Source organism: Chelonia mydas, chromosome 1 (assembly GCF_015237465.2).
Source record: "Chelonia mydas isolate rCheMyd1 chromosome 1, rCheMyd1.pri.v2, whole genome shotgun sequence".
NCBI classification, from domain to species: domain Eukaryota; kingdom Metazoa; phylum Chordata; order Testudines; family Cheloniidae; genus Chelonia; species Chelonia mydas.
Window position 1 is genome coordinate 166,522,234 of NC_057849.1, and position 144,179 is coordinate 166,666,412.

Here is a 144,179-nt window from a genome sequence, read left to right on the forward strand (position 1 = left end):
TCTTAAAAGAAGAATTTTAATTGAAGAAAAAGTAAAAGGCTCTCCTCTATAAAATCAGGATGGTAAATACCTTACAGGGTAATCAGATTCAAAACATAGAGAATCCCTCTAGGCAAAACCTTAAGTTACCAAAAGACACAAAAACAGGAATATACATTCCATTCAGCACAACTTATTTTATCAGCCATTTAAACAAAACAGAATCTAATGCATATCTAACTAGATTGCTTATTTGCCCTTTACAGGAGTTCTGACGTGCATTCCTGCTCTGGTCCCAGCAAAAGCAACACACAGACCTAGAGAACCTTTGTTTCTCCCCCCCTCCAGCTTTGAAAGTATGTTGTCTCCTCATTGGTCATTTTGGTCAGGTGCCAGTGAGGTTATCTTTAGCTTCTTAACCCTTTACAGGTGAAAGGATTTTTTCCTCTGGCCAGGAGGGATTTAAAGATGGTTAGCCTTCCCTTTATATTTATGACAACTCCCCACTACTTGCATGTTGTGTCACACTCTGATCACTAGGTGATCAAAATGTTTTGAAAAAAAAATGAAAATGTCAATTAAACTCTTTGTGAAAAATTTCTGGCAATTTTCTGGAACTGAAAAAGTCAATTTTTTATTTACCAGATCTACTGGAGGTGGAAAAGTAAAACTGCACTTCAGGCCATTGAGTTCTCCCTGCAGGTCATGAATCCATCCTTTTTCTTCCTGTCTTGTGCGTGGCCTGGAAGTGCAGAGCTGTGAGTCGGAAATGAAAAAGAAAGAAAAAAAAGTTAAAAGGACTTTTTTAAACCTCTAAAAAAGTTTGGTTTGAATTTGAGTGAAGGTTCATGGACATTTCTTAGGTGTGGTTTATGCTGGTATAACGACCTTAATTAGGGATGTGATTTTTTTAAACTGATATAGTTATAACAGTACAACTCCCAGGTGTGGATGTAGTTATACCAGTACAGCTTATTCCTGTTCCTGTACAGGGATAAGCTATATCAGTGGTAAAATTTTATAATACATATATAAACTTTTATAGTGGTATAATTTGCCCACACTAGAAGTTTTGTGCTGCCTAACTATACCAGTATAGTTAAAGCAGTACTACTTTTGAGTGTAGAGAAGGCCTTATATTATCTAAACTGATTGATATGTTTTGTTGTGTAGAAAACCTCAGAAAACACCATTGAGCAGATTCTCTGACAGGCTCCAGCTGCTTTGTAGATTCTTTTCTCTCCTTTCCCTATTTTGTCAAAGTGGTGTAAAGCCTCAGGATCCTGTTGGACTCATGACTAAGCCTACAAGATGATGTAGGGCCAGTGGTGGAAAAACACCTTCTTCCTCCTCCAACTTGCTGGGGATCTTCATCTCTTCCTTCCCCAGAAGAACCTGGCCACAGAGGTGTATGCATTTGTCACCTCCACCTATTGTTTGCCATCTCCACCAACTGTAATAACTATGTCTGAAACTGAATGTGAAAACAATGGCAAGGTTCCAGCTTGTGTGGAAAGTGGTTCCCCACATCCTCCCTGAATTTGGCTGCTGTGAGTCTTTTGTTCCAGTGCTCCAGACCCTCCATTGGCTCCCAGTCTGCTTCTGCTAACAGGTCAGTGCCTTAGTCATGATCTCAAAAGCCATTAACAGATCAGGTCCTACCTACATTAGGGACTGCAAGCAACTTTCTTTGCTGAGGCAAAGTGCTGCTTGGTACAGAATGACTGGAGGGAAAGGCAGGCTGTCAGAAAGTGGTTATGCCCTTTGCAACAGGTCATGACTGAGGGAATTCCCTGATGGCTCTTTGCAACCAGAATATTGCTTCTCCATGCCATCTGAATGGTGCAAAGGGTTTGGATTTTATTTGGGAATCTCCCCCTGCATTTCTATTAACTGCTAAGAAAGTCACACTCTGGGGTAATGCAGCACACAAAGCCCAGAACTAGGGCTACTGGAGAAATTTCAAGCAAAACATTTTATTGTTGGAAAATGGAATTTTGTAAAAAATAGAATTTTCTACGGAAAAGATTGATTTTAGTGGAATTTTCCATCAGGAAAACTAAAACAAAAGGCTTTGTTTCACATTGGGTTGACATTAATTTCTGTGCCCTACTGAGCTGCCCATTGCCTCACGAGTTGTAGTTCTGAGTTCCTCCCATGCTCCCCCATAATGTATGATGGTCTCTCCCTCTACTGACCCTTTGGGCTCCTATGTTACATGAAAAGTGTTTAATTCTATTTTTCATCCCAATCCAGACGAAAAAAAGTGTCAAAATATTGGAATTTCCTGTGGGATGGAAATTCCATATTTTAATCAGTTCTACCCAGAACAAAGCATGTGAGATCTTGAAATAAAGCAATGGCAGATGAGGGGATCTTGCCAGGGAAGAAATTTCCAGAAGAGGTTAGGCTAATTAAGAGCTGACCACGTTATGGCGCACTGCAAGAGCCTCCTCTTAGAGAAAGCTTCCCATCATATCCAGCATGTCGTTAATAACTCATCTTCTACTCCATGCAAAGCTACCTATAGCCAGAGAAAAAAAAAAGAGTCACAGACTTCATGAGGGGCCTCACTTTGATAACCTAACCTGGGAGGAGCTCAGCTACTACAGTACAGGTCCTCAAAAGGTATTTATTTAGGTGCTGAACTCCTGTTGGTTTCAATGGGAGTTAGGCACTTCAATATCTTTGAGGATTTGGGCCTATGGTGAGAGGGTTTTGTTAAGGGGGTCTAAGAAAGACGGGTTAACTGGCTGACTGACCCAGGTTTAGAGTGACTTTGCGTTACTATAAAGCAGCTAGAGCCCTATAATTCTTAGCATTGAATAAACATAATTTATATAGAAAAGACAAGTTATTTCAGGTGAACTCCATGAAAACTCTACAGACATTGTTAGTTTTTTTCTTATTAAAAAGCCCTAAAATATATTTCACTTTTAAGGAGAAAAAAAGCCATGGTGTTAAGGATTTATTCATGATACACAGCAGCACTGATGAGAAGCAGAACACACATTTTTATTTGTGCCTGACCTTTTAAAAAATGATAAAAGATACTTTCAAGAGTTATTAACAAAATCAACGACTGTTTGTTAGGTGAACTTAATGAGATCTGCATAGAGAATGTTCTTTTCAGTTACAACTGAACTTAAGATACTAAATCACTTATTTTATCTTCCCTGCCTGACTTGCAAAATATTTATCATGAAACAAATGCAAATTTTTCAAGAGAAGAATAAGATTGCAAGAATGCTGGCTTTGTGTCTTGGCTTTCCATTAAGCAAACCTATGACCTTCCAATACAAATGCTTTTGGCGGGTATTCATGAAAGCAGCTCTTTCAGTATTTGCATAATCTTCCATGATGCATTACTGTTACCAGTAAATATCAGGATGATTGCTAAGAAAGGAATAACAGTTTGTCCTTTTACTTTCCCAGAAAAATAAAAACGATGTTTCATGATTAATTGGACCCAATAATAATTTATGATAGAAAAAAGGATATTTGTTGACATAAATCATTGGTATGATATTGATAAACCATTTCCAGATTGGATATTTTATTCAGGGACAAAAGGGCTGATAATTAATTATTAAAAAGTTGTTTTGCTTTTTGTTGCTTCAAATGGCTCTAGGTATGGTCATCAAGGTCTATTAGAGTATGTATATATGAAAAAGACAAGATGATGTTCTGTTGCATAACCATTTTTTAAAAAGACTTTTTGTTATGGGAGAGCTGCAATAAAATGTTAACATACTACAATGTATGCTATGTGTTGAGGATCAGGTTAATATTCCAAGAGTGTGGATTGCATAAATGTCCTGCCAGCATGAGTTTGGGCTGGCTGCATTACTCACGAGTATACAACCTGTATATGCCAATGCCACATATTTGGCAGAAAAAAAATCTTTCTGAAATGTCTGGAAAGTACTCCCCTCTCCCCCAAATTATGCTGAGAGCTACTGGTGACTGTATGAATCACAAACTTCTTTGGGACTAGGTGTGAACACACCCTTCTATTAATATAACTATCAGGATGAGTTAATTAGATAGAAGGTCCCCTCCACCTAGGACAAAAGGAGGCTGTGAACTCGCCCAGGAGTTTGGGCTTAGTGGGTGGCAGGGTTTCACTGAGTATTGTTTGTGTTTTGTGTGTGGGAGGAGTTGCAGGACACAAGGAAACTGAGAACAGAGAGAGGCAGAAGCGCACACACAAAAAAAATTCCAAGTAGTAACCAGTGAGCACAATGTGATCCTGGAAAAAGCTAGAAAGAGAGAGCGCAAGCTTTTGGGTCTGGTGTTGGCTAAAGAGGCTTGGGGTTGCAAGCTCATAAACTGCCCTTTTTCTTCTTGATTCCTCTTGTGTTCAGAGATGCAGGACTTTGTACATTTCATGTAAATCAAGATTGGATCAAAGAAAATATCAGACTCCGTCAGTTTCTACTTCCAACTGGAACATCCTCAGGGCCCTGAAAGCAGAAGGACACAAGCAACTTGTCAGACAAAGACAGGGTTTCTTAGGCCTGGTCTACACTTAAAAATTAGATTGACCCAGTGATGTTCCTCAAAGCCGAGAAAAAATGTCGCCCTCTGAGTGCTGTAGTTAGGTCAACTTATCCCCTGGTGTAGATGCAGCTTGGTTGATGGAAGAATTCTTCTGTCAATGTAGCTACTGCCTCTTGGAGAAGTGGATTAACTACATTGATGGAAAACTCCCTTCCACTGATGCAGGAAGTGTCTACACTACAGTGTTGCAGTGCTGTAGCTGTGTCAGTGATGCAAAACCATGCTCTGAAGTGTCCTTAGCCTGTTTGCCAGAAGGTAGGAATGGGCATCAGGGGATAAATCACTTGATGATTACCTGTTCTGTTCATTCCCTTTGAAGCACCTGGCATTGGCCAGACAGGATACTGGGCTAGATGGACCATTGGTCTGACCCAGTATGGCTGTTCTTATGTTCTACATTTTATGTCACTATAGCAGTTGTAGAATAGACATATCTTAATTACCCTGAGTCCAACAATACAAGGTTCAGAGGCAGAGAAAATATAAATTTATAATAGAAACCTATCATAATGGCATAACAGCTTTTTAAATAAGTTGGGGGCATTGTAAGACTAGAAGTAGGTGACTGGACAGCACAGAGTCTCCATTTTCCAGTGGCTGCGAATCCTGAAAGACCTTAAATCTGTCACTGGTCTAGGGTTCAGTGTTGCTTATTCTGTTTCTCAAACAAGTTTAATTGCTTTTGGTATGGGAAGGGAGAAATTCCACATTTGAAGAAACAGTTTAATGACTGAGTTTTTCTTTTGTTTTGTTTTTTAAATCCTTCCATTGAATAGGGTGTGTGTAAGCTAATGACTTCTGCCTTTTCTTCCCCAGGCACTGAAAAAACAGAATAAAGATATCTTGTATTTAAAACTAGGCTTGAAAAAAATTACCAGACTCCTGCTATTCAGAAGCTGGTAAAGAAAAAGCAAGGATGACAACCAGCAAATTCACGTGCAAAATGTTGAGACACTCAGTCCCCTCCGCCTCATCTCTACGAGTTTGGACAAGGGAGAGCATTGGGGTAAGTAGGGTTCCTACCAGGGTGTCATCCCTGGGTCCTGCCTGGGGACTTAATCTTTCAAATTAGCTTCTTGCTAATACAGTATGGTAACATTTGAAGCTCCCCCTCCCTCTGGCTCTTGGGGTGGTGGTGGGGGAAATCAGTGCTTTTTCTTTCTCTCTAGCATGCTCTCTAATACTGCCTCTCTTTCACTACCTCTGTTGGTTTCCATCTCATCTACTTCCCAGAACTTCCTGATTATTATTAGCACTTAACTATTCTAGCCATCCCTGTGACTTCATTTTTGGGGTTCTCTTCTTTCCTAAATACCTTCAGGACCTGCATCTGTTTCTAGTCATAGTTTTCTCAAACAGCAGAAGAGTAAAATTGATATGATTCTTGTCACTTCACCACCCTCCACAGAATTCTAAGAAGGAGTCATGAAACTGACAACGGTGCTGTTAGTTTTATTCTGCTGCTGTTTTGGAAAGCCATGAGCTACGGAGGGACTGTAGGTGTCAGAGTGGTAGCCGTTTTACTCTGAATCAGCAAAAACAATGAGGAGTCCTTGTGGCAACTGGGGACTAACAAATTTATTTGGGCATAAGCTTTTGTGGGCTAAAACCCACTTCATTAGATGCATGAAGTGGAAAATACAGAGGCAGGTATAAATACACAGCACATGAAAAGATGGGAGTTGCCTTCCCAAGTGGGGGATCAGTGCTAATGAGCCAGTTCAATTAAGGTGGAAGTGGCCTATTCTCAACAGTTGACAAGAAGGGGTGAATACCAAGGGAGGAAAAATCACTTCTGTAGTGCTAATGAGGCCAATGTAATCAAGGTGGCCCATTTCAAACAGTTAACAAGAAGGTGTGAGTATCAGCAGGCGGAAATTAGTTTCTGTAGTGACCCATCTTTATTCCCAGTCTTTATTCAGGCCTAATTTGATGGTGTCCAGTTTGCAAATTAATTCCAGTTCTGTAGTTTCTCATTGGAGTCTGTTTTTGAAGTTTTTTTGTTGAAGAATTGCAACTGTAAAGTCTGTTATTGAGTGTCCAGGGAGATTGAAGTGTTCTCCTACTGGTTTTTGAATGTTATAATTTTGGATGTCTGATTTGTGTCCATTTATTCTTTTGCATAGAGACTGTCTGGTTTGGCCAATGGACACGGCAGAGGGGCACTGCTGGCACATGATGGCATGTATCACTATAGTTATCTGTCTTCATTAAGATGGGTCACACTTTGAAGGGCCAAAAGGGCTAAACCATGAGGGCTAAAATCTTAGTTTAAAAAAATGTAACCTGAAATTCGGCAGATATTGAGGGCTTATGTCCCCCCTCACAGTGGAATGTTTCCTATGTGCCACTGGCAAGTGGATTTTTTCAATCTCTGGCTATGAATATTCCATTATATTGTGAATTGACCTTGATCAATAAAATTATACAAGATCAGCCCACAGTGACCCATCCTAAAGTTCTGGTGTTTAAATTGTTTGCTTTTCATTCTTGTTGCTACTGGTTGAATGATGTAGTGTATCATTTCTTGGACCATGGTCCTGTGTATTTTAGTTTATGTTTATCTAGTTCTGAATTCAATCTTGCTACACAACTTATTACTTATTAACACTATACCTGACCAGTAGTATTCTTCTCTTAACTTTTACTTCCATTGTGTGAGCATGCTAATTAAGCTATAAGGCAGTCATTGTTGGATCTCTCAGATGTAGAGGACATCCCCAAATAATGCAACTTCATGGTTGCTCATGCCAAAGGCCCTATGTATGATGCAGCATATTAGTCATAAATTATGCTACAGAGCTTCAGAGTTCAATAGCAAACTGTTAATGTGCCTGCTCAAGTGTGAAGTAACAGGAACTCATCAACTTGTGACCTCTTGTTGTACTAGACAAATACCATGTACAGTTAAGAAAAATAATCCAACCACTCTTACGGACATCACTTAAGCTAAACCAGAATTGTGAGCAATGATACTTCTGTACTACGTGGCATCAATGTTTTATTACATTATAAATTCTTGACACAGTCACGTCAATATTCATCTTCTCCAGTGTAATACAAAAGTCACTGCAATTATGAAAAAAAGCCAACCACAAATGACTTTTGCACTGTATGATAAAAATCAATATTAACAATTTAAATGAAAAATCAAAATGAAAAGGAATGTTGCTAATGCAATATAATAAAATATTTCAAAATGTGACACTGAGTTCTTTTTATTCTTGCTCATGGGGGGAACCAGGCAATGGCATTACAAAGGAAATATTACCTCAAGAGCCTCATGTACCTCTTTTATTTTAGATGCTCGTTTTCAGGCTCCTGTGGAGTTTGAATTAATTGTTTAGAAATACCAGTTATCTGCCATGAAACCTGGATGCTTTTCCTAAAGAACATTTTCTACAGGACTGCTGTTCAGGGGGACCTTAAAAAAACCCTGGGCTCCCATAATGAGAAATATCAATGGAAGGTGAGAAACCCCTCATTCTAAAGTAAAATATTAAGAGTATCCAGTATTACAGCTTAATATAGGCAGCAACTGTAAAAGGGAAAGAACAAATATTATAAAATGTGTCTAGAGTATTCCAAGGTCACAAAAGACTATTACTATTTTGTCTCTACCTTATATTGACTATTTTGGATGACATTATGTGGGTTATAAAATAAGACAGAAGAGGGGAAAGTTATGGTAAATGGTATGAATCTATAGAAAATTATGAGGAAGATGTAGCAAAATCATTAAGTCATTGTTATTCTATCGACTTTAGGCAATAGGTATGCTAATTCATTCTGTGAAAAGTTGTAAAGTGCATTTGTCACTAGTTTTTATAATGGACTCTTTTAGGACTGGGATATACTACTCCGAATACTTGTAGCTTAACAATCTGTCCTCATTTAATGGCTCTCAAGTCCTGGGGGTTCTGGTCGGACAATTCTGAAAAGGCAAAGAAAACGTCTAAGCCTTCTTGGCTCCATTAGTAGCTGAGGAATCTGTGGCATAGAGGAAAATACATAGATATTAATTTCAGATGTAAGCATATAGCATGTATAGCATCTGATCCATTCGTCCACAATTAAAAAGTAAACTGAGCTTGCTGTTCCAACAAAAACTTTCCCAGTCCTTAGATGGAACTGGCTATTGTTTGCGTGTAAGCAACTGCATTCTGCAGAAGAGTGTTTAGAGGAATGTATTTTGTTTTAAACAAAAACTCTGCTTTTCTTCTTACAGTGGTGAATGAGGCCAGACTAAACTATATTATAACCTTTGATTTAATTTTTTTCTGAACTACTAATGTCAATATTAAAACAAAAATAATGAATTAGGATGATCCTTGTATAAAGGATAAAACCGGTACAGTATTTATGACTGCAAAAATATTTGAAGACAAAAAAAAACCTCCCAACCAAACAAATCGCTCCTCCCACCCTTCCTTGTTAACATGGAGCTAAGGTTGAGAATATGTATCAGGAATTTAAGGGTAAGAGTATTGCAAGGATGTTGCAATTATCTCCAAAATAGGAGTTACAAACCCAGTGAAGGTTAAATTTAAAGAGACCCAAACATGTTAAAATATGGAAATGCACAGGTAAGGCACCCAAACAGTCTTAGCTTTGCCCTGTAACAATGCTGTGCAACAGCCACAGGTGGAACCCTGGCCTCATTGAAGTAAATGGCAAAACTCTTACTGACTACAGTAGGGGCAGGATTTCACCCCCCAAGATTGTGGTTAAGGCATCTTTAGTATTTGTGGCCCTAGATTAGATTAAACTGATTTTAAGACACACTAGTGCTTTTATTCCCACCCCCCCTCACATTGTTAGCATAACGTACACTGGGGATTGGCAACGTTTGGCACACGGCCTGCCAGGATAAGCCCCCTGGCGGGCCGGGCCAGTTTGTTTACCTGCCGTCTCCACAGGTTTGGCCGATCACGGCTCCCACTGGCTGTGGTTCGCCGCTCCAGGTCAATGGGGGCTGCAGGAAGGGCAGCCAGCACATCCCTCAGCCCGCACTGCTTCTCGCAGCCCACATTGGCCTGGGACGGCGAACTGCGGCCAGTGGGAGCAGTGATCGGCCAAACCTGCGGATGCGGCAGGTAAACAAACCGGCCTGGCCTGCCAGGGGGCTTATCCTGGCAGGCCGCGAGCCAAATGTTGCCAATCCCTGGTGTAGACACTGAGGGGGAAAAAAAAAATCTAATCTGGGACCACAAACACTAAGATCATGCACTAATAATTATATAGTTATTGTATGATGTCAGTTAAGATTAGTTGGATGGCTTAACTATATTTGTACACCTTAACATGTGTTGATTTCTCTTAAATTTAATCTTAACTGAGTTTGTAGCTTGTTTTGTCCTTTTACCTTAAATTGTTTATATACATACACTCAATTTTAATTCCACTTTTTTATCTAGTTAGATTTACCTTACAGTTGTCAACACTGAATTTCATCTGCCATCATGCTGCCTTTTCACTTACCTTTGTTAGGTCCTTTGACTATCCTAAGTCATTTTATATCACCTGTGGTTTTCACACTTCATTCTTTATCCCCTTCTTGGATTTATTTATAAACACATTAAACAAGAGCAGGCCTATTACAGAAATTGTTGCACATACTGTTAAATCTATGTTGAAGATAATCTATTTTTCTGCCTCTTACCTGCTTTGTAATCCATGACAGTTACTCCACTCCTTATGACATGACTTCTTAGTTTCCTTAATAGACTCTTGTGAGGAACTTTGTCAAAAGGTTATTTTTTTTTTTGAAAATCCAAATAAATGATAATTTTATTCTATCTGCCTTTTCACGGACAGTCAAAGAACTCTATTAGATGAGAGAGACAATTATGCAAATTGTATGCTTCATTTTAAAATGTGTTGCAGTGGTGGTACTATTCAAGCATAGGAAGTGGCTGATGTCCAAATAGTAAACCCTGAGAGAGTCTAAGGCTTTGTCTACACTGCACTTTCATCATTAAAACTTTTGTCACTGAGGAGTGTGACAATGGCCCCTCTCCCCCGAACAACAAAAGTTTGAACGACAAAATGCCAGTGTGCACAGCGCTTCGTCGGCAGGAGCCCCTCTCCCATCAACAAAGAATCATAGAATATCAGGGTTGGAAGGGACCTCAGGAGGACATCCAGTCCAACCCTCTGCTCAAAGCAGGGCCAATCCCCAATTTTTGCCCCAGATCCCTAAATGGCCCCCTCAAGGATTGAAATCATAATCTTGGGTTTAGCAGGCCAATGCTCAAACCACTGAGCTATCCCCCCACTAAAACAAATCCTTAGGGAGCACCTGGATTTGAATCAGGGACCTCTTGATCTGCAGTCAAATGCTCTACCACTGAGCTATACTCCCTGTGATACTGTCCCTCATTGGGGATGGTTTTAGTTTGTGCTGTTCTGATTCAGCTGAATCCCTAAAGTCCTATTAAACCTTTCCACCATCCCATCAGATTGTTGGTAAGCCATGTGGTAGTATTAAGCCATTGCCAAAGATTCCATCGGGCTTTTAGGTTACCCAGACCAATTTGGACCAAGTCTACATTGACATGTACTTGTTTTTGTATCAGGCTGTCCTGTAGCTGGGACAGAGAGCTTAATTTATTTTTAATTACCTGCAGGTCTGCGGTATCTTTTCTATTTTATTTTTTTTAAAACACACAACAGTGCTAGCAACAAGACAAAACAAAACATAGAACACAAAACACAATTTCTATTGTGACAGATTCATAGTATTGGATTACTCTTCAGCTGGCATCAGTTTTTCCTGATTTTCCAAAACACACAGCAATCTGAAAAAGAAAACCCAACCTATTGTGGCTCCCTTTGGAGCCCTAATAGCATTTTACTTAAGTAGCATGGTATGTTTGCATTTCTTTTGCCCCTTCTACAATATACCCTGCACATGTTCTGGGGCAAATGCACATTCCTTCCATAGTTTAACTTCTATAACATTATCATTATCAATTTTTACATAAGGTGTAACTATTTCTTTTATTTCTTTTTTTGCTTACAGAGTTTTCATGTACCTTTATCAAAGTGACAGTCTGATTACTCCGAGCCATTTTAAGACTCAGTGTTTCTAACATTGCTTCTTTTTGTTTTGTGCACCTCACCCCTGCTGTTGCTTCAGAGGGGCACTGTCTTTTTTAATTTCTTTTTTTTCTACTACAGCGCTCATCTGCTAATTTGTTACAAAAACAAACAAACAAACAAAAACCAACCAACCAAACAGAATCCAGATTTTTTTTCCTATTCTCCTGATTTTGACTGCCCTGCTGCAGCCACAACTTAAAAACATTTTAAATTTGTAAAGCATTGAGTTACCTTTTAAGGGTTAAATACCAAATCCCAAAGCCAAACAACACTAATTACCTGTGTCTAGCAAAAAGGTCTGTCAGTTTTGCAACTTTGAATTAAAGAGTCAAATGGATTTTTAGTGGCATTATTTAAAACAAAACCAATTGGTCCTTAGAACTTTACATATTTACACACATACAGATAGATACATACACATTTTCCTTTTCTTAACATCCCTTCCACACTGCTCTGTTTTTTACATCTTACATTCCCTTTATACATTTGAGGCAGTTAAGTTCCAATAGAACCCTCTTATGTTCTTTTAGCAAATTTGACTAAATTGTCCAGTCAAATGATTTTAATCAGACAGTTTATTTTTGCCTGGCTAATTTACAGACCTTCCTTTGGAAAAGGGCCCATTTTTCGTTCAGAATGGCTGCAAAGAAACCAAGAATTATTTTCCTCTAACACTTTTTCTTTTTAACATTTTCACAAAGTTTAGCTGCTTAATTCCCTCCAAACTCTGCAGAGTTAACTTTTCACTCTCTTTTCTTTTTGTAATTATGCTTGGGGGTACCCTACATAGGACCTTCTCCCCCTTCACCTGCTGTAATGGCTGCTACCTGTTTAGAGGCAAAGCCCAATTTTTGTCTCAAACTCTTAATTAGTGACTCACAACGACTATGATTTGCAGGTGCTCTGCCCTGCTTCAAGGTTAATTTCTTTACCATACCTTGGAGCATATGATTCTCTTTCCATTTTCTCAGAGGCTTTAGCTTGGTCTGCCAGGAATCTTTCTCTCTTTTTGCATTCCTGGAGTGCCTCTTTCACTATTTTCAGCTGACTTTGGGTATTTGTAGCCAGCACCTTCCAATTGTCTGCTCCCTTTTCCGTTTGTGCCTTTTCCTCTTTACATGAAGATAAGCGGAGGTAAGAATCCTTACATGCCTCCCACAACAACCAAATTGCTACTGCATCTCTTTTGGCAGCACTAGAAGGTTCGTATATGAGAGTATACTGAGCCAATCTATCCTCTAGGTCCAAAATAGTGCAGACATCAGCTAGGGCTTGTTTAGTCCAAGGACTACGCCCAAATTTTTGAAGGATTTGTTTAAAAAGGTGTCATTTTTTTTAAATGAAAGGCGAGGCTGGAGCTCCTTTTGGCTTCATTCCTCCCTCTGCACCTGCTTTACCATGTTTTTTCTTTAAGATTCTAACAAATTTTTAACTTCTCTGTCACTCCTGATTTTATTCAGCGAGTGGCTTCTTTGTCTCCCCTGGTTTTACTCAGCAGGTGACACAGCCTAGATTCCCTGAACCTGCTATTCCTTATTTCAGCGAGTAGCTTAGCCTGGCCCGTGGACCTTCTTGCTACCCCTGATACCTCAGTGAACAATAGGACTTAAGTTTTGTAATCGTAGCTTAATTTATACACTTTCCCCTGCTACCTTTCCGGAGGCTAGCAGGTCTGGTTAACCTAATAGAAATGCCCAGCTCAATAGAGCTGGCGGTGTGCACACCAATATTTACAATAACTGTAAAGGTTTTTTACCAGGATTCCCCCTTTTGCAATTCTCCACCAAAATGTTATACCAATAAAATAAAAACCCAGCAGGATCTTATTAAAGGGGAAAAAGCAAAATGCCAGATTTATTGTGAATATGGAAAGAATCATAGTAAGCAGTTAGTTATAGCTATAACATTCCATTCAATTTCATATTTATTCACACATTCATTCATACACACACACACACAGGTTCTGCAAGGTTGTTATCCTAGTTACCAGCCTTAGAGTTGCTCGTGCCAAGCCACTGGCCAGGTGGCCTGGACATGAGGAGGGAGCAGGGCCTCGTCAGATGCTCATCTGATGCTCCTGGCAGTTGGTTTGCAGAATCAGACCCCAAAGTTCTCACTTTCTAGAGTCCATTTTTATAGGAATTTCTTCCTGTGCCAGTCTATGGGAATTGCTTCATCATGCTGTTGCTGAATCAATCAGCAGATGGCACATTTCTGACGGCTCCATGCTGCCAGATGTTATCTTGTTCTTTGGTTCTCCCGTTCTTGAGGCTGTTGGGTGGATTCCAGTCTGCCCTCCGGGGGTCCTCTGGTTATTTCCACTTGACGCCTTCTTCAGCCGATGGACACTGGATTCTTAGGCTGGCACCTCCCTGATCATTCAGTTATTATCCACACCAAGCATCCATCCACATACATCTTCTATCTCTATTTTAATCACAATTGTTAACAAAGCAAGATGAATACAACAAAAGGGCGGAGAGTCTCTGGGTGCTGTTTCTGTTGTTACAGAGTATTGCTTTGAGTCTCTCTCTGTGTGAGTAGTTGTTGTTACAAAGAATTGCTTTGAGAACAGACTCTGTCTTAGAATGTACTAACACAATTAGCAGCTTGCAAGTTTCACACATAGAGGGAGAGAAACAGTACCAAAAACCAAGAGACCTTTTAATTAGTAATACCCTGGAATTTAAACTATGGGGAATCAAACTCATTTGTGATTTTAATACAGAACTTCTTTAATATGATCCAACATGTTATAGTCTTGGCCTTCACAACATCCTCTGGCAAGGAGTTCCACAAGTTGACTGTGCGTTGTATGAAAAAATGCTTCCTTTTGTTTGTTTTAAACCTGTTACCTATTTATTTCATTTGGTGGCCCCTAGTTCTTGTGTTATGAGAAGGAGTAAATAACACTTCCTTATTTTCTTTCTCTACACCAGTGGTGATTTTATAGACCTCTGTCATATCCACCCTTAATCATCTCTTCTCCAAGATGAAAAGTTCCAGTTTTATTAATCTCTCCTCATATGGCAGCCATTCCATACCACTAATCATTTTTGTTGCCCTTTTCTGAACATTTTCCAATTCCAATATATCTTTTCTGAGATGGGGCAACCACCTCTGCACACAGTATTCAAGATGTGGTCATACCATGGATTTATACAAAGGCAATATGATATTTTCTGTCTTATTTGTCCCTTTCTTAATGATTCCCAACATTCTGTTCGATTTTTGACTGCCGCTGCACCTTGAGTGGATGTTTTCAGAGAACTATCCACATTGACTCCAAGATCTCTTTCTTGAGTGATTTAGACCCCATCATTTTATAGTTGGGATTATGTTTTCCAGCGTGCATTACTTTGCATTTATCAACATTGAATTTAATATGCCATTTTGTTGCCCAGTCACCCAGTTTTGTGAGATCATTTTGTAGCTCTTCGCAGTCTGCCTGGGACTTAACTATCTTGTTTTGTATCATCTGCAAATTTTGCCACCTCACTGTTTAACCCTTTTTCCAGATCATTTATCACACTCTGCTGACCACTAGAAATGGTTTCCCTTTCTCTCTTCATCTCTGCAGTGGTTTCACAGTATTGGCAAATCCACATATGAACCTTTTGTAATAGGAGTAGAGCCCTATAAAACGCTGCACAGCTGTGAGTGGTTAGGTAGTTGGCCAGCTCTGTGCAGCCCAAGGTAAATTACCTCTTTTTGAAACAACTCACATTTCTTTGGGTTCAGTTTCAAACTGGCAGCCTTCAGCTCATCACAGACCATTTGTAAATGTTTTTGTACCTGCTCAAATATTTTAACATGAACCAGGATATCACTGTGGTATAACAGACGGGCTGAGAGGGGCATGCCATGTATCATCCTCTCCATTAGCCTCTCAAATGTAGCTGGTACATTGCACAAGCCAAAAGCCATCAGTTTACATTGCCCAGCTGTGAAATCAGTTTTTCCCCGGTCTCTTATTAAGCAGAAGACAAAAGGAAAGTGATGGAAAGGGTAAGGACACATGGGAGAAGGGGAGTGTCTCACATCTCAGGTGGTGTTTTGGATTTAGCAAGAGTTGAGGTGGAGGTGTGGTGTCATCTGGGTCTCTCTCTGTGGCCCAGCCTGGTCAGGACATCTCTCAGGATCAACTGCCAATGGGTCCTATTTTTTAACATTTCTGTGACATTCAACAGACTTCTACTATGCTCTACCAAGCATTCTGTTACACAGGTATTCAAAGTACTTCTCTAATTTCCTCACAACTTTCATTTTGTTTCAAAAATGCCTCACTGGGCTGCACGACCTGTAACTTATATATCTCTTTTTGCTCCTCCAGCCCATTCTTAAGTGCTCCTTTAGCACTTCAGTTGTCCAGTGGCCCCACTGATTGTTTTTCAGGGTTCCTGCTTCTAATATACTTAAAAAAAAATTTTTGCTGTTAGTTTTTGAGTCTTTATTAGGTGCTCTTCAAATTCTTTTTTAGCCTGCCAGAGTCTATACTCTTTTCTATTTTTCTCAGTAGGATCTGTCTTCCAATTTTTCAAAGGATGTCTTTTTGTCTCTAACCACCACTTTTACATTGTTGTTTAGACGTGGTGTCATTTTTTGGTCTTACATTTTTTTTATTTGGGGTATATGTTTCATTTGAGCCTCTATTAGATGTTTTTAAAAAGTTTCCATGAAGCCTGCAGGCATTTCACTCTTTTAAATTCTGTTTAACTAGCTTCTTGCTTGTTTCTTTTTAAAGTTTTGACTGAGTTGGTTCAGAAACAGAAAGTGAAACTTGATGTATGTTAACCTGCTCCTAATAACACTCCATCAACCCTCCCATCCCCCAGTCCTGCGAACCAAAACTGCTGAGTTTCTCACGGCTCTAGGGGAACAAATTAGCTCAGTTTTATGTAATTTGTCCATCTTTCATTCAGCATGTGTCGGAAATGATCAAACACTGTTTAAATCTGGAATTAAAATGATTACTAACCCTACTCAAAATCATCCTCTTTTCCAACACTTCAAATGGCATTCAACTAATTGTACCAGACCTTGTGTGACTATAAAGAAAATTAGGGACCAAATTCATCCTTGCTGTGTCTCCAACCAGTTCAAGAATGCTATAAGGAATTAATCTGAGGAAATTGTAGTTTGCTCCTGAAAAATTAAATTCCTCATTGATAAAAAAAATTCATTGGTACTTAAAGTGTACAGTGATATATTCAATGAAGTTACATGCTGGTAGTTAAAAGTTTTCTTAGCTGACCTTAGTATACCCTTTGAGAGATAGGGTTATTTATATTTTTGGTTTAAATTAAGTGTAATGCTGTGGACAGACCCAGTCATTGTTGGCTGGGATCAAGCCTGGCACCTTTGGAGCTTAATGCATGAACCGCTACTGCATGAGCTAAACGATGCATATATTTTAGCCAAGGCTGTAGCAGGCTCATCAACCTCAAGCTGATCTAGGTGCCACTAGAGGAGGACAGAGCACCACACCAAGCAGACATGGGTTACATAAGGTTGCATAAAACTATGGAGTCTTTTTCAAATAGCTGCAAACAAATGGAGTTCCATCTTGTTCTGAACAGGGGATAAATACACTGGATTGTAGATAGAGCCCCATGTTTATAAAGCAAGATACAATGAAAAACTTACCCTACAGCTACGGCTCCTGAAGTTCCTGTCCCGTGGGGCAGGCCCAGGCTCCCCAGTGCAGGCATTGCGACCTGGCACATGGGTCACAGTGCTGCTCAGGTTTGGCCTATCTGCCCCTCCGGCATGATGGAGGGGTGTCCAAGGACAGGCCCAGTCCCATGGGACAGGCATGACCACTGCAACCTCCTCCCCAGGAGTCTCCTGCCCCCCAGGGGCAGGACATCATCCTGCCAGGGCCTCGTATGAGAAATTGAAATAAAATTAAATTCCCCCAAAATAAAATGGGAAATCATAAAAATAAATAAATAAATCTGTGGCTCTAGGTATACGGATCTGTCACAGAGTGGTGTGGGCTGGCCTGTAACCTGGAGCTAGTCAGTCTTGTTCAATCAGTCCTGCCTGTGCCATATTTAAGTGTCTCCCAGCGTAAGCGGTCTGGACTAATTGGCATGAGGTAATGGCCTAATAAACATGTGGGCCTAGTAAAGGGATGCAAAAACCAGGTTTGCAGAAGGAACTATAGGGAGCTAGTTGTTCTCCTGTGGAAGGCCCAATGTGGGTCTGGAAAAACTGCAGGGAACTTGCTTGGGAGTTTGGGCTCTTTCCCAGAGTCACTGGGCTCTGAGCCTAGAGGCTGGGGTGGAGTAGAGCCCGGGCCATTTAGAAGATTCTTATGTTTGTTGGAGAATTCTCTCGGGATTTTCCTTAATCTGGAATGGGATTGAACTATGAGAGTGACCTATCTGGAGAGCTGAGCCATGTGAATCCCTGAGAGAGACAGAAAACTGGAGTAAAGGGAAATTAAGGCAAAGTGTACCTCCAGTACTATTCTTGGCCAACAGGGGGTGCTATAGGGCAAGCATCTCTATAACAGTATCCCTTTTCTGAGGTTTTCCCATAGTATAGCTTAAACAACCACAGCGCACAAACCTCAGCCTAATCTCTCTCTCTCCAAATCTGTCTTTGCTTATGGTTTCCCTGTAGGCCTCTTTAATTAGACTGTCAGCTCTCTGTCTCATAGGGTGCATATATACGGTAAGATTTTGTCCCCACTTCCTAGCCATGGTGTTGGCTATATTAATATTAGAACACCAGTGTATATGGGTTCAGGTTTTTCATTACCATTTCATGAAAAGAGTGGTAAAAATGCCAGAGCCCTGTCTACACTAGATTTTTGAATCATTGGGGATGGGCAGGGGCAGGGAGGGAGAAGTTTTGCACCATTCTAGTGTTAGGAAGGCTAAGGAGGCATTCCAACAACTAATGCTGGAGCTAATTAGACAGGCTTGTTCTAACTCAGAGTAAGTCAGCAACAAATACCTCTGAAGCTCTATGCGTCGTTCAAACATGGGACAACAGTGAATTAACTGAAGAGCTCTGTGCTCTAATGCCCTAACTTCTTCTTAGGAATTAGCCACCCTTTTCCAAGATATATGAACTGTATTTGCTGTGGATGCATCAGACTGGTTTCTTTGCTTCTCTGTATCTTAGCTGATGATATTAATTTATTTGTTAACCATTGATTCTGATTGCAGGTTTCAAAGGTTACATTGATTGTTATAGAGATTAAGGGTCAAAGCCTGATTCTGTTCAAGTCAGTGAGAATACACCTTTTCATCATCCAATTGTGTTGCTTTGTGAATGTAAGTAATTGATTTTTCATATGTCCAAGTTCAGATTTGATATTCACACGAGATAACCCACAAACTGTTTGAAATTTTAATTTGCAGGCTACTAAGGTTGACTTTTCAGGTGCAAGCCTGTTCTCAGTGGGCTCTCTCCCGCTTAGGTGAAAGGACATAGCACATGGCCGGTGCATGGGCCTATGACTAAGTTTAATGGCAAAGCTTGGTTTCCATGAGCACAAGGATTTTCAAGGCTAGTGCTGTTGACAGTGCTAATTTCTGCCCAGGGGGGTGAGGTCCTGTTCTTGCTCCCTGTGGCCCTGACAGAGGAGTTGGCCCCTCCTGGATGGCAGGGTGGCACCGCTTTTGGTAGAGCAGTTGTACTCCGCAATACTTCCAGAGCTCCCGCTGGGGTGATGTAGCTCTGCTCCTACAGAGCTGTGACTAAATGCTACAGCTCAGTCAGTGCATAGAATAGTATGCACAACTGTGTAATAGTTGTGTTAATAACCAACTTTGTCTCTCATAAAGGCAACAATATTAATTTAACTGAGAAACTTCAACTAGCCACTATTGCAATGGAGGTGGGAGGGGAAAGTGTATTTGTGCTGAAGAGAGACTTTATAGATATCTTAATTACACCAATTGAAACTGGTACCTTTGAGTGCTGAAGCAGCAGATGTGCACTCGCTAACAATGAAAACAAAAAATCCCTGACAAAAAAAATAGAATCCACCATAAACAATATAAGAACCTAAACAGAGACAATAACTTAATGGAAGGAAGTACACTTCCCTGAAGTGTCACTTTCAATTATATACTGACTCTTTTAGAATGTGAATTTCCCCCAGGCTTCTGCAATTTATAGAACTTTGGGTGACTATTCTCAGACTGAAAGTCTGCAAATAGATAGGAGAATGGACACTATCTAAGTGGATAGTTCTCATTAATGCTTATGGGAACTACATGGGTTAAACCTTTAAACTGCTGTTCAAAAAGAGGATTTGATTGCTTGCAACACAGAGTACACAATCCATATGCTGTCCCCAAAAAATAAACACAAAAAGATATATGATTAAAACTATATATAAACTTTCATTTCAACTGAAAAACAGCTGGAGCGCAAATATCTGATGTAAAGGTGAACTGCTAGGCTTTGAAAAATTGCTTAAGTGATGAAGTTTGCAGCCTTCAATCATGTGAGTACTCCTAAGGCTTGGTCTACCATAAAATTGCACCAGTTTAATTTAAGTGTAGATAAACCCTTATATACTTTCATGTTTGTCTATACATTAAAGTTCTGGATTAAAGTAGGGTGTGAATTTAAAGCAGATTAACGTCATGTGTGGACACTCTTATTCCAGAAAGAGGCTATGTTTATATTACAGTGCCTATGCTGGCATAGATCCCTAATTTAGATGCTGTGCATGCCAGCAGAAGGAGTTCTGCCAGTGTAGGAACACCACATCCCTACATCACATTAGCAATACTGACAGAAGCACTCTCTTCTGCCTGGTCTACACTACGGGGTTAGGTCAAATTTAGCCGCATTAGGTCGATTTTAAAATGAATGTGTCCACACAACCAACCCCGTTCCGTTGACTTAAAGAGTTTTTAAAATCGACTTCTGTACTCCTCCCCGGCGAGGGGAATAGCACTAAAATTGACCTTGGTGGGTCGAATTTGGGGTAGTGCAGATGCAAATTGATGGTATTGGCCTCCGGGAGCTATCCCAGAGTGCTCCATTGTGACTGCTCTGGACAGCACTTTGAACTTCGATGCACTAGCCAGGTACACAGGAAAAGCCCCGGGAACTTTTGAATTTCATTTCCTGTTTGATCAGCGTGGCGAACTCAGCAGCACAGGTGACCGTGCAGCCCCCCAGAATCGCAAACGAGCTCCAGCATGGACCGAAAGGGAGACACTGGATCTGATTGCTCTATGGGGAGAAGGATCTGTGCAGGCAGAACTCCAATCAAAAAGAAGAAATGCAAATATATTTGCCAAAATCTCAGAGGCATGTTGGAGAGAGGCTACAACAGGGACACACAGCAGTGCTGCATGAAAGTTAAGGAGCTGAGGCAAGCCTACCAAAAGACAACGGAAGCAAACGGTCGCTCCAGATCAGAGCCCCAGACATGCCGCTTCTATGATCAGCTGCATGCCATTCTAGGAGGGGACCCTACCACTACCCCACCACTGTCCGTGGACACCTGCAAGGGGGGAGGATTTTGTGGATGAGGAAGAGGAGGAGGAGAATGCGCAGCAGGCAAGCGGTGAATCCGTTCTCCCCGACAGCCAGGACCTTTTCATCACCCTGGACCCAATACCCTCTGAAGGCGGGATCTCCGACCCTGAAGCTGGAGAAGGCACTTCTAGTGAGTGCACATTTGTAACTACAGTACAGGGTTTAAAAGCAATAGTGTTTAATGTTTGATTTGCCCTGAAGAATTGGGATGCATTCGTGGCCAGTACAGCTACTGGAAAAGTCTGTTCATATGTCTGGGGATGGAGCGGGAATCCTCCAGGGACATCTCCATGAAGTTCTCCTGGAGGTACTCCGAAAGTATTCTGGAATCATTGCAGCACACAGCATGGCAGCAAATGGTCCTGGGTTTTGGTCGCATTCAAGCAACATTCAGTCTATATCTTTGGTCTATATCTTTCTGTGTTAGCCTCAAGAGAGTGATATCATTCATGGTCACCTGGTTTAAATAGGGGAATTTTTGTCACTACCTTGATAACAGAACATCAATAATTGCACTGGCTACTTGGATCACAGCAGCCCCCACAGTAGAGTTGCCCACTCCAAATTGATTCCCGACTGACCGGTAGCAGTCAGCATAGCAAGCTTCCACAGGGCTATCGCCACTTGCTTCTCAACTGTCAGGGCAGCTCTCATCTTGGTATTCATGTGCTTCAGGGCAGGGGAAAGCAACTCACAGAGTTCCAGGAAAGTGGCCTTACGCATGCGAAAGTTTCGCAGCCACTGTGAATCATCCCATACCTGCAACACTATGCGGTCCCACCAGTCTGTGCTTGTTTGCTGGGCCCAGAATCGGCGTTCCACTGTATCAACCAGCCCCACTGCCACCATGATGTCCCAATTGCCGCAGCCTGTGCTTTCAGGAACGTCTGTGTCCATGTCCTCATCAAAATCATCCTTGTGCTGGCGTCTCTTAGCCCGGTTCTGCATATACTCCAGGATAATGCGGAAGGTGTTTACAATGCTCACAACAGCAGCGATGAGCTGAGTGGGCTCCATGCTTGCCATGGTATGGCGTCTGCAGGAGAGCAGAGTTGCAGCGGAAGCGGTGGATGACGACGACATGGAGAAATTTGTTATTGAGACTGAGCTTATTTACAAGAGCAGGAGAGCAGAGTTGCAGCGGAAGCAGTGGATGGTGACGGTTAGCAGTCGTACTGCACCGTCTGCTGACAACAGCACCCAGGACACAACAGCAGCGGTGACGGTGAGCTGAGCGGGCTCCATGCTTGCCGTGGTATGGTGTCTGCAAGCAGCAATAACAATGGGAATATTGGTTTTGCTTAGGTCTAACCGAGCCAGTAAACTGTGCCAGCGTGCTTTTAAACGTCCAAATGCACATGCTACCACCATTCTGTACTTGCTCAGCCTATAGTTGAACAGCTCCTTGCTGCTGTCTAGGGTGCCTAGGTATGGCTTCATGAGCCATGGCATTAAGGAATAGGCTGGGTCCCCAAGGATAACTATAGGCATTTCAAAATCCCCAACAGTTATTTTCTGGTCTGGGAAGTAAGTCCCTTCCTGCAGCTGTTCAAAGCTCCTGAAGATGCGAGCGTCATGTACCAGAACGGATCCCCCGAGCTGCAGGAGAGCAGAGTTGCAGCAGAAGTGGTGGATGACGATGGTTAGCAGACCTACCACACCGTCTGCTGCCAGCAGCACCCAGGACACAACAGTGGCGGTGTCGGTGAGCTTATCTGAGCGGGCTGAACGCTTGATGTGGTATGGTGTCTGCACGGAAAAAAGGTGCAAAACGATTGTCTGCCGTTGCCTTCACGGAGGGAGGGGCTACTGACAACATGTACCCAAAACCACCCGCAACAATGTTTTTGCCCCATCAGGCATTGGGAGCTTAACCTAGTATTTCAATGGGTGGCGGAGACTGTGAGAACTGTGGGTTAGCTACCCACAGTACACTGCTCCGTAAGTCGATGCTAGCCACGGTAGTGAGGACGCACTCAGCTGACTTAATGCGCTTATTGTGGACATACGCAATCGACTGTATAAAATAGATTTCTAAAAATCGACTTCTATAAAATCGACCTAATTTCGTAGTGTAGAGATACCCTAAGCATAGCTGTGTCTACACTGGGGGTTTTGTTGACATAGCTATGTCAGGTTGGGGATACGTGGGTGTATGATGTATATGTTTGGTTGTTTTCTTAAACCCCGTGTCCGACAGAGCTATGTTGATGTAAGCTTTAAGTGTAGGCCAGGTCTAAGAGTGCCTGTGTCTGGTTTAATTTAATCCACTTTGGTAGAGGACTAAAATAATTGGGACTAAGGCATTCCTGAATTGCTATTCTGGCACAACTCCATGTGCAGACAAGCCTTTAGTAGTCCCATTAGCTTTTAATGGAACAACTCAGGTACGTAAGGGATTCACAGCTAAGGTCTAAGTTATTAATGCAGGCCTACACTTTCCAAAATGGATTCTGATTGTCGGTACCTCCTTTTGTGTGTATTGCACACAACCGCAGAAACCAGGGTAACTGATCCTCCACTGCTCTGCAGTGAGTGTTCCCAGAGTCACTGAAAATTGGTGTAAAATACTACCACAGATTACATGGGTAGAGAATTCTCATTTGAAAATATTTTACACCTACTTTGCATAGGTGTAACCTTTAATTGTGTGTGTATTCCTAAGGCCTCGTCTACACACAAAATTGTACCAGTTTAGGAGATATAAGGCAGTGGAAAACCAGCCTGCTATGGGTCAGTTCCTGCTGGAGTGATTTGCCTTTGCCCTATCTCCTCTCTATGAGTGCCTGTGCCTTAAAGAAAAGGAGGACTTCTGGCACCTTAGAGACTAACCAATTTAAGCTTTCGTGAGCTTATGCTCAAATAAATTGGTTAGTCTCTAAGGTGCCACAAATCCTCCTTTTCTTTTTGCGAATACAGACTAACACGGCTGTTACTCTGAAACCTGTGCCTTAAAGATATACAGTCAGGCTTGTGGTCTGGGAGAATCATGAAAAATGATTCTCTCCCAGCTCTTTCCTAGTTCTTCTGTCTCCTCTCAGCATGTCCTTTAAAATGGACCTATCCTCCTTTGTGCTGCTTTGTTAATACACCCAGTTTCCTGAAATGCTCACTTAATACACCTTCCAAGGTGTGTTTGCAACAGTATGTTGTCTAGGTTAATTAGGAATTTTATGCTTAGGCCCAGAGAGAAAGGACTGCTGGAATTAAACATTGAAGTGTATTAGAGTATATTATAAACACTTAGGGTATGTCTACACTGCAATTAGGCGCTTGTGACTGGCCTGTGCCAACTGACTCAGGCTTGCGGGGCTAGGGCTAAGGGACTATTTAATTGCAGTGTAGATGTTTGGGGCTGGAGTTGCAGCCCGAGCTCTGGGACCCTCCTGCCTTGCAGGGTCCTAAAGCCCAGTGCGAACATCTACACTCCTTTGTAAAGAGCCCCTTAGCCTCAGCCCTGTGAGCCTGAGTCATCTGGCACAGTCCAGCCACAGGTGTCTAATTGCAGCAAAGACATATCCTAAGCCCTGGTCTACACTACAAGTTTAGGTCGAATTTAGCAGCGTTAGGTTGATTTAACCCTGCACCCATCCACACGACTTAAAGAGCTCTTAAAATCAATTTCTGTACTCCTCCCCAACAAGGAGATTAGTGCTGAAATTGACATTGCCGGGTCGAATTTGGGGTAGTGTGGATGCAATTTGATGGTATTGCCTTCTGGGAGCTATCCCAGAGTGCTCCATTGTGATTACTCTGGACAGCACTTTCAACTCAGATGCACTAGCCAGGTACACAGGAAAGGCACCAGGAACTTTTGAATTTCATTTCCTGTTTGGCCAGCATGGCGAGCTCATCAGCACAGGTGACCATGCAGTCCCAGAATTTCAAAAGAGCTCCGGCACGGACCAAACAGGAGGTACTGGATCTGATTGCTGTATGGGGAGACAAATCTGTGCTATCAGAACTCCGTTAGAAAAGACGAAATGCCAATATATTTGAAAAAATCTCCAAGGGCATGATGGATAGAGGCTATAACAGGGACTCGCAGCAGTGCCACATGAAAATTAAGGAACTCAGGCAAGCCTACCAGACGACAAGGCGGTTAGAAGAGCACAGCAGGGTGCATCAGAGAAGCTTTGCAATCGGCCGAACCTGAGGAAGCGGCTGGTAAACAAACCGGCCCAGCTCGCCAGGGGCTTACCCTGGGAGGCCGTGTGTCAAAGATTGCCAGTCCCTGCTGTAAACAATAATGAAAGATATTGAATTTTGCCATTTAATAGATATAGTCATTCCCATAATAACATTACACCATTGCATCTGCACTCATACACTCTGTAGAGACCTGATACTTATCCTTAAATCTTTCCTTTTTTGTTACTTAATTTGCCTAATCCAACTCTTAGCACTGACATTGCATAATAACATACTTCAAAATCGAATGATAAATATATTGCAGAGTCACTTAATAATTTAGTCTGGTATGCATTGAGCTGTTTTTCTCAGTACACTGTAATTCCACTCACTCTAGGTTGGTTGTATTATCATAGAATCATAGAATATTAGAGTTGGAAGGGACCTCAGGAGGTCATCTAGTCCAACCCCCTGCTCAAAGCAGGACCAGTCCCCAATGTTTGCCCCAGATCCCTAAATGGCCCCCTCAAGGAATGAACTCACAACCCTGGGTTTAGAAGGCCAATGCTCAAACCACTGAGCTATCCTTCCCCCCATGCTGGGTGGTTCTTAGACATCCCTCAGCCATGCCACTTCCCGCAGCCCCCATTGGCCAGGAGCGGCGAATTGCGGCCAGTGGGAGCCGTGATCAGCCGAACCTGCGGACGCGGCAGGTAAACAAACCAGCCCGGCCCGCCAGGGGCTTTCCCTGAACAAGCTGCACCCCTAGTTTGAAAAGCACTGGATTAGCTTTCTTGAACATCTTCTTACTTTGTGGGTGTTTTTGGACAGGAGATAATGTACTCAGGCTTTCAGGTCTCTGTAAATTCTTGGAATTCTATGTTTGAGAATTCGGTCTGTTGTCAGTAACAAGAACTTCTGGTACTCCACACTTTGGAAATAGAAATTTCAACATGAGGGATTACCATTCTGCTGCTTGCTTGGTAGCTTTGAAATTTTTGTGGATTTAAAGTAGTAATAATGAATAATACCTCTTTTGGTCAAATTCAAATAGGTGCTTGTCTAGCCTTTGCCATAGTCTTTCTGGGACTTCATGGCCCTTCATCTAATTTTTTTTTTTGGTGATAACTGATAAAACTCATTGTGATACATGTAATCTGAGCACTCCTTCCAGTTCTTGCTTCTTGTTGTATCCTTCCTACACTTCTTCGTACTCACCCTTGGAGCAGTGCAGGTGTCTGGTATTTTTCATAGTATCATCCCTTTGAAAGGCAGTGGATCTGAGCACTGAACTCCCTTAGGAAGCTGTCCCAGCTCTAATGTTTAGAAGAAAATGTATAGGGGTCAGATCTGAAGCCTGTTTAAGTCAATGAAAAGACTTCCATTAACTGCAGTAGGCTTAGAATCTGACCCTACGAGCACATTATCTTGCATAGGGGACTGGAAACTCCACAGATTCTTACCCCGATGTATCCTTAATATCTTTTGGCTGGAGGAGGGTGATATGCCATTGTGGACTGCTTAACCTTCCCCCACCTGCATGCAAAATTAGAAAGGTTAATCATGGCAACTGAACCTGTAAACCTCTTTTTTTTTTTTTTTTTGCCAGAGGCCTTTGAACTGTCTCCCAGCCCACCCTAGCAAGATAGGTTTGTTTTTGGAGTCATACTTCCCATCCTCTGACTGCAGATATTTCCAACATTAAGTGCTCAAAAATCTTGAGTCTGGCTTTGAAATCATGATTTAAAATCATGATTTAAAAGATGATAAATCCCACTGCTCTTTGGTCTGTTTTTTGATTTTTGGATTTTAGGAGACAGGTATATAACCCCAATCTCTGTGCATTCACTTCAGGTTCAAAATTAAGCCGTAAATGCGTGCACACATGTCCAGGCTAACCCCACTGGCTGCTCAGAGGAGGAGTTTGCTAACTTTCGAATCCCTAAGGTGTGGTTGCTGTCATTCTTTTCCTCTGTGCCTTCCCCATCTCTTTGCCTGTCTCTCCTCTCCCTGCTCCAAGTCCTGTCCTACTCTTATTCCCCCCACTTTCATTTGTTCCATATTTTTCCTCCTAAATTTCCTACTTCTCCCATTCTTCTCTGTCCCAAATCCCTTGTGTTAGCTACTCTTTTTCTCCCTTGTCCCAAGAAGTCTTCCTCCCTGAACCCGTCTCCCTCTTGCCATACCTCATGATTTGCTACACATAACGTTTAGTTTCTGTCTGCTCACCAATTTCTCTCCCACCAAGTTTCCTTAACACAGAACCCATCTTCATTACAGGCAGCATGATTTCTATCCTACTGGAAATAACAAGATGTGGCTATTTTGAGAAAAGGCAAAAGTTGATGAGAAATCAGCCAGCCATCAGGAAGTTATGAGATGGTATAAGAACAAACTCCTGAAGTCTTGACTCACAGTAATCCTGGATATGTTGGGGACTCTGTAGACAGGGAACCCAGCTAAATGAATGGTTGATCTATCCAGCACTGACTTAGGTGAAGAGTTCCTGTGGGGTTAGGGCTGCTGCCAAAGAGTGAAGATTGTTGGCCTCCCTGGCCTTTCCCCCCTCCCCCCCCCCCGCCCCCAAAGGACTTCCGCAGGCTTAGGGGAAGGATGCTGCAGAGATAGCAATGACTCTTCTGCATCTCTGTCTCTCCTCCCCCTTCCATCCTTCAAGAGCTGCCAGTTTCCATCCTTCTGTCTGTTGAGGGGAAAGTGATGGTTTGGCCCGTATGTATCAATTTTCTTTAGTTATTCCCCTAGACAATATTCTTGAACTTTTTCTAAATTCAGTAGCAAAAGTTGCTCTTCTGATCACTCTGGCCCTTAGATATAAAGAAAAATGTTCATTCTTTCTAGGCCTGATTTGCATTAACTTTAACTCTAAGGCCCCTTTATATTGCCAGAGTGGTGCAAAGGGATCTTAGTGAAAATGAGTATGAAGCCCACAGCCTTGACTGTTTACCTGACAATGGCCATGCAGCCTCAGCATTCTTCAGAATAATGGACTGTAAATGATACAACTTAATTACTCAGATGAGAATAAGCCAGCCTCGCTGCTCAGAAGCCAAACCGCTGCCTGTTCTTTGCGTATTCTTAGCATTACAATCTGGGTTAATTACTCCAAGTGTTCTGCTGTCTTTGAATTTGTAGGGATTTTTTCTTATTGGTGCTATTCATATAGTCATTGGGTTCTCAGACTTTCTTAACTCTCCTTTGTTCTTACTTTTTTATGGCCCACTGGTTGGCATCAAGTTTTTCTAGTATCCTTCAGAGAACATTATATTCCCTCCAACAAGGTTGGCTATCAAATACCAAAGGTAATAAATCCATTGTATAAGTAGTCGTGCACCTTTCTGGTGCATAAAGAAACAGGTTTACTTTGAATTTATGAACTGGTGCTCCTATTCATTATGATATTTGATAGCAAATCACTATTTCCTTTCCCTCCTACCTATAATCCATAACATGCACTTATACCTGATATGCTAATTACGTTTCCTTGTGTTTTAGATTATTGTCCTTGAGAGAGGGATAAACCAGAAGGACAAGAAGGGATAGATAAATTCCACAAGTAAGAGGAATAGTCTCAAAAGAACAAAGAACACTCAGGGAACTATGAATATGTGCAAAGAAGGAAGTAGCCAAAGAAATGCATACTGAAAAGGAACAGGGTCAATTGTTCAGTCTGTTGCTCCATTTCCACAAAGTAAAAAATAAGCCCCTAATTATAGTTGCTAAAATATAGGCATATGCTTTAAATGATAGACTTGTTGCTTTTTCTAAATTAGCTTTTTCTCCTCTGTGGAAATATGTAACTGATATTAGCTTAATAGATGCATTTCTTATTTAAATGTATGTAGATGCTTTTCTTTTTTTAAACATCAAATCTGTTGGGTCACTAAGCCTTTTCTTCTCTCTGGTATGTTTCTTCCTGCTCTTGGGATACATGACGTGTTGGCTTATGCTCTGGTGAGTAACCCAGTATTTAAATGTTTATTCACCATTACATTTTATAAGAAAACAGCTCACCATTTTTTAAAATTTAGAATAAGCACATTTTCTGTCTGCCTGCTCTGGTTTTCTGCTGGGCTGGCTTAATACGTTGATTTACACAGTGAGATGAACTGGGAAACATATCTGAAATCTTATATTCAGCTGAATGTATCAAACATCATGAAAAGCACCACATGTGCAGAATCTGTCAATTTTCCACGCTCATGCACTGTAAATGCTCTTGCCAGGAACTCAAAAATGGCAGAATGCAGATAAGAGTATTTTTGAAAGTTCTCTTTTAGTGTACAGCACAATAATTAGTGACACATTCTACTATAGTAACTATATACAGTACATAGATACATGACTTTGTTTTAGAAAGATGATATTGTGAAACACCCCTAACCTCGTTCATGACTATTTTGTGCTCCCTGGAAGTGCATTTATTACAATTCTCATAAGTTATTACGGTATGCTGAGATGTGATTCCTGTAGTTAGGGCTCTTTTAGCATCCACGGGTGAGCCACATACTACTTTGTTGATGACTTCTTTTATGTAGTAACCTGCAGCTACTACTAAAGCTTAAGTTACACTTAATTAACATGTTGTCAAAATCTTAACAGGATCACACTCTATGTAGTTCAGGCCTGGGGTTGTACATATCTTAAATTTCACATTTGCTTTTGCCCATAACTAGAATCTTGCTGAATTGCCACCATGTCAATTATTGGCATTCACAGACTTTATCTGCTTTCCTTTTTTTGTTCTCCCTTTCCCGCTAACTTTTTTGATTCTTTGATTTTTGTTTGTCTCTAGTCCAGAGCTGCAATCCCTCCTTCAATTGCACAATGTACCCAAAATGTTTTTTAAAAAATCTTAATGGCTCATCTTTAAGTTTAGAATCCAAACAAAGATATTTTAAATCACTTCTATTTAGTGTCCAGATTCACCTATCTAAATATATCTATGGCTAACATATCAGATTTATGTAAGATGAATTTGTGGCTGAATAGGGACATACCTGGGAGGAAAAAACATAGAGTATATTATAGTATATGTGCTTTGAAGAGGAAAGGATGATATGGGAATGCCAGAGCTGGTCTTGATAAGAATATCCATCACTTTTGTGGAATTCTTGAAGTTTTAGGTCTGATAAAGTTTTGATTTAATCTGAGGGATAGGTTTTGATTTGCATTATGCTGGAATGACTCCTTTTAGAAGGCAATGGAATTACTATAGATTTACAGATCACAATATGGCCCCTAGTTGTATATTTTCCTGTAATCCCATAATGAACATAAAATTGTTAGAACATTGTAATCTCTCTCAGCCTAGCCTAGCAGGCTGCTTGGCTTTGCACACAGCCCCCAAAATAAACCACATTATGATCTTCCATCTTCTGTATAAGCATAAAAAACATTAAAAGAATGGAACACAAAGAGAAAGGAGAGAACTTTCTACAGCCAGGTCTGTCAGTTGTCCTCTTGTAATATAATGACTCAAGACTTAAATATGCCATATGAGAAGATGATTTGATTGAGGATCTGCTGGAATCTCCTCAGAGACAATATGAGCACTCTGCACTTTCTGCTAAAATGAGCACTTTCAGCAAGAGGCTCGAGAGTGTTTTATGAATCTTGAGTGATAGACATCAGAGCAGGCAATTGAAAAAGGGCATGTCTGTCTGGAACTCTCTAATTTGGAACAATTTTGCATTAAAATAGTATGTGGAAGTGGTAGAGAATCAGCTATGGGCTAAAAAGATTTGAATATTGGGGATCCGCACTGGGTCTCAAGGCATCTGATCCTGAAGAATACTGAGAAATAGAAGAAATTCTGAATATAGGGCTACCTTGTTTAATGCAGCACACTGCTTTAGAAACCCAGTGAGGAATTACTTTGAAAAGCAGAAAAGTGGAATCATACATGACATCATCTGATACTAATTTTAACTGAAAGGTGCTGAAAGCAGCTTTTTGGGGAATGAAAGTTTTCTCTCTCTCTCTTTTAATCTGGACTGATGTTGGCTGACCTGAAGATGTAGCAGAATTGTCAGGTTCAGGGTGTGTTGTCAGTATCAAGCGAACTTGAGTTTTCCACACTTGAGTTACCCCTTTCAAGTAAGTGCAGCCATTCCATGAAATAACCCTTGGGCCATGTCTATTGAGTTGCTGCACTCACTTGTGTGGTGCACTAAGGCTGCTGGGGGCACATCCTACGTTTCTCTGCACTAAGATGAACTTGCTCTGGGAATTCTTTCCTTGAGAACTCTGGGAAGACTTGTCTGTCTTTTCTGGGCACACACAGTAAATTTGTGGGAATGCATTGGAAGACTAGTGGCACTCAAGAGATGCTAGCCTGTGTCCGTGGTACAGTGTGATCATGTTAGCAGCTGATGAGTCAGCTAACTTAAGTTAAAAAGCACCACTGAGCTTCTGTTAAGGAATCGTAAGTGTGGGTAGAACATCAGTTTGAGGCATGCTCTAATTTTAACTTGAATTGACTTTGCAGTGAAGACAAGTCCTAAATTTATGGGTGTAGAATTGTTGCATGTAATCTGGGCATCCAAACACCCAGCTTTGGAATGGGTGGTGATGACATAGGTATCTTTCCAGAGGATAGGTAGGTTTAGAGGGAAGTTTAGGAACAAGACATATAGATAAGGATTTACCTGCCATGTGCCTTCCTTGGTGGGATTTGATGAGGACAGAGTGAACTAATATTCAGATCCCAGACACTCCTTACTGGGGAAAAAACCCACAGGGATATGTTAGGGCATGGCTACACTGGAAACTTCAAAATGCTGTCGCAGGAGCGCTCCCGTGGCAGTGCTTTGACGTGTGAGTGTGGTCACTTGCGAGTGCTGGGAAAGAGCTCTCCCAGCACTCCTGGTAATCCACTTCCATGAGGGGATTAGCTCCGAGTGCTGGGAGCCCGGCTCATTTCCATTCTTCTACCTCTTCAGAATAAAGTTAACTTTAAGTGAGCTGAGGTTTTAAGTAATTTCTCTCTGGACAGTTCACTGGTGGGATCACAATTTCTGCCCTTCTGTGCCCTGCCTGGTCCCCCAGATACTCTGGAGCCATGAAAATTGCCCTAACTTTTTCACTTTGCCTTTTAAGTTTGTCAACAGCACTCCTTCAGCAGCTAGAGCAGAGATCTGCAATCTTTCGGCATGCGACCCACCAGGGTAAGCCCCCTGGCAGGGCGGGCCAGTTTGTTTACTTGCCGTGTCTGCAGGTTCGGCCGATTGCAGCTCCCACTGGCTGCGGTTTGCCGTTCCAGGCCAATGGGAGCTGTGGGAAGCGGCGGCCAGCAAATGCTTCGGCCCGCGCCACTTTCCGCAGCCCCCATTGGCCTGGAGTGGCGAACCACGGCCAGTGGGAGCTGCAATCGGCCGAACCTGCTGACGCAGCAGGTAAACAAACTGGACCGGCCCACCAGGGGGCTTACCCTGGTGGGCCACATGCCAAAGGTTGCGGATCCCTGAGCTAGAGTGATAACTGTTGAGTGGCACAAGGCATGTCTGTTTTTTCTCCACCCATGCTGAGTGCAGTATACATGCCTTTGCACTATTTTTGCCTGGGAACTTGGGACAATGGATCTGGCATGTGTTTACACTTAAGGCCATTTTACACAACTCTGGTGATGTAAAGGAGTCTTATAGTGGATAGACACTCTTATGCTGCCTGAGCTGTGTAAAGTGGCGTTAGTGTAAATGAGAATCATGTCCACTGGTTCATAAGAAAGGTCTGACCCAGTAAAGCCATTGGTCCATCTAGCTCATTATCCTGTCTTCCAACAGTGACCCATGCCAGATTTTTCAGAGGGAGTGAACAGGAAAGAGAAATTATTGAGTGATCCATCCAATTGTCCAGTCCCAGCTTCTGGTAGTCAAAGGAGTAGGGACACTTAGATTATGGGGTTGTGTCCCTGACCATCTTGGCTAATAGCCATTGATGGACCTATCCTTCACAAACTAATTCTTTTCTGAACCCGGTTATAATTTTGCCCTTCACAGGTTGACTGTGCATTGTGTGAAGAAGTACAGTAGAACCTCAGAGTTATGAACGCCAGAGTTATGAACTGATCAGTCAACCACATACCTCATTGGCAACCAGAAGTATGCAATCAGGCAGCAGATAAAAAAGAAAAGAAAAGAAGCAAATACTGTACAATACAATACTCTGTTAAACATAAACTACAAAGAAAAAAATAACAAAGGGAAAGCTTTAAAAAAAATTGACAAGATAAGGAAACTGTTTCTTTGCTTGTTTCATTTAAATTAAGATTGTTAAAAGCAGCATTTTTCTACTGCATAGTAAAGTTTCAAAACTGTATTAAGTCAGTGTTCAGTTATAAACTTTTGAAAGAACAACCATAATGTTCTGAGATGTTTGTAACTCTGAGGTTCTACTGCACTTCCTTTTGTTTGTTTAAACTTGTAGCCTATTAAGTTCATCAGGTGATCCTTAGCTCTTCTGTTTTGTGAAGAACTTTTTTCTCCACACCATTCATGATGTTCTAGACCAGGGGTAGGCAACCTATGGCACATGAGCTGATTTTCAGTGGCACTCACACTGCCCAGGTCCCGGCCCAGCAGGCTCCGCTGCTGGCCTGGGGTACCAGCCACCAGCCCCCTGCCAGCCAGGGTTCCGGCCCCCTGCCCAGCTCAGCCCGCTGCAGGCCCCGGGTGCCAGCCACCAGTCTGGGGCTCTGTAGCTGCCCCCAGCTGTGGCCCACTGCACCCTTCACTGCCCCTTGCTGGGGCCAGACAGGGGCAAGAGGGGGCGCAGCTCAGCACCCTCACCTTAAAAATTGTTCCAGTGCCACTGTACTGGGATATTTTTAAGTCCTGATTTGCTGCTTACATCACTATTATGCCACGTGGAACAGCGCACTGCGTTTGATGTTGAGATTAGAATGTACATGCAAGAACTGGAATCAGAATTTTCTGACAGATTTCAAGATTTCCAGCGATTTGGCCCAATGTTTTCTTTTCTAATTAAACCTGAAAAGTTCAATGAAAGTGACTTGGATTTGTCTGTATTTCAGTGGATGGGTGTTGAAGATTTTGAAATGCAGCTCATTCAGTTAAAAAGCTCAGAATTGTGGGAATCAAAGTTTGGAGATCTGTGGAGTGCACTTGAAGCTACCGAGAGAGATCATGGGGCCTCTGTTCTGACCTGGCGGACATCCCTGTTTGAAGAAATTTTACTGTTTGAAGAAAATTGTGTTTGCAATACTTTCAGCATTTGGATCCACATACCTGTGTGAACAGGTATTTTCACACATGAAATTTGTCCTCTGTCCCTCTCGGAGCCGGTTAACAACTGATCACTCACAAGCCTGTGTGCCCCTGAAAGTATCCAAATACGTGCCAGACATTGGACTGAGCAAGAAAAAGCAAGGGCAAGGATCACACTAAACTGATAAGATCTGCATTTTAATTTAATTTTAAATGAAGCTTCTTAAACATTTTAAAAACCTTATTTACTTTACATACAACAATACTTTAGTTATATATTATAGACTTTAGAAAGAGACCTTCTAAAAACATTAAAATGTATTACTGGCACGCAAAACCTTAAATTAGAGTGAATAAATGAAGACTCGGCACCCCACTTCTGAAAGGTTGCCGACCACTGCTCTAGACCTCTCTCAGACCCTCCCCCCCCGCCATCTCTTTTCTAAGCTGAACAGTCCCAGTCTTTTTAACCTCTCCTCATACGGAAGCTGTTCCATACCCGTAACAATTTTTGTTGCCCTTCTCTGTGCTTTTTCCAATTCATTTTTGAGATGGGTTGACCAGAACTGCAGGCAGTATTCAAGGTACAGGTGTACCATAGATTTATAAAGTGGCATTATGATATTTTCTGTCTTATTATCTATCCCTTTCCTCATGGTTCCTAACATTGTTTGCTTTCTTGACTGTAGCTGCACACTGAGCAGATGTTTACAGAGCACTATCCATAATGACTCCAAGATTTTTGAGTGGTAACCGCTAATCTGTTCCCCATCAATTTGTATGCATCGTTGAGATTATATTTGCCATTATGCATCACTTTGCATTTATCAACATTGAATTTCATCTGACATTTTGTTGCCCTGTCATCCAGGTTTTGAGATCCCATTGTAACCAGGGGCGGTGGAACAATTTGTATAGAGGGGATGCTGAGAAACACTGAACCAAACTGTAAACCCTGTATATAATGGAAACCACTTCAAGACAGGGGGTGCAGCAGCACCCCCAGCATCCCTAGTTCCAGCATCTATGATTCTAACTCTTTGCAGTCAGCTGTAGACTTAACTGTTTTGAGTAATTTTGTATTATTGGCAAATTTCCCCACCTCACTGCTCACCCCCTTTTCCAGATCATTTATGCATATGTTGAACAGCACAGCTTCCAGTACAGAGAGAATTCTTCTGTTACTTGTATATATCAGGAATAACTCCATAGAAGTCAGCGGAGCTACACATGTGTAAAACTTGTATGAGAGGAGATTCAATTGCTGGGATCAAGAAGCAATATCCCTGAAGTGCTTGCAAATCCCACTGACTTCAACTGGAATCATGGGTGAATAGCACCTCTGAAAATCAGGTTCTAAATAACGGCAAGCGGAAGTTCATTTGGTTCTGTCACATCTTACTTACAGAATCCAGTTGCTATTGATACTCTTGTTTTGTAAACACTGACATGAAGTACTTCCCCATGCAGAAGTTTGATGCCGCTTAATGTTGAGAGACCTATTTCTAGAAGCTTTGACATTAGACTTTTTTTTTCTTTTTAGTCATGTTAAGAGTTTGGTGTACAAAATTACTGTGGATCTTAAAAATCAGTCATATGCTGCATCTTTGATGTGAGTTGGGGTTATTTTTTTTTTGGATGTATAATATCCTATCACCGGAATAGGAACACACTTGAAATACACCTAAATTTAAATATTTAAACAGAGCAATCCATGTTGATAGCTTCCATCCGTTCATTAAATAATCCTGGTTTTTGCTGCAAGCTTAACATGTGCATCATCCTAAAACAAATGTTCAAATGCATATGGATGGATATCTGCTTGGAATTGATATAAGGAGAGGAAAGAGACTCTATATCCCCAGGACTTCTTTTTTTTTTTAAATGGGAAACTACTCGATTTACAATTCTGAACAGAGCTGTTTAGTTGGCTTATTTAGCCGTATCAAAAGGAATTGTGAGAGATGCAAACCAGAATATAAGCAGATGAAAGCACAGTTGTTAAGTCCATGCTAAGATGAGATCATTGAGTTTTAAGGATACCCTGCAGCAGAATTGGAACTTACTTCAGAGGTGACAGTGCTTTTTGGGATTTGTTTGAAAATCAGTTGTGGGTATTTTTGCTTCCTTGCTGTCATGGTGCAGTTTTCTGTTTGTGTGTTTAATTTTTGGGAACGAGTGATTAAAAATTGCCTGTTTCAGAGAAGTTTATTAAAAGTGTTTTTGAAAAGAATTCAAGAAACAAACAGGTGGATGTGAAGTTGTTTGAACAAGTAATCTGGAGGTGTGAGAGACCTCTGGTGATGTAAAGAATTATTCCCATGTCACTTCTCACAAGGACCTCGCTAGTAAGGCATAAAGCATCATCTGAGCACCATAAAGTAACCTAAGGTGTACTAGTGAATCTAACCTTATGTATTTGTTACCTAAAATGGAGTTGCTGTACATCTGAAAATTAGCAAAATATTGGAAAATATTACGAAAAGTACCAGTTTTTAATTGTTTAAAATCCACCGATGGCAGGCTATATTCATGTCGTAGAGTGCAATATGCTGTATTTTAAATATAAATGTATTATTGTAACATGTCATTAAATGTACTTGGTGTGTATACAATGCATTTTATGCAACAGCAGTGTTTTATGTAATCTATGCATACAGAAGGTAAGAAGCCCATACTGAAACTCTAATATTTTTTTGAAAAATAGATTAAAATATACTGGGGCCATAATACTGGTGCTTATACTATTCAAAAAGGTGGACATTTGAGCTGCTTTCCCACTCCTTTCATTTAATGATCCATGCATGTTCACTTCCTCAACTGATAATAAATATTTCACCTTTTGGATGAGATCCTGTAACTCAGTTTTGACAGAATGTCTGTCCAATCATAGCACACATCCACACAACTATCCTTTTCATTAAATATTAACGCTTGCTTTAAAAAAACAAAACAAAACAAAAAACCCTCTTTACAGGGACTGGAATTGTCTTTCTTGTATGGAAATGTTGAATATCCTTGGGTTAATGCTGTGAGCATAACCATCCCCCTGACTGAGACGTCTTATATAAGCACAATGCAGAATAATATAATGTTTTGTTACAAAAATAGTTCTAATGCAGATTTCTCTTAAATAACCTTTTATTTATTATGTTACAATAGTGCCTTGAGGCCCCAACTGAGATCTGTGCTTCACTGTGGACAAACACATATTAAGAGACAGTCCCCACCCCAAGGAGCAAAATCCAGACAAATAGCAGTCATTTATAATAATAATTTTCATTGTCTCCAATCAGAGTTTAGGGCACTTAGCATCTTGTAGGACTGGACGTTCCCTTGCCTGTTCTTTTCAGCTGCCTATAGATCCAGGACTTGAGAGAGACCCCTGGTTGTTCCAAGTGATCAGATAAGCAGGTATCTGCAGATTAAATAAAAGGGCCATTGATGTTAATTCAAAGAGCACAGCTCCGGTATGCTCAACTAAACTTGAGTCAATGACTTCCAGAAAACTCAATTGAGGTTGGCTTTGTGGAGTTTCCCTTCCTGTGTCTGCCTTCAAGGAAGGGAATGCTCTAACAGTTAATAAATGAAAGTGATTACTTTTACTCCTAATTACATGACATTACAGTTGTCAAATGATTTATACTAAATTGTTTTAATTATTGGATGAGCTCTGCTTATTTCTTTGGATCAAAGCATAGCTCTGTATCTGAGATCATGCTCCAACCCATGATGTGAGAGGTGAGGTATTCTTCCCAATAAAACTGAGCCAAATAGAGTCTTGAATGTCCTTATAGTTCAGTTCTGAGGGTACAGGCCATCAGAAAATTTCCCTGAATTTCAGGAGGAGGGCCACTGAAATTTTTTAATTTCTAGATACTAGAATCTATCTTAAAACAAAAAGCAACCCCTCTCCCCACCAAAAACCCCAAAGAGCATTCTATGAAGCACATTCTAACCCAGTTTCCTTATTTCGTTCAGTGGAAAAAAGAAGTAGAACTCTACTTTAGCTAACTACAGAGGAGAAAAAAGCTTCCCATGCTTACTAGAAATGTAACACTTCGTTCTGCTGTCTTCCTATTTTTCTCTCTTACAAACTTGAATATTGTTTCTTATTGTTCAAGAAAAGGAATTTAGGATTTGTAGTTCAAGTACCTGGGATAGCAGTTTCCCTCCCCTGCCTAGCAGTATGGGCAGATGTGCAACTGGATTGCTTACCAGTACAAACACTTTCACTGCTGCTGTTGCCTGTCGACACCATCTTATTATCTCCTTCTGTGACACTTGCATTAACATCTTTCTGTGTTTTTTTTATGCTTTGCCCCATTAGTTCTGTGATGGTTTGGGTCACAGAGATCTCTTTGTGAACTGTCACCTGATGTGCTGAGACTACCTCTGAGCCCATTTTCCCTGGCAGCTTGGGACTTCAGTACCCTGCCTTGTTGAGCCAGACACTCTAGCCTGCTACAAACAAAGGCCCAGGTCCGAACCATGTCCCCCAAAGCTGCAGGCTTAGGAAGTGCTCCTGTCTCTAACACCCAGACACCCAGTTCCCAATGGGATCAAAACCTTGAAGCTGATCAGATCTCTCAAAACAGAAGAAACTTTGTAAGTGCAGTCACTGTATTTCTAATGTGTGTGTGACAGGCTGGGTCCCAGAGACCCCCCTGGGACTGCCACCTGATGTGCTGGGACTACCTCTGAGCCCATTTTCTCTGGCAGCTTGGGACTTCAATGCCCTGCCTTATGAGCCAGACATGCTAGCCGGCTACAAATACAGCTCCACGTCTGAACCACGTCCCCCAAAAGCTGCAGGCTTAACTGAAAACAGCTTAAGAAGTGCTCCTGTCTCCAACACCCAGATACCCAGTTCCCGATGGGGTCCAAACCCCAAATAAATCCGTTTTACTCTGTATAAAGCTTCTACAGAGTAAACTCATAAATTGTTTGTCCTCTATAACACTGATAGAGAGATATGCACAGCTGTTTGCTCCCCCAGGAATTAATTATTTGCTCTGGGTTAATTAATAAATAAAAAGTGATTTTATTAAATATAAGAAGTAGGATTTAAGTGGTTCCAAGTAATAACAGACAGAACGAAGTAAGTTACCAAGCAAAATAAAATAAAACACACAAGTCTAAGCCTAGTACAGTAAGAAACTAAATGCAGGTAAATCTCACCCTCAGAGATGTTCTAATAAGCTTCTTTTACAGCAGTGGTTCTTAACCTTTACTACAGCCTGCACCCCTTTGGTTCTCAAAATATGTTCTTGCACCCCTTATCAAAAATCATTGAAGTAGGTCAGTTCTTTAAACCTAGGTTTGTATGTTACAGTAATCGTTAAAAATGTATAATGTTAACAAACACATAGGTTTGATGAAACAAAGTAGTTGTACTTACATGCCTGTGCTTAATTTGTGTTTTTGATGATTTACCTTCTAAAAAAATCTGGCATGTCTCGCACCTCCAGAAAGGGCATCTTGCACCACCAGGGGGTGCATGCACCCCAGGTTAAGAACCATGGTTTTACAGACTAGACTTCCTCCTAGTCTGGGTCCAGCAATCACTCACACCCCTGTAGTTACTGTCCTTTGTTCCAGTTTCTTTCAGGCATCTCTTTGGGGTGGAGAGGCTATATTTTTAGCCAGCTGAAGACAAAACGGAGAGGCTTTCAGGGCCTTTTTTATCCTCTCTCTTCTGCAACATCACAGCCACAAGACAGGGTCTCTAGCCACCAGGGTAAGTCACATGTCTATGAATGGGATTCAGCTTTTTGCCCGACGACACCATTGTTTACATGTTAGTTTGAATGTTCCCATGAAAGCTCAGATGTGGACTGGCGTCTTCCAAAGTCCATTGTCAGTTAAGTGTTTCTTGATTGGGCACTTACTGAGAATAGTCCTTTCTCAAGAAGCTGACCAAATGCTTCACTGAGGCTACTTAGAATCAAACAAGCACATAGCCAATATTCATAACTTTGAATACAAAAATGATACGCACATACAGACAGCATAATCATAACCAGCAAACTACAACCTTCTCATAGATACCCTACTTGGCCTCCTCTGTACAAGACCTGGTGCAACCATAGGCCCCTGGTTGCAACAATGATCTATACGGTCACAGTTCCTGTCAATAATGTCACAAGTTCCTACAGTCATGTCTACAAGGTGCTCATTGATTTTGGTGTACTTTTTCATACAACTTGCCTTACAATATACAGTGGCATGTTTGACTTGTATGCTTCCCTACACTGTGTAGTGCAAAAGCACATTAATCACGTGGAAGGGCTGTGACAAGGAATAAGGTAGCTTTGTGGCATATGTCACCCCAGTGGTTAGCCATCACCCATCTCTTTGAATGAGTTCCATATGGCAGACACTATAGTTGGGTGCCAGTAGGAAAAGCCAGGGAATAAGTGTTGCATGTGGTGTATTTCCCCCTCCAGTGTAGGATAGCTTAAATGTCAAAAAGTGCCATTAATTATTTGTGTTCTGAATAGTACTAATTATTATTTGTATTACAGTAGTACCTGGAGGGTAGGGCCCTATTGTGCCTGTAGTCGCAACCGTTGTGACTGGTGCACCAGAAAATGAGCTGGGGACCTCCAGACCTAAAAGCATGAGCTGTGGAGCCAAGGCTCTTTAGATGGGGATCTAATAGACTCATAACTTCTGTGGATCAGGCACAGTGTGACATCTGTACACACACTCACCAGTGGGTTACCCTAGACATTGTACAAATCTTACAAAGCGACAATCCTTTCTCTGAAGATTTTACAATTGAAGTGTAAGACTATAGCAACAGATAGAAAAAAGAAAGAGATGGAGTGAGCACAAGTGAACAATGAGATTCTGATTCAATGCCAACTGGCAAGGGAGTTACAAGAATATCCGGGTATGTACGTTTGGGTTCATCAAAGAATATCATGTGAGGTGTTAAATGAAAGCCAGTGTCACAATGGACATTGTTATGCTAAAATGTAGGTATAGATACTATGTAAGGAATTGTTTATGTATGCTGAAAATGCATTCCTAAAGTCTGTATCGAAGCAGAGGTGACAAACAGGATTTCTGGCAGACAGAAGATGTTCACTTATCTGTCGGTCAGCATGTAAAGTGAGCATTGTAAACCAACTCAATGGAAACCCTATTTACATACAAAGTCAACAGTGGAAGTGAAATGAACAGGAAAAACAATCCAAGGTGTTTTTTTACTGTCCTTGAGGATGGATGATGAAATTTGGGGATATAAGCAGAGGGCAAAGAGACATCCCTTTATCCTGCACCTAGGAAGTAAACAGAGCATTTACAGTCATGAAAATGGGCTCTTCACTAGGCTTGCTTGAAATGCTGCAAAGGACATTTGGGGTGAGATACGTGTCTTATAGGCAGAAGGTTAGCATGTTAAGTTAAGCTTAGTTTCTTGAAATTGTGTTGTGATTTTGCTTTTCAGGTAACCCTTTTCCCCATTATCTTTACTCATTTTGTCTTGAATCTTTGATAAAATTATTCTTGTTTTCACTATAAATATTTCTCAGTGCTGTGGTATTATACAAGGAACTGATCCTGAATTGAAACGTTCAAAATGGGATAAGCACAGATCCCTCAGGGTCAGCAGACCTGGTATTTCTGTGTGTCCAGTGGGTAAAGGGCTAGACACTATGGGGATATACTTCAAAGGGACTTGAGAACTGGGGTGTACCTATTGTTAACTGGCAAAGCAAAGAGAGGGCTGGCAGAGCCCAGAGGAGAATGTTTGGGTGGCTAACAGGATGGTGGTGTCAGGAGCAGACACACGCTTAAGCTCATGAAAGTCTGCCTCCTACTGGAGGCAGGGTGGTAACAAGGTGACTCACAGTCCTGGGTACCCCAAGAACCATCAGAGATGATGCTGGTGATCATAAAAGCTAATGCTTGTAGCACACCAGAGGGCTAACTCTTATCCAGTTTTTTGTAGGCATACACCATACAGGAGTTTTAAAGAGGAATTTTGAAGGAAAACAACGAGGTGGCTTTGCAGTTATTTATAGGAAGTTTCTCCTATGCTTGACTAACCCTTTCTTCTCGGGGGGTTCCCAAGAGTGCTTCTGCTACCGGTAAAACTGATTGTTTTTGAATAACTGCTTCCCTCCAGTGTGTGTGTTTGTGTGGGAGGGGAGTTTAAGGTCAAGTCCAAGTTCAGAAAAGCATGACAACTGAATGACACAATTCCTATGACATACCACGGCAGCACAGACAGATACCATTCATTGTCAAACCCACCCAGACCAAAACATATTGAGTCTTCAAAATCTACCGGTAAATATTTTGGAATTCTGTTCTGAAAAAAGAAGTCAACATGCAATCTGGGACAAAAAACAAATGTCAAAATATCAGAATTTCCTATGGGACACAAATTACACTATTTGGCCAGCATGACAGAAAATGAAATATTCTTAAAAAATCAACATATGTTGAGTAAGATGACCCTCACTCTATCCCCTTATACCACCAGATGCACAAAGTGGGACGGAGACCTGCCTGAACAAGGAAGCTGCGGGTTCCTGTAGCATAGGGAAATCCCTACATAATGTAAACCTGGCACAGCTGGCTTTATGCCACCTTTTCTCAGCCCCTGGTACAAGGGGCGTTGGAAAAGTGGGGCTGGAGTGCAGCAGGTGATTCTGGGATGGGGAACAGGCTTTAGGGAGTCATCCCCGCTGCTGTAAATTAGAGCAGTCCAGAATTAGAGCTGATTGGGAATTTTTGGATTAAACACTTTTTTTCCATTGGAAAAAGATGACTTGTCAAAACAAAACTGTGTGCTAGAAAGTGTCGGTTTGGATGAATTTCTTGGTTTGAAACATGGTTTGGAAAAAAAAGTCAGTGTTGAAATATCCTGTTTTTGATATCTTAAAAACGACATTCCTTTCTTGTTCAAAATCTTTTTGTTTAGAAATTAAAGTTAATTATAACAAAAAATATTTTAAAAGGGCAAAATTGAAATAAAATATTTCAAAAATGTCAATCAAAATGTTTCAGGTCAAAACAAAACTTTTTTTTTTAATTTTGGTTTGCAAAAAAAATTGAGATTTTGACTTTCTTTACTGATTTACATAAGAATACCGATACTGGGTCAGACCAAAGATGCATCTAGCCCAGTATCCTGTCTCTGACAGTGGCCAGTGCTAGAGGCTTCAGAGGGAATGAAGAGAAAAAGGCAATTATCGAGCACTCATCCCTTGTCTTTTGGCAGATGGAAGTTCAGGGACACCTGGAGCATGGGGTTGTTTTCCTGATCATCTTGGCTAACGGTCATTGATAGACCTCTCCTTCAGGAACGTATCTAGTTCTTTTTTCAACCCAGTGATACTTTTGGCCTTCACAACATCTCCTGGCAACAAATTCCACAGGCTGACTATGTGTTGTGTGAAGAAGTACTTCCTTATGTTTGTTTTAAACCTGCCTATTAATTTCATCAGGTGAGCCCTTGTTCTTGCGTTGTGTGAAGGAGTAAATAATATTTTCTCCAGGCCATTCATGATTATATAGACCTCTATCCGATTCCCGATTCCCAGCCTTACTCATCTCTTTTCTAAGCTGAAGAGTCACAGTCTTTTTAATCTTTCCTCATGTGGAAGCTGTTCCATATCCCTTATCATTTTAGTTGCCTTTTTCTGTATCTTTTCCAATTCTAATATCTCTTTTGAGCTGGGTAAACAAGAACTGCACACAGTATTCTAGATGTGAGTATACCATGGATTTATAAAATTGTATTATGATATTTTCTGTCTTATCTATCCATTCTCTAATGGTTGCTAGCATTGTTAGCTTTTTTACTGCTGCGACACATTGAGCAGATGTTTCCAGAGAACTGTCCATAATGACTCCAAGATCTTTCTTGAGTGATAACAGCTAATTTAGTCCCTACCATTTTTTGTGTATAGGTTGGATTATGTACATGCATTACTTTGCATTTATCAATGTTGAATTCCATCTTTTATTTTGTTGCCTGGTCACCCAGTTTTGTGAGATTCCTTTGTAACTCTTTGCAGTCAGCTTTGGACTTAAATATCTGGAGTAATTTTGTAATATCTGAAAATTCCCCAACCCCCTTCTTATTTAGCCCCCAATTCTTGAACATTTATGAAAATGTTGAACAGCACTGGTCCTAGTACAGGTCTTTGTGGGGATCTGGCTATTTACCTCTCTCCATTTTGATAACTGTCTATTTATTTCTACCCTTTGTTTCCTGTCTTTTAACCAGTTATTGATCCATGAGGAGACCTTCCCTAGTATCACACAACTGTTTAGTTTGTTTAACAGTCTTTGATAAGCCTTGTCAGAGGCTTTTTGAAAGTTCAACTATATTATATCAACTGGATCACCCTTATCAACAGGTTTGTTGTCACCCTTGAAGAATTCTAATAGAATGGTGAGGTATGATTTCACTTTACAAAATCTGTGTTGACTCTTTCCCAGCATACTGTGATCATCTATGTACCTGATTACTCTGTTATTTACTATACTTTCAACCAATTTGCCTGGTACTAATGTTAGGTTTACCGGCCTGTAGTTGCCAGGGATCACCTCTGGAGCCTTTTAAAACTGGTGTTACATTAACTACCCTCTAATCATTCTGCAATTTCATATTTGAGTTCTTTCAGAACATAAGGCCCAGATGGTATTCACCCAAGTGACATAGTAATGTTTAATTTATCAGTTTGTTCCGAAACCACTTCCATTGGAACCTCAGTCTGGGACAGTTCCTCAGAGTTGACACCTAAAAAGAATGGCTCAGGTGTGGAAAGTCTCCCTCAGATCCTCAGCAGTGCAGATCAATGCAATGAATTCATTTAGGTTCTCGGCAACTGCCTTGTCTTCCTTGAGTGTTCCTTTAGAGGCTCAGGAAAAATTGTTGAAAATTTGAAAACTTTCCTAGTGTGTAAATCCATTTCCCTCGCAGCTTTACCCAGAGTTGGGGGGTGGGAATGACAGAAAGGTGAGGGAAAATTCCTTGTGCCCCTTCCTCCTCAAATATGCCATGCACAGCTCAGGCCTACTATAAATCTGGTCTGTTGCATTGTTTCAGATGAAATTTCCCCATCAATTCTGTTGTGGTCTAAACTTATTCTCTTTCTTTTCCTCCTTTTTAATGTTTTTGTTTGAAAAGTTCTATGTTGTTGCCATTTGTTTCTTTGCTTTTTTAAACATGTGGTATTTTATCTTCATCTCTCCTTTTTTTCTTTTTCTTTTTTTTCTGAATTTTTTTCAGACTGGATTGTAGTCAAATTACCTTATAGATTTAATTAACCAAAGTAAGGTAGTGACAACCTCTGAAGGCAGGCACTAATATAATGTGGTTAAAAGCAACTGTACCGGCTCAGGCTTGTGCAAATAAAATGTGCTTGAAATTACTTGAAAACTGAGATTCTTTACCCTTGAAATGTACATTATAGAGCAAGCTGGTGTAAAAATGGTGTGTGTTTTCCACAGTGAATTGCTGCCATGGGTAGTTGTTGATTCAAAAGATGGATCGGAAGCAGGATTAGAGGCTCTTTTCATGTATGTGAAAATATCTTTAAAGTTCTATAGAGCATTGATTCTATAAAGTTCTATAGAGTATCACAGCAGTTGGTCTGTCTAGGATGTTCTAAAATAACACCCCTCTCTGATGCTTTCTTGCATGTCAATGACGGCGAATGTTCAGGCATGGGATTAGGATAGTGGCAGCCAGCACATTCCTCGGCCCGCGCCGCTTCCTGCAACCCCCATTGGCCTGGAGTGGCGAACCGCAGCCAGTGGGAGCTCCAATCGGCCGAACCTGCTGATGTGGCAGGTAAACAAACCAGCCTGGCCCACCATGGGGCTTACCCTGCAGGCCACATGCCAAAGGTTGCTGATCCCTGGTCTAGAAAACGCTGAATCTTGATGCCAGCTGTGGCGTCTCAAAGAGTTTGCATAACAGCCACCTGGGTATTCCTGTGCTGTCGGGAGAATCACCAGGTGGCATATAACTATGACTCTGTGCCATGTTCCTCCGAGACCCCAGCATAAGGAGCATGCTGGAGATGGCAGGCAGCATGGCTGGAGCTCACTGTTCTCTGGCAATCTTTGGCTGGTGGACAGCTCCTTGTAGACTGTTGAAGTCAGGGATAGTTGAGACAGCCCTGAGGTGGCTCTAAATTAGCCTGAGAGTGCCCCTGGGCCAGGTGACCTAAAATTAACCACTTTGCAGCTTCTCTGACTCTGCCTATGGGTGACTGTATGCAGCTGCAGGGCTATGGATTCAGTTTTGCTAGGTAGACAAACTGGTAGTGAGTGGCTCTGTCAGTCTGTAGTCACCAAACTATATGCACACGAATAGTTTACTCTCCCTTATGGTGAATACAGCTACTGTATGTAGCTGCTCTGATTTTATTATTGCAGCTGTGCACTTTTAGGAGTCTGCTGGAGGCAGCTGACATTCTTTGCAGTGTTGCTGTAGCTGTAAACAAACATTCTTTGTTCACATCATGTGAAGCCTATTGCAGGGAAAATGCACTCACAATGTGAGTGGTATTGGAGACCGGTCACTTTTTCTTGTTTTCTTGATTTCCCAGGAAAAACATTGTATGGGAAAACACTGCTAATATTTTCCTGTTCTAAATGAACTGTTTAGGCTGCATAGCAATGCATATATTGTCAATATATTACCTCAGCGTATTTATTATCAATATATCCATCAATTTTCTTCATGGAAACCAAAATGCAGAATAGCAGAGATTGGTATGCTTATTCCAACAGATAGATTAAGGCTAAGCATGTCCGGAATCAACCCAAATCACAGAAACCCAAAGATGCTTACTGTATTTTGGGGCCAGAGAATCATTACAAAATTAGGGGCTCCTTTAGAGTGTGGGTCCCTAACCAGCTAATCCATTTGCTCATTCTTTTGTCTTACACTGGTTCCCCCTGAAATTATCCAGAGTCTTCAACTAAAATGCCAGGCAAGAGACATCCATTCACACAATATTACAAGTTCTCAAAATGCTTTCTGCCTGCAGAAATTTCCTCTTCTCTTCTCCACCTTTATATGTCTTGTAATAGCATGAATATTTTTCATTCTGTCTCTTGCTTTTACATTCATTTCCAGTGCTGCTGAATAAAAATGTGGCACTAGTTCATGGTTCATATTGTAAATGATTCTGCTTGTCAGGAGAGTGACCTAAGGAGAGAATTTGTAAGTCACAAGACTTTGCAGTTACAATAAGCAATCTCCAGGTAATTATCAAGTTATTACAGTGATTAAAAAAATATATATAGTTGAAAAAAAGGTCATTTCTTTTAATGTTATCCACCCCAGATGTCTTTGAATTTTAAAGTAATTATATTTAGCTTTTTTTAGTTACATAATTTCTCTGTGCTGGGATTCCAATGCTCTGATTACATCCTTGCAACAACCCTGACAGTGGAATCTGTTTTGCTCCCAGTTTAATATGGTAAAACCAGCAGGAGGCCCCACTTTCAGACACATTTGATAAAAGAGCCCACTCATAGAGTTGAGAGAAAATCAATGGAACTTTTTCATTTCATGAGCTCTGTGATGCTTAAGTCCCATGGTATAATTCGTTGCTTTTCATGTGATTTTTCTGACAACATTCTATCTCCTACCTCAGTCTCTTGTTTCTTTCCCACATTTTTTCGCAGGTTTGCTTGAAATTTTAGGCTGTGAAATCTAGAATATGGCAAAGTGCTACACCGGCATATTGAAATGAGAATTTTCTTTTACTGTGTCACTGTCATTGCCAGCGGAATAGTTCCGCTCTCTTAAACAAGCAAAGGAAAAATAATCGGTGGCACTAATACATATCATCCCATGCTTCCAATCCCCCCCATAAAACTTAATCATGTTTATTAAAAAAATAAATGATCACCACTACCTATTTAAAATTCTTGCCTTGCAGTAGAAAGGAATGATCATATTTATCTAACGCTTTTCTCTCAGAGAGCAAGGCTGCTAATTTTTCTTGGAAGTTGCACACTACAAATGAGCCAATAAGAGCACATTGTCCATTGATGGACAGGGGAGTTCTGAGTGGAATGTACTACAGACATCCATTGGCGAGTAGGCGCCAAAGAATGAGAACAAACCAGAACTATTCATGCATTCACTTAATTTGTAATTCAAACTTTGGTTCATATTCTGTCCGTTCATGTACAAGCACACGAGATGGTGGTGGTGGGGTCAACTCTCCGCAGTCCATTTGGTATCTATGAGGAAAGGAGCCTGAATCATGCGCCTTGTGCTCTCTGATCAGAAGGGACGAGGGTAACCATAGCACACTGGACAACCCCAAAAAGAATTGTGTCTGGGCAGTGCTATGCCAGAGATGGGACCCAGAATTCAGGAGGTCCAAACATGAATTAATGTCACCTTTGCCGTCATCCCCTGAGTTGCCCCTCCTGAGCTCCCTCTGCTGAGAGGCATGGCTCAGAACTGAAGTGTGTATATTTCCACCGTGACATGTTTCTGATGGGGACAATCATTCAGCGGCAAGTTCCCAAGAGGGAAGTTCCAGTAGAGCAGATCTTCCATTATCCTCGTGTACCAGCTATTTCTGAAGTAATGCAGTATTGTCCAGGGTACTATGATCTCCCCAAACCCAGGACACATGGATTTCAAACAGAAACTACAGTCTGCCTGGCTACAGACATCCTTTCTGGCATTAGCTTCTGCACTATAACAGATTGTTAATTGCTTCCTCTTGACTATTCCATGGACTGTGGCCTTTTAGCCTGCACTAATGGCTCCCTCTTCATTTGTTTATATGTGGCAATGGCATGCTCCGCTGACTCCCAGGTCTCAAGCTTCAGAGCCATGGTTCTGTTGCATGGTCACATGGACTATGTTTGCTTTTTTCTTACCATTTTTTTAGGTGCAGTTTATCAAATTGTTGATTTTTATATGCACTTGAGATAACGGGGCCCCAGGTGTTTAGTTTGGATTTTGAAGAGCTTAAACATTTGCCATGCCATTTCGTTAACACCAATGCCACTCAATTTCTAATAATGTAGATTTAGGGTCTTCAGATTATTTTTCTTTAACATGACTTCCATAGATGTCAGTACTGTGAACTGCTGTCATGTCGTTGGACTGAGTAGGAAAAAAGCAATAACAAAATTCTGAACTTTTGGTAATTTATTTATATCCCAGAGGAAACTGAAATGCTGAAATGTTTTTGGTTTTTTTAAGTAGTCTGTTACTTTTTGCTTTTAAGGGGTAGAATATGCAGAAAATCCTTCAAACCTGTTTAGAAGTGCCTGTTTTGATGGGGGAAAGGAATAGATGGGGAGAGGTTATGTAGCAGTCTTTTCAGATTCCTGTGTCCCAGATGAGTGGTAAGCTCTCAGAGGTGTCAATTTTCATCAGTCAAAAAACTGTAAAGGAAAAAGCTCTAGTGCAGTCCTAGAAGGGGATGTACAATTAGGGGATCACCTGTTCTTGATCACCTGGGAAAGAGAATTCAAAAGAACAATGTTTCTGCTTTAGACTTTGAGTTCCTCAGTAACTTTTTAGTTTCAATGCGATGTGATAGAGAGGTCAGGGAGGAAAACTTTAATTTAAATACTACTGGTAGCTGTTGATCTCTGTTGTTCTATTATGCTGCATGGATCCCTTTATGTTGCTGTACAATGCCCCATGGATGCTATTTTTTTGTATCACCTGACGGTCCAAAGAAAACATCCTTAGAGTCAGCATATTGATCCAGTTCTGCCCAAAACCAGTGCAGTATCACTGCAGTAGCTAGTTCACTCATGCCATCAAAAATGAGTGCATGTCAGTTGAGCCTCTCTGATTGATGCTACTTTTCTTGACCTAGTAGATCTAGGTAATGTGTTTTTAAAAAGCTGTGTAGATGGCTGTGCGTCCAAGGTTTTTCCTCGCGCTGTTTGTAGATTGGTTATCTCCCTTTAATGATTTGGTGTAATCTTTAAAAGTGATTTCACTGACTTTGAAACCTCCTGATCCTCAAAATCTTATCAGATCCTGAACTGGAATCTCTCCCCAACATGTTGATTTCAATGGGAGGGACTCCAGGCAGCTCAAAGATCCACTCAGTGCAGGATCAGAACCATAAATATTTCCCTGTATTGCTAGAAACATGGTGTAGTAGCTTCATACCAGTATATGAAAAACATAGGGTTGGGGCAACACTGAGCATACAAAAACTATGAGGTAGACCTCCCATGCCAATCATAAAAGTGACTAAGAATGAGATTTGAGAAATAATATATTTTGAGGGGTTTTTTTTGTATTTGCCTTTTTTTGAGCAGTTAGGCTTCATGTTTTCACTTTTTTTTTCTCTTGAACCATGATGGCTAGAAACAGTTGTTTTTTAATAAAATGAAAGTTAAGATTCTCACATAAACATGTGATTCCAGGAACTGAGATTTGAAGAAAAACACCAAGTATCATGAGAAGTTTGATAAAACAGAGAGCTGATAGTAGAAAGTTAAACAGGAACTACTCTGTCATCAAGAGATAAATGATTATTTTTCTGTCTTGAAAATGTTACTTTTGGATGACAGTGGGGAAAACTCTGAGAGGTTCATGTTCAAAATTAATTGTGGCCCTTTACAAAGATGTTCTGTAAATGTCAAACATTTTAATAGAACACTGCTATTCTGGAAAAAAATTTTTTTTCAATTGTAAAAAAAAAATCTGAATAAAATGTACTGTGTTTTACTAAGCATTGTAGCTAGGTTATCATAGTTTGTGGCACTGGTTGAAAAAGAAGAACAAAACTAGATTATGAATGATTAATTCACAAATATTTTTAAGGTGTCAGCAAAAAGTCCCTGCTGTACTTTTTGTGTTGAAAGGTCAACATTTGCTAAAAACCAGAGTGCTCTAGAAGGGGTATGATCTGTCATTAACAGCTGGGAAGTGAGTCAGCAGAGAGTGGCAGACTGGACAGAGAAAGCAAAACAGAGATAGGAAGGGCACATAGAGTGCATGCTGGTTAGCCCCTTGCCTTGCAAAGAGGAAGCATGATCTAGAGAAGTGAGTAAAGTGTAGAGTGTCAGAGAATCCTTGTATTCAGTTGCCCGAGTGGAACATCCCTATCCATTCTATACCCCTCAGGGTGTATTCTGGATTTGTCCTGACTCAATGAATTCATCCATCCATCACTCTTTTCCAATTATTTAAATGGGAATCATACGTATTTTGCCTCAGAGGGTGTGTTGGGAGGAGTAACTAGTTTGTATATATAAAGAACGATATAAATGCTAAGGCACTGATTCAGCAGCTTTACAGCCCCCTTTATGCTGCTACTCTGCTCTCCCCACGTGGGAATTCCTATGGTGCACTCTGGTTTCGTGGGAAGCATAGAGCTAGTTTCCTGCAAGCAGAATGCTGACATGACTCCTGAGTTACATCACAGAAATTAAAATCCTTTCTGAAGCATGGGGCCTGTGCTACATAGACATGTGTGTGTGTCAACACATATCTACAACCTGGAGCATTCCGCAGTGTCGGAGAATCCTCACCTTAGATTGCACTAGTTCCTACATTTCAGTTGTTTTTTGACTGAGTTGGACAGGGATCTATGTTAACAGAGCCAGCCTTTATGCCCAAATAGATGAGAAACTCAGCTTTCTTTCTTCATTTTGTTTATTTAAAATGGAAAATGATAAAAACTTACCACTGTAACCAAAATGTGAATGATCTAAGTGGGTGGAAGCAGGACTGGTGGGACATTTTTCATCAACTTTGTTTCTCTATAGAAAATTGAGGTTTTGACCCAACAAATTTTTTCATGGAAATGTTTGTCAAAAGTCTGAACACCTGAAAACCAAAATGTTCTGGCCAAATCTCAAAATATTTTGATTCCAGAATGCTGCTTTGGATGCCTCATGTCCCTGTTCTTTTCTATGGGCTGGGTGCCTAAGCAGAAGTACATCTCCCATGGTGCACCATGGCCAGGGATCACCATGATGCAACCACACCCCTTTTCCAGTAGTGGGGACTATGATGCATCAAGGGAGATATAGGCTGAACAGGGAACCCAGTTTACGGAGAAGATTGGGAGCATGAGGTACCATGGCAACATTTCCAAACTGAAATATTTCAGTTCTTGATTTTATTGCCAAAAAGTCACTTTTCCAACTCAAATTTTAACAATTTTTTTTTCATTTTCATTGAAACTTTCCACAGAAAAAAGTCCATCTTCCAGTCAGCGCTAGATGGGAGCTATTTACAACTTGGGGGCAAGAAAGAAAGCAAAATATTGCTTCATGTGCCAATCCAAAAGTGCTAAGGCAAACACTGTGAAAGCTGTTAAAGTTTTCTGCTCTCTTTGAGGCTGGGTCAGAGCTGGTGGCTGCTCAGCCAGACAGTCACTGCCCTGCAAATATACCTGCCATTGCTGCATAACATGTTTCAAGAAGAACATTCAGGACACATCTCACAGTCTCTGCATCTTCTGATCCTTCCAGAATGTTCCAGCAGTGCAGAGTGGAGAAGGCAGCAGCACCAAGTGGGAGAGGTGTAATGCGAAACTGACTCTGTGTGTGTGTGTAGAAGAATATTTTATTTATGAAATGCCATGTGTATCACCTTGTGAGGTAAAGCATGTTTGAGGGGAACTGTTAATATCTTTGGCAGCCTATCACTAGCTCCAATTCTACAGGGGGAAGATGGGCAGAATCCTCTCCTAACCTCAGGGTTTGACTTCAGCTCAGAACGTCCTAAATTCATGAGATTCACATTTGTACACGCTCCTAAAATATCCAATATGAGGCACTGTGTAATGCTTTCATTCCGTTACAATGAATTACTCCTCCCTGTGTTGGCCACAATACTTGAGTATGCTGTGAGTCAATGGGAGTTGAGTGTGCTCAGCAAATCTGCAATTAATCATGTGTCTAATTTTGGAACTAATCCTGAGTCTGAAAAGTTGGCCTATGTTACTGTATACAAGGATTAAGCTGCACTGGGTACCACCAACCAGTGTGAAAGGAGCTGTTTGATTTGAAGCTCAGAGAAGTTTTGCTTCACTCAGAATTTTTATATTTACAGAGCTTGGGTGGCCTGGAAATTCCATATATACTCCATAATGAGCTGATTTTACTAATGGTCTGGAAATAAATCACTGAATGCAAATCTATAATGTCAAACTTTCCTTCCAAAAATACTAGTCAGTCACCTCTGAATCAGTTTAATTTCTCAGCCTGGTTATTGCTCCAAGCTGGTTGTCGGCCCTTTACCACTGATTCATGAAATGTTACCCACCTACTTTCTCAATAGTAGTTATTGCATGTTGGAATGTTAGGCCAGTACTCCAGTCAGTGAACTGTAAATCTTGCAGAGCACAGAAATACAGTCTGCATGCAGTCCTTTTCATACTCGGGGTGAAATTCTGGCCCCACAAAATCAATGGCAAAACTCCATTGACTTCAATGGGACCAGAATTTCATACTCTGTATCAAAAGGACAGAGTACGCTGTGAAAATTTTATGCAAATCGGTTTGACTCAAAATTAACAGACTTTTCTAAGAGATGTGAGACTTTCTGCCACTTCCTAATGTTCAAATATTAACCTACACACCTCTTTACATATAATGGCACAATATATTCCTTGAGATAATTTTTAAATACAAAGTTTCCTTTAAAAAAAGGATTTAAATATTACTAGTGTTTCATGCTAGACTGGGTAGAATTCTATTTCTTTAATAAGTTCTTTGAGATCTACTGATGAAAAGCCTTATAAAAGAGCTAGGTGATATTTACGTTAATCAGGACATTTTGCCATTTCTTTATCAAATTTATTCAAGAATCAATCCTCATTTTCTAATATTGGACTAGCTCTGCTCACAAATAATTTAAATATTAATGTTCACTGTTACATGTTAATTAATTGAAGACCAATTCTTAAATGCAAAATTTTCAAAGCTTTAAGCAAATTTCAGAAAAAATAAAAAACTATCCTTAATCAGTTGTATTTTGTACACTATCATGAAGTGGTTTTCAGACTTTTTTTCTGGAGACCCAGCTGAAGAAAATTGTTGATGCCCATGATCCAACAGAACTTTGGGTGGCTCCCAGTCCTCAGTGCAGTGCAGGTGCTAAGGGAGGTTTCCTCCTTGTCCTGGCACCGCGGACCACACTGTTCCCCAGAAATGGCCAGCAGCAGGTCTGGCTCCTAGGTGGAGGGGCGCAAGCGGCTCTGTGAGGCTCTTGCTCGTAGGCACCAGCCAATGGGAGTGCAGAGCCATTGCTCGGAGTGGGGGCAGAGCATGGAGCTCCATGGCCCCTCTGCTTAGGAGCAGGACCTGCTGCTCGCCACTTCCAGGGTGCAGCGCGGTGTCAGAACAGGTAGGGACTAGCCTGCAGTAGCTGGGTAGCACTACCAACAGGACTTTTAATGGCCCGGTCGGCAGTGCTGACCAGAGCCGCCACGACCCAGTGCCTTATATTCCGCGACCCAGTACTGCAGTTTGAAAACCACTACCCTAATGTATGTGGCTAATGACATAATCACAGTTTATTTCTGCCAACAATAAAGATAACTAGAGCTGGTGGGAAAATTTCCGATGGAATGTTTTTCTGTTGGAAAGTGCCGTTCTTCAAAAGGAAGACATTTCATGGAAATGTGTTGATTTTGACAAAGTTTTGTTTAGTGAAAAAAATGGAACAGAATGTTCCAGTGAGATTGAAACATTTTGTGTCAATCTTTTCTGGAAAAGAGCACTTTAATATAAAATAAAGTTGAAATCAGAATAAAACATTTTGATTGCCCCAAAACAATTTTTTCCCCCAGAATGTTGTTTAATGGGAATTTTTTAAAAATGTTTTCTTTCTGTTTTAGATTGGGGAAGGGGTAAATTCCTGCCGAACTCTAGACACAACTTCTACAACACTAATATTACTATGTATTTCTATAGTATCTTCTCCCCCATAGATCTCAGTGTAGTTTACAAAGATGGGTATCATTAACCTCATTTTACAGATTGAAAACCCAGGGTCCAGATAGTTAAAATGACTTGCCATTGGTCACAGGGCAATCATTGGCAAAGCCAGGACTAGAAAACATGGCTTCAACGTGTTGCATGTGTTTCATTTTCTTGCTCAACATCTCCCTCTGCATATGTCTCGTAGGCAATGCAGGGAAAATCTTTTCATTCACGTTTGCTTCTTTTTGATGCACATGACTGTGATAACTGGATGAAGAGTCTAATGAAGAAATCTGACCCTGAAGACAAATCCTGAAGTATTTTACTCAGGCTTTGCAAGTCAACGAAAGTGTTGCCTGAGTAAAGACTGCAGAACTTTGTTCCCTGGTTAAATCTAAAATTCTGGTTCAGATTTTCAAAGCCCACTTGGTGTTTTGGCCTCTCCAGTGAGAATATCCTTATCTCTTAATTCCACAGTTTGCATAGCTGTCAGCAAAGGGAGTGGAGGGAGCAACTCAGGCCTCAGAAGTGACAAAAACAATGAGGAGTCTGGTGGCATCTTAAAGACTAACAGATTTATTTGGGCATCAGAAGTGACAGTATCAGTGTGAGTATACTGTGTTGCAGTGGCTCTCTCATACTGTACTTCTCTGAAAGCAGCCAGGTCTTTCACACTACATGTTGATGATGGAATGAGAGAAATAGAGCTGGTCCTCAGTTTTCTGGGGCCCCATGTGCAGTATCATACGTGGAGTCTCACTGAGATCTCTTCCCATCTCGTCTCCTCTCTGTCTCATGTCCCCTCACACCTAGTTGCCGCTTACCTATTTATGACAACTCTTCCCTTCTCACCTGGCTCAATGTCCTATGGTGCTTCCTGTGTAGACCAGGAAGCCAGGCAGTAGAGCTGAAGTACAATTCTAGCAATGACATATCAGACAGAGAATTCAGCCTCTACTGTGTCCAGTGTAAACTACAAGGCGAATTTGAGAAGAGAGAATAATTATTTGAGCTGGAACTTATTAAGCAAATACAGATTACTCTTCTTTTTTCACAGAATGCCATGGAATGGCAGAAGCGGTCAGGATCTTGGACTAGTTTTCCATCCAAAACTTCCTTTTGGTGTTTTATCTAACAACACATTGTCCCCTAACCCTCTGGGGCTTACTGACTCAAATGCAGGAGTATCAGATATTCATTTGCCTGTATGCTGTTTCAAACTATGTACATCATGTTCAGGAGATGTTGCTGAGTCTTCCACTGTGCTCCTATATGTAGGAAAGACTAGGGATGAGTGCAGGCAGAACAGTAGCAGAGTGCTACAATAGCCAGAGATTACAAATCTGGCCTCTCACAGCCTGTTTGTCTGTGACCAGAAGAAGAAGGTGGGAAGTGACAGGTAACTGGAAGAGAAGTAGAAGAGGAGAGAAGTCAAATCATGTGAATTATATAGAGTTGGCACAAAAAAACAACATCAGTGGGAGTAAAGCTGAAATCTCTGAATGTGAGATTAGGAAGCCTATTAAAGGGGCAATGTAAAATGTTCAAAAACACTTAAGTGATTTAGAAGCCTAAATCCCATTAACTTTCAATCAGACAGGCTCCTAAGGGCTGGATTTTCAAAGGTATTTAGGTGTCTGAAGATGCAGATGGATTGAAATCAAAGGGAGTTATGTGCCTAACCTTAGGTGCTTTTGAAAATCCCGGTAGACAATGATCTGCATCTTTAGGCACCTAAATACTTTTTTTTTTAAAATCTGGCCCTAAATCACTTCTGAAAATGGGACTTAAGGGCTTTCGACAGTTTTACCTACAGTTTGATGGTCTTTGACTCCTGTAATAGATCTGGTGATATTTGCATGCTTTCAAATCAGTGCTTGAGACTACTTGCCACTTCTATTGCACCTTCCATTCAAAGCTTCCAAATATTTCGATAAATGTTAATAAATTAAGCCACATCCAGGCCAGTGAGCTGAGAGTGAAGCATTAATCTTATTTTAATGCTGGGTAGTTTTGGGCGCTTACAATGTAGGAAAAGTTGGGCCGTAGGAGTTTCAAACTGGTCACTCAAAAATGGAGGCATCAAAAGTTAGGGGACGCTTCTATAGTTTGGGTGTAAGGGGTTTGTCCAAGGTCACAGGACAAGTTTGTGTCAGGGCTAGAAATGGAACCCAGGTTTCCTTATTTTCAGTCCTCTGACTTAGCCATAGAACCATGCTTCTCCCGCCTCTTCTAGAGCATGAAGGTCACCATCTCCCAGCAGTGCAGCTAGATTACAAATCTCCATCTGTAAAGTTTTTCTTTCCCCCCTTTGGAATTTGGCTTGAATTTCAATTCTAAATTTAAATGCAACTACTCCATCTGTGCTGTCCAATAACTACTGAGTAATTAGACTTTTACACAGAGAATGAATTTTCTAAAGAAATGTCTTCATGTAAAAGGACATTTTCTGCACTATGGCTCTATGTCTATTCTGCCTGGTTACCTACAGGAAATAAATAGACACTTGCTTACCAATCCCCATAGTTTGCTATGCTCCATTTTCTTTGTGTGTGTTTGTGCGTGTGGGGTGTCGGGCGGTGTTGTCCTCCTTGTAGCAGCATGGGGAGCTATACCAACCCCCTCCATCTCCCTTATGTTGCCACACCCGATTCTGTATTTGTCAAGTCCTTGTTATGACCTAGCCCTCTGGCCAGGTCCTTAATAGTTTCTGTCCCCTTTAGGATGATGGGAAGTTGGAAGTTCCACGGCTCTAGTGGGAGGCTAGACAGCCCTGGGTCTCGAGCTGCCTTCTCCTAAGTGCTTGGCTGGACTAGGCAGGGAACCCAACTTGACCACTGCACTGGGTTCCAGCTCAGGCCCTTGTTTAGAACAGCCAGATCCAATCCTTCTCAATTCCTTGCTTTCCCTGAGCTGCTTCCTACCTCTCCTCTTCTGCAGGCTTTCCCCGCTTCTTGCCCTGCTTCTTCCTCTTTGGAGTTCATTGGCAGTTTCTCCTCAGTCTGCTGGAGGGATCCTCTCTCTGGAATCACCTTGCTTTTCTGGCAGTTGCCCAGCCCTTCTGCCTAACAGCCTTTTTTATCCTGACAGTTGCTGCTTGGGTTGCCAACTGTCTAATCATACAAACCCATACAACCTTGCCCTGTCCTGCCCTGCTCACTCTCTGGAAGTGGCTGGCACGTCCCTGCGGCCTCGGGGTTGGAGGGGGATGCGGGCAGGGGGTCTCTGCACGCTGCCCATACCCCAGTGCCAACTCCGCAGCTCCCATGGCCTGGGAACGGCAACTGATGGGAGCTGCGGGGAAAGAGCCTGACTTAGCACTGCTGCACTGCTGACCAGGAATCGCCGGAGGTAAGCAGGCTCAGGGGGTTCTGCGCGCTGCTCCCGAAAGTGGCCAGCATGTCCCTGCAGCGCCTGGGGGGAGGGCGGGGGGCTCTGCATGCTACCCCTGCCTTCAGGCACTGCCCCTGCAGCTCCCATTGGCCTTAGTTCCTGCCCAATGGGAGTTGCGGAGTCAGCACTTTGGGCAGGGGCAGCGCACAGAGACCCCTGCCCCACCCAGGGGCCGCAGGGACGTGCAGGCCACTTCTGGGAGCAGCGCGGGGCCAGGGAAGGCAGGGAACCTGCCTTGGCCCTGCTGTGCTGCTGGACTTTTAGTGCCTAAAATCTCCAGGTTTGGCTTCTGTTGCATCCGGGAGATAGAGCCCGATTCCAGGAGACTCCTGGAGAAACCAGGAGGTTTGGGCTGAAGAGACAGGTGGCTTCTGTGTTAACCCTTTAGTTACTAAGCTAGCATGGGATCTATAGACTCCATGACAGGGTGTCTTGTCTCTTTCACATAACTAGGAAAAGTTCATGCTGAGATTCTGATGTAATGTTGGTTTCTAATACAGAGTGTCTCTTTTAAGTATCTGCATAATTATCTCTATACTCAATACAAATAACACAGCTCTCAGGAACTTCTTCAGTTTTTCACTGCATTCTTTTGTAAGTTATATGTGAATGTCCGGTGGCTTAGTTGCCCAAGATTGGCTCCTTGTTAATAATGGTATTTTCTACATTGCACATCTAGGTCCCTAATTCATTTCTGTCCATAGGCAGAATTGCAGTTGATCAGAGGAAATGAGTTACGATAAACAATAATATCTTAAATTTCTATAGTACCATTCATCTCAGAACACTTTACCAACTATGGGCCTGATGCTTCTATTATGGTTAAATGGGAATTTTGCCATTGACTTCAATGGAAGCAGAATTGGGACCTGTATACCTATACATATAGGAATCGCTTCCTGCTGGACTGATAGCAGTTAATTCTGGGGAGTGGAGGGCAGCAGCCAGATGAACAAACTGTGTATAAGAATGAAGGAAAGGGAGAATTTTCACATTGAGTTAAACCTCCTAGTTTGATAAGAAATACCATACAATTCTTATAGTTCACCCAGTGGCTGGGTTTTTAAAGACTTCTGTAAAAAATATATATAAAATGGAATTTTCCGTAACAGAAGGGCGAAGGCCTGGAAAGATTTCCATTCATTTCAATGAGCTTTGAATCAGGCCCTAAATCTGTGGTCAAAGCTATCAATCCCTCTGTTCTAGTTTTGTTGCTCATACTAATTAGGCTTGTTGCAAGTGGAGAAAAACTACAAATGGAGCAAAGTACAGTTGGGACAAGACCTTGGCCCCCCTTGCTGACAGTCTGAACAGAGAGGGCAAGGTTTGAATGAGCTGCTCTCAGAACCTGAGGTGGTCCAGATCAGAGTAGACACTTGTCGGAATTGTTACTGTTGCTTATCTGCTGCACCTGTTCTGTGGAAAACTAGGAGACTCAGTCTGTAGTAGTCAATTTGGTACATCTCACCAGCCAGAATTAAATTCATATATATTAACTAAATCCATAGCAAAGACATTAGCAATCTTACAGCAGGAAAAATGTATTATATACAGTGTATAATTTCAGAATATGCAGATGAATCCAGGCAATTGTCACACAAATCAGTGGCCTTAACTGCTTGTGTGAACTCAATTCAAGACCAGATGTTGTAAAAAGCTTGATGAGAGCATTACTTTTAAAAATGTTCTGTCTATAACTTCTTCACTACATGTTTCATTGTAATTTTTCATAAAAATCTAGATGACTTTCATTGTAAAGATTTACAATGGGCCTTTAAAAAAAGGTATATTGGCATATGATTTATTATTAATCTATAGTTCCCATGGCAGCTTGAATGGGAGGAGCAAATGGTACTTGCAGAGAGTAATTTGTAGCTAAAAACAAACACTTGAGCTAAAGCTTTTTGTTTAAAGGTCTGACGGGTTTGAACGAAGAAAAACTGGAAAGCAATGTAATATTAATCTTTCACATATTAGCAGGAAATATTCTTCTTTTCCCTGGAATGAAAAAGAAATGGAGACAAAGAAGCTTATATGTAAGAAAATGTTTGTAAAGAACCAGTAGGGGGCGCTATGACTCCACATACAGAAAGAGGAGTATTGCAGTAGTCATAAATTATTTTGTGCACTTACTTTAGTATTGAAGTTGAAAGCACTGTAAACAGCATGGTGGTTTTTTTAATCTTCTGTCCAGCAGACTATTCTTCTAGTTTGACCCCCAAATGTATAGGTTTATTTAACTATTTTCCTTTAACTGGCAATAAATAAAAATCTTTGAAAATTTCCATATTCCTCATCTGGAGTTTAGTTTGTAGCCCATTCGATATTCAAATGCAATACCATTTCCTCCCTCTGATAAATATAGAGTAATTAAGCTTTTCCCTAGACAAATGATTACCTAATAAACGGCCTTCAAAACGCAGTATTAAAATGAAGCAAAAGGCATATTTAGTGCAAATGGTGACCAAGCAATAAGGTGTGGGAGAAAAAGGCAGGCTTTGCATAACCAAACTGTTTCAGCAGCTTTAGGAATAATGGAAGTGCTTACTGGTATAGCAGATCTATGTTAAACATAAGTATAAGCCTGATAGTGCATGTAAAATCTTAAACACCACATTGACTGACTGTAGTATTGGCCATTAATTCCCTTGAGATTGTAGGTACAGTCACAAGAAAACAAGATCACATTTACATGAGACACAGATTTGCACGTCTGATTTAAACACAAATATATAAACAGCAAGCAGATTACAGAAGATAATAAAAGTCATATATGCCCTACTGTATACTGATGTATTGGATGGAATAGCAAATGAAAAAATTCTAAGGATGGTGACTTTGAACTGTTTTAATGGAATATCCAACTTCAGATTTAGAAAATTTAAAAGCTCATCATTTTTGAGCGAAAATGCATCTTATGTCTGTTCTGTCATCCCTTTTAAAAATTATTTTACTGATGATTGTGAATGCTTCTGGAAAGAAAAGAAAATAAACCACTTAGTATTCCATCAGCAGCAATCTTAGCATTCAAATTAGGAACACATTTTCCTATCTTGCTATGGCACTAGAGCATTTGGTCCTTACTGGGGGGATGGGGCAGGGTTGGGGAAGGGAAGTCCATCAGCATGACAAGTATTTCAAACATGGATCCTGAAAATATTTATAAAGTTAATTTGAAACTTTTTTTCTTTTTGACAGGTTGTAATAGTGAGAACATTCTGGGCCTCGGGCCTCTCCTGCAGGAAATAGATGGAGGTGGGTTAATAATTCTGAGACTAGCCTTGAACATTACTTTTTCCAGCTTGTCAGTGATCCCGAGAAAATGCCCTGGGCACTGGTTGCTCCTGCTTGATCAAAAATGTGTCAAATCTCAGAAATTGAGATGGTTTAACTGCTAGTGGGCTTTTTTTAGCCATCCTGTGCCATCATTGACTCAGTCATATATATACACACACACAGATTGTGCGTGTGGGTGTGTATAAAATAAAGCATGGGGACTCTTGAACTACTAGTTTGTCAGGTCGTGGCTTGAGAGTCTGCCTTTGACTGAGAATAGTGTTACATTCCCCTTTGTGTGATATCGTGGCCGATATGGTATGGAAGGATGGATTATCTCCCATGGGTGACCCCTCTGGCCCTCTCTTTGGCTGTGTCCCTGTAGTTGTAGGTTTTCAAAAACACACAGCTATGCCATCTGGAATTGTCCCTGTGATAGTTGTCAACTTGCTGGAACCTTCTCATGTAGGCAAAGCCTTGTTTGGCCATAGCATCCAGTGCTGAAACCTAGGGTTCCCTTTTGATGGTGGATGGCACTTCTCTCCAAGCTGTTTGTGAATTTCATGCTCCATTCCATTCAAAATGACCATTCTGATTCACCTCTTTCCCCCCTTCTTCTTCATCCTATAAATCCATTTTATTTCACTGAGGATGACTAATGTCTGGATGCTGAGTGAGTTAGCTCTTAAAATATTTTATTCTTGGTTTCCTTATACTTTATTCTGATATAAAGAATATGTAAAGACTCAGGCTGTTGCAGAAGATTAAAGAGCCTGATAGATTTAGATTGTTTGTATTCCTTTTTGCCCCTAAACAGAAAGGAAAAAGTGCTGAGATTTGCAGAATCTGGATCTCTGGTCTTGAGGCCCCAACAATATAATCAATTGGGATAAATATTGTGCTTTCATTTCAGTGTATTGTATGTAGAACAGAATAAACAAGTCATTGTCTGTATGAAGGTTTAGATTGTACTGACTTTGCTAGTGCTTTTTATGTAGCCTGTTGTAAAACTAGGCAAATATCTAGATAAGTTGATGTACCCCCTGGAAGACCTCCGAGTACCCCTCCGGGTACACGTACCCCTGGTTGAGAACCGCTGTCATAAGGAAACACCTTCTACGGAGAAGATCCCCACAGAGGCTTTGTCTACATTGAGACAATAAGGCTTAGTATAGGGGAAGACAGTTATTGGCAAGAAAAAGTCTTTGAGGAGCTATGCCACCTGGGTGCAAATGAGATGTCCAGGGAGAATGGCTATCTGTGCACGAAGCCCAAGAATTCACAAACGTAGAGTCCAAGCTGCATAGGTTTCTGGGTCTCACTCCCAACCTTTTCCCTTCCTCACTTGATCAGATCGTTCTGTGAGATAACAATGTAAAGTGGCTTTTATGGATTTTCCTAAATGCTTTTTTGCATCCAAACGGTTTTCTAACAAGTGACCCTTGGACACTAATGAACCGTTTTCATTATGTCTCCATCCCAGCAACAAGGTAACATGATTTCCGCCTTCTGGGTATTGTCTATACACAGCAATTCTTTTAGAAATGAAGAACAGGGAGCAGGCGATTCCCTATAAATCAGAGACTCATATGATTGGAAGGGACCTTAAGAGATCACCTAGTCCAGTCCCCTGCACTCATAGCAGGACTAAGTATTATTTAGACCATTCCTGACAAGTGTTTGTCTAACCTGCTCTTAAAAATCCCCCATGATGGAGATTCCACAACCTCCCTAGGCAATTTATTCCAGTGCTTAACCACTCTGACAGTTAGGAAGTTTTTCCTAATGTCCAACCTAAACCTCCCTTGCTGCAGTTAAGCCCATTGCTTCTTGTCCTATCCTCAAAGAAAAACAATTTTTCTCACTCCTCCTTGTAACAACCTTTTATGTACTTGAAAACTGTTATCATGTCCCCTTTCAATCTTCTTTTTTCCAGACTAAACAAACCCAATTTTTTTCAATCTTCCCTCATAGGTCATGTTTTCTAGACCTTTAATAATTGTTGTTGTTCTCTGGACTTTCTCCAATTTGGTCACATCTTTCTTGAAATGTGGCACCCGGAACTGGACACAATACTTCAGTTGAGGCCTAATCAGCACAGAGAAGAATGGAAGAATTACTTCTCATGTCTTGCTTACAACACTCCTGCTAATACATTCCAGAATGATGTTCACTTTTTTTTGCAACAGTGTTACACTCTTGACTCATATTTAGCTTGTGGTCCACTGTGACCCCAGATCCCTTTTCACAGTACTCCTTCCTAGGCAGTCATTTCCCACTTTGTATGTGTGCAGCTGATTGTTCCTTCCTAAATGGAGTACTTTGCATTTGTCCTTACTGAATTTCATTCTATTTACTTCAGACCATTTCTCCAGTTTGTCCAGATCATTCTGAATTTGAATTTAAACTCCAAAGCACTTGCATCCTCTCCCAGCTTGGTGTCGTCCGCAAACTTTATAAGTGTACTGTCTATGCCATTATCTAAATGATTGATGAAGATATTGAACAGAACCGGACCCAAAAATGATTTCCCCCCCACATTTCCCCTACCCTGTCCATGGTCTTTCTCTTGCTTCTAATGTGTTTGTAGAATGTTTTCTTGTTACCTATTATATCTCTAGCTAGTTTGATCTCGTTTTGTGTGCTGGCCTTTTTAATTTTGTCCCTCCATATTTGTTTATATTCATCCTTTGTAATTTGACTTAGTTTCCACTTTTTGTAGGACTCTTTTGATTTTTAGATCATTGAAGATCTCCTGGTTAAGCCAGGGTGGTCTCTTGCCATATTCCCTATCTTTCCTATGCAGTGGGATAGTTTGCTCTTGTGCCCTTAATAATGTCTCTTTGAAAAACTGCCAACTGTCTTCAATTGTTTTTCCCCTTAGACTTGCTTTCCATGGAATCTTACCTACCAACTCCCTGAGTTTGCCAGAGTCTGCCTTCTTGAAATACATTGTCTTTATTTTGCTGTTCTCCATCCTACCATTCCTTAGAATCATGAACTCTTATCATTTCCTGATCACTTTCACCCAAGTTCCCTTCCACTTTCAAATTCTCAACCAGTTCTTCTCTATTTGTCAAAAACAAATCTAGAACAGACTTTCGCCTAGTAGCTGTCTCCATCTTCTGAAATAAAAAATTGTCTCCAACACATTCCAAGAACTTGTTGGATAATCTGTGCCCTGCTGTGTTGTTTTCCCAACAGATATCTGAGTACCTGAAGTCCCCCATCACCACCAAGTCCTGTGCTTTGGGTGATTTTGTTAGTTGTTTAAAAAGACCCCATCCACCTCTTCTTCCTAGTTAGGTGGTCTGTAGTGGACCCCTACCATGACATCACGTGTGTTTTTTACCCCTTTTATCCTTACCCAGAGACTTTCAACAAGTCTGTCTCCTATTTCTATCTCAACCTCAGTCCAAGTGTGTACATTTTTAATATATAAGGCCATAACACTACAGTGATAGTTAAATCACTAAAACTTACAGCTGTATTGCTACAGTATTTTTGGCTTTTACTGTAGTATTATGTTCATAAAGGTTGGCCTCTTCTCACTTAACATAAACCATTTCTGGATATCCTATTACTATTAGTACATAAGAGTAGTAAAAAGACAATTAATATTGGTTTGGAACTTGCACTCCCTATAGGTAGCACTATACAACAAACAAACTGCAAAAAAGCAGAAGACCCCCAGATTGTTTAGTATTTATGCAGCACCGAGTGAAGTAGATGTTCTAAGGTTTGATGTTCCATTAACTCTTGGATGTTTATTATTAAAGATATTAAAAATAAATCAGTCTAAAAGATTTTTAACTAGCAGTTGATAATGTGAAGATACGTTTGCTGGGAGTCCAGTATTGGAAAGGACTCATAGGGAGCCCAATTTAATTTAACTAGTTTTAACCCCTGAATTTTTCTTAGGTGAAGGTAAGAAATGACATTTACAAAACCTCCAATAAATAGAAATGTGCTGGAGACACTAGGGCTTGCACAGAGCCTCATTGACTGTATTGTGATTCCACATAGGTATAAGTGTCTGCCTCAGCATATTCAGCCTTACATTTTTCCTGCAGTGTTGTGAACCTAATCAGTAACTGGGTGAAATCCTATTCCTGGGGAGTGTTGCCATTGGCTTCAATAGAGTCAGAATTTCACCCACTGACTTCAATGTATTCAGAAGGTTGGCTGGATTAGGCTGTTCCCTAGTTCAGGAGAACAACAGAACAAAAAACAAAAACCAACCCAATTTATCTGAAACTGAAAAGAAAAGAAAGTGAAAATGACTTGGCTCTTTTCCATACTCCAAAAGCACTGAAATGCAAAAAATAAGCTGATGGTGACAGTTAAAGTAGAGTATGATGTACATTTTCCATTTTAATAATATACAATGTTGTTATGATAATAGAGGCAAGAAAATGTATTTTTAAAATATTTAATTTTTATGTTGAAGTAAAAAAAAGTAAAGTACAGAAAAACAGCTTTTCACAAAAAGTAGAAATGTTGAGCTACAGATCAAATTTTCAATTTCAGCAATAGTGTGTTGTTTATATATAATACACGTATCTGCTACATAAACATTTTGTCACCCACCCACTTCCTTCTCTTTTGACACATTGTTCCATGAACACCATAATTTAAAAAAGTCACAAACACTATACTTAATTATAAGTAGGCTTGGAAGGATTAGATTTTTATCGGTAAATGTCGGTAACTATCAATTTCTCCATACAGTCACATACAGATGAAAAAGGATTTCCATTGATAATAAGAAAAATGTACAGATAGGCAAAGTAGGAAAAATGCTCCTTGAGAACTTATTAGAGCTTGATTTAAGGATATTTACTTTGTAAATTTTGACATGTGATGTTGACAATTTGTGTTTTAATGGTTATAAGGTTTAACTTTTTTAATCTCAGTGCCTACTGCTGTCATTAGATTATTTTCTGATCCCCCTATTTTCTGACCCTCCCATAATTTCCCACAATTACAAGTATTTTTATTTTAATCACCTATACTTTTGCTCAACCATGAAAACTTAAATTAATAAAAACCTAAAAAATTGCTGAAATATAAACATTGATATCTGTCTAAATTTTCTAACATTAAAAATTGAATTTTGCCAAGCTTAATAATAATTATGGGCAAGTATAAGCCATGCTTATTCTCTTCTGATGTAGCACTAGCAAACCAGTATTTGAAATATAAATGTCTAATGAAGAATCCATTTAGGAACTAATTTCAAAGCTAATCCTTTTTATTTAATTTTTAATTGTATTACTTCTCTGATGCTGCATTAGGGAGCAATTGTGTGAACAGTAATTTGTTACCCTTGCAAATGTCAATTTAGGCCAAGGACTAAATTTATTTATCATCAAGGACTCAAATTATGGTTCTCTTCCCTTGAGAGGAAAGTTTTATATGTTTTTGATAAGTACATTAGCAATTAAAAGTTGATCCTGGTGTGCTGTAATACACTGTGTGGGTGTGCACCCCTCTCATCTCCTTCTTTATGTGAGAAGGTCCTACATTGCAGGTCCAATTTTCCCTGCATCCCACACAAACCTGCTGTTCTTTCTTTTTAGGTTACTGCAGTATATTCATATTGCAACCGCTGAGCTATGAACTGATGAAGCTACAGAAAAATCTGTTATGTACAAAAGTTTCTTTAATTTTCAAGTCCCTGTTATATTAATTTTTCTTGTGGACTTGATTTTAGCCATCTGTTCTATATTTACAAAGGTCAGTGACCCACAGTTGGTTTTCAACCACTTTAAAGACATGGGAGGTGCAACATTGACCTACATAGGTCCGAATTAAAAATAAATAGCACTGGCGAAGTGCTGAGACTGTCGGAGTAACCTTTTTTTCAGGCAGTTGCAAAAGTTTGCTCCAATTTGATTTCTCTCATTTTCTCATTATTTACTGTAACTTTCTGGAAGATTTTGTTTCAGGTGCATGAGCTAGTCAGAGGTCTTGATTCTGATCTGACTTGTGGTGGTTTTACATTAGTGTACTGCCATTGATGTCAATAGAATAACTCCTGATTTACACCAGTGTACTGTACGATCTGTGTCAATCCCCAAAAGTAATAGGAGGAACATGAAAGGTTTTGTAAATTAAAAGCCTGAAATTATGAATTCTTGAAATAAAAATTCTGGCCACACTTCAGCTAATGGCCAGGCATTCCTCTGAGACAGATGCCCAGGTTCAACAAGGCACTTACATATGAACCTAATGTTAAGCATGTGCTTAATTCTCATTGAATTAATTATTTTCCCACTTCATAGCTTCACCTGCTGCTCATATAATCCAAAGTCAAACTATAAACTCAGATCCATGTGGCTCACAGGCAGCTTTCTTAAATAGTAAACCAGTTTCATCTATTGGCTAGGCCAGTCAAAGCTTTGCAAAATTTTTCCTGCAGGAATCCCCATGTTGATGCTTCCTCTTTTATGATCTTTTAAAAAGCATGAGAATCACATTCAAAATATACCTAAAGCTGTAGTATGAGCAACTCCCCCCAACACTAAATATATTGGAAATGGACTTTTGGTAAAAATGTTAAGCATCAAAACGGTCATTGCGGCCTTTACATTACATTGTCTCTGCACTGGTGTCTTGTTGATGATTAGAGCTGTTTGAGGATTTTCTGACAAAATGCCAATTTGTGGAAACTGAATCAGTGTGTGAGAAAGAGTTGCTTCTGATGAATTACCTTATTTAAAAAAAATTGGAAAAAAGTTTCAAAATTGTTGCAGTGTCCCATTTTGACATTTTTGAAATGTCAAGTTTTATTTTCCATTTTGAAATGCCTTTTCGCTTTGAAATTTTAGTTAACTAAAAAAAAAATAGTCTTTCTAAAAATCTTTTTTTCTAAAACATTTCAGTTGACTCAATCCCAGTTTTTTTTATGACTGGTTCACAGCAATTTTTGAGATTTCAACTTTGTCCAAGTTCAGGACAATAAAAATTTCAAAATCTTGAAAACTCTTCTGGTGTGGGAAAACTGTTCCCCATCCAACTCTACTCATGATGATTTTGGAGGGGCAACCAACTTCCAGATCAAATTGGTTTTTATGCTACTTTCTAAAAATGTAATAACAAAATAGTGAAACCCAGCCAATGTTCCGCTAGTTAGGAATTTTGGTCTCCAGTTTCCTTTCATACTGATTTTCAGTCTTTATTTTTGGCTTAACTTCCTAGGACAAATATTAATAGTTGATGTTAACTGTGACTACATTTGACCTGAAATCAGTTGTTTTATTGATAATAAATGAACAGAAGATTTAAAAATAGTCAAAAACCATTTTTCTACAGTGTCTTCTAGGCCCATTAAAGTCAAGGGAACACCTCCCATTGAGTGCATTATCTCAATGGAACTTAAGCATATGCTTAAAATTAAGGATATGCTTAAGTGCTTTGCTGAATAGCTGTGGAGTTAAGCACATGCTTAAACATTTTGCTGAATTGGGGCCATAATGTGAACAGAATATGACTTCCACTGGAAGTTGGTCTTTTATCAGCTTTAAACTGAAATCTGAAATCTCTCTCTATATATGCTGCAGGACTGTCTACTGCGATATCTATTAATAATCAGTATAGACATGAAAAAAGATTCTTTCAAAGTGCTTCTAATCCATGCTAATTGAAGTTCATGAAGGGAAGGCATTTGTTTGCTATTGCTTGATGTGCTGACTTTTGGACAGAACTAAGGCAAATGGATGTTTATATTCACTTTTGGTTTTGGTACAGTAAATGATAAAATAATTATTTTTTTCAAATGGGTCTCTTAAAGTATAATGACAACATAGAATCAAATTCATCTTTTGCACAATGTATCTAAGGTATGAGTCAGTAGATTGATACATGTGTAGTAATTAATATCTCCAGAACTTAAAACTAAGTGTTGTAAAAAACCAGCCCTTCTCATCAAGCCAGTCATCTTTCTTATAAAGTAACTTGACTGAGTTTCACTTATTCCAAACTGCAAGTACAGGGAAAGAAGCAAGTAACCATGCTACAAATGTTCACATCTAGATAATGTTCTGCTCCTCTGCCTACAGATGAAAAATAACAAATTAATTACATTTCTGAGATCATAGTTCTGGACAGTCACCCAGTTCCAAATGGTAGGAAGACAGTGCCTTCCAAAAATGGTGTTTTTTTAAAAGCCTATTATAGCATTTTATCATAAACAAAATACAGGTGTACAGTGCTAAGCCTTTTATTGGTAAAGCTTTATTTACAAAAATGAATGCCAAAGTAAAATGGGCTCAGCGTGGTATTAAATAATTGTACTGTTCTCCATATGTTGGGACCAGTGAATTACATGTCTATCTTTGATTACCCAGTGAGTGCTGCTTGAGACTGAAGAGTGTAACTCTGATCATGGAACAATGGACCCCACTCTAAAGAACCCCAATTTATTTAAAAACATACTGCTCTGCGTCACAGTAAACCAGCTACAGAAATTCAGTGGGGGGCAGATAAGTAATGAATATGGGACCAAGGAAAAAAGTATTGTCAAGTAAACTGGCTTATATATATAATAAGTAATATATATAGTTTTAGTATGGAGAAAATTGAAATTTACTTTGATCCACAGCCAGTTTACTTGATAATACTTTTTTCTTATTCATTACTTATATATATATGAAAGCAGTGAAGCCCTTTCAGTTGAATATCTGTAAGACAAATAGAGCTATTCAAAGAATAACATATTGTGCACAGTGATGCTAGGGTCTATGGTCAATATTGTCATGTGGGCAAATAGGTAAGAATAACATACCAGCCATAGTTTTTACTGTAACAATGATATATAGTGAGACATGAGGCCAAAGCTCTTTAACAAAACATTCTCTGGATAGCACAGCTGCTTTAATAAAAGATAGTCTTTCACTAATTAAAGAAAACAAAGTTTACCTCCTAAGGGGCAGATTGTGCCTCCCTCCTTTGTATCCCTGCACAGCTGCTGGGTCCCTAAAGTGCGAACCCCCTGGAGCACAAGACATTCTAGAGGTGAGTGAGCAGGAGACTATGGCCAGGTGCACAAGGGGACAATGCTGCACCTCTCAAAGGGTGTAGCAGCAGACACATTCCCCCTAAATGACAGACAGTTCTGGCAGCAATTGTGCCCTGAGTCCCATTTGGGACCGCTTCCTAAGTAAAATTAGTGTTTTGTAGTACTCAAAATGGCCTACGTGAAAGCCACAGAATAGCAAATAATCAAATTCAGACTCATGCTGTTAGCAGTTTATTGGCGTGAATCCTGTAATAGCCAGTCAGATTACTGACTTGGTCCAACACTTTAAAAATGAGATTGTTTATTTATAGACGTTTGCATTAAAGGTATTTTGAAGGGCTTTATCTCAGCTGCGCTCCCAAATGAGCCACCTGAAAATGGGCAAAAGTTTCCCCACAGGTAATATGATTGCAGAACAGTACCTTTGTTTGCATTCCTCTCTTCTCATACTACCCTTAATCCCAGGCCTGCCAGCCTGGCTCACTCTCCCAGGAACTGGTGATCCTACATGCTGCCCTTTCTATCTCCAGCTGAGGAGAAAATTGCTGCCCAACACACATCCTCAGCTCTTTGATCCTCTTCAGAAGGTCAGTGTGCCTCCCTGCAGTTCATTCAAGATCACTTTAAAGCCAATTATCTTTGTCTTGCATGATGATACATGATAATATGAAATAATTAATGGGAATGGAGAGCAGTGGTTAAGTGAGCTTTTTATAGCTCCAATACCTAGAATGTACTGTATCATAAAGCAGTGTTATAAAGCTACTGCGGATATGAGACTTTTATCCCATGTTCCTTAATTTTATACTATGCCGTTACATCTTAAGCTTATTGCATTTAATGAAAGAGATATATCCTATTTTATTAATCAAAAGGCAGCAAAGATTGCCAAGCAGCTCAGCATGAAACATTCAGGCTGAATCGAAGTGCATTAATGTACCTTTTTATATGAGATTATAAAGTCTCATGGCAGGTTCTTATCACATGTGTTTGTCTTGGTTTTTATTTTAGTATTTTCATCTTTTCACTCTGTCCACTTCTGTGTCTTATTTTGGAGTCATATTTTTTTTAAATTAGGTCATCACTATTTATTAGATGCATATTTAACAAGGTGATCCTCATTTCTATAAACTGGTATAATATAAATGATGAAAATACATAATATTGCAAGGTATCAGGAAAGGCTGTAATTATCTCAATAATTATTATCAAAACATTAGATAGTGAAAGGATTACTTATTAAAATACCTTGCACCAAGTTGTACTTTTCATCCTAGGATCTCAAAATGCTTTACAGAGGTGTATGGGGAGAGGAAAATATCTTCATTTTACTGTTGATGAAGCTGAGGCACAGATAGGTCATGTGTTTTGTCCAAGACACACTGCATCCGATGAAGTGAGCTGTAGCTCACGAAAGCTTATGCTCAAATAAATTGGTTAGTCTCTAAGGTGCCACAAGTACTCCTTTTCTTTTTGCGAATACAGACTAACACGGCTGCTACTCTGAAACCTGCAATTCAGTTGGAGAGTCAGGAATCTGGGTGTTCTGGTTTCCAGGCCTGTACCCTTCCCATTAGACCACAATCTCAGGTTATGGAATATTTGGGAGCCCCTCTCAAAGAGATGAATATGGATTTGAAATGGTCTCAGTTGTTCCTTATTTTTAAAATGCATTTTTACGCTTTGAATATCTATAGTTGAAAAAGTAAAATAAAGAACTTAATTGAATCTTAATCAAGTACCCAACATTCTATAATTCCCAGACAAAAAACAACCCCCCCGCCCCAAACAAACAAGTACAACTATGTTAGGATGGAGCTAAGGTTAAGAGTATGTATCAGTAACTTGATAATAAAATAACATTAAAGGGAAGTTTTAATTTCCCAAAGCCCAAACATAATAAACCCAGGAAATGCAGAGTCCTGGCTATACTTAAAATAAATCTGAAGTTTAAAGTTAAGAAATGCATAGTTAAGACACTCAAATAACTTTATCTCTTCCCGGTAGAGATGTCTTGCAATAACCAGATGATTATAATTAAAGCAATTTAATGTTTGTGGTCTCAGATTAGTTTAAAATATTTTTTAAAGACACATTATTTAGGTTTTTAAATATTTCCCCTCATTCTTATGGCATTACTGCTTCACATACCACAGCTCATTGCTGGGTAGAATAGTCTTGAGAAGTTGCAAGACAAGGTATTTTAAATTTATAGCTTTTCAAATACTTCCCTATGGTTGACTGTCAGAACATTTTTGAACTTTCCCAAACTCATCATATCTCCAAAATGTCTTGTTCTAACAGCTTCAGATTGGTTTGCTTTGTTGGTCTAGCTGAGAAAGTTATCTTTTACTGGGTTTCTTTGTGTGGCTGTGTTGGGAAAGGAGAGTTGTGGGGCAATTACGAAGATATATAATATGAAGAGCTTGTGACAGGGATATCCACAGTTAGGTAGGCAGGCAAGTGGCTTATTAAGGGGCTCATTAGAAAAGGGATATAAAATAAGCCAGTGGAAGGCTAGCCAAGAGCCTCTGAGAGGGTTGTATGTGACATTAAGACCAGCTTGGCGTTAGTTATACACTACTCTAGTAGGCCTCCATTCTGCTCCCTTTTAAGTGAATGACAAGAATCTCATTGACATCAGTGATGCAGGATTAGACTCAGGAGGGGGGCAGGGGAGAGATGTTATTGTATGGTTACAGGACAGGTGAAAATGAATTATGGTGACCAAAGGTCAGCTAGTTTCATTTGGCTGGTCTCTACCTGGACTTTATTTCTAGAGATAAGAAGATGAAGCCTATGAGAACCAAGCTTTTTGAAAGGGTGGCTGTTGTTAATTCCACTGTGAACCAGGTATGGTCAAATAACTGCACTCTCAAACCTGGGAACTGGAGTTGCTGTTCTAGAGTGTGACTCATTTTTCTTCAGCTCTGTATTGTACGTCTTCTGCCAAGACAGAGTTCAGACAGCAAATGTACAAATCCTGATAGGAATCTACTGTTTTAATGTAGTATAATTGCAATCTTCTAGTTTTAAAGATTTTCCAGTCTCATAAAATCATAGCCAATCAAATTTACTATGTAAAGATTTAAAACAAGAACTACTTCACTAAGAAAAGATTTTAAACTATGGAGCCCACTGGACTTTGTAATAGATGGTACATGATCGGTCTAATTTGATAGCGTTAATTTGGTGTCTTTACTGTTTTGTGCAATAGTCGGAGCCAATATGAAATTAGAAAGAGTTGACCTACTCAGTGTGTAGAAAAATAACCTTTGGCTGCTGAACGTTTCGTATGTGTTGTCAGTAGTGACTAGTAGGCATAAGATGGTTTGATCTTATCAGTAATAGGGATGTATTATTGAGAACTGGCCTTGAAAGGATTCAAGTTGTCATCAGTCACCGCACTTTTTGGTTGTATTGCCTGCCTTGGAGATAAAGTCCTTGCACATCAAGGTCTGAAGATTGGACTTGAAGTCAGGAGAGGACATTGCCCAGCAATTAACCTGACTGTACCAGATCAGTAATAACCCAGTGGAGCTTTTATATGCCTGGAATAAAGCCATACAACGTAGCCATGGACATTCAGTGTTATGGTCCCTCACTGTCTAAGCATATTGTTATTGTTGATAGGGTGAGTTCATCCATTTATTAAAAATATCGTATCTTATAAGAATGGTTGGCTGGCAACATTTCCCTTTGCACTGGTATGGTGATATTTGTAAATAGGATAGCAACTTTTTTTAGTGCTTCTCCTCTCACTGACTTGACACTTGTTGCTGTCAAAGATGGAAGAAGAAAGTCAGGCAGATAAGCTAGAGAGTGACATGAGAGGTACTGAAGCAATACAAGTGCTTGTCAGATCACCTGGCTCCTCCTTTCAATCACACAATTTTCCAGCTCTGCAGAGTAAGACTCGGAGCGTTTTGTGTGTTAACTGGACTTCTCCATTTTCACCTTTTTTCCATATGTGACTGCTGATTTCTGAAGCTGGAGACTGTTGTTTTCTGAAGTTACAATCATCCACAGTGGGATATGAGAGGAGAGAGAGAGAGAGAAGGGTTTGTGTCTGGTGGCAGCTGCAATATTCATGGCTTTATTTGTAGAAATGGGCCCAAAATTAGGTCCTCAGAATGCAAACATTTACATATGTGCTTAACTTTACAAATGTGAGTAGACCCATTGACCTCACATGGGATTGCTCACATGTGGAACATTTGGATTCAAGGTTTTGGTTTGGGCCCGTCCATATACTGCACAATTCTAGAGTTTGGTCTTGCAAGCATTTATGTATGTGAATAGTCTGGTCCTGAAATACCAATGTCAACGTTCTTCAGTAGAAACTGGAAAGTCTGAGCTGCTAAAATTTCTAATCTGGAAAGAAAGGGAAAAAAAGCAGCATTTAAAAAAATTAGCCCATGTGACTCTTTATATATGAGGAAGGAGCAGTAAAGGTCACAGACACAAAATTTGCAGTTATCCTTTAAAGGAATAGAGTGAGGTGAAGAATTCATTGATTACTAGAAATAATTAATGCTTGTAGTTGACTGGATTTACTGTGCACTTAACTCTTATTGGGCAGTCTTCTATATAACCATCTTAAGTACAATATTTAAATCTTTTATCTCCAAGTTTTGACTGTGTACCCCATGAGTAATATATACTGTATGAAAGTCAATTAGAGTCTACAGAAAGCCTCTGAGCATATGACATCTCTGTCCTTGGATCAAAGTGAGGAATATCTTTTAGGTTAGGGGTGAATTTAAATGAAAAGCTCATAGTGAGGAAGGAAAAGAATAATCATACAACATAGACAAAGCAATATTTTTCAAAAAGCTTTTCCTATTGTTAATAGACACAATCATATTTCACAAAACTTTATGTATAGCTGAGGTTGTATATCACTTTGAAACTAAGTTTTCAGAGGATTACAACTAGAACTGTGTGAAACTTTCACAGCAAAGCCTGATGCTAAGTGAAACTAATCTTATTTGGTTACAAACCCAGGGTTCACTGAGGTTCAGTTTCAACTAACCTTTCAATGAACCTCTTGGAATTCCATAGGTTCCAAGGCCAGAAGGGACTATTGTGACCATGTAATCTGACCTCCTGCATTACACGTGCTACAGAACTTCCCTAACATAATTCCTAGAGGGTAGCTTTTAGAAAAATATCCCATAGTGATTTAAAAATTGTCACTAATGGAGAATCCATCACATCCCTTGGTAAATTATTTCAATGGTTAATTACTCTTACTGTTAAAAAAAAAATGTATGCCTTATTTCCAGTTTGAATTTGTCTAGCTCCAACTGACAACCTTTGGATCATGTTAAAGCTTTCTCTGCTAGATTGAAGAGCCAATTATTAAGTATTTATTTCCCATGTAGGTACTTATAGACTGTAATCAAGTCACTCCTTGCCCTTCTCTTTGTTAAGCTAAATTGATCGAGCTCTTGATTCTATCACTATAAGGCATGTTTTCCAATGCTCTTATCATTCTCATAGCTCTTCTATGAAACTGCTCCAACTTATCAACATTCTTCTTGAATTCTGGGTACCAGCACTGGACACAGTATTCCAGCATCAGTCACACTAGTGCCAAATACATAAAATAACCTCTATCCTCCTACCCAAGATTCCCCTGTTCTTATGTATTTTAGTATCGCATTAGCTCTTTTGGTCACAGCGTCACACTGAAAGCTCATGTTCAGCTAATTATCCATCATGACCCCCCAAATCTTTTTCAGAGTCACTGCTTCCCAGACTAGAATCCCCCATGCTGTATGTCTGGCCTACATTTTTTGTATCTAGATGTATATATTTACATTTATCTGTATTAAAATCCATATTGTTTGCTTGATTCAGTTTACCAAGCAATCAAGATCACTCTGAATCAGTGTTCTGTCTTCTCCATTATTTACGGCTCCTCCAATTTTTGTGTCATCTGCCAACTTGATCAGTGATGATTTTATATTTTCTTCCAGATGTTAAATAGCATAAGGCCCAGAACTGGTCCCTGCTGGACCCCACTGGAAACACACACACACACTCCCTGTTTATAGTTACATTTTGAGACTGATCGGTTATCCTGTTTTTAACCCATTGAATGTGTGCCATGTTCCTTTTATCGTCTCATTTTTAATAAAACTGTTGCGCAGTACTAGGCAAAGGCATTGCTGAAGTTTAAGTATATCACGTCAACCATATTAACTTTATCAACCAGATTTGTAATCTCATCAAAAAAGAGATCGTTAGTTTGACAGGATTGGTTTTCCATAAACCCATGTTGATTTGCATTGATCACATTACCCACGTTTAATTCTTTATTAAGTCCTATATCAGCCCCTCCATTATCTTGTACAGGATCAATGTCAGGCTGACAGGCCTCTAATAACCCCAGTCATCCCTTTTTTAGAAGCTGGCACAACATTAGCTTTCTTCCAGCCTTCTGAAACTTCCCAGTGATCCAAGACTTGTTGAAAAATCAATAGTAATGATCCAGCGACCTCCTCAGCCAGCTCTTTAAAAAATCTTGAATGCAAGTTATCTGGATCTGCTGATTTTAAAAACATCTGACTTTAGTAACTTCTGTTTAACATCCTCCAGAGATAGTGAAATAGAAAGAGTACTATCATCACCATATGATGAGACTATATCTGTTTTTCCCCAAATACAGGACGGAAATATTTATTGAACACTCCTATCTTTTCTTCATCATTATTGATAATTTTACCATTTCCGTCTAGTAATGTACCAATACTACGGTCAGGATTCTTTTTCTTCCTAATATATTTATGTGACAGAGTAGTGGGCAACAGCACCTATTGAGTTCCTGAGGGTGAGAGGGTGCAAGTGCTCTGGTAACTGCAGCTCTAATTAATGAACACATTAAGAAAAGCTGTGCCTAACTGATGGGCTGGGGAGAACTAAGAGGTTAATTAGGCCATAAGGCAGATGATAAAAAGACACAGGAAGGAAGTAGATAGAGAGAGAGGGAAAGAGAGGTTGTTCTTCCCTGCTTCCCTCAGGAGTGGAGAGCTCCTTAGGACTGTAGGTATAAGGCTGTATAACATATAAGGGTGGTGGAAACCAATCTTGCAGATAAACTGCACAGGTATTTTACCAGAAAAAAGGTCTGAGGTATTTATGGACTTGAGCAGAGGCAGGAATGAGTGGGCCCTGCCACAATTTTTAAAAATTTCCTTCTTATTGTCCATAGCTCCGTTAACCATACATTTCTCCTTGTGTCTATTGGCTTCCCTTACCAATATTCTACAATGCCTAACTTCTGATTTATATTCATTATTATAAACTTCCTTTTTCTCCCATATATATATAAAAAACAAATCTGGTTTACAGGGCAAATTAAGACAAAAACATATATATAAAAAATTACAGTGTCTTAATTTGCCTGTAAACCAGGTTTGTGTTGTTTTTTTTAAACCAGTACCCAATACAAACTTCCTCCTCAGCTGTGAGATTGTGGCTTTTTGGGCATCTAGTAAGGAGTTCTTAAATGATTCCTAATTACCATTCACATTTTTCTGATTTTAAATTCTTCCGCCTGGCTGATTTGGCTCATAATTGTTTTCAGCTTTAAAAATATTTTTGACTAGTCCATAAACCTGAGTGACACTTCAGCCTAGGCAGGACTCCTTCTCCACAACAGGACTTGTCCTTTATCCTTTGGCTGTCTGTTTTGGAGGAAGAAAGGGGCCTACTATGCTCATGCCCTACCTGCATCTTGAGGATGTGACCTTTTGTCTCCTTTCCCATGTGGTATTCTGTGAGGTGGGTAATATAATATCCCCTCTCTCCCTGTTCCACATGCTCTGGATCCACTGCATGTAAATTCAGGGCCATGTGCAGCTAATCTAACCTTGCCCCCAATTCTGAAGAATTGGGAACAGTAAATGCTTCTCTGTCATCACTTATGAAAGTCTCGTAACTCAATCTGGCACTAAAACAGGCTGTAGAATGCACTATGCTAAAAGTGCATCCCCATTGTGGTAGTAAGTGAAGTAATGAACGAAGTGGGAGTGTATTTGGGGGTGCGGAAGAGGATTATAAGAATGTACAGTGCATGAAAAACAAACCACAAAAGAGTGTAAATGTCTGCATAAGCACTGTTTGCCTTGTTTTTAGTATACAACCCTCTTAGCAGCAACTAGAACATTTCTCATTCTCAACATTTATACAACTTACAACAAAGATCCAAACTTTGAAAAGGTATATGTATTAAATCACTCATGGTCTGAGACCTTTTATGCCAAGCTGTAACCATGGCTATAACTCTACAGATGAGCTGTTATTAAGGCTGTGCATAACTCTCCAGGAAGCTGTCCATCAGTAATTTCTCTTTTCATTCTGGACAACTGTCAATGGATCGAAGGGAGATAGAAAAGGCAGAGAAACTGAGTGTTGAAAAAAATCTTCTACTCTCTCTGCAGAGGACAGCAACAGACTTTTTCTTAAAGGTGTGTTAACATAATTAATATGTCACACAGCTGTAGTGCATGTTGAAGAAACTGCAACAGAGACTACAATATTAATTATATTACATTAGCAGAGATGGAGAGAAGGTCTAGCACTTGAGAGCAAAAGAAATGTTGCTAACAAGGCAGTTATTTTATTTGATCTCTATCAGTAAGTCCTACACAATTAGGATGCAGGTGAAAGTAAGGGCCCCATCATCTTCTATTTAATATATAGATTATATATACATCATGCGTAAACATGTAACTAGTTCTTTGAGATACAAACTGTGAATAATGTTCATATGGTGAGAACAGTAACAAAATACAGAAACACTATTGATAGTCACAACTGACACAAAATCTGTAAGGCTTAAAATAATATTTTTAAATAACGTTTTGCTCTTCCATATCTACAAGAAGAGTAATACACATGTGACATTGCACTCTATATGATTTTATGAAAATATGCTAATGAGTATGAATATAATGTAACTGGAATATGCTTTATCCAAAAGTCTCTTGTAAGGTATCATTACAAAGCTTATAATCTACTGAGTGTAGTCATCTATTTGTATGTATATATCATTCTTGTATCTGAAACTAGAAAGGTGAAATATAACTCTGAGGGCCTATTATATTTATGCAAAGTGTGGGCCATTAATGGTGCTTTGGAATCTTAATGGCTCCCATTAACCAGGACAATTGACTGTAGATGGTTCTGTTTACTTCTAAGTCTTCCTATATATCTGTGTGCTGGCAAGTGAGTAATGAAGTCTTACAGTGACATGTGATCATGTCACCTGAACAGAAATCCATCTTTAACCTGGTGCTTGTCCATTTAGAAGGAGGGGTGGGAACCCAGCGAGGGACAAAGGATTCCCGCCTTGTGCAAAAGATATATAAGGTGGTGGAACAGAACAAAAGGGGCTGCAGTCATGGGACATCCCCTAGCTACCACCTGAGCTGGAGCAAGGGCTGTACCAGGGGAAAGGATTATGCCCAGACTAGGAAGGCCTCCAGTCTGTGAGAGAAGCTTATTGAAACATCTCTGAGTGTGAGATTTTATCAGTTTTCTTACTGTACTAGGCTTAGACTTGTGTGTTTTATTTTATTTTGCTTGGTAATTCACTTTGTTCTGTCTGTTATTACTTGGAACCATTTAAATCCTACTTTTTGTATTTAATAAAATAACTTTTTACTTATTAATCCCTGGGGCAAACAGCTGTGCATATCTCTCTATCAGTGTTATAGAGGATGAACAATTTATGAGTTTACCCTGTATAAGCTTTATACAAGGTAAAACAGATTTATTTGGGGTTTGGACCCCATTGGGAGTTGGGTATCTGAGTGCTGGAGACAGGAGAACTTCTTAAGCTGTTTTCAGTTAAGCCTGCAGCTTGTGGGGGACGTGGTTCAGATCTGGGTCTGTGTTTGCAGCAGGCTAGCGTGTCTGGCAAACCAGGCAGGGTTCTGAAGTCCCAAGCTGCCAGGGAAAATGGGCTTAGAGGTAGTCCCAGCACATCAGTTGGAAGTTCCCAAGGGGGTTTCTGTGATCCAACCCATCACAACACACTGGCTAGTTTTTGTTGGAATAGTATCTGTTAAACCCAGGGGTGAATACCTGGCCATGTTAAAATCAATGAGAGTTTTGCCATTTACTTCAATGGGGCAGAGATTTCAACCTGTCTTGACTCAGGAAAAAATCATGCTTTCATACCATGATAGGAAAAGTATGATTCCTGTGTGTGTTTGACTTCACAGATAGAAAATTATTGCATCTAAATCAACACCTTGGTTTTGTGGGAGGCATAACTATTCTTCTATAAATCTGATCCCGATGGGACATTCCTTTCTAATCCTACTAAACGTATTACTCTTTGTCCAAAGGCACATGCGCATTTTAGTAGGAAAATAAAGAGTTGCTAAATGCTTTTTTACCTGGATACTTGCTCAGCTGACACACTATTTTGCAGGAGTAGCCAAACTGTGGCTCGCGAGCCACATGTGGCTCTTTTACTATTAAAGTGCAGCTCACAAGCCCCCTCCACCCCCCACATTCTCTGCCTACCAGCTGGGGGGTGGGAAGCTCGGGACCTCTGCCTTGCAGTGGGGTGTGGGGTAGGGGCTTCTGTCCAGAGGGGAGGAGGGTCTTGGGGCTTTGGCCCTGCGGGGCACACCTGCTAGGCTCACGGCTTCAATGGGAGTAGGGCTGAAGCCCTGAGCCCTGGCTCCTGACAGGCGTGCTCCAGCTTTCGAACTTCTGAAGATTGTCATATGCGGCTCAGAGAGCCAGTGAGTTTGGCTATCCCTGCTGTATTGGTTTAAATTCTCCCAGACACAAGATGCAATGGCTTTTTATGACAATGGCCTCAGAAAGAGAATAGGTTGTGAATGGGAATGTCTTTTGCAGCCCCAGTTACCATGGAACCACATGCGTTCCATTCTGCTCAGGTGTTGTGCTTTGACACACAAGTGCCCAGAGAGTGATCCATTTCAAAGCAGCATCTGGCAATGGAACTGGCCAGAGACTGGCAATTCCATGTTGTGGGGACTTTTGAAATGTAAAATTCTGGTTTTGTTCCACATTGGGATAAAACCTAAACCTTCTGCTTGTTTTCATGAAATGGAATGTTGTCAAAAGGTACATCTACACTGAAAACAAACAAAAAAATCCCATGGCGGCGCGTCTCAGAACTGACTCAAGTTTTCACTGACTCAGGCTTGCACTATGAGGCTAAAAATAACCGTGTAGATGTTCCTGCTCAGGCTGGAACCTGAGCAATCGGGTGGCTCTCAAAGCCAGGACTGCAGCCCAAGTGTCACTGTAGCTCAAGCCATGCAAGTTTGAGTCAGTTTACCCAGACTCTGAGACTTGCTGCCACAGATAGTTTTATTTTTTTTTTATTTTTTACAGTGTAGACATATGCAAAAAGTCAGTTTTTGGATTGAAAAGTTCAGGTTTTTGATTCAGATCCTCCTGAGAGTCCATCTTGGACCTCAGAACCCTGGCAGTCAAAACCATCATTAAAATAGGTATGTCTCCATGAAATATTTGAGTTTGATGAAACAGCATTTTCCGATGGAAACAAAGTATTAAAAATGTTTGTACTAGGTCTATTTGACCCAAGTGGGTCATTTTTTTTAATGAAAGAGGGATTTTCTGCAGAAGAAATGTCACTTGCATAGTTATTAATGCAATGTATATAACTGTAGCATGCATGGACTACATCATCAAAACTTAGGGCAGTGATAAGCTTTGAATGGGAAGACAGGGCATGTGCATGTCTACATGGTGAGCTTTTGGTACTAGTGAATCAGGATCTAGATTGCCATTTGACCCTTTTTATGAATGCCCTGCTAATTGGGTTTGAAAAGAAAAGCACTTAAATGGGATTCTTGTTCTGTGTTGGTACAGTATTTAGTACAAAGGGCTCCTGGTCCATGACTGGGGCTCCTAGGCCCTACGTTAATATAAATGACTAATGAAGATAATTTTTGAATTGTTGCTGAATGGGTCAAGGAGATAAGGAAGTCATTTGCATTTCCACAAGCTCACCATGCTTATTTGTGTTATGAGTTCTGAAATGCTCAGCTTGGTTTACTACGGTAATGTATGCTGTACCCAGTCACACCCTCCAGATATGCATGGTAGCACAGATTGAATTCCTTCACGGCATTCATTTCCGTGCACTCACTGTCTTAACATAAAGTACCATTGCCATTACAAAAAGATGCACTACACTACTACAGACTAATAGTCCCAATAATAACACTATTGTAAGCTTCAGTAACCTTAGGGATAATTGTAACAATTGTGTTAAGAAAAATCCTAAAATATTTAACTAGAACACAAAATTTCTCACCCCAGAAAACAACACACTGTATGTATGACACATGATCATAGACACAGAGGCATTATTGTTGTAAGCATTTCAGAGTTCTTCAATTCATTTGTCCTGGCTTTCATGTAATATGGCAACATCATCTCCACTGAGGCCTTTTTGTTGATTGACGTCCTTCCTATAGGTGTAAAAGTTTTGCTAAGTGGCAGGTTTACCCCATCAGAGGATTCTCTTTTGTTTGTATTCTGTTTGTATTCAATGACGTAGGACAGAAGAAAAGAAGGGAAGATTCTACAAAGTTTTGATTTGATATCTGTAGTAGCTCAGTAGTTGTATTGTTTATAACAGTTGGCACCTTCTGTCCTCAAACCTTCACAGCACTTTCCATGATTATCTGTATACAAGCTCAGTATTTTCTAAAAGAAGAATGGTAAAAATAAAATTTGCAGAACAACTCTTCTGCAGCCTATGGAAAATGCTGAGGATTTGACTATAAAATTAAGTCTTTGATTTGCGACATAAAGCTAGATAGTTCAATTCATTACAGCCCCAGGAGGGATCAAATACACAACATTGAAGTGTCTGCTTTTTTACTGAAAACGTTGTAGTTAGTCAGCTACGGCACGGTAGATGGCATACAAAATTATATAAGTAACCACAGAGAGCATCTGTTCTACATGAACAAGAAGTCTGCCTTGGCAAAGTGAAATTAGTTGAATGGTGGTATGTTTTTAGGAGTATAGTGTAGGCGAAAACGGGAACAAAGTGAACCTACTGATCAGTAAACACTCCTACATTTGCTTCACAACCATGTGAAATAGCATGACTAACTGATTCATATATTCCATTGTATATCTCCAGTCAGCCTAGCTCTAGTATAACAAACCCTTCAGATAAAATTAAAAAATAGCTCACAAAGGTCTAAAATTTAGAATACTCTTTGTAATTCCATTGTTAAAGTAAATATTGTCTTGGGAAAAAAAACCCTTTATCTTGGGTTTCGCAATTTGTTGCGTGACAGATTCAGTGGTGCAAATCCTCACCTGTGGCCAAGGAGCGCATGTTGCAATTTTTGGGAGACAGGCGCCCAGTCCGGTTTAGTTATGTGATGGGCTAGGCCCCTGGAATAAATTAGAGCAGCCTAAAGACTGCTTTAACTTCTTCTTGCTTCAAGGAGCGATTAGGGCAGCCAAGCACAGAATGCCCTGGCCATGCCTGCCCTCCCTGGGCAACACTCGCTGTGCCAGCCACAGGTATTTGGGATGGATTGGGAGTTCTGTGTGCCTTTCCATTTCCATATGGGGTATGTATGTGTGTGAGTGTTATGCTGGGAGTTATAATGGCTACCATCACCTGTTTCTTTGATTTATAGACAATTACAGAGGGAGTGGAAGCTGCTGGCTCTGCTAACCAGATGCCAGGGGCTCCATGTGTCCCCTCTTCTTCTGGTTTTCCAGTTTTCAGCAAAATCAATAGGATTCTGCTCGTTGATACCTAGAACAGTTGCTGAAAATTTGGAGTTGACTGGATGTGACATTCAAAAGTTATGATGTTACCCCCAAACAGATAAGCAGACAGACAAAATATATCTTCACACACTGCAGACTTATATGGGCTCTTGCCTCAGTTTTAGTGCCCCCCCCACCCCTCAGCTTCCTTACACAAAAAGCTTTAACTCATGTTTATATGTGCTTTGAACCCGGGCTTGCTTACCCGGCTGGGAATATAGGTTAGAGCCTGGGTTTTTCTTCAGTGTGGCTCTAACCTCCCAACGTTTGTAGTGTGGGTGTAGGCTGAAACCATGGCTCAAGAACACAGGTGCTGACAGTCCTCATGGAAACAAACACCATCCAGTTTTATGTACAGTTTTATCTGGACCTGAATATGTAAGGCCAGATTTGGATCTTGGGACTCAAATCCGATGGCCTCCCAAATTGGGTGTGGGGTTGAAATATTCAGCATGGTGTAGCTAGGGAATCTCAGATGATGTAGTGTAATTTAAAAAATTCTGATTAAGGCCTGGTCTACACTAGGAAATTAGGTTGGCATAACTACATCACACAGGAGTGTGAAAAATCCGCACCCCTGAGCGACGCTTTAACCTCACCTAATCTCTGGTGCATATAGCACTAGGTCAACAGGAGAATTCTTCCATTGACTGGATCTAGCTACCTCCTTCATTGGGGGGTGCAGAACCTGTGCTGATGGGAGAACCTCTCCCGTCGGCGTAGGTAGTGTCTTCACTGAAGTGCTACAGCAGTGAAGCTGTAATGGTGCAGCCATGCCACTGCAGCATTTTAAGTGCAGACAAGCCCTACATTCAAAGCATTTTGGCTGGGATGCTGTAGTTCCTAAATTGGCAAAATTCCTATTGACCTCAGTGGGAGTTTTGCCTGCATGGGGAATACAGGATCTAGCCTTGTGCCTGTATGGCTTTGTTCTTTTTCCTTCAAGGCAGGTCACTGAGGGATATATCTTATTGTGATGGTTTTTAAATGATTAACATTTTCTTTGTATTGGAACATGTGCCTAGTTAGAGACACTAAGGAAAATCCACAAGTAACTATGCAACTATAAAATGCATAAACCAAACAAAAAAGTCCAAACAAATTAGTGCATGAGAATGCAGGCAAATGTAAATCGCACCTAACGAACATGGACATCTTTTTGAATCATGAACCCCTTTTCAGCAAGTGGCTGTTAAGGGTGGCCATGCTGCCCATGCTGGGGTGTGTGCTGCATCCTGGAAATAAGCCACAGTGATGAAAATACTAGGATTCAATGAAAAATTACAAAAAAATGTGAGAGGAAAAAATAGCTATCAGAGCCGTTATGCACAGAAGGAAAATTAATACTGAGGAGAGAGGCTGACATAATGACTGCAGATTAAAGTTATGTCATAATAACAAGGAAATGTACAGTAATACGAACCTATCTAAAGGTAAATGCAAATGTGGCAAACAAATATAACAGGGGAATGTTAACGACTATAAAACATAGTAACAATACACACATCTTTCCTCCGTCTTAACCATATTATATTTGTGTGGAAATTTGACATGAAATCTTAGCAGATCATAAGGAGCAAAGAAATGCATGAGGAGGTGATAACTCCGTAACTAAAGATCTAATCACTGGAACAGGGAGCATAGTTCATACGGAATAACTTGTCTGATGACTTTTGCCTTTGTTTTGAAATTATTTGAGAGCAGATCACAATTTTCTTGAATTTGCCATTCAAAGTTATTCAACGAATAATTTCAGCAAATCATTACTGGTCTATAGATGGTTTGTGAGTTGTTTGGGGAGGTTTGCAATTGTTAAGTATTCAAAACTGGATGGAGCAATGTTGGTTAGCTTTCACTGGACAAATATATCACATATATTTCTGTTCCCCAGATGGATGATTGTCGCTCTTAGAATTGAGTTGCCAGCATGAATACCTATCCTCACAAATTCAGAAGTCATTTCTTATTAATATTCTCCAATAGTCACTTAAAATGTGTCCTCATTTTGAACATCCCTGCCACAAACTCATTTGGTACTATACTAGAGGAAAAGAAAACACAAACATATTTATCTACAATTTTGAATGGTATTTTGTGCAATATTTATGGAGCTTTACGGGCAATAATACTCCTCACTCATGCAAGCTTTAAGTAATGCAGTTTCATAACCTTTGGGGGTAATAGATTTAGTTCACATATCATCTGCATTTCACAGCTGGGTAACTGAGATCAGGAGAGGTTACGTGATTTGTCTAATGTCATTATCAAACCCCAAACTGGAGTTAAAGGGCTCCTGGTTTCCATTTGTATGCTTAGTACATTACACCATGCTGTTTTTCAGATCATGGGGTATAAAGATCTACCTTCATTAGCAGTGCAGCACAAAAAGAATCTTCACATGCTTGTAAAATGTGCATTAATCTCTTTGTTCGGTATTGCAGCTTCTTGGCTTATGGACTTGAGAGAGGTTTGTTTGGTGTTCATGCCTCTTCGTACTCATTTTTTCTGACATTTATATAACTATGATGGTCTGTGTTCTCTTTCTGTGACTGTCTCTCCAAATGTCTCTCTGGAGTTATACATGGAATACATGTTGACAATTTGTTGCTCAAAATTATAATAGAATGCTCTGTGTTGATCAACTTCTGTTGTGCTGAGTTACACCATCATTTATCATATCCATAGGCTTAAGTCCTTTAGACTACTGTGTATTTTTAGAGTTGGATAATTAATGTCATCCATTTAGAATTCAGTATTCCACACAGTTAGGATCTAATGGAGCAAAAAATTATCTTATAGGTTTGTGCAGATTCATCTGGATTTGTGAATGCTAAGGAGTTAAACTCACATTATACATGATGCCTTTTCTAAGAGAAAAAATGCTATATTTTGAGATATACTGATCCGAATATTTCAAAGATTTCCTGTGGGTATGGTCCTTGGCAAACCCCTTTATTTATCTGAGGAGTTGCATTCTATAATTCTTCTTGTCTGTCTGATTTCCCACTGGTTATATCAAATCAGTTTTCTTTTTGCAGCTTCATAGTTTTGATAGAAATAACAAGACATTAGTTTTGTTTGTTTTTAATGCAAATATAACTTTCTGCCAGGTGCCAATGGCAACAACAAGGGCTGAGTTCAATCAGTATATGGATCTGTTTCTAAAATAAGTAGAACTGTGGTTGCCAACTCGGCTCAGAGGTTTACTCCTACAACTGGCTCTAGGAAATGAAAATAAAATCATGCTGGCCACCTTTGTAGGTGTTTTCTCCCCATTTGCAACCACTCAGAGTCCTTGGAAACATGGGACCATAAATACCTTTTGATTGGAAAAGAGGGGGGGGAAAACCACAAAAGAATCACAATAACCACCTATATATTTACATACAATAAAATGAGCAAAATCCAGAGTATCAGGAATGTGGCCAACCCCCAGTTCTAAGTTGTAAGTGTCCTGCTCATTGAGGTTTGGAGCTCACAGTCACTAAGGGTATGTCTACACTACGAAATTAGGTCGAATTTATAGAAGTCGGTTTTTTAGAAATCGGTTTTATATATTCGAGTGTGTGTGTCCCCACAGAAAATGCTCTAAGTGCATTAACTTGATGGAGTGCTTCCACAGTACCGAGGCTAGAGTCGACTTCTGGAGTGTTGCACTGTGGGTAGCTATCCCACAGTTCCCGCAGTCTCCGCTGCCCATTGGAATTCTGGGTTGAGATCCCAGTGCCTGATGGGGTAAAACATTGTTGCGGGTGGTTCTGGGTACATATCGTCAGGCCCCCGTTCCCTCCCTCCCTCTGTGAAAGCAAGGGCAGACAATCATTTTGCGCCTTTTTTCCTGAGTTACCTGTGCAGATGCCATACCACGGCAAGCATGGAGCCTGCTCAGGTAACCGTCACCGTATGTCTCCTGGGTGCTGACAGACGCGGTACTGCATTGCTACACAGCAGCAGCAACCCCTTGCCTTGTGGCAGCAGACCGTGCAATAGGACTGGTAGCCGTCATCGTCATGTCCGAGGTGCTCCTGGTCGCCTCTGTGAGGTCGATCAGGAGAGCCTGGGCAGACATGGGCGCAGGGACTAAATTTGCAGTGACTTGATCAAGTCATTCTCTTTAGTCCTGCAGTCAGTCCTATTGAACCATCTTATGGTGAGCAGCCAGGCGATACGGATTGCTAGCTGTCCTATTGCATCATCTTCTGCCGGGCAGGCAAGAGATGAGGATGGCTAGCAGTCCTATTGTACCATCTTCTGCTGAGCAGCCATGAGATGTGGATGGCATGCAGTCCTTCTGCACCGTCTGCTGCCAGCCACAGATGTAAAAGATAGATGGAGTGTATCAAAACAAGAAATAGACCAGATTTGTTTTGTACTCATTTACAACCCCCCCCCCCCACCCCCTGTCTAGGGGACTTATTCCTCTAGGTCACACTGCAGTCACTCACAGAGAAGGTGCAGCGAGGTAAATCTAGCCATGTATCAATCAGAGGCCAGACTAAGCTCCTTGTTCCAATAAGAACAATAACTTAGGTGCACCATTTCTTATTGGAACCCTCCGTGAAGTCCTGTCTGAAATACTCCTTGATGTAAAGCCACCCCCTTTGTTGATTTTAGCTCCCTGAAGCCAACCCTGTAAGCCATGTCGTCAGTCGCCCCCCGCTGTGTCAGAGCAACGGCAAACAATCGTGCATCTGAGTTGAGAGTGCTGTCCAGAGCAGTCACAATGGAGCACTCTGGGATAGCTCCCGGAGGCCAATACCGTCGAATTGTGTCCACAGTACCCCAAATTCGACCCGGCAAGGCCGATTTAAGCGCTAATCCACTTGTCAGGGGTGGAGTACGGAAATCGATTTTAAGAGCCCTTTAAGTCGAAATAAAGGGCTTCATCGTGTGGACCGGTGCAGGTTTACATCGATTTAACGCTGCTAAATTCGATCTAAAGTCCTAGTATAGACCAGGGCTAAGCAATTTCTAAGCACTTACAATCCCACTTGTGCGCCCAGTTAGATTCAGGGCTGTTAGGGGGTAGTTGTCTGTTGTGGTTCAGAGAAGTCTGCAACACCAGGTCCTGTTCCACAGCACAGCTACCTGTTCCATTTCTGTGATCTCAGCTCTGCGCCATTGCCCTGCTCAGTCCTTGCTGCTAAATCAGCTGTCCACTGCTGCTGCTACTCCTTTCCAGTCCAATCCAGTCACTTCACACAGGGGTCAGAATATCCAGGTGGGGAAATTAGAGCAAAACAGGTCCCTTGGACAGAGTCCCTGCACCCTGGATTATTATTCCTGATCTCAAGGGCACAGCCTTTTGCTTGCGCCTTGTTGAACTTGAATCCTATTCCCAAACTAGAGACCACCATCAACGAACGTCAGGATGACCCATTTACTCCAGAGTATATCTTGCACAATTCTGCCCTTCCATGAACAGTAAATCTGTATGATCAATTATACAATCAGAACATAGCCAGATTCCAACTAAAACAGAGAAAACAGTATGTGGAACTATGAGTAATCAACATTATAATTAATGTAAATGAGGCTAGCCCAAGCAAGCTTTCCCCCAATAGAGGGAGCAGAGAGTTGCATCTCTCTAAGACTTCTAGCTCTGGGGCATACCCACAAATACACATTACTGTCCAAAGGATGAAAGAAAGCTATTCCAGATGGTAATTCTGGTAAACTGTCAAAGTATCAGGACTGTGCTTTCATTTACTCTGGAGCTTCATTCCGCTGTCAGAGACCAACCAGGACCCCCTTCTCTAGGGCTACCAGAGGTCTGCTCTGGTGTCCTGCTCACAGTCTTCAAGTACCTCGCCTTTTGCAATCCTCCAGCTACCTTTTATGTGCCTAGGTCCAGCTCTCTCTAGGTTAAAGTTGGGGTGCCTTCCTGTTACGTTCTAACAAAAACATAATTGTAAAAATATATGGGCCAGTTTCTTGGTCCTGATTCAGTTGCTTTAATGTTAACTTTAAAGTTCCCATGCAAGGGGTGGCACCTCACTCTTTTCCTCTTGGCCATTCCTCCTTCATTCTGCTGCCTCTCTCTCTCTATCTGTCCTTGTGTACACACGAACACATATCCCAATGTCTGTTTTTGTCTTTCCCTCCTCAGCCAGTCTCCTCCTCGGCTTTTTGATCCTGTCCATCTCTCTTAGGAACACTGGATTTGTCACATAACATCAGACTATCAATCTATTAAGTCGATTATCCTGTCTCTGACAGTGGTCACTACTTAATTTTTCAGAGGGTACCAATATACCTGGATAACTCTTCTCCCATCTCTGATCATTTCATCCTCCCCCTGCCTGCAGCCCCACTTTTTTCTCACTCTGATCTTACCAATTTCCCCTTTACTTCCTCTCCGCTTTGATGCTTGGTGTAGCACTTCTCTCTCTAGCATTAATACTTCCCACTTTGTCTGAAAAACTCTACACTTTTCATATTGCCAAGGACGGGTGAGTTAGAAGCTGGGAGGTAGGCTGGAGTCTGAGCCTCATCGTAATTGGTTCTGGTGCAGAATATGAAACCCAGTCAGTTAGAAAGCCGTAGTTTTTAATGCCTTCTGAATATCTCAGACTTTATGAAACATTTGTAATTGGAGATATTTGATTTAAATTGTATAATTCAAACTGCATTGATGCGAGACTATTTTAGGTAGCATAGCCTGATAACTAGAGTTTTATCTCAAACATATTAATGGTAACCTATTCTCTCTGCACCAGGACAAATACCTGCAAAGAAAATCAATGCATTTTAAAATCTGATCTCTTATAACACTTACTGCCATTTCCATGAAGTAGTAAGCTACATGCTGTTAATATTGAAGAAAACCATACGTCACTCAAAAACAAAACCAACTTTAATTACAACTACTCTTGACCATGCTGTTTGTTTAAAATCCATAGTTTGTGGTCCAGTGAGCAGAGGAAAAAGTCTAAGAGATCAGAAACTTGACTTACATATTTTAAAAAAACAAAACGGTCCATTTCAGTTGTGTGTGCGCGCACGCACAAAAAGGCCTGTCACAAATGGAAATCTCAGAGTCATCAAGCAATTGTTTGTGTTTCAGAGATTAATAAAAGCCAAACAAGGAAACAGAAATGTATGCAGTAAACATAAATTACCTCAGTGGGTAGGTTTTCCTCAGAAACTCTTAGTAAACCAACACTGGGTTTCCATTTTGTGTTCACCCCATTTGTTTTCTGAACTTCTACAACACTTGGATTGCATGAGGGTGCCCTTCAGGTTCATTTAAGTGATATTTGTCCAGTCCAGTTTCTTCAAATTTTGTAGTATAGGAATCTGAAAATCTCTTAGCGTTGTGAAAGAAACAGGAGACTAGTTTAGTATTCTTTTAATTGCACTTCTTGTAGCTGAGCTCTTTGTTAATTCTAGAAAAGTTTGGTTTCCATTTTTTTAATAAAGCTGAATAATATTTCATATTGTCCAGTGTTATGTAATTAAAGTTTGTATCATCTACTGCAGTGCGTATATGCAAAGAGATAGAAGTAAGATTGCGATGGGAACCATAATGCTAGATTTCCAGGCTTTTGTGGGTTTTAAATCTCAAACTTAATATTAACACTTTTCAGCATTAAGGGCCATAATATTCCTCTGGGGATAATAAGTATTTTAGGTCTATAGAATTACCTACTTTAGATTCTTGACTGGCTAGATTTTACTAGAGAAGAATACAGAAAACTCACAGATAATTCAAAATTAACAGGACTTCATCTATCACAGCAAAATGGAGTACAATTAATCAAATATATCTTGATTATGGCTCCCATTCAGAGAGATGCTTAAACATGTACCTAACTTTAAACATATGAGTGATCCCACTGAAATCAATGGGACTATTTATGTGCTTAAAGATAGACATTTGCTAAAGTACTTTGCTGAATCAGAATCTGTATGACTTAGTTTTATTCCTGTCAACCTAAGATAACCAATGAGATTTAACCTGTGTGGCAAGGTACCTTCTCTGTCTCACCAGCCTCAGCTATTTTTAGCCTTGGTGAGACAGGCTTGGGTAAAACAGTACTTCTAGGATGCACAGGGGCAGTCTGTTCCTTCCCTCAGACAGTCTCTTGGGTTTGCAAAAAGAAAAGGAGTACTTGTGGCACCTTAGCGACTAACCAATTTATTTGAGCATAAGCTTTCGTGAGCTACAGCTCACTTCATCGGATGCATACTGTGGAAAGTATAGAAGATCTTATTATATACACACAAAAAGCATGAAAAAATACCTCCTCACACCCCCACTCTCCTGCTGGTAATAGCTTATCTAAAGTGATCACTCTCCTTACAATGTGTATGATAATCAAGTTGGGCCATTTCCAGCACAAATCCAGGATTCTCACCCCCCCACACACACACATTGTAAGGAGAGTGATCACTTTAGATAAGCTATTACCAGCAGGAGCTATTATGTTTAAGAAAACTGACAAAGGAAACATGCATATTGAAATAACCCATGTAGCGCTAAGAATAAATAGTGAAAAAAAAGTGACTGGAGCAGCATTTAATGCAGTGTGAATAAAGAAGGAAATTTTATATTGAGATTACTTTAGTTTCAGTTATTAATATTACAATATAGACAAGCACATGCTTAAATGCTTTTCTGAATCAGGGCCTAAGTCCTCTTGATTTCACTGGAACTTATCCAAATGCTTAAAGTTAAACATATATTTTAGCACCCTTTCTGAATAAGGATGCTTTTCTGAATAAGGGCCATAATGTGTTCCTTTTGGAAGCTATAATATTGTCATTTTTACCTCTGATGCCACAATGCTCTGTTGGCTGATTTTAAAAATAGGATGATTGAATTTAAAATCCTTTGAGAACAGTTACAACTTATTTCCTAAACTGTGTTAACTTTTTTTATTTTGTTCCTAAAACCAATTTTTGTTATCTTCTTTTATGTAAAGATGCACATATAAATATTGAAAAGAGGTGCAAATATATGTACCAGCAAACTTCAGCATAAGTTTTTCTCTATCCTTCATAAAGGAGCCTCATATTAGTCAACATAAAAAAGATCCTGAGTGGCTGCCTGCCTGCAGTTACAGTAAATTTACCAAAAAGTTGTGGATATAAACTTAACTAGATTGCCTGTTTCATCAGCTGTTATAAACTGAATGGGATGGTGGGAGATGAGTTAAGAAATCTGATTGTCTAGCAGGACAGTTCTCTAGAAATGTTCTGTTGAACTACAGACACCAACTGGAACTGCATCCCCCATAAAATAAATCCATACACATAAGCTTTTTTCATGGGTGTAGTGAACATTCTGGTTATATGAATTAGTTCTAGTTACTTACTGAAAAGTAAAACCATGCAGTATCATTCACAGGCAATACAGTGAAAGTGATGCCAAGACTTTAGAGGCTGAAGATTTGCTTTTGAGTTTTTTCTGGGCATAACGGACAACAAGGGTCTGACCCAAACCCACTGGAGTCAATGGAAAGCCTTCTGCTGACTTGGATGGACTTTGGATGAGGTCCCAAGTGGGGACCTTTCACTGAAACGTTGCATTTTAAAATCTCTTTTCCAGCAGGTTAGTTTAAATTTCTGCATAGTCTATGTTTCTCTCATCAGTTGCCAGTACATGATGTATACTGACTATGTCAGCTTGCTGCAACTGCAGTCTGAGCTGTTCAGCTTAAACATTTCAAAAGGGGATTCACTATTTCGTAGCAAAGCTTGGGACACAGTCAGCAAAGATAGTTATGAGGTTTAAATCCATTGTGAATGCCTCCTTCTCATTTCCTAAAATGTTCTAATTTGGAAACCCTTATAAACTGTGTTAGTCTCTGATCACCTTGCATCCTGTCCAATAAAAATCCATGGAGCCTTTATCTGTTCTTTGTAGTTTCTGGGGAGCAAAGAAAGTGCATAGCTGGATTTTATATGGACTGTTTAAATGTTTTCTAGAGACTAACATTTTATGAGCTTTTTTCTTTTTTGTAAACAGCATATATCCAAGCCTAAGAAAAGGAGTTACAATTTATAACAGGGGTACTCTAATTACAGGATAGTTACATTGAAATAATAGTGCAATTATTGCATGGTTTTGCTTTTCAGTAAGTAACTAGCACTAATTCTTATAACCAGAATGTTCACGACATATGTGATTTACTACTTACTCCTTTGGTGTTCTTAATGTACATATACTATTAGAACCCAGATATACTGACAACATTGTAAATACACTATAATTATTATTAGTCAGGTAGTAAGCTTCCTGGTTATATGACAAGTTGCAGTTAGAGCTATCAAAAAGGCATAGACACTGTGTAATTACACTTGTAATTACAATGTAACTGTTACATATTTTAAGTGTGTCCAAAAGACAAATACTGTCCTCCAGCTTCTAACAAACATTACTGAATGTAAGTCTTCAGGTGAGACAGCAAAAAGCATCTGACTCTGATTTGCTTTTTATTGGAGAAGCATCTGCAGTAAAAGTCTCCTTACCTGCAGACTGTCTAATAATTTTACATTTGAAACTCTGAATAATATGTCTTAAATCGAAATATTGTGGTAAAGGGATTTTTAGTACCACAGTGACTTGTGTGCCATGAAATACTGTGTTAACTAATGCCATTCTGTTCTCTGGGACCTCAACATTTTACAAAGTTGCTGAGTTCAAATTGTTCTCTGGAGACATGGTGGCATTTCCAAGCTAGATTCGTTTGTATGCTTCCTATGTCTTTATCTTACAAATGCTGCTGTGAGGAAAAAGTTCCTAACCTACAGGGGACAATAGAGTCAGATCTGACTCTGTGTGGCCCAACAGCTAGGGCACTAGACAGTGAGTTAGGAGGGCTAGGCTCTGACTTTGCTACTCACCAGTTGGGTGACCTTGTGTGAGTAACTTCAGCTGTCTTATCTCCTTTGTAAAGCGTGTTGAAATCTTCAGATGGAAAGTGCTCTTGAAAGCTAAGTTTTACTCTGGTGACTACTGGAGGTCCAGCTGTGACAGGGAGGAGAGAGCTAAAACTGAGCTCTCCATGTTACACCCTGCCCATCTTCCAGACTCAGTCTCAGCAGTGTACCCCTCATCTGATGGCACCCAGATGTGGCAGAAGCCCCCAGATTCCATTCCAGGGTAGTGTCAGTTCTGTCTGGAAACCAGAGACTCACTTTGTTTGGCTGTTGGCGGAGATTGAGCCACAAGCTGAGTGAAGAACAGCCAGGCTCCCCCCTGACTCATCTCCAGTGGCTTGACCCATAGGACAGGAACACCCATCGCCTCCTGGAGGATGAGACCAGTCTCCCCTGGTCTCCACTCCAGTAGCACAGTCTTGGGAGCCTCTTCCTGTGACTTGTGGAGTGCCCTGCTAATTTGTATGCAGAAGGTGGGATCGAAGGAGTGCTTTGCAGGGAAGTTAATGGAGGATCCTTAAAGACAAGACTGTGGGCCGCTTTCTCAATAGTGATTAGATGGAGTTTGTAGGTAAAAGGCTACTTTGGTATAGGAGAGGAATTTAATATTTCAACTGTATTTTTTAAAATAGTTAACATCTCAGACAGACATGTAAGGCCTGAGAAATAGTTTCTGGTTTTTTTTTAAGAAAAGAAAATATACAATAATAGACACTGCTCCATCTCTACCTTCTACAGGTATTATATTCTGCTAATGTAATGCTGCATTCATGGAACTTTGGGACAAAGAACAGGTTTTATTAAATGCTATCGCATTTACACCTTATTAGACTAAACATATGCCTCTTGATTTAATTTAATTCAAGGGATAGCTAAATAGTTTGAATTAAAATTATATATTGCTGGTTAGCAAACAAGGCTTATGTATAAGGAATTATACTGTAGATTACTGCAATAGTTTCTTTTTCTTTTTTTTTTATTAACCTGAAACATTTACTAATGTTTCCAAATATCCATGGGGGGCTTTTTCTGACCTTCAAATATAGTAACTTTGCTGTGGGAGGGTAGTACTTTAATATTTAATGCTCAAGTGGAGGAAAAAATAATGGGAAGGTTTCACATAAATAAAATGATCAGCATTTTTAAGCCTTGGGAACGATTATGCTGTCAGATGCAACAGAAAGTTTTTGGGTCAGGTGCAGGGAATGTTTCCCTAGTAGGTTTCGAAAGTTTTACACATTTTTGATTGCCCTTATTTTCTAGAAGACGAAAGGCTCAACTTTCTGGACCTTAAGATTTTCTGTTGTAACTCTGCCGTGAAATATTTGAAAGAAATTCCCTTTACTGTCTCTGATTTTCTGAGAGACACTGTCATCTATGATGCAATAGACTAAGCCTAAAATGTATGTTTTGTATGAAAAAATAATTAAATAAATAAGTAAAATTCACCCGACCGCAGGAGGTCTATTCAAGGTCTTCTGTGCGAGCTGGAGATTCAGCATGTCTGCAGATGGAATTTAAATTAATGAGCCTCCACTGGTAGTATAAAATCTATTGTTACTGAGTATGGAAACTACACAGAGATCTTCTGAATATTTCTGAGCCATAAACTTTTCTGTACTCTCTGGGCTCAGTCCTGCCAGGTGTGCTGCACTCTCAACGTTCGTTGACTCCTGTGAGATTAGTGGCAGGGAGTTAGTTCTAGGTGCTTAGAATAAAATATCTTATAAAATTGTGAAAAATGATTCCCTTCTGAAATTCTCTGAGCATACTAAGAGCTTTTTAGTAAAAGAGGCCAAACCAATTTAACAGAGACATAAATATGATATCCAGTAGCTCTTTATCTTTAATAATTTAATTCTCCTCAGTATTATTTGTGCAGTACGCTGGGTTTTCTTTCCCAAACTACTTAGTCATCTTTGGTTCTGCTCCTGAAAAACAGCATCTTCGGCATTTTAGCAAGCCAACATAATATCTTCGCTAGGGTGATATATGGAATACCTCTGAAAACGAAAGTCAACTGGCTAATCCAATGTCCTGCATGCAAGGGATTTGGGACCAATCTAAAATAACTTACACTGAATCTGCTAAGGGGATTCTATGCAGATTAGGGTCTTGACCACCTGGGTCCACAATGAATAGTTTTTATTACTATTTATAATTGGGAATTGAAAATTCTCTTGCCAAAATCAGAAGCATTGGGCAACACCATAGCTTACAAATATTTTCTTGCATGCACTGGCATTCAGTGTGTGATTCCAAACATTTTTTTGGTTTTGTTTTGTTTTAAGTGTATCCATAAATAAGCTACCTTGGGTCTCTCACTGTAATAATTCTCAGTGGGTGTTCAGTGGTGTTAATTGTTTAAGGTGTTGACTGCTGAAAAACCTCCAGTACACAGAATACTCTGTGTCTGTTAACGTCATTTTGACAAATTTCCCAATGTATGTGGCATTGGTTTTGAGAAATGATCATGATGATGCCATTAGTCAGACTGATGACAGAATGCAGTAATACTGTTCTATCAAGTAATTTTCAGCCCTGGCATGATGCACAAAAGTGTAGGAAAAGAGCTAATCTAGTTTGACAGCGGGTGATGAGTTCGCATGAATATTTAATGTTTCTGAGATACCATGTAAAACTTTTTTCATAAGGTACACCAAACTGTAACACAATGGAAAAGATGGAATTATAGAGTGGGGTTATAATGATGGAAAGCAAATCGACCCCTAGATTATGGAGAGCCCATGCTTACAGGGAAGATGAAGACAACTGGTTACGTTCAGTGTTGTCAGATGAGAGGCATGGTGAGTCTGGCCAATGGCCAGGATTTCTCTGTGGGAACCACTAAACACAGAGCCAATCATTTGGGAAACATAAACAAAGACCAATCCCTTTCCCCCACTGCCCAAAAAGAACATACATTACCTCAAAGAATCATATAAATTCCTGGACCTTAGGGATCCATATGGTGATACGATAATTAACTCATTCACAAACTTTATTCTTCAATGTAGAGAAGGTTGCATACAATTCCAATAGCTGAATTTTTTGAATTTTCATTCATTGTGGTACTACTTAGTAACTAAAGATACCAGACACTGGAAGAGAGGGTACTCTAGGCCACATTCTGATCTCAAAAAGGAAAGGAGTACTTGTGGCACCTTAGAGACTAACCAATTTATTTGAGCATAAGTTTTCATGAGCTACAGCTCACTTCATCGGATGCTCACGAAAGCTTATGCTCAAATAAATTGGTTAGTCTCTAAGGTGCTACAAGTACTCCTTTTCTTTTTGCGAATACAGACTAACACGGCTGTTACTCTGAAACCTGTCATTCTGATCTCAGTTGCCTAAGTTTAAATGAGGCGTATCATTACTTACTTTTGTCACAGTAGTATTTATAATCTGCTAGCTTCTTTACAGACATAAAGGAAAACAAAGTCCCCATCCCACAGAGCTTACAGTCTGCAAACAGGACAAAGTTCGGGTGAAAGGATACAACATATAAGAGAAGCTCTGAAGGTAATAATTGGCACTGTAGTCAGTGGAGTTACTCCTGATTTACACGGGTGTAACAGAGTGCAGAATTTTGCCCTCTGTTCCCAAGAGTACTGTCAACAACTGCACAAGATGCTTTTTATATTAGAGTGGTCATTTGCAGTGTTAATTTACTTCTCAGAGATTGTTTCCTACTTGCAAGTGGATAAGGTCATCTTATCCTTCTGAATATAACTAGGAAATTGGACCCAGAACACTCAGTAAGTTACTTGGTGGCAAGAAAGACTATAGGACTCAGTCTCGTAAGATGCTGAGCATTCAAGCCAGACCCAGCAAAACACTTAACTACTTGCTTAACTTCAAGCATGTGAATAGTCTCACGCTTAACTGCTTTGCTGGATCAGGTTAGAGATTTCAGCATCTAGCCATATTGAACCCATAATGTTCTGCCTTCAGCTGTAGAGTAATTAAATACATATTATTTATGGTCCCACTTCTGAGCAGTGAAAAAGGGAATGGATTTGGAGCAAGGTAATTTTTTGTGGAAGACAAATGAGTGGAGACACATTGAAGATATTAATTCCTGGTCTACTAATTTAATTTTATGCATACTGGCCTAAACTGTGAAGTCCTTTCTCAGTCAGCTCAATTCTGACTCAGTCAAAACCTCTGTTGAGTTTGTTGTGAGTTTTAGCTGAGTTTGTCCTGAGGGTAAGAATTTTCAGGATTTGGCCCAGCATGAATATACTACCTGTTTACTTTGAAATGGGCTGGATAAAAAGAAAAAGCAGCAGCTATGCCTTAGTCACATAAGGACTCTGGCAAAATTCTATTAATCCCCACCCCCTTGAACTGATTAAAAATATTCCAGCAAAATTTTTTCAATGAAATATGGCTTGTCAATAGAATTGAAAAGTTTCATGGAAAATATGAATTCTGCCAGTTTGATGTTTTGCAATGAAAAGTTTCCAAATGAATTATTTAAAATAAATATTCATTTTTTTTTGTTTCGGGGGCAGGGTGGACAAAACACTCATTGCTTGCGCCTCCTGTGTTTTTCTAGTTGGGGGTGGGAATGCAGGAAAAGGGTTTTTTTCTCCCATAGAAATTAAATGATTTTTTCCCCCCAGAAATGTTTCTTGGGAAAAATGTTTTTGGAATTTTTTGGCAAAATTTGAAAAACATCACAAATACAAATGAAGCAAGTCAAGCACTTTAAAAAGAAATAATTACAAAGTGTATTTACCTATGTTCAACCAGCTCTACTTTTTACACAAGTGGCCCAATTCTGACAGGTGCTGAGCAGCCACAAGGCCCACTGGAATTCAGTGGGAGCGGAGAGAACTCATCTCTCCCAGGATCGGGTCCAAATGCTGTTATGTAGAACGCCAGAGCACTAAACTACATCACTTCCACCAACATGACCTTGTGCTCTTAAACAATGAGGATGCCATATTGTTCTGGGTGCTGGGCAATTGGGCTGCTCTACATCTCTGTAGAACAAAAGGAAATCTATTTGAATGTAATGATCTCTCCATTTAACACAGGAGCTCATGTCCACTACTAATGCACGATAATTTTGAAGGTTTTTGTTGTTTTCATTCCAGTATCTTGTAAAAGTCCTTTCAGGTCACCTGTATAAAAACTGGATTTGTCCCCTGTTTGGTTTCTTTAGAGGGCCTGGAAGATTTTTTCTCATTGATATTTAACTTAGAAATATCTGGAGTCAAACATGGACCTTTCTGATTTTGCTGAAAAACCTCTAGTGGATGTCTGGGATGTGTACTGTGAATATATACACCTTAATGGAAGGGGCAAAGGTATTGCATCTTTTTTTTTAAAGCTGCCTTAATCCAGAATTTTAATTAGTCATTGAATTTAACTATATTTTAATTAAAATCCACAAAAAAAAATTCAGATTTTTTCTGCTCTTGTGATTCTGTCACAGTGAATTGTGGGAGAACTTGTCTGTCCTTCTGGGCACATGGAAGGAATTGTGGGAAAGCATTGGAAGACAACCAGAACTTGACTGGTTTAGCTTGCATCCTCAGTGCAAAGTGGGTGAAAGTCTTACTTGAGCTTTAGCCTATATCCCAGGATGGATCAACTAGTTTGGATTGAACGCGTCATTAAGCTAGAACTAGAGACTTTGTATGCGTCCCCAGGAGCTGGGTTAATGTCAACACTGAAGTAAGAGCCGGTGCTAGCTATTGGTATGTCTACACTTTGGATTCTGGGAGGGAGGGGCTGATTCCCAATTTGAGGAGACATACCGGCATTAGCTTTCAGTGCGCTAACGTGCTAAAAATAGAATGTAGCTGTGGCAGCATGTGTGGCAGGAGGGGCTAGCCACCCTCAGTGAATTCATAGCATCTGTAGGGGCATGCAGCCAGGACAGCTAGTCCATTCCGCTGTGTTCTATTTTTAGTGCACTTGCTTGGTGAGAGGAGTAACAAGTATCTTTCTCTGAGCTGGGAATGGTACTCCCAGCCCAAAGTGTAGACATAGCCCTCTCCAGTGAAGCCCTTAGCCTTTGTGACATTCCCACTCCACTAGTTCTCCAGTCATCACAGTGTCCTTCAGTTTAGACAGAACCTGGATTTCTAATGTAAAACATAATCAGATTAAAAATAAACATAAAAGGTCTTCGGGGCTTTCATTATTCATCATAAAGATGCAAAAAAAAAAAGTTTTTCCTTTGACGGTCACCTTTAAGCTAGCTTGCTGGGACATTCCCAGAAATTGCTGAGGTTATTAAATTCTTGTATGGGATTCAGTCTCCAATATTCTATTTCAGTATTGGGTTTGAATCTACTGCTATCTTTTCCTCTTTCTCTACTGATTTCTGAAACTTAATAAAAATGAATTTTTTTTAAAGTTTTAAAACAGAAAATAATTGGTGAAAGGAAGAGAGGACATGAAAGCACGTGTGGGTTTTTTTTGTTTTTGTTTTTAAATGCAAGAGGCTGTACTGTAAATTAAAGCAGCAGATGCTGACATTCCTCTAGTTAAAGGCTTAGGCAATTTCTTTTTCAGGGTTCATTATCTCAGTTGTTTCAAAGTGAGTCAAACTAAAACTTGGCATATGTGTTGTCAGTCTGGAGGCAAATGTATTAAGCCAAAATGATCAAAATAGCACATTATACCATCTTAGTTATAGATTGGCTAAAATCATAGCTCAGAGGAAGTTTTAGATTCTCTCTCTCTTGCGCTCTCTCTCTCTCTCTCTAACAATTTGAACCTTTCTGATTTACCCCATCCCCAGTTGCTTCTGGATTTAAATCAAAACCTAAATGTTACTTTAATGTAATTTGTATTTAATAGATTTAGGCTTGTATTAAATACCTAACCGTTTATCACCACTCAGTGATTTGGAGAAGTACTCTAGCAGAAGCTTTTGATAGTGGAGACCCGGTGCAAGCTCCAGGGCTCAACAGCTCTGAAATGGCATGGTTAAATAGCTATTTGCTTTCTGTTAGCAACAAACTGACTCTCAAATTTGAATAATTGTTCGCGCTTTGTCTTAAAGCAATTGTGTATCATGCAAGATAACATTTGGAAAAGGTCAGATCAGGACTCTGACTCAATTGCTTATTTGAACTAAATACTTCCAAAGGGCACTGAGAAGAAAAGTGTGTTTGGGAAGGGAAAGGAGGGATTGAAAAACAGTGTGTTCCACTCCTAGTCCTGGCTTGCAGCCCTCTGACACTTTTACCCAGTGGCACTTGACTTTTTCCTAAGTGTAACTTTTGTTCTGTTTGGAAGACACGGCGCCTGAGCCAAAGCCTAGTGAAACAAATGGAAAGATTTCCACTGATTTCAGTGGGCTTTGGATAGGGCTCTTAGTGAGGATTTAGGGAGCCTGTGTGTGCTTTTTAAAGAATCTTGATGCAGCCTGAAGTTGAAAGCCTCTATGTGCATCCAGGGAGAACATAGCTGGGGTGTCTCCCTCTGACTCAATGGCGAGGATGTTTTTAGAGTAATTGTGCTGGAAAGTTACAAAGAGGTAGTGAGAAAAAACTAAAAACAGAACAAAATCAGAGTGAAGATAAGAACTCAAGTGAATGTGAGATAGTCTATATGTAATGATTATCATAATATTCAGCACTTATTATAGACAGAGCTGGTAGTGCAACCTAAGATTAAGGTGGCCTCATGTAGATCCCATACTCATTGCCACGGTGGTATCCCAATAACATGAAGACTACTGAGGATTAAATGCAATCAAGAACAAACTTTATTCCAGGGTCCTACACCGTCTCTAGATTTCTCTTCCACATGACCCCCACCAGGATCCCACCTCTTACTGGCTTCACTTCCTGGTTTCTTAAAGGAGGCATACCTCATAAGCAGCTGTTCCTAAGGTGACTATATTTCCCAAAGGGAAAATGAGACACCATGTGGGGCTAGCCTGAGGCACCCCCCTGGCCTGAGCCGCTGGCCCAAGCCCCCATCTCCATGCGGGGCTGGCCCCTGCGCCAGTCTGGGGCTGGCGTCGCTGCTCACCCTCCTGCCTCCGGTGCAAGGCTGGGGCTGGAGTTGCTGCTTGCCCGAGCCCTGTGTGCCCCCAGCACGAGGATGGGACCGGAGTCACTGCTCACTTGAGCCCTGCCCACCTCTCCACACACGTTCCTCCGCCTCCCACTTTTTTTTTGACAAAAGTGGGCATTTGTCCCATTTGCTCTTGACAACTGATCAGGTTGGAAGAACAAACTTGACAAATGCCCACTTTTGCCAAAAACTCAGGCTGCCTGGGACAGAGCTTTAAAAAGGGACTGTCCCGGCCAAAATGGGATATATGGTCACCCTCGCTGTTCCCAAATACTGCAACTAATGCTGCTCATTATAAGTCCTTGTTATCAGTTGCTTATTACTTTACCAGACTTTAACTGTTTTAGCTGAAATTTTGCATGTTGGTTCTTTGCTCAGGCTGAATGTTTTTGAAACGTTTCAGCAAAAATGGTTAATTTGTTTCTAAGAATGAGATTAGGGAAAAATATGTTGCCCAGTGTGGTGGGGCAAGTGCCCCACGCTGGCAGAAGAGGGGTTAAAGCATCTCCGGGGAGGCTGCACAGGAGACAGCCAGTTAGGGCCAGGCTGGGCCATATAAGAAGGACTGCTGACAAGAGCAGCTTCAGCCACTCCGTGGAGTTCAAGGAGGGAGGACTGGCTGCCCTAAAGAAGGGAGAAGAGATGGCACCATGATCAGAGCCGTGCTGGGAGGGGCCAGGCGAGCATGAGTGAGCTCCCAGCTGACTACTACCAGACGGAGGCCCTGATACAAGGGTGGAGAAAGGTGCTAGGGCTGCGGGGAAGTGGCCCAGGGAAACAGACGGCAGGGGTTGGAGGTGACGCAGCGTGTGACTGCCACCATCCCCCCCTTTTGCCCCAGTTGCCACTGATGCGGGTGGCTAGACCCTGGACTGAAGGAGGCCACTGAGACGAGTTGCTGGGCAGAGGAAAGCTCTGGGGAGGGGAAGGGGGAAAGACCCAAGTGGGGCACAGCCGAAAGGCTGTGTCCAGTAGAGGACACAGCAGTCCTGAGAGCAACATGGGTCCTAATGATAGAACAGACAGCAGCGAGACACCACTAGATGAAGGCACACTGGAGAACCAGAGCTAATTCCCAGGATGGCCAGCAGGAGGCACTAAAGTGGTGAGACATGTCCTGTCACACTCAGGTTTAAAGATACCCCTCACCCTTCCCGAACTTAGAACCATTTCAATGAGAAGCTCTAGTGCCTCCATACTTTTGAACAGGGATTTGAAAAAGGGACTTGTTAGCGAAGCAAAATTCTCCAAAAACTCTAGTCACACTGAGCATACTCCAGCCTAAGGCTCCAGGGGCTGACCAGAACATTCCTTGCAATTGGCTATCCAGGGGCCACGGAGCGGGGAGGAGGGGCAGCTGGGCATAGGAACTGATAGCTAGGAGCTTGTTTTTCTGTGTTTTCAATGCTCCCTCTGCTGGCACCAAGGAAATGTGGAAGAGGAAGCTGCTTAACTCAAATGTAGAGGGGACAAGAGCCAGGTGGGTGGAGGTTGCCCTGGAGGGAGGAGATTCGGACAAGAACTCTTTGGTGGTAGGAAGCCAAGTTTGTGGTGAGACAGGCTGGGCAAAGAGAGTGGGACAAGGAGCCTTCAGGAGATACCAGGACTAGGAGAGGGGAGACTGAAGTTAGATGAAGGATCTAGAGGATCAAGAAATGGTACTGGTTAAATAAGGAGATTGGGACAAAGGGTCAACAGGGAGACTGTGATGATGAGCCTGGGAAGGGTGACTGAAACTGGAAGTTAGGTTGTTGGAGACGAAGACTGGGATTTGGAAAGGGAATCCTAAGGGAAACTGGGAATGGCTAAGTGAGGAAACTGGGACCGGGAAGAGGAGCTGGATGCGGGAGGGGGAGCAGAGAAGGCAGGTCTAAACCAGGGCTGTGCTGGATGGAACAGGGGCAGAAGGGCCTGTGCCTACTGGAGTACATTCCCCTTAGAGGCTGGGGTAGGGCAGTTGTTGTTCTCCCCCCCACCACCACTTTCTCTGTGTAAATTGGGAAGATCATTGAGTCATCAGAACTCCTGGATCTCCTGAGACTTCTGTACCTTGTGATGGCAGGAGGCTGAAGATCAGAATTGTGTGTGGAATTGTTTGTTTCTTGATCCTCAGCTCCAATAGGCTTTCCCACCGGAATGATCAGGCCATGGAAGGCGGAGAAACATGTAAGGTCAATGTAGAGGTCATAATTAACTTACTAATGTATTCTCTGCTGAATTGGTGGGAGACAGTGTGGCGACAGCAGTTTTCCCATTCCTTGCTCACCCAGGGAGCTGAATACATGTAGAGCATCTTTTCCTTCCGTGGGATTGAGTGGAGTGGGAATAGTAGTAGCAGGCCTATTCATCACCTAACCTTCATGCTGCTTGAACGGCTTTTGCTTCCTTCTACATGCAGAAAGAGGGAAGACTTTAGCTCTTTGCCAATACGCTAATACTTAGCACAAAAGATGTACAGGAATTTAAACCGCATAGAATATAGGAAGTCTTGAAGTGAATGTGCAAAATATTTTTATAACACCAAAGATTCTCTCTCCTTGTCTTCCTAGAAAAGGAGAGAAAATCTGCTTACACAAGAGCTTTCTAAGGCTTAAACGTTCTCTCTGTCTTTCAGTCTCTCGGTTGTGCATTGTCTCTGAAGACTTTTGCATGAGCTACGCTAAATGGCTTGTAGGATTTAATCATTTTCTTTACTCACCTACTTTGAAAGAATTATCTAGGCTTTCTACATTATAATTAATGTGAAATGGGAGGGTCCTCCTGTTTAGAACTTATTTCCAAACTGTAAAACATTTTTGCATCATTAAAAAGAATCTGCTGTTGGAGATTGTTCCCTCACATCCCATGCCATCTCCACTCTCCTTTAGAAACATCTGTGAGGCTATTCTCCTTTAGGTATGCATATAACTCTCATTCACTTAACAAGGTGCATCAAAGGGTGAAAGCAGACTGAAATCATTTGGAGGAAGGATGACCAATCCTCTTACTATGAAAGTCTAATGAAATCTCAGCCAGAACTCTGATTTAAAGATGAGGGTGGTGGAACACAGGGGGCCTCAGTTCCATATAATGCCTTGGGAAAAGTAAGCCTTTAATCTGACTGGTACTATTTCTCATTGTGGATGATGATGTTGAAAATAGAAGTTGTGCTCTTATTACCAGTGTATTGAATCAGTCTCTTTTACATTCTGGTAACTGGGGGGGAACCTGTTATACACTAGGATTTTTTTGTCTGCTAAAGTCATTATAAAATGTAAATGAATGCATTGTGAGCCAAATCTGAATTACAAATACCCTGTGTGGAGTTATATATGAATACTATGCAATTTCTGTTCATCCTTAACAGCTATGGGCATGGATAGGATTTTGTCACACAGCATTCACTAAATGCTCATGGTTCTGTTAAACTGGAAAACTTTCACAGTTCAGATTATAATTGTTTAAAGCACCGCTTTAGGGCAAATGTGTTTTTATTCTGGAATCACCCAAGTGTGAGCATTAAAATTATACATCTGTGAGACAGAAGCCTTTGAAGATATTGTATTATCAGTGAGTGGCAAGGCACCTGGGAATGATACAGCTAAGGGTGTAGCTAAACCCCTATTTTCAGGGGGTACTAACTCAGGATGAAGTAGAAGCTTATTAGTTTTTGGTTAATTGATTTCATTTATGTAATTAAAACATGCCTACATTTCTGAAAATAAGTGTTTTACAGGTGGCTACCTCAGATCCAAGCTTTACTTTTTGTAGTGATTGTGAAATATATCAGATTCACAACCCTGGAGACTGAAGTCCTCTGTTTGTACAGAGAACAGGTACAACATGGGCAACAGTAGGATAAGCCTCCTCGCATTGCTCCCGCCCAAGTCCACAGAGTATTTACTGTGGATGAAATTTACCTCTATGCAGAGCATCAGCATGAGGTTGATATGCCATTTAAGTATGCTCTCCTTTGAGGGCGAAAGGTAAGTGGCTCATAGGTATTGCAAGAACCCTCTGCACAGAGTGAATTTATATTACTGGAACAAATTAATGTAGCAATTGGTCCTGAACTGGAAAAACATCGCAGCCCTAATTTTGATAATGTAACATTAAAGACTGATGTAGCTCTTGTAAGGCATTCAAAAGGGCAGTGAAATACACAGCTGCCAGTCAATGGCCTCGATCCAATAATCCTTGAATAGTGTGAAATCTGCTTTTCCATGGGGTCACATCAAAATCAGACACATTGATTGTGCTCATAGCAGCAGTGAATTGCTAGAGATTACCCTGCTAGCAAAACTTTTCTATTACTACATATGTATTTTTATTATGTACCATAAGTTTATATAATGCATATTGTCCACATCTTGCCGTACTCATTAATGTGTCTGTACCCTCCCGGTTCTAGGCTGTGGCGGGGGCTAAATCAGCCCTCAGTGTAAATTAGCAGCCCCGGGTGGACTGCCTAAATTATGACAGGCCATGAGGCCAAGGCTACCAACCCAAAATAGCCATACTAATGTCTGCTACAGCTCCAGGGTTTGCCGAGTGAGCTTCATAAGAAAGTCTTACTCAATTCTTACATCAGCAAAATTCTCACTTGGCTGGGTCTGACCTCTTTACACTGCCACAGGAATGCAAATGTTCTATTGCAGGTGGGAGAATCCCTCCCAGGTCCTACCAAATTGCAATCTAATTTAGCGTTTACAAACCAAATTAACTTGTGCTGTATGCAAGACTGATGCATTTTTAACAGGAATAGCTGAATTTTTCAGGTGTTGCAGACTTTAATGTTCATTCTTCATCTCAACCTAAGGCAAAACTAATTAGAAGCACTCTCTTGTTGTTTGAAGAATAGTTTCAAGGCTGTCTTAAACTATATTCTATGATTTCTGAGGTTCCATGTGATTACACAAATAAATGATAGAAAAGGTGGATCTGGACTATCTAACTTGCCATTCTGTCTTCTGGTACAAACGTGTAAATGTGGTACCCAAGAATGCTTATTTTTAAGGAGGCACCCTTTGAAATAACTCTGCTTAAGACTGTACTTTTAGGAGTGGTATTATGGTCAGTGTACATGGTGGTTATACTTCTGAAAATGGAGCAAAACAAAATGGTGCTATAATGTGATTAAGAGGAAAGGATGAGTAACCAAAATATGAGGTAGTCACAGATGGATAAATACTGAAGTGTTTAGATGTACCCAGATTTAGACAATCTGCATGGAACTTATCTCTAGCAATAAGGCCACAAAGTTTTCAGTTAATGTTTCTTATTTTATTGCTTAAAATCTCAGTATTAGTTTGACATACTCTGTTCAGCTTCAACATGTTCTGGCTTCTTCTGGCAGGTCAATTAAAACGTGATGCTGTGGAAGATATGAAGATGTCATTTTATTCTTACTTTGGAACAGAAATCCATGTAATGGAGAGAAAAAACAGAAGGGAAATGAGGAATCCAAACATAAATTAATACATGCCTAAAATTGATGCTTGCCATCTAACATTACTGTGCATATGGCAGGAGTGCACAAGAAAAAAAAAACATCCCCAAAAAGCTGATGCAGCTGAACAAGGAGGTGAAAATAGTTGTAAGGGTAAAAAGGTAGGATATAAGCCTTCAGCTAGGAAGGATCACTGGAAATGTTATGAAATGAACAGAGGAACTGGAACAAGCTGATGAGAACTGCAAAGATGAAAATGGAAAGACTGAAAGATAAAGGAAACCATAAAACTTTTTTTATTAATTAAGTGCTTATAGACAAATTGAAGTACAGTATACATCAGTGAACACCTCCAATTCTAAACATATCCCTGGGTGATTGTAAAGTCCCCATAGTGATGTCCAGAAAGAATCTGCAAATTAATGTTTTTGTTGGGATAGATGACTTCACCAGTGGAGACTGAGGCCCTGATCCTTCAAGAACATAAGCCTGTGCTTAACTTAAGGGGTGTTATTGAAGCCAATATGTCCACTCACATGCTTAAAGATAAACATGTGCATGAGTGTTTGCAGACTGGGGTAAGTGACCCTACAAAGAATTTGTTTGCTTTACAATTAGGGTTGTGCTCCATTTTGCTCCTTCATAAGGTATAAAAAGGTGTGAATATTGGTTTTATTTACTATTTTCTTCTGATGTTTTTAACATTAGAAATATCAGAGGAATGTTAAGTCTGACCTTCCCTGCTTTTGCTGGAAGACTTCAAGGTAACTTAATGGAAGGGATGGGTGTGCTGACTCTAACAAAATCACCCCTTCTCCAAAATGTTCAATCGTTGTTAGAATTTTAATGGTGTTACTCTGATTAAAATCCTCTTTCTGTGACCAGCTTTCAGTTTTTGAAATTTATGGTGTCATGATGTAATTAGTTCTCCAGACACTCTTCCACACTACTGAAGAACTGAATTTTCACTATTAAAAATTACAGGAAAATAATCTTTAAACCCTTCCACTGCCACACACACACTTTCTCCCCAAAAACTCCCTGAACAAACCTACCTTGTTGTACATTGTAAAGCAGCAAGAAGGGCACAAGCCTTCTCTCCCCCACCCTGCCCTTTATTTTTTCCTTTCTTTCCTTTCCAAAGTTTTGTTTAGTGTTTGTGGAGGATACCAGTGCTACCTGCTGGACAGTGAAGCTAGAGGGAGCTTCATCCTTTACTATAACATTTTTGGGGGCCTTTAAACAATTAAATTATGTCTCTTTTCTTAGAGCAAGTTTCAATAAAACTCTGTAAGTGAAGTTTTGTGTGTGTGTGTTTGTGTGTGTAATAAATAGGGCTGGTCAAAGAGGTTTCCTTCAACACAATTTTTGAAAACTGAGCTTTCAATCAAACTCATATTTTTTGCTAAAAGTATCTACTTTGTGCAGACAGTTTCAAAAAATGTCAGAAAACTGAAATATTTTGGCCGAAACCCCAAATATTTCAATCTGGAAATGTTGTGGTGGTGCCTCATGGATGTTGTAGTTCAATTGCCTCATGTTTGTCTATGAACCGGGCAATTTTTTTTTTGGTAGCAATTTTCCACCCTGAAAAGAAAAACCATTTTCTGACCAGTTCTAATACATATAGTCTTCAGGAGTCATTCGTGTGTGTGTGAATGAAAATACATACTATTGATTCTTATCATCAGTTACTGTAAGAGTAAAGGTGCCAGTACCACATGGTATTGTACAAGTCAGCAGACAAAACATGTTATAAGAAAATTATTATCAGGGAGTTCCACTCAGACAAACTCTTCTGACCAAATTTTAGTTAAATATAAGATAGATATCATTCTGTATTTCATCAATTGTATCTTCATATACTTATCACCAATAAAGCTCTTCATCTGGCAGGGTTAATGCCTGATTCTCAGTGACTGCAGTAGGCTTTGGATCAGGCCCAGTGTTATTATTTCTGTGCTTGTCTAATATTCTAATTTAAAAGCTTTGGGCAAGGAAGGATGGTCCGGTGGTCAAGGGACTAGCCAATGGCTTGGGAGACTTGTGTCCAGTTTCCTGCTGTGCTACAGACTTCCTGTGTGACCCTGGGCAAATCATTCAGTCTTGGTGCCTCAACTCCCATCTGTAAAATAGGGATAATAACTTCCCTAACTCACAGGTGTTGCAAGGATAACCATGTTAAAGATTGCAAAGTGTCTTGAAATCTACTGAGGAAAAGAACTACATAACAGTTAGGTGTTGTTATTATATTATGTACAGCTTCTCAATTGTGTGTCCCTTGATAAATCAGGAGACATAACAGGACAAATATTTCCTTTGAAATATAACAGATTCATTCTTCTTGATTTAGATTAAACTAAAACATGATTCAAATTCAATCCTGTAGTGGCTTATGCATGCGCTTAATGGCACACACTCTGAGTAGTCCCATTGGAACGACTCACACAGCATAAAGTTGTGTAGATGCGTAAATGTTTTCAAGATCAGGGCCTAGGAGACAGGACACACTTGGAAACCCGAGAAGGATTACTTTTGAGTTGTAATTTTATTTCACCCACAAAAGAAGCAAGTCCTTAAGAGGGACTTGAATGTAAGGAAAGGAATGGCTTGGGGAAACAGCATGGGAAGGGCATTGCATGCATGTCTGGAGAAAGGTAAGGAAATTAAAGTATGGGGAGGGTGAGGGGAAGGAATTGTCAACTGGCATCACAGTGCAGGAGTGGATATCATTTAGGTCTACATCAACCACAGTCAAATCATGAGACCTACAAGCTGAGAAAGGATGTGTCAGTGGTTAGGGACCCTGGGTTAGAAGCTGAGACCTGGCTTCAAATCCCTGCTCTACCACATACTTTCTCTGTGATACTTTCCTTTACCTGTCTGCAAAATGGCAACCATAGTACATCCTTACCTCACTGAGCTGTTGTGGGGATAAACGCTACAGCTGACCAGAAATATTCCTATAAAACATTCCATGACAAGGGTTCAATTTTGACAAAGTTCTGACAGAACCTAGACAGGATTCCAACTCTGCTTTTTGGCAGCCTGCCTGATGGACTGAGAGCCTGGGAGATGTGGCTTCTTGGCAGCCCAGGCTTCCAGGGTCTTCAGGGCTGGGGAGCCCACCAGGTGGACTGCCCCAGGGCTGGGGCTCCATTCCCTTTCACTGAAAATTTTTGGTTTTCATTCCAGTTTGGAATGAAACCTAATCCTGAAATATCAAAACCCCTTGCGAAGCAGAGTTGCCTTTCTCCACCCTGCTCTACTAAATATTTTAATTATTGTGTGGATGCTCCATTGCCATGGTAATGGGTCAATAGGTGTACTTAGGATACATTGATCTTGCAACTGCTAGGCATGTGCATAACTTTAAACATCAGAGGAGAAGTCTCCCTGATATCTGTGATGCTCCTTTGAGACAACTGGTTCTTCTGGGCCAAGCAGTTTGCAATATCAGGGCCTAACTCTCCAGGATGAAACAGAATCTCCTGCTGCCACCCCCCACTCCAGTTCAATATCCAAGGTTCCGGTGAGACTTCTTTAGAGATTCTACCTATTTAGAAGCCACTTAAAAAGCAAACATGTTCTCCCTAGGGAAGTCCCACCAAAATTAAATGATGCTCATGCTTAGCTTTGCTACTGTGTGCCACTGATGGACAGCAGTAAATTTATGCGTGTGTAGAAGTGTTTGCAGGACTGGGGCCTAAATCTATACACCAATAGCTACTACTGTAACAAATCACAGAGGCTCTTTTTTTCCCCTCTCTCCATGGAAATATCTATATCCATCATTATCGGTGACAATAACTTGTCACAAAAACTAGGGCAATGCAGCATAATCTAAAATAAAATTAGCACTACATGGTCATTATTATGTCACAGTATTAAAACACAACACAGACTCTACTCTACCAATAGGGATAGTAGTACTGGCAGCATTCAAACACAGGCCAGATAGGCTCCGATGCTGCTATGAACGCTGGCGGGGTGCAACATGGAGCTCATTTCAACATCAGGGCCTTGGAGGGCTCCTTCTTTTACCTCTATGTTAACAAAGGGGAGTGGGAAGAACAGATGCCAGAAATTGACATACCGTTAATGAGAAGGGGTGGAGGATAGGAAGGAGATGTGGAGAGAACAAACACAAAGAAAATTAGATCATGTCAGGAGAAAAAATATTAAAATTAAAATATCTGATGATAGAACTACAGATGGCATCAATTTCCAAAATAAAGAATGACAAGAACTACAGGGGCTCCTGTGTCAGTGGTTCTATGGTGGTAACTTTAAGCACAAGAAGCAGCTGATACTCGAAAAGCATCCAGACTGTTATCACAGAAATATATCAAAATTAAAAAAGCACATGACTATATCCAGTACTAAATGCCCCTGATTCCTTTCCACCCAGGTCTCCACCCCTGCAAAGGGGGGATATAGCCCTTGTCCTAGGAGCTGATTTCTCTGTGACTATCTGGCCTCCAGTGAACTCTCTAATATGGCATCACCCTCAGAAGTCCTTCCCACCATGCTCTCCTGATAGCTGTTTCTTTAAATATAAGCGAGACAAGCAGCTGCAGGCCTAAGGTGGCCATTTTACATCTGTCTTCTGCACGTGAATCTTCCTTCTAGTTGGCGTGTGTTTGTGTTTGTCTCGTGCTAGCTTTCTCTGACTCTTGAAGAGGTGGCACAACTTCTCGGGATCAATCTGCTGTAGACAATTGTCATAATTATAGGAGGAAGCATATTGAAAAGTTGCCTATACACTGAATGAGCCAGGGGTCCCGTGGGGAAAAATGTATGTGATCATATCATGAAAGACTATATCAGAATGCATATGCAAAAGGTAGGGTGACCAGATAGCAAGTATGAAAAATCGGGATGGGGTGGTGGGTAATAGAAGCCTATATAAGAAAAAACCCCAAATATTGGGACTGTCCCTATAAAATCGGGACATCTGGTCACCCAGGCACAAGGGGTTTGAGTTAAGGTTGTATGGGTAACCTTAATTCTGGCATTTCCTAACTTATCATTGCTTGATTTTGAAATCTTAATGTTCTTTTGAGGTATTTCTCTCCCACTGTCTCCCACAATGTAACTACTATTTCTATCACACAAGCTTTCACTAGACTCCTGACCTTCAGCCGCCAAGCCACATGTAGCTACATGTGAGCTAAAGGAAATCTTCCTTAGCTAATAGAAGTAGCAGGCTAGTTGTATTTGCCTCTGACCCCTACTCCTTGCTAGCAGGTCCCTATGCTGCTAGGGGAGGATTAATTGGGTTATGCTGACTCAGTGAGGTGGAGGTGGCTCACTCCATTACAGAATTAACCTCTGATCTTGTTGGAGTAATCATATCTAATACATATTTTATGTTACAAGAAAAATTGACTGCTGTCAAAGTTATTCTAGCTCAGTTTGTTCTCACTTTCCCAAAGGTCCACAGTGGTAGAGCTCTAGTAAATATCCTTCTGAGATAGTCACTTTACTCTCTGTGACGTTGCACTCCACATGCTTTATTGAAAATATGCTTATAAATGTGAATATGATGTAACTGGAATAAGCATTATGCAAAAGGTCTCTTGTAAGGTATAATTATAAATCTTATAATCTACTGAGTGTGTTCATCCTATTTGTTTGTATATATTATTTCTATATCTGGAGTTAGGAGAATAAGATATAAACTTGTATTTCTAATGTAACCATATTAAGTGGAAGTCATTAAGGGTGCTTCAGAATGAATTGGTTGTAAATGACTCTGTTTACTTGTAAGCCTTTCTTATATGTGTATGTGGGTGCCAGCCAGTGAGTAATGAAGTCTCACAGGACATGTGACCAAGTCACATGATACTGGAATCCATCTTAAACCTGATGCTTTTCCATTTAGAAAGAGGGGTGGGGACCCAGAGAGACAAAAGATTCCCGCCTTGTGCCAAAGCCATAAAAGGGGGTTGGGACAGAACAAAGGGGGCCAGTCATGAAAAATCCCCTAGTTACGACCTGAGCTGGAACTAAGAGGAACTGTACCAGACTAAGAAGGAGTCTAGTCTGTGAAAGAAGATTATTGGAACATCTCTGAGGGTGAGATTTAACTATATTCAGTATCTTAATATTTTGGGCTTAGACTTGCATGTTTTTGCTTTATTTTACTTGGTGACTTACTTCGTTCTGTCTGGTATTACTTGAAACCACTTAAATCCTACTTTTTATACTTTATAAAATTACTTTTGTTTATTAATTGACTCAGAGGAAGTAAGTAAGTAATACCTGGGGGAGCAAACAGCTGTGCATATCTCTCTATCAGTGTTATAGAAGGTGGACAATTTATGAGTTTACCCTCTATAAGCTTAATACAGAGTAAAACAGATTTATTTGGGATTTGGATCCCATTGGGAGCTGGGTGTCTAGGTCCCGGAGACAGGAATACCTGCTGAGTGGTTTTCAGTTAAAGCCTGCAGCTTTGGGGGCATGGTTCAGACCCTGGGTCTGTGTTGCAGCATGTCTGGCTCAAAAAGACAGGGTTCTGGAGTCCCAAGCTGGCAGGGAAAATGGGCTCAGAGGTACTTTCAGCACTCAGGTGACAGTCCTAAGGGGGTCTCTGTGACCAAACCTGTCACACTCTTATTGAAGCTACTTAGACTACCGTTGGGAAAGCAGGGTGGATGTTTTTCTACAGACTATGCTGTTGAACTCCCCAATTTTGGCAAAGGTTATGGAGAAGACCTCCAGATGGTGGTTGATTATCAGGGGAATTGCTATCTGGAGTCCAGGCATGGTGTTGCCTTCAGTCAAGGTCATGTCACAAACCCATCTATCCACTGGGTATAGGAACAAAACCAGCTAATGCTGTGGAGGGGCTGGGAACACACTAAGTGGGAGAAGACAGCTGTGTTTGTGATGTAAAAACTCCAACATTTATTGACTAGTTTCCTTTTCTTCTGCTGGAACAGGAATCCTCTCTTAAAAAACAAACAAATGAACAAAAACATCGGAGTGCCCCACTTAGGGCATAATAGCCTTGTGATTTCGCTATCTGGGGAAAGTAGCAGCAGCCACACCCAAAAGACTAGGAGATTTCTGTAGGAGAAGGGAGCCATTATAAATAAACATTGTTCTTTTAAATATGACTTCCAAAGAAGAAAAATATATTTAGCTCTTAATTGCTTCCTCATGATGTATAAATAAGGCCTCAAAAGTTTATTTGAATTTTTCAACCTTAAAATAACTAGCCATTGGATGTCTTTGTAGTGTTTGTGTTTCCTGGAAAAACTGAGAACTGGGGTGGTAGCTTTCTCTGGCCCCAGTTGCAGCGGCTGGGATGTTGAATTTTTTTACAGAAAGCTTTTCTCCCACAGTTTGGCAAGCATATGATTTAAATAGCCGTTAACAAAAGCAGAGTTTCATACAGTCTGACTAAACATTCTTTAGCACTTGTCCTGGATGACATTATCCATGGCATTATTTTGGGGAAGTTCTATGGCTTGTGTTATGCAGGAGGTCAGACTAGATGATCACAGTGGTCCCTTCTGGCCTCGTAATTGATGAATCCCCAGTATTTTTATTCTTCCAGTAAAACAAGTTAGGTCTTGATTCAGGTGTAGTGCACAGGCAGACAGCAGTATCCACGCTGAGCTCCACTGACTTCAGGGAGGCTCTTTGTGGGCACAGAAGCTAGTCTGCATGCTGCAGGAGTAGAGCTTACATAAGATCTGAATTTTTCATGAAGAAAACCAAGAAGAATGAAAATAATTGAAAACCACACCATCTTCAGCCTTCTGTATCTATCATAAAATGCAAAAATTGTCAGAGACATTTTTTTCCTTTGCAGGTCACCTCTCTGAGAAGCCAGCTATGCTCAGTGGGAGATGGGAGGAGGCATGCTAATTCATCAGAATGGAAATATTAAAAAATATTTCCCTGTCAATGAATGTTTCAATGAGGAAGGTTGAAAAGGGGAATATGTAAAATAGGAAATTAATTTTTAAATAGAGGAACTATATATTTTCTGAATGTCTGCTTTCTTGTGTTGCAAATTGTTATGGGAGCCGGAAGAGAGCTTAAACAGAAAGAACTGGGCTGTCATCAGACGACAGAGGATTTTTAAAATCCCCCTCCCCCGCATACTAGAAAATAAACCTTTTGAAATGATTTGTCAATTATCATGATTTTTCCTTCCAAAAGCCTCCATCCTATCACAGATAAGCCTTTTGCTTGTAATATCTACTGATGGATTTAGTACCTACAGCTGTGAGAAACGATTCTGACAAGGCTAAGCCGTGGTGTATACAGAAAAATTGTTTAAAAATTCAGATCCTACAGATGGACAAACTAGAGTTCTTTGTCTTTCCATAGAGTTTGGAGATTATTATCAGTGGTACTACTGGTATCTTCATCCATGTGCTTTGTGCCTTACAGCTAATTAGCCATTTGGAAACTGACACATTCCTCCAAGGACTGCTTCTAAGGCTAGCAACCACAATACTTTATCCTTTTAGAGTTCTATTCTGGTCTTTCAGTTGCAGTTGTTTTAAAATGCTCTACTTGAAACAAATGGATTCCTGACCTTGGAAAGGTCTCTATATAATGCATTTTTTAGTTAGTGTTGGAGTCAATTTTTAAGAGTATACACAATTCCCATTCAACTCAACAGGGGTTGTGAGGTTGAAATACTTTTATAAGAGTTTTTGAAAATATATCCCTTCATCAGAATGGAAGAGACTGTTGAAGAGACTTGTGATTATCTCTGTGATACATGCCTCCAGTGCCACACTAAATTTCTGGGCTAGCCTTAATCTACAGCAATATTATATCTGGGATTGAAATGACTGATTCAAATTCATGCCCCTCTGAAAGCTTAATACTTCCACCATTATAGCTTTTCTTTGTTATTGGGGTGTATGTTGAGAACAACTGAGCCCTTAAGCTAAAAGAAGCTAAACCAAATTGGCATCACCTACCACTATTTTGCACAATAAAGCCCCAATCTTGCCAACACTAACTTGTGTGTAACTTTAGTCACATGAGCAGTTATATCTGAGTCAAGAATTAGTTACACATGTTTCTAAAATTAAGTGTTACTATATGTCATCTATTACCTTACCAAATACACGGCCGCATTTTGTTACTGATGTGGTGCCATTGCATTGTTAGTTTAGAGTCCATAGTAACAAATTGTCAGAAACGTGAGAACAGTAAATCTTGAAAGTCTATAGATTTGGGCATTTAGCTCCCTTAGGCTGTTCTAAAAATCGTAGCCTAAATTTTCAAAGACGACCAGCTATTTTGGCTGCCTCCATTTGTTGGATGCCCAACTTCAGACATTTTAAAGGGGCCTGATTTTCAGAAGACCAAGTACTGAGCACTTCCTGCAAATCAGCCCTGTTACAGGGTTACCAAGTTAGGCATACAAAAATGGAGGTATACAAAATCACCAGTCACTCCTAAAAATTGGGGTCAATCAATATTTGTTGGGTAACAGCTATACTGTCACTATTTTTCAGATAACTATCAAAGGTATAATATCAAAATCTTTTAATGTTAGAATTTAATTTTTAAACTTAAACATGGAATGTAGTAGAAATATTTAAAATCCATTCCCACTATTGAATTCACAAGTAACTTAAATCCAAAGTAACTAAACTGTAAAAAATGCTTACTACTTGAGCTTGGGAAAAATATATTCACAGTGAGGGAGATCCTTGTGGATCATTCTGCAACTATATTATGCACCATTAAAATTCGATTTCCACACTATCTTTTTAAGTTTAGTTTTGGACAAGTCAATGAACTTTGTATGTAATTAAGGTTGCAGTAGTAAACTTTCATAGATTCATAGATATTTAAGTCAGAAGGGACCATTATGATCATTTGTTCACATATTCCTCAAGTACTTTCTAATATGCATCTAGAACCACATTGTTATAGGATTTGAAGCAATATTTCTGTAGAATTCAAAATGTACAGTATGTAAGATACAGTAATATTTTATGATAACATGCTTGTCATGATGCCAACCCTTACATTTTCAACTGCTGTGGCTTTCATGCCACCATGAAGTTATGGGCCAGATATGTATCTGGTGTAAAGTGGTCACTGAAGTCAATGAACTACACTGATTTCTACTAACTGTGGATTTGGCCCATGGCCTTCAGCAGAGAGTTAGTCCCTTGTTCGATGAGAAATTAGTGGCAAAGGACTGAATATTATATATGTTTTGTTTACAATATGTACACATGTTCCTGTTAGTGACTTGAGAAGGAATAACTATGAAACAAACAGTGAGAGGCTCAATTTATAATTCAGAAAGCTGCTGTTTTTAAAAACCTTTAGCTGTCTTGTTCCTTCGCTTCTTGTACCAATGTGATTCCAACCTCCATGACTGTGCTTACCAAAGCCATTACCTACTACTACTTTCTCCCTTCTACCACCATATGAAGTGGGGCACGGAAACCCAATGGATTCCCAACATGAACGTCACTCACTTCATTGCCATCGTACCCTCAGTTTCTGGATTCCGTGGAGAGTTCTTCATAATGATGTGGAGCCAAGGAAGGAAGAGGTAGAATAAGCAACTGGTAGGCTGTGCTCCACCATGTCACATGTTGTAAAACAATAAGGAAACCTTTAAAACTCTCTTTAGACTAGGAAAAATGGCTGTTAGCTAACAATGATTGTATCTAGTGTTGACAGAATGGGACATGGGTAAAATAATAATGGTTGACCCTAGGGGGAGCATCAGACACAAGCCTTGCCTAGGCTAGGAAAACTGGTTGAAAGTTAATGTAGCTTGAGGTTCTATTCACTTTCCATCCTTCATGGCAATGGTGTGGGAACCTCTCACCCCTTTAGGAGGTTTTTCCAAAGGATGAAAGGGATGCGGAATAGCTCAAAGTAGGAGGTGTGTGAGTGTGTGTGTGTGTGTAACTATAAGGGATCACCTGGCAGTGAGAGTGTGTAAATTCTCTGGGGCAGGAACTGTGTCTACTTGTGTCTGTACAGCACTTAGCAAAGTGGCTAAGAGGTGTCCCATGATTTGGACATTTCCTTACTTTTAACGGTTTGTGTTTGGCGGGATTGTTGCACTTAACTAACCATTATTCCTTTTCAAATGTTTCTTTTGTTTATGGAATGATACTACTGTGTGCATGTTGCTTTGTCCTGATCCCATCCTCATTGTGTACTAGAGTTACGAACACTTAGTGTGCATGGCTATCACATCACTCATATACAACAGCTGTTTTCTTTTTCCTTTTGGCTACTTCATGCACTTTATTTATTATTAAGCTGCACCTGAAGGAGACTCTATTGTGCCATTAACTAATATTTTATCATTGGTTTCACTATTGTTCTTTGAGTGCCAAGCATCACATGGAATGGCTTTCAGTGTGAGGCAGCTGTCTGGAGTCCATTATAATGAATAATGTTGTTGATGTGCAATCCAAGCTCTTGCAGACTTTCTAATTTGGATTTAGTGTTACATGGGCAGAGAGGGATGTACTATGACAAGGAGTGACATGATTGCTTTTATTACAACATGTGGTATTCAGAATGTTAAAATCAATTCTGCTTTTTTAACTTTCATTCAGTGATTCTGCAAGATGCCCAGGGCTCCTGGGAGGTACCATGTGTGCCCTTACAATTGAAGTTAGTGGGAGCTAAGAGTGCGCAACACCTTGTGGGATTGAGACTTTATGGGATACAGTGTATTTTCAATTCAAGGGTGAAATCCTATCAAACAAAGAGAGTAACATGCCACTAAAAGTAAAATGAATAAAGGTCCAATCTAGTAAAAATTCCATCCTGTCTCCATGCTGTGCAACTCTCTGGAAGCTGATTTACCAGAGCTGCTTCAACCTTGCTCCGTGCAGTTGAATAGAGCAGTAGGAAATTTAGAAGTGTGTGGAAAAGAAGAGCTATCTTAATAATCAGAATGGAGACTGTTGAAAATTGTAATCCTTGATTAAAAACAGCCTGCAGCTATGGCAAAATGGGGGAAATATGCCAGAAATGAAAATTTAATTATTACCATTGACTTTTGTATTACAACATTTACTGTAGAAATTTACTGTAGAAATGCTCAAAAAAGAGAATAGTGAACATTCAAAATGCATAATTCAGAAACTGATAAAAATCCTAAGTATTGATTTGGGAGACTGGAAGTGAAATGGAAATTCAGGGGTAAGTCACAACCCCAATCCCTTGTGAGATACAGAAGTGTTACATACCTGCTGAAGAATTGTGGTCTACCCTCCTCCTTACAAAAGAGGGGTAAATGAAATATACAGGATAGATGTTTGATACATGGTCTACTGGGTTCAGAAAATCTCCAATGGATTTGAAAAAATCTATTACATTTGTGTAGTAGGCTTGGTGCTTTCAAATAAAGAGCAATGACGAAAAATTATTAAACTGAAAAGATATTTCTTGCCACTAGAACATATGGCTTAAAATCAACATTTACGTTATCATGTTTCCACTTACCACCACATATAGGTGTTAGATAAGCATTTATCCTTGATTAAATATAAACTCAGAAGCAGTGATGTTTGTCAGAAGTGCTTGAGATTAGAATTCTTGCACCCATGTGTACTGTAGGCAGATGCCTTAAACCAATAAAATATAGTATTTTAAAATCTATAATCACAAAGGAGCAGTGCCATTTCAGAAAATGCTTTGCTGAGGAAAGAGGACTGGAAAAAATATTTGAAGTCTTTATGTTTTCAAATTGTATGAGTTATGTGTTTGAAGCTGGAAAGAAGCCCAAGGCAATTGCTCTCTCATAGGCTGAATCAGTTTTTAGCATCAAGAGAAAATATACTGTTCTTGAAACACTACACACTTCAGATTAGTATAACAACTTCGGTAATGATGTACGTTACTGTAAACTTCCCACTTTCTCAATCCATTTGCAATATATAATTTTAAGATGCCTCAAGTATGTCACTGCTGCTTAGTTTATATTTCATTGAAGATAAATGCTTACCTAATGCCTTGTGGTGGAGGTGAGTGGAACTGTACCCCTGTAACCATGTTGATTTTAAGTTGTCCTTTCTGAACAGTGAGAAATACATTTGTTAGCTTAATGTTTTTTTATCAAGGTTCATGTCTTGCAAGCACCAAGCCTGCTCCACACAAGTAATAGCAGACTTGTCAACTATACTGGAGCTTTCCTTAGTGCCAGAGGTCCAAGATTTATAATAAGCCTAGCCCAATACATTATCCAAAATGTTGTTAAATGCATTTGACATGACACTGATGAAAACAATAGGAGAGAAGTCATCAGTCACTACAGACTTTTGTGTGTGTGTGTGTGTGCTGCAGCCAAAGAGCCACTATGATTTCAGACACATTCAACAGAGCAGGTATATTTCAAATGATCATACACTTCACAAATACAATAATCCATGAATGCTCATGATCCTCTGTTTTCAGCTGAGCACATATACTAGTCTTCTTCAGTGACTGGCTCCGGTACTAGCAAACTGATTTAACAGTAGCTAAGCCTGTTGTACTGACACTGCTCAGGTGACCCCTTTAAGTTATCTAAAGTATAAGATGTTTTCATGTAAAAGGTCTAGCTTTTCTGGTGGCAAAAACTGCCCTTCAAAATGGGGGCTGATGTAAATTCCGCTGCCAAATTGAAACAATAGCTCTAAGAGATGTGAACTGCTACCTTTCATCTCAATAGGGTGTTAATGTTGACATTTAATTATGATTAGCACTGGGGGACTAATGGTTGGGTTTTTTTTTTTTTAATTCTCTGGCAACTCTGAAAAATTGAAAAAAGTTTAGTTTCAGGTTGACCCAAAGGGGAAAAAAAACATTTTGAAATTTTTTTGAAAATTCTCAGCAAATTGAAAATAGTTTTGATTTCAGGCAGTTTGACGAAAGCAAAGGAAGAGTAGCTTCACAAACAGGCTAGAGGAGGTGCTGCCTCCTCCCTTACAAGCTTTAGCCCAGTGGTTAGGAAATTGACCGAGAATGTGGAAAACCTGTGTTCAATTCCCAACTCGTGTAGAGAAAGAATGTGAAAGTGGGGCTCCCACACTGCGGAGAGTGACCCAGTCACTGAGCTACAGAGGTGTTCTCTTTCTGTGGCCCAATGACTATCCATTACAATGGCTATGAATTTTTACTATAGATGACAATGGATAGTCATTGGGCCAGGGCAGCAGAGGCAGACTGGCTCTCTAGTCTGGCAGTAGCACTCCCAAAGAATATGGGAAACCCAAGTTCAAATTCTTGCCCCAATGACTATTTATATACAGTAGAACAGCTTCAACAGGAGAGACTGAGACAGCTCCATAGCAGAATATTCCAGAGGTCCAGAACGGTCTCCTGCAATGTGGGAGACCCAAGTTAAAATCCCCTCTCCTGTATCCCAGGTGAGTGCCCTAACCACTGGGGTGAAACTTATAGAGGCACCACCTCCTCCTCCTCCTCCCTGTGTTTTATGAATCTAGTCCACCTTTGTTTTTGTCAAAATGCTTGAAATTAAAACACAGTATTTCCAGTTGGGTCAAAATGTTTTGATCTTTCAGTGTCATTAAAACTATTTGGCAAAGTTGACCCAAATTCACAAACAGTTTTGGTTGATCTGAAACTGCACATTTTGGCTAATAAACCATTAGCCAAAAAAAATTCACTTAACTCCAATGATGACAATTTAAATGTTAACTCCTCTTCATTGCAGATGATTTTAGCAGAAACGTCAGTGTACAATGGGCTTATTCTGAGACCTTAGGCAGTTGAGTAGGGCACCACCTCTGTTTTTCCTGAACATGACCCCCAGGCGACATTAAATACACTAGTATGAAGTTATGCCTCTGTGTAAGAACTTTTCATTTTTCTGTGTCGTACAAAGAGAGATGGATAAATTAGTGTAAAAAAAAAAAGAGAGGTATTCACAAATATTCAACCAAAGAAAAGCAGAATTCTGCTTATGAGACTTTTTATTCACTTCCCAGAATGAACTGATTTATAGCAGTGAATTTCCATTCTCAAAAATGGTAGTGGAAAAAGTGTTTGAAACTTGCATTCAAATTTGTATTGACATGGCCATCCTGAAAACTCTTTATGCATTTGGGAGTCACTCCAGGAGGGAACAGAAACACCACGCATGTGACTGACAGCACAATACAAAGAGAGATTAATCAACCAATAGTCATGGTGAACAGTCCACATACGCTCTCTTCGCTTGGTCCCGCAATTGGCGCACTTCATGGGGAGATGTGTTTACACAGAGTCCCATGGACTTCAGTGGGACGTACGGGTGCCTGGGCTCATCCACAAAGATGCAATTGCAGGATCACGGGCTGTAGGCTGAAATATGTTTTTATAAACCACTCTTTTGAAACATTTCAAATATACAAATTCAGAGAAACTAGGAGTCCCCCCCCCCAGAAGAATAATAAACAAAAATAGGTGCTAAAATTCACAAAATAAAGGGGCTGATAGAAATAGCCATGTTCTAATTATAAGCTAATTAAGATAGCACTGGTGCAATACAGTTAAAAGAGAATATATATATTTCCATTTGCTTATTAAATATCAGAAAGCACCAGATGTTGAAGGCCCGTAGTGGCTGCTTTTGATGCTGGATGATAGATTGCAGTATGTATATAGGGCCAAATGTTTCTTAATCTATCAGTTTAATAATTTAATTCTCTCCATGTTTGCTATTCCTACAGCATAATAAAACACACACAGGAAGCACTCTGATATCTTACATATTATATCTTTATACAAGAGTACAGTCAAGAAGCAAAGGGTGAATGTACCGACTGAAAGCTTTGAACATGCAAGTACTGTGGTACATAAAATGTCTGCCTGTGTTGGCCGATTTCCATTCTCTGGATTTAAGAGGTGAACCTGAAGAAAAGAAAATGTGGTGGGGGGAATTACTAGATGTTTCTGTAATAAATATAAAAAGGGTTTCTAGGTTAGACTAACATACATAAGAGAAGCAGCTCTGGCTTAACTCTCATCATAAATATTACAAAATCTCATTCTTCCCTTGGTGGTAATAGCAGATTGTTGAAGCACAGAGTCCTGTCCCTGCATGCTATGCCTAGTTAGCATTACGTCCTTTCTTCGCAAAAATACCCCTCTCCAGAAAGCATGCAGAAATGAATTATCACCATTGCAGCAGAGCTTTGCCGGGGGTAGGGGGGGAGTCCTTGCATAATGAGATAAAGGTAAAGCTCACAACCAATTTCCATGATGCTTTGGAAGCCAGCTTTCCACCCTTGGATAAATAATAAAAGAAAAGAAAAATGTGAAGTTCCACTTTTTTTTTTTAACTTAAGCTATTGGGCTTAATTATCCAATTATTCCATAGCTTTTATGTCAGTAAAGCTGTAGTGACTTCAGTGAACTCATACTGGCTTGTGCCTGGAGTAATGCACTGTAGAGGGAGTCTTCTTTTTTGAGAGGCGTATATTTTTCTGTATCATTCTTACACTTGGTGTGCATCATCCAGAAAATCTGCTGATGGAAAAGCTATCAACAGTTTGGAGATCTCAAAACTGAGACAGTTATATAGTGCTGAATTCTGCAAGCAGAAGGGGAAAATTATAAAATGCCATCTAATTACAGGAAACTTTACTCAGGCCCCTTGTGCATATGCAGTAAGATGCAGCTTTGAATTACGTGAATAGATATTAGTTTTCACATAAAGTGTTATATATTCATTTTTTACTACATCCGCATATAATATGTGTGCAGCATCTTGTACTGGGTTACTGTAGTATGAATGGCAAAATCTGGAAGAGTTGCATTTAAGATGCAGTGTGAATGAAGCAGGGCTTCATTACAGCCTTGGCTCATTCACTGTTCACCTTAAAAGATGCACCTTACATTGTGGAAAAAAGTGTTGATGTTTGAGAAACGTAATAATTCTGTTGGGAGCTTTCCTATGGCTCTTGCAGCACCACCGCAATGTAAAGGAGGTGATGATGACTATGACACATTTGGAAGTGGAATAAATTTTGTCAAGGAATGTGAGAACATAAAAATGCTTCTCCTGGCCTGCTGAGTGGTCTAGTGGCAGGGTATCATATCAGCTGAATAGTGTGAGCAGAAGTTAGGGATGAAATCCTGGCTCCAATGAGGTCAATGGGAGTTTTGTTAATGGTAGCAGGATGATTTGTAGTGACTGGGAGCCCCTGAAAAATAGTGCAGTCAGGAGAAGGAGTACTTCGGAACACTGCGGTGGCTTGGTAGGGAGTGCTATTGGCTGATTTCTGTATCAACCATGTCCAGCCCACAGCTGGCCTAGGTGAAGGTTGAAGTGAAAATGGTCTGGAGCTATAGAGTGGGCAAAAACAGAAAATCAGAGATTCTTAAGGACCTCACAGAAATAAATATCTTGGAATGATTGAGTCCTCGGTAGTGAGCATGTGAAGTGGAGCTCAAAGGTGGCACTGCTCTGAGTGCCCTGATTACAAATAAATACATAATTTGTTTGTGTACAGTCTGTTATGGATGGATATCTGGAAATCAAACTGAGATGAGCCAGCAATTTTTAACCATAAATCCAGTGTAGTATTTAAATAAGGTTTTCCACTCTACCTCTTGTTTCAAACATGCTTCACCTGAATGACAAATACATTTATCTTTTACTATTGCCACAAAATCCCTTCCAACACAGCACTGAGAACATCACAAGGGAACAATCTCTCCTTTGGTAACAATGCTTCATTATTTTTATTTTAACAATAATGCTACCCAAGAAGGATGTTTTATAATAACAATTATATGTCTGAAAGAATTTCTCTCCTTTGGTATTGTCATTTTCATAACATAAAACACCTACAATTTGTTTACTGACCTAACCAAAAACAGAGGATTTATCTACCCATTGATTCTCAGGCAAATACAAAGAACATAAAACTAAGAACAAGTCCGCTAAGTTCAATGCATATTCTAATCTAATTACTGCATGCTCACTGTTGAGCTTGCTTTTCAATAGATTATAGAAGGGCTTATTTTCTTGTATTCCTTTCTGTTTCAGAAAGAATAGGGAGGATCATTCAATAGCATTAGAATATATTGTGTTCTGAGATGAAGCCAGTCCCTAAACTACTGTATATATCCTGACATCATTACCTATGACTTGGTTTACTAAGCTGAATGAGAATACTGAATCACCTCACCCTGAATATTTATTTGCTTCTTATAATACAGCAAAGAAACAAAAGCAGGTGTTTTGTCAAATAAATGACCTACCTTCTCTTTGTTAACTCTAGTCATCTATCTATACACAACAGTAGTACTAGAAAAAGGCTGTTTCAACATAATTCTGAAAGGATTTCTCTGTAATTTTAACAACACAAAACGCAGAAGGTTAGTCCTGTACATGTAGGATGGGTTTAAGAGAATGAGTGACCCAGCAATGGGGATAGGTGTGTATAATATAGCAGAGAGAGAAGCATTTTGGTGTATAGAAATTTGAACTTGGAGCTGTGGTCTGCTGGAATTCTGAAGGAGAATTTAGCTGTATACGAACATTGCTGAGACTTATCCATCATTTTTTCAAGGTGAATATGAACCAAACATTGTAAGAGTCTGTTGTAGATTTGGAAGCTTTGTGTTGCTTTCCTAGTGCATAATATTTACTTTTTTAAGAAAACAAATTTAAAAAAGAACAATGAAGCTAATAAATTTTTTAAAATCACCACCTAGAATATAAAGAAATCAAAGATGGTACATGTGATATCTCGGTACAGCCTCTGGCTTATATTATCTCAGGAAGCAGTTATTAGAAAATTCATAATTGCAGCATTTTGTTTTCATTATTTTCCTGATAACTGATCAGAGGAAGTCTCTTTATAAACATTTCAGGGATTTTTATCTTTCTGGTTGCTGACTGGGCTACAGGGGGATATAATTTTTACATCATTTTTGTGTACTTTTATGAATGAGCTGTTTTATGATTAACTGTAAACTTTATTGGGATTAATAGTCATCTTTCCAGCAAACTGATTGGTTGACAAGTTTTATTGGTAAAGTTAACAATAAATGCAACGAATAAATACATGGATTTTGACTAGAATAACAATTTGCTCAGAACTAAACTTCTTCTCCTGCTGTTCAAACAGAGTTCAGGGTTTTTTAAGATCCTTGTTTTGACAGATCTTTACGTTTATGGCTTGATTAAATGTCTTGTTGATGAATGGTCCTCTTTTTCATTGGTCTAAACTGATTGTGAGTGTGTCTGCATCAGAAATCTCATGCCATATCCTGTGAATGAGCTCTGCAGTTGGGCATCTTTATGAAGTGTAGGATATAGATTACTTGTCGTGACTTCACAGTACTGGGCCAATGTAATTCATCATATGTTTAGACACAATGGGACTGATTGTCCTCTCATGCTAGTGTAAATCAGGAGTTAATTCCATCACAATCAAACAAGTCGCACCCGAAGAAAACTGCTGTAAATGAAGAGAATCAGGCCTTATGTATGTTTCAAAATGTTTGTTAAAACTAGAAGATAACATTTATTCATTTGGAGAAGAATGCATTTCTGTTTTTGAAGTTAATACTTTAATTTTCTGATCACAGTGGTTTTGGGAACAGGCTGTTGAGTGGTCTCAGAGATAAAACCAAGTAATCATTGAGACTTAGCGCCTGTAAATGCTTTATCATTTGCATAAAATTATAATTTATACATAATAATGATTATACATAAAGGGCCCGTTTCTCCAGCTTCCTTAGCTTGACACTGGTGTAACTGCATTGACTTCAACAGAATCTTTAGTATATATGGGGTTTTAATTATTATGACACATGCTTAACTTTATGTACTGTGAGTGTTCCTACTGTAGTCAATAAGAATATTTTCAGGACCTAATTTGGCTGCCTATACATAACCCAGATATCCTGATTCTCTTCACACACCAGTGTAAATCAGAAGTAACTTCATTTAAGTTAATGGAACTACAGTGATGTGAGAGGAGTCAGACGTGTGTGTGTGTATGTGTGTGTGTGTAAAAGCTGCCCACAAATTAATGATGAAAGCTTCATGTATGCTACAGGACTATAGGCCTTCAGATTACAACGTGGTTGTCCCTTTGAGCATGTCTGAAGCTGGTAGAAACATTTTCAACAAAGCTGAAACAATACTTCTCTGCAAAATGGTACTGAGTAACTGAAGCCTTGTGGTTAAGGCACTGGAGATACAGGTTCAGATTGCTCTTCTGCCTGATTCAAAGGGATCTGAGATTACAGATTGCTCAAGGAACTTGAACATGGGTGTCTCACATCCCAGGCCAGTGCTCTAACTAGCAGGCTGTAGAGGGTCTCCATCAGGTGTCATGCTCAGAACAGACATTTTGGTACAATTCCATTTTTTCTAGACCCTTTGAAAAATTTTGGTTTTGTTCCAAATTTTAGAAACTTCAAGTGTTGGATTTTACATCCTCGGGACAGCTCTAGTCTAAAGCTTTAGCCCAGTTTGGAAAGGTGGCTAATAATAACTAGGTTCTTTGGCTCATTTGTGTTTGTTGTGTAGACTGGCTCTAAAATGTTAGCAGTCTGGAAAGAGTTCCAAAGAGTTAGCAGAGCAGGTTGCAATAAACATTGCATCATAAAGATAGTGAAAAATCTGCTACAATGAAACCAGACCTGCCATAATAACTGCTTGTTCTAATCTAATTGTTTCAGTTTACTAAGTACGACATTGTCATACTGTTTTGCCCCTTTTCCTCTCTAAATCTGATTGCATTTAGAGTGGGAACGTCCACTAGATTTTTCAGTATTTGAGATCAAGTTGCAAGCTTGAGCGGTGATTGCACTGAATGGGAATTTTGCTTGAATAGGGACTGCAGCATTTGGTCCAGAATAGGCTCTGACTATCAGATTGAGAGTGAATCCTGACATGTCCTGTGTAAGACCTCACATCAGCAATTTCACATGGGGGAGGAGGAAAATGGGCAGATGTTTTCTTGGTCATTTGTCTACTCACGTTGAGTCAAAATGGTCTCATTGGTTTTAATGGGACTCCTCAAGGAGGAAGGTACTACTCACCATAAGTAGGGGTGACAGAATCTGGCTGTAAATTAGTGGGAATTATGGATGAACTTTTACTGCTATGAGGTTTTTGAGTGTTTCAGTGTTGACCCCTTATTTTCAGGTTATTTTTAGACCTTAACCATTTTAGGCAGCATCAGGTGGAAAAGTGGTGTGCTGAAGTGATAATATTAAATATCACACAAACACAGTCAGATCAGGAGATGAGGTACATTGTTACTGTGGGAGTTAATGGCTTCCAAAATACCACATGCTTCTGTGCTCAAAACTGCATGCCAAATTATGCCAGCTGGGAGGATGTGTGTCACCACAGATTGATTGCAATTTTGAGATGTAAATTAAGCTTCTTCTTTTAGTCTAGCATAAGAAAAGAAGCATGCGTGTAGTTATAGAAACTATACCAGATTTTTATAACACAAATTACCCTTCCAAATTAGACGTGAGAATCACAGTATTACAATCTCTTGTACTCTGAACACCATAGAGCCCAGGTCAGTGGGGCTTCCTCTGGGTCTCTACATGGTGCAATTAGGGAGGCAAGCGGAGCCTGGGTCAGGTCTTGTGGTTACATCAGCATTGGTTCCCCTCTACCCTTTCCTTGCATAATAAAGCAGTAGCTAGATTGGTGGTGTCGGGGGAGAGGAAAGGGTTCCTTCTGCCTCAACAACAACACCATCTTATTTCCTTCACCAACCTCAAATACTCTTGGTGCAGGGGGAAGATTCTCTTCCCTCTGCCTCATTGGTACTTTTCCTATTGGATTTGAAATAATATGCAATCTTCCCATTCAAGTTAATATACTATTAAATAAAACAACCTGCAAAACTGAACACAAGAAATCAGGTAGAGTGTGAGGAGATTGCTTTGCAGAGGGAAAGCAAAACCACAAAAAAATCCCTCCAGACCAACAGCACTATGGATGGTGGTGTGTGTGTGTATGTGAGTACAATTGGGATACTTTCATCCAATGAAATCATCACTGAAGGATCAGCTCCATTTCCAGTGCTGCCACACAGTAAACTTTACATGGGAATGAAATTTCCTATCATAGACTGATTCAGAAATGAAGATTATACCAGCATCAGTGCTACAAATAATCTGTTTGGGGAAGGCGTGTGTGCATGCGTGCGTGTGTGTGTGTGTTATGGGGAAACAGAACTGGACCAATATTTTCAAAAATGGCTAGTTATTTTTGATGCACAACTTGAGACACTTTGACATCTGATTTTCAGAAGATAGGTGCATTGCACTTCCTGAAAATCAGACTCCTTTAAAAAGGCTGTCACTTTAGAAAATCTTGTCCTTGAATAACGAGTGTCATGCTCTAAACAATCTATAAGGTTTTGGCCATGCTTGTCCATAAGACAGAGGATTCCTGGTAATTTAGTAGAAGAGTGGTGAGTCAAGCACCAGACGTGCCTAAAAGCAAGCACTTGCATGTCTACATTCTTACACAGGCGTTGACTTCAGTGGCGAATCAGCATAATAAGCAGTAGCACAGTGAGAAGTATCATGACTGTGATTTCCTGTAGTGCTGGATGAACCACAAAAGGTGTTTGGATACTCAGCCAAACTATCCAGTCCTCTGTTAATCACAAAATCCATCTATTGCTTCATACACTGAGGATAATTCAATATTATCCCTTCATTAATGGACAGTTAGCTTCCTTACCTTTCTGAAAGGTGGGGTCTTTCTTTAAAATAAAAGTGTAGTGAGGGTCAAGTAATTGTATATTTTTCCTCTCCTTACTACCAAGGAAAACCCCATAAATGTGTGATCTAACTGTACATAAAGTAGCTAGAGCCTTCTACTTTAATAACATCAATTATGCTAAACTGAGTAGATTCAGTGCTATGTGTGATAGACTATAGTATCTTTGTCATGATACATCTAGCTTCATTATGATATTTATAAACACACTGTGGAAAAAGTTAGCCCCCAGCAGCGAGTACTTTGTGCCAGTCCCCTGAAATAAAGCAACTGAAAAGCCAATTCAGCTGATTACTTCAGGATTACCCAGCAGCAAAAGGGCATGCCAGGGCATGACTGAGGAAAAGGGGGAAAACAAGAGCATACAAGCACTTCTGGTAATGAGCCTTGGTGGCTGTTAAGCCTATGTGCAAGTTGAGCAGCCCTGAGGCTGCTCTTACTTGTATCTGAGGCCAAAGTGGCCTTTAGCTGGCCATATGATCAGGCAGTATAAATGGATATAAAACTATGTTTGTCCACCCACTTGGGCCCCATGGTGAGGAAGCCAAGCTAGCCCCAAGGATAATGATGTCACATTCAACATTTTGATTTTCTCATATCAGCATTTTCTAATGGAAAATCATTCCATTAGATTTTTTTTTTACTGACTGCATTGATAAATATTTGCCAAATAGTGTAGATAAACCATTTTCAGCCCAATAGTTGTTTGTGAAATACTTGCTTTGAATATTTGTGGGTAGTGTAGGCTGGGAGCCTCCAAATTTCATTTGAATTTCAATTCCCATAGGGTCCTTTGACAATCACATCCATAAATCAGCTGATATTGTCTCTTTCCAAATTGTAAGAATGAAACTGTTTTAAACAGAAAAATAATTAATAAAGAATATTGAGTTTTCCTAACCAATTTTTCAATGAAATAACCATTTGTGCTAAAATTCATGAAACATTGGGATTCACAAACCTTCCCATGCATTTGTGTGAATTCTTGTGAATAAACACCACATGGCCCATTGATTTGCAGTGAAGTATCTTGGTAATTTTTCTCAAAAAAATATTTGGAATCCTCTTTATTCTTGATCAGTTTTAATAATAATAATAATAATATAATTAATAAAGCTTAACAGAATGGGAAAATGCAGATCTCTTCCAGACAATGTCATTCAGATGACCATTGATATTTTGTAAGTGTTTATATAGCCATCCCTGCTTGGGTCATAAGAGGAGCTTGAACTGAAGACTTTCCGTGCTAAATCATAAGTGTCTGCTGCTTGAGCTCATGGACTTAATTTAGCAGCGTATACTCAGAACTCTTTTCGTGGACCAATCACTAGAAAGGGCTGAAGGCTCCCAGTGTGAGTTACTTGTCACTTATACCTTTTCTGAACTGTGATTTGTGCAATTCCAATGAAGATCAACTTGTTTAAAAATGGTACCACTGGAAATTACCTTTTTGTGGTCTTAGTGGTGATATTCTCAAAACAATGGATTTATTCAAATCTTTAGTCCAGTGATTCTCAAACCAAAGTGGGTTGTGGCCCAGTTTTAATGGGGTCACCAGGGCAGGCATTAGACTTGCTAGAGCCAGGGGTGAAGCCAATGCCTAAGCACCACTGCCTGGGCTGAAGCTGAGGCCTGAGAGCTTGAGTCCTGGGCAGTGTGGCTCAGGTTACAAGCCCCCCGCCTGGGTCTGAAACCCTTGGGCTTTGGCTTTGGGCCCCGCTGCTGGGAGGTGGCAAAGCTCAGGCAGAGATGGCAGGGGTTGGGCCAGCTCAGGCTTCAGTCTACCCTCCTCAGGTCGTGTAGTAATTTTTGTTTTCAGAAGGGGGTCATGGTGCAATGAAGTTTGAGAACCCCTGCTTGCCTTGACACACTGGTTTTGCAGAGGACTCAGATAACTTTATCAAATAACTTAATTGCTCATCTCATCTTTTTTTTTTTAATACATAGAAGCTAATACCAGCTACCAAAGGAAGCAGGGACATTAATGTAATAGGCCTTGCTCTTTTGCTGAAACTCATTCCAGTTGAATTTTTGGTGTGGTTGTTCAAAACTCACCTATTAATTTTTTTCTGTAGTAAAGTACTGGAACACTGGGAAGGGGATTGGTTATAAAACACAGTCTTAGGACAAATTAGGACAAATCAGTGATATCAGTTTACATATAGCATATGAGTATTCTTGCTTGTGTCTCTATTTATGGTACATTAAAAGCAGAGTCACAAGAAAATCATGGGGTTATGAAGCTTCCTTCATAAAGCAGAAAATGTAAAGTTTTTATGTCTGTTTAGGCACAGATTATTAGTGCTGTATGCCATTAAAGAGTATTAACTGCAATTTGTAAAGCTCCAAAGAACTTTAGAAGGATACACAACACTTTTATTGAGTCACCGTTTTAATGAAAATCTGGCTAAGTAAATCTAGATGAAGGCCACCACAGATGTTGTACCATACTTTATCAAGGAATAAACTGCTTAATGCTTGGGGGAGATAGGTAAACTTGGATGCACTCAAACTTTATGCATATATAACCTAGTTAATCCATAATAAGTAAGCTGTATATAAAACAAAGAGATGCATATTCCAGTTCCAGTCTGCCACTCAGTAATGAAATACAGAAAAGGAAGGATTGGAGTGGGTATATGCTTCCCACTTGAGGCTTACAAGTATCTCCCACTAAAGTCAATGTGTTAAGAGAACAAATGGAGATGAGAATAGAGCCTTCTTTTTCTAATCTGTAAATGTAAATTCCTTCTGTGATCAGAGTTCTAATTCAGAACTCACTAGACTAGAATCCCAAACCTTTATATCTGATACTAAAACAAGTATACGTTCTGTCTGCTCGTCCTTATATGATCTTTTCTTGGAAAACACCTACAGCCATCTTCCACAGTTTCTCTCATTACGTACACTGGCACTGTGAAATAAAATACTCTGACTAGGAGACATTGAAATAAGCTATTTAATATCATTCCCGCAGGCTCGATAAAATGTGGAATACTGTTTTCCATACAAATTATTTAAACATACAATATTCAGAAAATCTTGAATTAAATGCTAAGCCCAACGGCTGTATATTTCAAACATCCGTTTCCCAACTGTGTCATATATTTGGTCAGTATAGGAGATTTTTATATGGGGCCAGATTTTCAGATAAGATCCCAAGAATTATATAATACTCTACTGTAGGAGGGACAGGGGACCACAGGGTGCATTTCGAATTTCTCAGAACCATCTGGGCTGCTATTACTCCGGTTCTGCCAGTGCTTATACTGTAAACCCCCCTGTTCTAGGTTTTCACCACTTGGACAGTAAAATATGCTTCTAGCTAAAACTTCCTAGATAAGTTCTCAGCACAGCAATCATGGTTTGAGGACACACATGTTTTTTAGGCCCCCCAGATGTTGGTACCTGAAAGTCTACAGCCTCCTTCCTTATTCAATGTCTGTGTGGGTCCACATCCTCCAATGCAAGCTGGAGTGGAAGCATCGTAATACTAGTCCTTAATTACCTAAGGTGCTCTCATGGTGTCCTTCTGCACTATGGAAAAGGTCCACTCACTGTTTTCACCCAAGTATGTTAAAAACAGTGCATGAAGTGGGTCCCTGTAGCCATTTCTAGCGAGGGAACCAGTCTCCAAGCCACTTTTCTGACACCTATGCCCTGGGGGGGTGTAGCTCCCCTGTTGTCTATGGTGAGGAGCACTTGGCCTCTCCACTGTTTTCTGAAGCTACTGGAGGTGCAATCCCTAGGCTGCTGTTTTATCTCTTATGCCAATAGAGGATAAAGTCCTGAGTCTGGGTCCTTGAACTTTCATGCCAGGGGAAAAGTAGACCACATATGAGTCCTTTCAGCTCTGGTGACAGTGGGGGAGTGACTCTTCAGACCAATTCTTCAGTCTCTCTGTTATAAGAATGAAATGTTAGTCTGTAATGTGGATGTCAGAGGCTGGATGGCCCCTTCAGGGGAGTTGGGCTCTGCCTTGCCTGTGGCAGATCAGTTACCCTCCCAGCTGATTCTGATCAGCTAGGTTTCAGAAGGTCCTGTTCAATTATTAGACCCAGCTGGGAAGGGGTCATGGCAGTGGCACCAGAACCAGGGGGACAAGGGGACAGGACCCTCACACTTTTTTGTCCCATCCCCCAGGCTCCCAGCCCAGGGCAGTTAGAGGTGGAGGGTTTGCGACTGCATGCTGGCTCCCCACAGCTATCTCCATAGCTCTGTCCCCAACCTGGCTCTGGCCAGGGGACGGGGGTGGGGGGCCTTGGAGCCACAGCCTAGCCACTGTAAGAGCTGTGCAGGCAGCTGTGAGGAGCCACAGAGTCACGGACCCTCCTCCTGCTCTGGATGGGAGGTCCGGGGGGCAAGGTAATGGGCTGGGGGGCATTGCTTGGGCTCCCTGCATCGTGGACAGATGGAGGGTCTGCTGCAGTTCCCACAGCTGCCCGCCTGGCTCTTATCATGGCCAGGCTGTGGCTCCAAGCCCCTACCCCCACCCCCCCGCCGGAGCCAGGTCAGGGAGAGCTATACAGGCAGCTGTGGGGAGCCTGGGTCCCTCCATCTGCCCTGGGAGGGGAGCCCAGTATATGGGCAGGGGTATTGCTTTTGCCCCCCTTCCCAACCCGGGCGGGCTCCCCAGCCCCACTCTGGCTTCCAGCTTGGCTTGGGACAGGGCCTTGGGGGGGCAGGGATGGGGTCTGGGAGGAGCCCCCCATATTGGGAGGGCTCTGGCACCTTTTCATGGTATGCCTACCAAGGGCTGTGAGAATTCATTTAGGAGGAGGAGCTGCAGAAGGGTTGTTGGTGTCTCTGGTAGGCCTGGAGAAGGTAACTCCAAGATAGCCAGTTGGAGGGGAACTGAGGATGATTGTAGGAGGGAGGACAGCTTGCGTCTGTGGCTGGCCTTGGAAGATTCCCAGAATGGAAAAGTCCTGAGTCAGCACTCTGTAAGAGACTAGGAAAGAACTGAGAGTTGAGCCCAGGAAGGATGGACCCTTTTGGCTCATGGTGCACTTGGGGCGATTGTCTAATTCTGTTACCAGTGCCTCTCTGGGCGGAATTGAGAGACTACTGTCTGGAAGCATTTCCCTGAGAGAAACGAGGCAGGGTGAATAATGCTGTGGTGGGCCAAAACAGGGTGCTGTGGACACCAACTTTGCCACAGTCGATTAATTATTCGTGGGATTTTCACAAGCACCTAAATTTAGGAGCACTGGAGATACAAGGTGGGTGAGGTAATATCTTTTATTGGACCAACTTCTGTTGGTGAGAGACACAAGCTTTTGCGCTTACACAGAGCTCTTCAGGTCTGGGAAACTTAGGCTATGTCTGTACTATCGCTTTTGTCGGTATAACTTATGTTGCTCAGGGATGTGAAAAAACACCCCTCTGAGCCACATAAGTTACACCAGGGATTGGCAACCTTTGGCATGTGGCCCACCAGGGTAAGCCCCCTGGCAGGCCGGGCTGGTTTGTTTACCTGACGCATCCGCAGGTTCAGCCGATCGCAGCTCCCAGTGGCCGCGGTTCGCTGCTCCAGGCCAATGGAGGCTGAGGGAAGCAGCGCGGGCTGAGGGATGTGCTGGTCACCACTTCCCGCAGTCCCCATTGGCCTGGAGCAGCGAACTGCGGCCAGTGGGAGCTGCGATTGGGTGAACCTGGGGACATGGCAGGTAAACAAACTGGCCAGGCCCGCCAGGGGGCTTGCCCTGGCAGGCCGTGTGCCAAAGGTTGCTGATCCCTGAGTTACACCAACAAAAGCACGGGTGTGAACTGCGCTATGTTGTCAGGAGATGCTTTCCCACTGACATAGCTACTGCTACTCACTGGGGGTGGTTGAATTATGTTGATGGGAGAACTCTTTCCTATCGGCATAGAGCGGCTATGCTGCATCGGTACAGCTGTGTTGCTGTAAGCTCGCCAGTGTAGACATGGCCTTACTCAGAGCGTCACAGCTAAATACAAGGTGGAACAGACTGTTTAACAGAAGTAGTTTACACACATTTCAAGGGATCATTCAAAGTGAAGTGGCTTGTTAGCACCTTTGCAGTCTTCGGGAGCAAAGTAAGGGGGTGGGGAAGCAGCTGGGGGTGTTGTTAGTGGGTTATAATATATGTTGTTGTTGTTGTAATAAGACATAAATCCAATGTCTTTATTCAGTCCATGATTTTTAGTGTCTAGCAAAGTTCTGAATTTAAGCTACCCGGCTTGTCTTTTGAAAGTGTTGTGCGGGGTTCGTTTGCAGATGAGGACTGATAGTTCAGGTATAAAGTGATTGCTTTGTGAAAAGTGTTGACCCTCAGGTGATATGATGTTTTAGACTAGTGCTACTAAAATAATAAAACACTATCTGAAAATGAATGGAATTTGTGCTGCAAATCGCTACAGCTGGGAATATGCTTCCCAGCTCAAGTAGAAAGATACACATTAGTTTTTTGAGCTACCTTACTAAAAATAGCAGTGTAGCCAGGGACAGAATCCTATTTATGACTTTAAAGCAGTCTTCTTTCTACCCTCAAAAGTGACACAAATGGCATCTTCTCACTAAACAGATATGGTCACTGTTTGTGTAATCTGGCTCATATCGGCTTCCTTTGGGGACAAAAATAAGATTGTAATACTCTTATTCCTATTATCCCTGTAGGCTTGATTGTTTTGTGGCAGGCAAGCCTCTGTGATGCCAGATGATGATCTTGTCATGGGTGAGTTCTTTGACAACTGTCTTGTACCCGGTGCTGTTCAGTGTTAACAGGTTCCATGTGGTGACATGGAATGTGCCTCTGAGGTCTGGCTGGGGCCGGAGAGTTGGGGCCATTGGGCCTGCACCTCCTTGACAGAGGGCTAGGTCATGTCCATCATATGCATGGAAAACATGCCCTTCCTCTTGAAATCAGTAATAGTCTTTAACCCTGGTACTGTTGCAGTCAGGTCACTATTCCTGCAGAGCCAACAGAGCTACAAGAATGAGGTATTCTTTCTCAAGCCTTATTAAAGAATCCTTAACTAAATTCCAAATAGGGGGCCAATAAATTACACTTGTGCACACCCACTGAAGGCCCAAGTGTAACAAACAGCATCAGTAGTATGAGACAGCACCGTTGTATACCTGGAGGCATGTAGAGATTCTGCAGTATTTCTTTGTAATGTAGTAGCAAGAGGGCCTGAAACATAAGCCCGTGTATCAGAGGCCAGGTATAAGGCCTGAAGCCTGAACCAAAGTAGTGGTCAAGCTTTGCTTTGACAAGGCAAGACAGCCATAGTTTTAACACATTAGCTGGTTGAGGTAAACTGTAGGCTTCCTCCCCTTAGGCAGTGGTTAATTTGTGCCAGGGCTGAGCCCTGCTACCTCTAGGCTTGGCAGTTCATAGTCCCAGCCCCTCTGGGCTTGCTGCATCAGTTATGAATGTAAAAAAATTGCTGGAGCCCTGGCACCTCTTTCATTGCAAATTAAGCACTGCCTCTAGGGTTTATCTCAAGCAGCTAACATATGTTAACTACTCTGCTTTGTCTATGTTAGGATTTTACTACATTAGTTACTGTATTAAAATATACTTTCGCCTTTTGTAGGCCTAGCCTATGAATCTTGCAGATGAAGTATACGTCAGGATCTGCACATGCATATATCCTTAGAAGTGTGGTTCAAAGAAAAACTATAAGGTAGTATAAGCACTTACCAAACATGGCCAGCCATGCTAGCAATTTGTTTTTTGTCCATGTCACAAATTAAAACCTGCAGTTGAATCTGTATGGATAGAACTCTGCCACCAGAAACAGTGAGCTGCAAGATTGGGGCTTAAGTATTTTGCTCTAAACCAGTTCGAGGCCATAGTTCATCTTAATTGCAAAAATCATGTCTAACTACCCACCCCAAAACAACAACAACAAAAACTTTTTAGAAGAATGACAAGGAGGCTTATGGCATGGTCAAGGTTGAGACTCAGCAGAATCAATGGAACCAGGCTGGCACTATTTTATTTTAAAGGTAATGCTTTCTAAATAACTATAGAAAATCAGGGACGGCTAGTAAATTTTGACTCTTCATAGGTAATTATAGTATGATAACTTACCTCTTAAAAGCAGGTAATTTTCTTGGTACTCCACAGAAGCAGAAATAGCTTGTGAGAATTTAGTATTCCATGTGTAACCTACTGTATATCCACCTGAGGTCCCAATCCTGTGAATACTTAAGTGCATAATTTTTTACATATATGAGTACTCCCCAGGGGTGAAAGTAACTTAAAGGACTTACCGGTATGCTGGAGTCCTGAGCAGGGGGGCGGGGCCTCAACCAGAAGAGGCGGGGCCATTAAACTCTCCAGGGAAGTAACCTGGGGGGGTTGGTCTTCTGCAACAGAACTGGGAGCTGGACAGAATCTGGTGAGACTAAAAGCTCAAGCCCAGATGGGCATAAGCTGCTTTAATTGGATTTGGTTTGTTAAGGATTTTCTGCATTCTACTGGGAGACACTGTGGGGATACTGGGAGCATGTTTCTCTGGGAGAAGAGTGAGATTGCACTGAGGAGGATGGATGGAATGTGTTGTGCTGACAACCAGAGCTGTGTGGGACACTCTCTTTATACAGGGTGTTGCTATCCCAGAAGGGGTGAAGCTTTAAAGTGATACTGCCAGAAGGCTAAATCAGGAGAAGCAGCTGACCATTATAGAACTTGAGTGGCTGTCTGCAGGGGGTACAGATGAGGAGAGCCTGCTATAGCATGCCCAGCCATGAGGGGGCATGCTGACCATGATTTACTCTTCTATGCTAAACTTTAATCCTATTGAGTAATTGTCCGTTTGAAGTTAGGCTTGTGCTTAAGTATCTTGCTGGATTAGAGCCATACAACTCAGTCCACCAGCTATCCCGAGGGAAAAAAAAACTTCAGTCTCCATTCTCATTCAGTCTATGTTCTTTTCAGATATTACCAATGAGGATGAAAATTAAAGTCAATTGAAATGATGTATCTTCTTCTGAAGTTACAAGTGAATTACAAAAGACCATAGCTTTGGCCTGATTGTATCTTAAGTGAGGAGTGTGTTTGTAAGGTGGAGTTGTCTATGGTATTGTTTTCAAAGCCCCTTATCTATTGAACACCCACTTCAGGAATGGGAATACCATATACAGAAGGCTGCTAGATTGGTTCCTTTATTTTACTGCACAACTCTGAGTAGTTTCTATGATGAAATGTTAAAATCTGAAGAGGGTAGTGTGGTGGAGATGCTTTATTAGTAGGATATAGAAAGATTTAATTAATACTCTTTTCGATTAAACAGTCTTCACCATCTGGGAAAAGATTAATCTTTTGAAAAGAGGAAGTAGCAGCTTCCTAAGGCAATCCTTTTTTGAGCCCTAATGGAGACAAACAATTAAAATATAATAATAAACAATAATTAAAATATCATCAAATATGCAGAATAACAATTAAAGAATATATTAAAAAGTCAAACTGAGCCACAGAGCTCTCTACCCCTGTGGGCAGCAGTGATTATAACAGAAATCACTTCTGAAAAAGAATAAATGGACACAAATCAGACATCAGGAATGGTAACATACAAAAGCCAGTAGAAGAACACTTCAATCTCCCTGGACATTCAATAAAAGATTTAAAAGTAGCCATCCTTCAACAAAAAAACCCTTCAAAAACAGACTTCAAAGAGAAACTGCAGAGCTACAATTCATTTGCAAATTTAGCACCATTAATTTGGGTTTGAATGGGGACTGGGAGTGGTTGGCTCACTACAAAAGCAATTTTCCCTCTCTTGGTAGTGACACCTCCTCATCAATTATTGGGAGTGGACCACATCCACCCTGATTGAACTGGCCATGTCAGCACTGGTTCTCCACTTGTAGGGTAACTTCCTTCTCTTCATGTGTGAGTATATTTATGCCTGTATCTGTAATTTTCACTCCATGCATCTGAAGAAGTGGGTCTTTTACCCGCAAAATCTTATGCCCAAATAAATCTGTTAGTCTTTAAGGTGCCACCAGACTCCTCATTGTTTTTGTGGATTCAGACTAACGTGGCTACCCTCTGATTCTGAAAAAGTAGCATCTCCGAAGACTTGAATGTGTGAGAAAATGACTGATGTCTAGGAAGAGCATATTGCACACACTACTGCCATATGGGCTGTGTTAGACAACTGAATTAAGACTAAGCAATGCACCTGCAAGGTGACTGGTGCCAGAATGCAGCTGTCTTTTCAGGATGAGTCTCAGTGAGATGGTCTCGAATTGGAGTATAACCAGTTTCTATAGAAGTGAAGGATCAAAGAGGCAGTCAGCTCAGAACCTTTAAAACTTTTCATTCTGTGGCATGCTGCACCTGTGATGTATACAATCGAGACTGAATTTGGAGCTGCTACAGAACAAAGTTTTTCCATAAAAGAGGAGGAAAATCTACAGCACATGTTAAAATTAGTTTCTTAAGGAAAGCGAGGCAATAAGAATAATGTGAGAAGAAACTAAAGTTTGAATTTCTTTTTAATAAAGCAAATCTCTTGCATAGGACGTCCAGAAGCCTCTAAGAGACACCCCTAGTAAACTACCTATATTAGCACTGATTTCCTCCAAAATAACACTGAACAAATCATAGTAGGCCCTTAGGATAGGGAGAGTGCATGCTCTCATTACAGTGTTATTTCTACAGTTAATCCATCCCAACTACCCAAAATCTAGCTGTGCAGGAGATGCTCAAAAGCGTCAGTCTGATCACCTACATTCTGGCCAGCCAAAGCCTGGACTGAAGGAAAGGAGAAGGAGATCCCTCAAAGATTTTTTTTAAAACTCAGGGGGGAGGAGTGGGGAGCACTTCTACAGTCTAGGAGGTTTGAAGTAGGGAGGGATCAAGATGCCCAGTAAGATCTGGAATTGATACTAGAGAAAGACTGTGGATGAACTAAAAATGACTGTTACCTCTAAGAGAGACTAAAACTCCCAATGTAACCTACACCTTTTATCTGTCACTGAAAAGCAAGAAGCCTGAATCTGTTCTCTGCTGTTTTGAAAAATACATAAGATCTGTGGATAGAAGAATTGGGTATTCAACCCCTCTCTGTAGCTGTTTGGCACTAGATCGGATAGGTTTACAGTAGCAAAGGGGCTTAGATAAAATCCCACATGAGCATTAAAGGCAAATAAGTAGCATCTGCAGTATTCATTAATGGATGTACCATTCCTACACTATTCTCTGCAACCACTGTTTTGGTGACAGGACCTTTATAAAATACATCTGGAGATGTGAGATTCTCAAATGGGGACAACTGTGTAGCTGGGACTAGTAGGTTGTAGGAAAAATATGGCAGTATTCCCTGATATATAAGACTAATTACCTTTAAGAGCAAACAACTATTTATTTAGAAGGATTTTTTTTATCCATTTGAATATAATGAGTGATAACAAATACCGTTGATCACACATAGAGTAACTCCTCACTTAAAGACGTCCCGATTAACGTTGTTACGTTGCTGATCAATTAGGGAACACGCTTGTTTAAAGTTGTGCAATGCTCCCTTATAACGTTGTTTGGCACCCGCCTGCTTTGTCCATTGCTTGCAGGAAGAGCAGTCCATTGCAGTGAGCTGGTGGCAGCTTGGAACCAGGGTGGACCGGCAGCCCCCCATCAGCTCCCCGCTCCCCTAAGTTCCCTGTGCGGCAGCTGCCCAGCAGGCTGTCCCTCCCCCCACTGCCATGTGCTGCTCCTGCCCTCTGCCTTGGAGCTGCTCCCCGAGACTCCTGCTTGCTGGGGGGGGGGGCAGAAGAGGGGGGCTAATGTCAGGGTGTCCCTCTCCCCCTTGCTCCTGCACCCCACTTACCCCATCTCCATAGAGCAGGGGACACACGACAGGGCTCAGGATGGAGGGAGTGGTCTCAGCTGTGGTCTCAGCTTGCTGATTAAATTAACAAGGCAGTGTACTTAAGAGTGGGTCAGTGTACTTAAAGGGTCAATGCGCATCTCTCTCTCACACACACATGGTGTCTGTCTCTGTCTCTGTCATGGTGTGTGTCGGCCATGCTGTCTCCCCTCCCTCCATTCCTGCTGCCTTGTAGAGTGTGAGGCTACATTAACAAGGAGTTAACCCCTTGAGGGCTCAGCCAAT

At 40.5% G+C, this 144,179-nt stretch overlaps 1 long non-coding RNA gene and 1 other non-coding gene across 2 annotated transcripts; one reads left to right on the forward strand and one right to left on the reverse strand.

Moving 5' to 3' along the window:
• Positions 1-10,834: 10,834 nt before the first annotated feature.
• Positions 10,835-10,906, reverse strand: TRNAC-GCA. Its single transcript has one exon. It is a non-coding gene; the product is annotated as a tRNA-Cys (tRNA).
• Positions 10,907-15,769: 4,863 nt separating this feature from the next.
• LOC122464100 lies at positions 15,770-110,123 on the forward strand. Its single transcript, XR_006287976.1, has 3 exons — positions 15,770-15,873; positions 18,828-18,935; positions 109,256-110,123. It is a non-coding gene; the product is annotated as an uncharacterized LOC122464100 (long non-coding RNA).
• Positions 110,124-144,179: the final 34,056 nt, after the last annotated feature.